Source organism: Pagrus major, chromosome 7 (genome assembly GCF_040436345.1).
Source record: "Pagrus major chromosome 7, Pma_NU_1.0".
NCBI lineage: Eukaryota > Metazoa > Chordata > Actinopteri > Spariformes > Sparidae > Pagrus > Pagrus major.
Genome location: NC_133221.1, coordinates 21806570 through 21931691, shown reverse-complemented (window position 1 = coordinate 21931691; position 125122 = coordinate 21806570). Strand labels below are relative to the sequence as shown.

General features: G+C 39.9%; 9 protein-coding genes and 1 long non-coding RNA gene across 14 annotated transcripts; 5 read left to right on the top strand and 5 right to left on the bottom strand.

Moving 5' to 3' along the window:
• Positions 1–6395: 6395 nt before the first annotated feature.
• On the top strand, positions 6396–11709 carry LOC140999238 (outer dynein arm-docking complex subunit 1-like). Its single transcript, XM_073469554.1, has 13 exons — positions 6396–6498; positions 6902–6977; positions 7274–7373; positions 7516–7705; positions 7808–7921; positions 8012–8125; positions 8430–8497; positions 8837–9012; positions 9751–9861; positions 9947–10029; positions 10136–10304; positions 10914–11083; positions 11419–11709. The coding sequence occupies exons 2-13, from the start codon at positions 6926–6928 to the stop codon at positions 11557–11559; spliced, it is 1488 nt and encodes a 495-aa protein (XP_073325655.1). The 5' UTR covers positions 6396–6498; positions 6902–6925; the 3' UTR covers positions 11560–11709.
• Positions 11710–11867: 158 nt separating this feature from the next.
• Positions 11868–17841, bottom strand: LOC140999239 (putative oxidoreductase YteT). Its single transcript, XM_073469555.1, has 14 exons — positions 17026–17841; positions 16602–16710; positions 16168–16252; positions 15993–16066; positions 15806–15865; positions 15377–15484; positions 15102–15158; positions 14854–14984; positions 14521–14575; positions 14177–14269; positions 13927–14061; positions 13453–13554; positions 12611–12772; positions 11868–12339 (listed from the first exon to the last, which is right to left on the bottom strand). Exons 1-14 carry the CDS (start codon positions 17037–17039, stop codon positions 12211–12213), a joined length of 1314 nt encoding a protein of 437 aa, XP_073325656.1. The 5' UTR covers positions 17040–17841; the 3' UTR covers positions 11868–12210.
• Positions 17842–17909: 68 nt separating this feature from the next.
• taf10 (TAF10 RNA polymerase II, TATA box binding protein (TBP)-associated factor) lies at positions 17910–21621 on the top strand. The gene is made up of 5 exons (XM_073469556.1): positions 17910–18275; positions 18611–18768; positions 19765–19829; positions 20989–21103; positions 21292–21621. Exons 1-5 carry the CDS (start codon positions 18143–18145, stop codon positions 21379–21381), a joined length of 561 nt encoding a protein of 186 aa, XP_073325657.1. The 5' UTR covers positions 17910–18142; the 3' UTR covers positions 21382–21621.
• A 5338-nt stretch (positions 21622–26959) lies between these two features.
• On the bottom strand, positions 26960–30762 carry LOC141000038 (probable G-protein coupled receptor 160). 2 transcript variants are annotated; one of them, XM_073470660.1, is made up of 3 exons: positions 30672–30762; positions 30029–30115; positions 26960–28826 (listed from the first exon to the last, which is right to left on the bottom strand). In XM_073470660.1, exon 3 carries the CDS (start codon positions 28773–28775, stop codon positions 27690–27692), a length of 1086 nt encoding a protein of 361 aa, XP_073326761.1. In that variant the 5' UTR covers positions 28776–28826; positions 30029–30115; positions 30672–30762; the 3' UTR covers positions 26960–27689. The 2 variants fall into 2 exon arrangements, with proteins under 2 accessions (XP_073326761.1, XP_073326760.1); XM_073470659.1 differs by having other exon boundaries at positions 26960–30115.
• Positions 30763–32594: 1832 nt separating this feature from the next.
• LOC141000266 (uncharacterized) lies at positions 32595–35699 on the top strand. The gene is made up of 3 exons (XR_012179524.1): positions 32595–32657; positions 33612–33654; positions 35248–35699. It is a non-coding gene; the product is annotated as an uncharacterized lncRNA (long non-coding RNA).
• A 1559-nt stretch (positions 35700–37258) lies between these two features.
• Positions 37259–56935, top strand: ppih (peptidylprolyl isomerase H (cyclophilin H)). Its single transcript, XM_073470336.1, has 9 exons — positions 37259–37463; positions 49422–49486; positions 51017–51040; positions 51867–51911; positions 53061–53103; positions 54577–54669; positions 55253–55340; positions 55435–55475; positions 56451–56935. The coding sequence occupies exons 1-9, from the start codon at positions 37392–37394 to the stop codon at positions 56517–56519; spliced, it is 540 nt and encodes a 179-aa protein (XP_073326437.1). The 5' UTR covers positions 37259–37391; the 3' UTR covers positions 56520–56935.
• Positions 43643–45047, bottom strand: LOC141000342 (probable G-protein coupled receptor 160). The gene has a single exon (XM_073471042.1). It carries the CDS (start codon positions 45045–45047, stop codon positions 43947–43949), a length of 1101 nt encoding a protein of 366 aa, XP_073327143.1. The 3' UTR covers positions 43643–43946.
• Positions 56936–59652: 2717 nt separating the features above from the next.
• Positions 59653–64875, top strand: ybx1 (Y box binding protein 1). 4 transcript variants are annotated; one of them, XM_073470333.1, is made up of 8 exons: positions 59653–59910; positions 61786–61849; positions 62129–62162; positions 62255–62344; positions 62479–62820; positions 63194–63279; positions 63618–63904; positions 64531–64875. In XM_073470333.1, the coding sequence occupies exons 1-7, from the start codon at positions 59802–59804 to the stop codon at positions 63856–63858; spliced, it is 966 nt and encodes a 321-aa protein (XP_073326434.1). In that variant the 5' UTR covers positions 59653–59801; the 3' UTR covers positions 63859–63904; positions 64531–64875. The 4 variants fall into 4 exon arrangements, with proteins under 4 accessions (XP_073326434.1, XP_073326433.1, XP_073326436.1 ...); XM_073470332.1 differs by having other exon boundaries at positions 59654–59910; positions 63194–63291; XM_073470335.1 differs by having other exon boundaries at positions 59655–59910; positions 62479–62757.
• On the bottom strand, positions 64874–79243 carry arhgef16 (Rho guanine nucleotide exchange factor (GEF) 16). Its single transcript, XM_073470331.1, has 15 exons — positions 79140–79243; positions 77696–78316; positions 77217–77268; positions 75697–75860; positions 75211–75267; positions 73142–73302; positions 70931–71083; positions 70716–70845; positions 70280–70354; positions 70053–70145; positions 69744–69895; positions 68799–68981; positions 67833–67903; positions 65986–66087; positions 64874–65897 (listed from the first exon to the last, which is right to left on the bottom strand). Exons 2-15 carry the CDS (start codon positions 78260–78262, stop codon positions 65758–65760), a joined length of 2100 nt encoding a protein of 699 aa, XP_073326432.1. The 5' UTR covers positions 78263–78316; positions 79140–79243; the 3' UTR covers positions 64874–65757.
• Positions 79244–82169: 2926 nt separating this feature from the next.
• espn (espin) lies at positions 82170–122378 on the bottom strand. Its single transcript, XM_073470605.1, has 14 exons — positions 122021–122378; positions 119382–119575; positions 111657–111843; positions 111073–111255; positions 109257–109388; positions 107770–108012; positions 106975–107253; positions 101917–102075; positions 99031–99265; positions 94165–94304; positions 92483–92866; positions 84013–84092; positions 83287–83298; positions 82170–82835 (listed from the first exon to the last, which is right to left on the bottom strand). Exons 1-14 carry the CDS (start codon positions 122318–122320, stop codon positions 82688–82690), a joined length of 2676 nt encoding a protein of 891 aa, XP_073326706.1. The 5' UTR covers positions 122321–122378; the 3' UTR covers positions 82170–82687.
• Between the last annotated feature and the right edge of the window lie 2744 nt (positions 122379–125122).

The following is a 125122-nucleotide window of genomic DNA, read 5'->3' as shown; positions in this document are numbered from 1 at the left end:
GAGTGCAGGCCATTCTTGCTTTTACCCATCCAGACCACACTGAACCCACAGTCCTCCTCCAGACTGCCAGATAATCTTTTTATTGTGGTAATAATCCAAATAAATCCTCATTAAATATTGTTCAGCACTAAATAATACAACCACCTCATAAAAAAGTAAGAGAGATGCCAATGACCTGTGACCTCCCCCAGTCGTATTGTTCAGTTGTTCCACTGTTGTTAAACTAATAAAATCCACAGGGTCATATATGAATAAAGGAGTGCCTTATACCTACAGTATATAAACCCACAAAATAAATACGCCACGTGCAATGGGCTTTTATTGCTGCAATCATTGAACGTCTCTCTCCCATCGACGTAATTTGTTTGCTTAAAGGAATACTCATACTTTTTAGCAAATAAACTGTTTGATCAGCTTCCTGTTGTGCAATGCAGCAACTGGTAGCACATGATTCCAGTGTGACATGTGAATGCTGTCAGTTGTCACGTACCAAAGAAATGTAGGAGTAATACTGGTGCAACTCACATCTTGATTTTGAAACTCAAGACTCATAATCCCTCTTGTCTAGTATTGTGTTATGTTTGCTGAAAAAAAACCAATGTTTTTGCTGCCAGGACCAGCAGATTTTCTCACCCATGGCTGATCTGCTGTTGCTTCACTGCCCTCTGTGGGCGCTGGTGGTGACCCAGGATGCTCAAAGCTGTGGGGGCTGTTGTCGGGGTGGGCCAGTCTCCCACAGGGAAGGTCAAGTCATTTCCTGCTCTGAGAGACCTCCGTCCCTCACAGCTGTCAGTGCAGTCAGAAGCCCACCTCCCACATCTGTACCCCTCCTCCTTCTTGTGCTTTTTTCAAAGATGTGATGGATTGCTTTAAGGAACTCCTTCAAGCTGCTGCAAAATTTAAGATGGGCCATCAAAGCTGGACCCATCCCAAGGCCTTCTGTTCATGAGTCTTTATGCGCTCAATTAGATAAAAAATACAGGACACATCAAGGTTAAAGGTGTAATTTGTAAGATTTGGCAAAAATTCAAAGGTGACTACAAAAATACAGCGGTTAGCATAACCGCTAACTGCTGCTCACTATAAAAAAAATAAAATAAAATAAAACAAACTCTTTGTAGCTATGTTTGGATGTAGCTAATTAGCTCTGCTAGCTGTGGAGCTAGTGGCCTTATTGGCTATTTTTACATCTTACTCAGTGAACTGAGTGGTGATTGTGGAGAGACAAATGAAGTTTTATTTCATTTATGTTGAGTTTGTGACGTGTGTGTTACGAAGAGTTAAAGTGACGACGAGGAACTTTCAGTTTTTGTTGATTCGAGCGGCCCCTTTGGACAAAAGCGGTCCGATCTGTTCTAAAGATCTTTGCTGGCACGTGCTGGCAGTGCTTGCTTTTGTTTTGGAAGCGAGTGACAGAGACACTGCAGGATTGATCGCAATGAGGTAATGTATTTATATGTGATTCTCTGGTGACATATGTGATCGGACTCGAGCATATAAAAATAGCAAATGATGGTCTCGTTTGCCGTTACAGGTCATTTATGATCAGAAGAATCACAAGACTGTTTCATAAACACTTAAAAGTTCCTTGAAGTCACTTTAATAAGGCAGTTAAGCTTTTCTTAGTTCAGAAAGAGCTAATTCAGAAGGTTTATGGTTACATTTTTCTGTTTCGCCAGGAAAAACTTCATACTTTGTGAGTTAATTTTGTTAACTTATTAATATAGTGAACTCGCCACTCACATAAATCTCCCACATCAACGCTGTTGTTTCTTCACATTCTGTTGTTAACAGTACTTCATTTTTTAAAATTGTTTTAAACTAAAATTCTGGCCACATCTTACATATCCCATTCAAAGCAGGAATTAATATTGAGTAAGAATAACAGTGATAATAGTTCATCATCAAGCTGGATCGCTAGAGCAGATCTCAATATCTCAGAAGAAAAATGTCTGCCAACCGCTCAGTTAACAACGTCCAAAGCTGGAATAGGAAATGAAGTAAGTAGGTGTTAACATACGTGTTCTGTGGTAAATACATTTGTGTAGGTTGATGTGCTGACACGGTGACACAGGGAATTCTCTTATAGAGGAACCAGCTGTGTACAAACATGTAATAGTAATTAGAGCCCTGTACTGACTGCAGACGGACAAGCCTGTGTCTGTTTTCAGAGTCACGGTCGACCTGTCTTATGTTTGAGTTTCACATTCCTTTTAATCGCTGTCGTTCCTGTGAATCAGTGTTAGAGGTTGTAGCATATAAAAAGACTTTGCAGACAGATGCTACATGTGTAAGAGGTTAAAATTCCTATCCAATAAATCAAGGGTTTGGAATGATTGAGTAAGCTTTGTTTTTGGGTGCCAGAGCTGAAAAAAGGGGCATCGTCATCCAGCTCCAGACTGAAGTTGCAGTAACTTTGAGAGAGAGAAATTCTTATGACATTCTCAGATCTAGTTTTTTACATCTCATTGTTACCACCCACGACTTCCTTCAGCCTGACATGGAACAGTCATGTTTAATATTTTTATGTAAAAACAGTAAACTGCCAAACAGGTGATGTGGTACATATGATATATGCTCTTTAGGAGTTTGTTATGTAAATAGGGATAAGAGGTTTACAAAAGTTAGAATTACTTTCTGAATCAGTAATCATTCAGACCTTCAGATCTTCTGTAGAGTTATACGTGATCTGAAAAACACACCCTTCATTGAAACTGTTTTAATTTAATGGATTTGCTGTTGGGTCTGACAAGTTGGAGGCGTCAGGAAGGAATCAGGCTCCTCAAATGTCTCTGAGTGGGCTTCGCACCACGGCCTTTGACCTCATCCTGTGAGGAGACAGCTCAGTTATCAAAGAGCCAGCAGCCACCGCGAGGAAGAGGAGGACAGCCTGAAGAAGGATGTTTGTGCTGCCTTTGAATGTGGGGGAAGCTCAGGAACTACACTGAGGGTCAAAAGAAAATACCCTCTGTAATCTATGCTAAATTGATTGGCATTTTATTAAATGACACAAATAGCATTTCAGGCTGCTAACGTATCACGTGAATGATATGCAGCTACGAGGAAAGAAACGGATTAGAGATGGAAAACACACACACACACACAAACACACAGCTTAATGTGTGGTGGTGCGATCCCTATAAAAGACAAGAAAGAAAACGCTTTTTTTCCCAGGCTACCAACAGGGAGAAACAAAACCGAGTCAGCAGGCAAAGGAGTGATTGAGGAAGTGGTGAGGAATAAAGTGATTTAAACCCTGTGACATCTGATTTCATGGTGACAGCTTCATTGAACGGCAGAGACCAGAGCATGAAAAGAGTGATTCTTTACCCAGGATGCAGCACTGGAGGCCCGGGCAGCTTTCAGGCTTCAATGTGGGCAGAGGGTCTGCAGGCCTGGTGGGAGGCCTTCCGCAGGCCTGTGAAGTTGATCTCCAGTTCATTAAAAGTTTAAGATGCAATGAGTGAGTATGAAGGAGGGAGAGAATAAGCTTTACATTTTAACTGTTTATGGGCAATGAATTTGACTGTGTTTCTTTATATTATTTTGCTCCTCAGTAACAGGAGTAAAATAATATCATCAGACACCATCATCAGAGTAAAAACCACAAGTGGTTGGCACTATCATAAGATTGCTCATCAGGACATGGACACATAGTGTTTTTCCTTTGGGTGACCGGATGTGACAGTAAGACTGTCAATATTTGCTTGTCCTCCCAACTTGTTCTAAGGTCAAAGTCTTTTTGACTCACCACATAACACACAGGGCACTTTTTTAGGAAGGCAACGGAACATAGTCAATTTTGGTAATGTTGTTGTTCAGCTGCTGATTATTTACTATGTGTGTGCCCACGTCATGACTCTATTGTGCAGAATAGTGGGGAGGAGAAATGACGAGGCCATCCGTCTTTTTTTACGCACTGCAGATTTCCTCAGAAAACCATGATTATTTCTTATTAGGCTTTCCTTACCCACAGCATAGCTCAGAATCCTGAGGCATGACAAAGCCAATCTGCCTTCTTCTCCCTCACTTCATCTATCCTCTCACTCCCACCCTCCTCCCCTTCCTTCTCTCACCTTACTTACTCCCGCTCCATCATTTCCTGTTGAGTCACCGACAGAGCCAGACTTCACCGTGTTGTACAGTTTACTGCTCCACTCCTTGCTTTCCTCCTCCACTTCCTTGTTCACATATGCCTGTCATGTGAGGAAGAAAAAAAGGCAGCGGGACATTATAACAGCCCTCCAGCAGTTAAAACTGGATGAAAAAAGGTAGAGTCTGAGAAAATTCAAGGCAGACGTGGGAGTCTCTTACTGGCAACGTGACTGATTCATACAGTAAATGACTCGGAGGATCATAGGATTATTAGCCCGGCAGAAAATTCACCATATCACCCGTCGCAGCATGTCGATCAGTCTATATCATATATCATTATTGGAAGAAAAAAAAAATAGAGCTTCCAGCATGAAAGGGAGGTGAGAAACATAATGGGAGAAAACAGACTCAACTGATAAAAAAAACATGAAATAGATATTTACATAAACTTTCCAATACCACTGAAAGTTAAATTACCTCTTTGGAAATTTTTTATTTTTTTTGCTATTGGCTGTTTGCAGACTAGTACATTGGGAGGAAGTGATGCTGTGGTGAGGTAAGGCCTCGCGTAAACGTAGGCAGTGCGTGCCTGTGTGTGAGGGAGGGTTGAGGGCAGGGCTCTTAGAAACGAAAGGGCTCTGCGGTGGATTGGTTGAGTCATTAAAAAATACAGCTGCTGACTCAGTTTGCAAACTTGTCTCCAGGAGCACGTCGCCAGTCTTGGGCTGTGTGTGTGTTTGTGTGTGTCTAACCTGTTCTTGTGAGGACAAATCATCCTCTTAAAGACAGGACAGGGGAACTCCTCCTTGATCTCTATAACTATGAGAAAGATACAGAAATTAACATTACTCATGTTGGCTCCACTCTATCAGACACTACATGCTTGTGGTTTGTTTAGAAACAACCCAGAGAAATACCGTGCAGATTACATCAAATGGAAAATGAAGCTTTGCCCGAAGGAGTGCCGACACGGCTGCTGTAATCCTATCCTGGCACCAGGTCAAAGTTTTTCTGTGATTCAATCATTTCGTCATTTCTTCATTCTCTACACACCCTTCTTGCCACAGTAGTGTTATAACTGTGTCAGTCCAGCCAGAAACACAATGCGATCCACATGGGAGTATGGACTCTAGGACACACTCCAGAATTAGTCATCCTGAATGTGTTGCAAGGTCCAGGAATGGTGTGCTGCTGTTGACATTATTGTGTTCAGAGGGTAATTAAAGACACCTCCCTCCATGAAGGAATGTGATATCCTGATAAAATTGTAGAGCTGTTTTACCTTTAGTGTTGTGCAAAATGAGTCAGACTGTGTTTCAAGGACTGTGCACTGTAATTAACCGTTTAGCTTCGCTTACAATAAAAAAATAAAGAAAACACGATGATAGCAAAAATAATTAGCAGCAGCTGTTTCTGGAAAGATACCTGCAGGCATTCTCCATGTCAGCAAGTATAAACCTGCAATCCAGTCCCCAAACGGGCGCCAACAGATGAATCCCACATGAGGATTACGGGAACCCCATATGGGATTCAGCTGTTGAGGACATTTTTCCACTATTGTTTGCTTTTAGAGCATCCACACGGAAATGTTTGATTGCTTTAAGTAAATGGTTAGCAGCTCAATTTGCTATCCAAAACCACCTTTAGCTATTATAGTAACAAGCATCATCACCTCCTAGTGAGTTGGTAATGCTATGTTGCTTCTGGTTAGTACAGATGTTGTTTTATCTGCTGGCCTGTGCTAATTTCTATGTGTGTAACATTTTAGCACCATTTACAATCAAATTTCAGTTCAGGGGTCAAAGTAGTAACTGTACAGTATGTACAGGGTTGTTCTAGTTTAGAAGACCTTAATGATTAATGGAAGTTTACTGAACGATGAACCGGTTCCCTCACCAGGTGTTGAACCCAGTTTGGTTTTTATTCAAGGTTGCCCAGGTTTAGCTCCCAGTATGGGGACAGCTTAATTCCTTTCAGTCAACATTCATTCATTAATGTTGTGAATCAATAGCATGATTTAAACTAGATATCAACCCTTTACAAACAGTATGCAGTATTAATTTGACATTGTATTGTAATTACTGCTAAAATGTTACACATAGCACCTTTAAGCACATATTGCTCAGCCCTGCCTTTATCACTAGTTACAAAATAATGTTTAATTAAATTGACTCTTAGTTGTATTGTATTTGTTTTACGTTGCTGATGATGTAGCCTCAACAAACTGCTAACGTGTCAGCACATTGCACAACAGAGTGCTAGCCAGCAGCTAACTGAAGGTTGCGCTTTAATCCCAGTTAGTTAGCTACATTAGCTTTGTTTTAGTTTAACTTGCTAGCATACTGACCAAACGTAGACGGTGAAGAAGCACGTTTTGACACATCTTCGTCTCCATCTATAACGGTAGGACTTGTTTTTACTTTTAACATGAGCTATCTTAAGTTATTTACTCAGAGAGCCGAGGCTAGCTACAAGTGACGCGCCGAAACCAACTAACGTTTAGTTTAAATAAAGCTAACGATATTTCAGTTAGTGAACTAGCTAGCTGATTTGGTATTGTTAACAATTTAAACACTAAGCTAAGTATTTAACCTAACTATAAGAGGTAGCTAATATACTGAAGCCAGTAACTCTATATTATTTGAACTAATGCGGCATCATTTCTTAACTTCAGTGGCCAACAACCTGTCACTTAGTTTAACGTCAGTTGAGATTGAACCCAGCTGAGCTGTAACTTCAGCTTGTACTGTCACCATGTTAACAAAGCATCACTCTGCAAAATCTGTCACGTTACTTTATTCTTCAGACTCAAAGCGGAACATAATTCAGCATGAGCTGGCGATCATCTCCTGTCAGAAGACACTTGCTTTTGGATGCTTGTAGTAAGTCATGCAGCTCGCTTTTCACATCATGTGTGTGTGTTGCTCAAATTGCTTTAACATCAGATCAACACGACCACCGCTAGTGTGACCTCCCAGTCTCAACCAGTGACACGGGTAGCTGCATGTGTGTGTTAATAATGTTACTAGAGGATTATGTTCAACATAATAAGTAAAGTTAATAAACTTCTTTGAGCCCCGATTAGCTCAGTATTGGGTATATATCTCACACAGTATCTCTCTCTGTCATAAACCAAATGTATAATTGATTAAACAATAGTTTTGCATCTTTAATGCAGCTGAGAGAGACCTGATCGAGCTGCAGCAGCTGTACCGCAGAGCAGAGAGATCCAAGCCGGCATATACTGAGAAAACTCGAGGCCTGATCCAAAGACACAAGTAAGTGGTGTCCCTTTATTTTACAAATTCTTGGCAGCACCAGACATTTTACAGAGATTAATTATATGATTATAGAAACCATATGACGTGTTTGTTCCAACTTTGCGTGTCATTTCTGTGTTTTGTGTCCCTGTGTGGTCAGACGAGAGATCCAGAGGCTCCAGGATGAACATGAAGGGCTTTTACGCAACCTCAGAGTCTCTCACAGTTGTTTTAACCGCTGTACTGATGTTAGTGATGTTCGAGATCCTACTGTCATGTTGGCCTGTGAAGGCAGAGTTGTTGAGGAGCTGGAAGCGGAAAAAGACAAAGTGGCGTCTCTGAACAATCAGGTGAAGCAGTTTTCCAAGGGACCTTACACAGAATGCAGCCCAGTGAATTCCTCTTGATTTGATCGTACTGAAGTTGGCCCTACTTGTTGACTTTGTTTTTAGATTTCAGAATGGGAGAGGAAGCTGTTAGGACAGAGGACTGGCTGGGGAACTACACACTGCAGTACGAAATCTGAAAACGGCAAGTTACTAAAGATAAAAACCAAACTGCACAGGGTTAGTCTTAAACTGATAATCCACTTTATCATAAATTCAAATCAGATTTTCACCAACTTTATGACTTCAAACGGTATGTTTCTATTCAAGGGTATCGAATGCTTCAATAAACTGATGTCCAGAAATGGAGAGTCGAGGGAGGAACTGAAGACACTGCAGATGGAAAAGAAAAAGTTCCTCCATGTTCAATCCCAGCTGGAAAAGGCAGGTTGACTTGACATCAGTCAGACCTTAGATTTAAATTTTGCTGCTGATACATACTACAAATATGTAGCAACTGGGGGAGCACAAAGGAAGAGGTACCTTAATGATGAGTCCATTCCTCTTACTTAATTAATTAGATTAGATGATTAAACAGCATCCTCACTGCTGGAGAGGTTTGGGAATAGACCCAGACAAGAACTTGATGTTGATAGTGTAGATGTTTTGATGTCGGATGGCCAATAAATGGCTAATAAAGGAATCGTTTTGAGACTGTGGACAGTTTACTCTGTGTTATCTCATTCAGGAACTCCATGCAATTCGCAAGGATATTGGTAACCTGATGACTAACTGTACTGAAGCCTTTGCTAACAGGTAAACCATTCTGTTAGATTAGAGTGCATGTTCATATTTTTTCCCATCAGGTACTTGAAAGAAGTTGGATATATGTTAGTAGTAACAACACTGCTTATAAAGAAGCAGTGTCTCATTTAGTGAGCATGATAGCTGAGATTGAATGTCAAATGTCCTTAAATATATCCTCCATATCAATTGGAGAACATATTCCATTGCCTATATATATGTAACAAACTTTAGAGTGATTACTTTTTACAAGTATCATTTTTCCATTGCCAACAGCTTAGATTAATGAAGATAAACTACATCCACTATAAATAACTGTCTAATTTATTGTCAATTTATGGTTGCATCTAGTGTGGGGATGAAAGAAGAACAGAGGATGCTGAGGGAGCAGAATGCAAAAGATGTTGCTCAGTGTTCTGAACAAAGAAGAAACCTGAAACGGGAGTTGTCTTATTATGGCTACTTAAAGGCTTTCATAGACACAAAGGCCAATGCACACAACAGCCACGACGTCGACCACAGAAGAGGTGACTATAAATGTCAAAATTAGTTTTTGCAATTACAATTCTGTGACCAAACCATAATGTGCATTTGTAGGAATCAAAATATTATTTCAGAGATTTAAGTGTCAGCAACCTCTGTTCCCCTAAAGCGTGGTGCTATAAGCTGCAGATTCTTGCTTTCTCCAGTTTGTTGCACCTTTTCTACAAGGTCATTAAATCCATTTCCGCTGAGATATCTTCTACTCCTCAATCATAGACTGTTGAGCACAACAGACCACTGTCAGTCCAGGCTAGTGAAGTGTCGACTCATAATCAAATAAACTACTGACACCTTGTGTTCAGGAGACGTCACTACTTGACTGAGAACGCGGTAGTAAAGAGATTTAAAAAAGGTTTTTCTTTTGCTTCTTATCTTTTATTCTGGGAGTAAACCTTTTTTGAATTCTGATTAGAGGCTGAACATTAATATTATAAATAGTATTAATTATATAACTGACTATATTTTCTATTACAATATTACTACAGTATGCCCCAACTATGCGTCTGTGATTTCAGTCCTGATGAACTTTTTTGGCCCATTTATGAATTTTCTTTATCTAATAATTAGCCAATTAATGTTTTGTAACCCAAAAAAAAAAAAAACAATGCTTTACATCATTCTTTATATACAGCAACTCTGGAGCAAGCTTCATTAACTGGGTTTGATAGGTAAAGTAAGCATCTTGTCACGTATTCACTTCAGTTTCACTTTTGTCCCCGTAGTGGAGAAGTGTAAGCAGTTAGGGTCAAAGGAATTGGAACTGAATGAGTTTGAGAACGTTATGACACATATTATCCTCAAAGAGACGGAGGACATCGACCTTGACAAACCAAGTAGGTCCTCTGTAAACATTATGTAATTAATGGCATTTCTGCATTTTATCAGCAATCACATTATGTTGTCATATACTCCCATCAGTGAAGGAGCAGAACTACACTTTACTGAACTTTGTCAACTACCAGCGCAATGAAGTAGAGGCCATTCGAAGGCAGATCCCTCAGGTTAGTGTTATCTGTGTATGTTTGTGTCGGAGGTAAAGAGAGAGACAAATAGAAAGAAATATCACTGCAGTTATACACCGTCTTTCATTATGTCTTGAACTAAAAGCTTTGCTGTGAGAGAGAGACCTGGGTGGCTGAGGAGCAGAAGCAGCAGGAGCAGCATCGGGCTCTTCAGCTGACAGTTGCTATCAAACAAGAGGCTACCGAGCAGCAGCTGGCAGTTTATCAGCAACGTGTTCAGTTCATGGAAAAGCTCCTAGATCAGGTCAAAGAAGGTACAGCATCGGGCACTGCTGCATAACATTATTTATTTTTTTCACATAGTTTTTCTCACTAGTATAAATATAAACGTATATATACGATGCTGGAATAACTGTTGCTTTGTGGTTTGAATGTAACTCACACTAAAGTTAGAGACATTATGTTCTGGCAGCTTATATGCAGCAGAGGTTTTCTGCCCACCTAACCAGAAGTGTTGTATGTGGTGATCGCTACTGAGTTGTCATTGGTCAGAACCTTGACTTGTTGACAGGCAACAAGTGTGATCTCATTGCAAGATCGTCTCTAGTTGAAGATGCCATTAAAAAAAGTACATGCACAGATGCAAAAGCAGGCTGTGTTTATTCAGTTCAGTTCATGTAAATCTGTTCTGTGTAAGATAGCAACGGCAGCTGGTTTTTGATAGAAATCACCAAAACTAAAGTAGAGCACCTGCCAATTTGGTCATCAGCTAAAGTATACATAAATAAGTATAAAGTATTGCAAATAGTTTACTACATTGTAGGCAATGAAATGTCCATCTAACAGTGGGGAATAAAATAAAAGTTATGTACTTGTAGAAATATTGCAATTTTTTTTTAATATCTCACAACTACTTTCCCAAGGTGTCAAGTCATTGCTTCAGGTCAGCTATGACGGCTGTGACCAGCTGGGCTCATCTGACAGCATCCAGGACGAAAACATCGAAGAGTCACTGAAAATGGTGGAGGACAGAGTTAAAGAGCTTCTCACGCTGCTGTCCTATGTTCACTTCCAGGCAAAGCTCAGCAAGTGGGTATGTGGACAGAAAACGCCATCTCAGTGAAGAACTGGGATACTGTCACAACATTAAAAACAAACCAGTGGGTAAACACAGGTGACATTAATAAAGGCTCTGTTCCATTAAGGTTAGGAGCCTTAATTAATGTGATCCGAAACAATGTTCACTTACTGTCTTTCATGTCAGTGTGACTGAAAAAGGTGTGCGGTTTTTAGTTTCAGGCTTCCGCATATTGAGAGCCTTCAGCAACCTCTTATCTGTGAAAAGAAATTAACAGTGGAATATGTGAGCCTAGACACTGATGGAAATACCAGTTGCTACCACATATTAATGTACATTCTCATCTCCAGGACAGTCTCAGTACCATTGCAGAGCAGCTCCTGGGAAGCACTGCCCCAGCTGTCAGCCTGAACACTGCTGCTGCGACCCCTGCACCCAAGTGTGCAGGTATCAGATTTGATGATCAAAGACTACTGATAGAGCATAATTGAATGTTATTTGGTGCATGCTTGAAATAGCTGCACGTATGAATTAATGTTTAACCTGCCTATGGTAACTTCGATTAAAAAGAAGTTTGAAAGTTAATGTATATTTATTGACAGTTGTACTTTGAATTCAGTAAATCTATTTCAGTAAGTTAAGTTGCATAGCTCAGTAGTGTTTTTTTTGTGTGTTATTTTTGTGTTTTTTACATTTAAGCACTAAGCCTATCAAGAAGCATTTCAGATCAACTGGCGTCAAAATGGTCAGTATTCATGGGGGGGGGTCACATTAAGAGCAAACTGATTGAGACAGACAATTGATTCACAGCTTTTTAATAGCAAATCAGAGAATATTTTACATGAACATTACTTACTCAAACAATTAACAACAAATTATCAAATTCTTACATAATTTAAAAACTTATGAGGTTCACTTGTTCACTCACTCACTCACTCACTCACTCACTCAGTCTCTCTTTCTCACATGAACACACACACACGTATTAAAATCCCTGAGCATAAACTAAAAAAGCAGCATGATCCCACTACAAGATTTGGCCCCCTGTTCAACAGTGCAGTTGTGTCTGTAATAATCCAGGTATGATTACAAGATTTGATCTTTGAAGAGAGATAATTTGTGTTGAATAGTTTGTCAGTTGTCTAGCTGTGGCTAGTGTCACCAGGGTACACCACCCTGCTCTCCAGTCGAGAACGCTCTGCTTCAAAAACCAACAAATGGCTGTGCAGCGTCTCCTCAGGTCCCGAGCGGATCAGGGATGGATCATTGTTCTGCACTCACAAAAACACAGGAACACACATACGGCTAATCAACCATCACAGTCTGTGCTTCTAAATTGTATACATTAACGTACAGTCAGTGCCTCCCCTACAGGTACAAACATGTAATTACAGTAAATATTCTTCATCTCTACAGATCGACTGTCAATATAAAGGTAAGGATTCAAATCAGAGCTATTGCTTCTGGAGTGGACCAATGAGAAAAATAAAAGCTCTCCAGGAAACTAGACATGGACAAAATAAAAAATGGATTGACACTCACGGCCACAGCAGAAATAAAGGCATCCATAAGGTAGTAGTCTGCTCCACCATGTCCAATCATGCCAAATTGCTTGGGGGTATTTTTGTCTGCCGTGTGCTTTGTGGCTCTCTCGGTCAGAAAATCAAACACGCGTACCTCGTGGCCATTGCATGAAAGCTCCCCCTGTGAAGACACAGTTCAGTATTAAAACACTGCTCAGATGATGCATCAACTCAGAGGCAACGTCAATATCATTATTACTTTTGTTTGATCACACCATGATAAAAGAGCTTATTTATGTGCTGTGTTTTGTTTTTCTGGCCTTAAAGGCAATATAATAATTGAGTTGAGCTTAAATGAATAATACATTTTTCTTGACTGTCATCATATCTAAATAGTAATGATTTTCTTTCTCAAAACTTAAAAGTTTTGTAAACATCAGGTGTTATTTCAAAAATCGTGCTACACTGGATTGATAACATATCGATATCAAGGTACACAACATGGCCAAAAGTAGTCTGTTACACATACTCTGTGTCCTTCAGGTCTGGGGCTGTGTTTAATGGTGAGCAACAGACCAAGGCTTCTTAATTAAATGAAAGAGCACTTAATGCTGCTGCAGTATATTATTGTCTGTGATGTTGGAATGGCATCTTCAACGACCACATATGGGCATAATGTTTGCGTGTCCACATACTTAACTACTTTTTATGTTACTCTCCTCTATCAACAATGTATAAACAGTTTTGGTTAGGTAGAATTACTTTGATTTCTGCGAGCTGGTAGTTGATGCATCTTTTCCCTGCTGGCTCCCTTTTGCTGGAGTAATTCTTGTATAGTAAGCATTAGCATTTCTTTCCTACCTTGCTGCCGGAGATGGTTGTTTTTCGTTGGCAGATCTCCTCAGTGAACGCCACCATGGAAAAGGCTGCCGTCACACCTCCTTCAAACTCCATGTTAACAACCTGGTCAAACAGAAGAGAGAGATACATTAAATGTAATGATGACCTTTTTGTTTCTTAAGGAATGTAAATAATGAATCATCAGGGTTTGTTTTTTTGTTTTTTTTTTCAGTTTAAACATGAAAATGGCTATAATCTCCTAATAATTTGACAGACACATACAAATACATACAATTTAAATGGGTAAATAACAATACAAATTCTGGAAACAGGAAACAATGTAAATAATAAAAGAGGCAGCGAGAGCAGCAGTAGTGCTCCTGCAGGGATTTGAGTTTAATTTAAGCAAAAACACAACTTAATGGAAAAGAGAGGTGTCACAGAGATTTGAAGCCATGAAGTCATGATTGTGGTTTAAAGCCAGTTTGTTCTAACCTGGTTACTGCAGACATCGTTGTCACACTCGTAGACACAGCGGCCATATGGTCCGTTCCGTAATGCCTCAGTGACTGACTCGATGTCTGGGAACGAGTTCGGACATATGACTGATACAGGCCAGCCGGTGTGACCCTAGCACACATAAATACACAAAGACAGTACATGTAAAATTATGTATAGCAACAAAAGTACTATGTTCACAGATGGTAAAGAGTAGTAGATAATTTGTGGAAATCATGTGTTGAACCTGTTTCACTCTATCCATGTAGATTTTGCGTGCTGAGTACGGACAGTCTCTTTCTACTGAACAGTCCAGGCAGCGATCTGCAGCACCTGTTGGCTGGCAGAAAACAGGCAAAGTCACATGTTAGATTCAGGCTTAGTGTAGAGATATCTGTTATTCACTGTCATGGATATGATACGTCTTCATGACACAAATTTTTTGGGGGGGATTTCAGTGTGTCACATAGCATTTATAGAGCTACAATACCAAGGATCCATTTGTAAAACTACAGGACAAAATACGATCAAATAACAGTTTGTTCATATCTGATTTCTTTATATTAGGAAACCTGTAAACAGACTACACACCTTGTTTATTTTGGTGAAGTGGCTGAGGGATCCAAACGATGACACTTTCACACACCTACCCGTACAAACAGTGATGTAAATGATTAATCTCAGGAAAAATAGAATTAACTCAGAAAACAGGCTTGACCACCTGAAAACACAGAGAGTGGTCTCACAAAACCACCAGGGTAAGGGGTCTAGTTCCTGCTAGCAGTGTTTGGAAAGAGGCATTCAACAAATTAATACACTTATAATACCCAGTCGACCAACTAACGTTGTTAATGTTAAATGCATCTAATCTCTGGACAACAGACAAACTTGAAGTTAATCTTTGACTTCTTTGTATTGGTTTACCTGCGTGCTCCGGCCCAGTGATGTATAAGGTCAATGTCATGACATGACTTAGCTAAAAGAGCAAACGAGCTCTCTGCTTCATTCCTCCAGCTCCCCCGAACAAATGAGTGAGCAAAGTGGTAAAACCCAACCTGGAACGAGAGGATGACAAAACTAATGTGTTACAGTTAACCTCGATTAAAAAAAAAACACACACACATGCTGTTTAATTATAGAGGTATAATGAAGAGCCCTGAATGCATTCTTACCGGCTCAAGGTGCTGAATGTGGATCACGTCACCTATGACTCCAGCATCAATCAGCTCCTGGAAAAGGATCCATTGATTTCAATTCAGTGAGAAAATGTATTCAGTGTTCTGTAAGTGAAGCTACCAAAAACATGCTGGGCTCTACTTAATAAAACCTCAAAACTTAATTACAGGATTACGTTTTAAATGTAACCAAGTTGACATCTTTAAACCAAAAACTGTAAAACAATGGTCAAAATGTTTCATACAGAGAAAGTGTGACAGAAAGTGTTCACCTTTATCTTGTGGATGACAGGATCATAGCGGAGAACGTGACCCACTGATAGCATCACACCACTCTGAGTACAAGCCTCCACGATCGCTGTGCAGTCTTCTGCAGTTGTCTGAAGTCAAAGAAGGTTAATTGTTTTGTATGGATATATTTATTGGATATATACAAAGTACAACAGACAAACACTGGCTCTATAGAGGGCCTTTTACGTTTTTAGAGGCCACGCTAGGGAAGAGTGGGGCGAGGGGTGCTCAGATGGTCGCAATCTGCAACCTCACTGTTATATGTCACTAAATTCTACATACTTCACCAGTAAACAAAAACAGAATTTAAAACTATTATTACTAAGTTACAGTAAAAATCAAGCAGTATGATTATTAACATCCATATCAAGATTAGAGCTATGCAGTATATGATGATGGCTAACACTCACTGCCATTGGTTTCTCCAGCAGAACATGGTAGCCTTTCTTCGCAAAAGCCATCGCAGGTTCCTGGGGAACACATAGTAGTTCAATAGACCAATAGACTAGTTCAACAGATAATGAGGTGTGTTCACATGAGACTAAAAACTGAGAGATACACATATATACAGAACATAAACATATATTTTATGTTTACCTTATGAAGGCGGTCAGGGGTACAAATTAAGACCGCATCGGCAAACTTCTCTCTTTCAACCATACTGTGCCAGTCTAGTTTGAAAAAAAAAAAAAAAAGTTTGAAAAAACAAGCATTTAATAGTTTAGCATGAGGCAGATAATTATAAACAATTAAATGTTATTTTTGTGCTCACCTTCAAATATGTTTTCATCTTCAATTTTGTGTTGCTCTTGAAGTTTAGTGCGGGCAAATTTCCTTGGATCAGCTACGCCAACAACCTGAAATGGTGAAGTTGAGTAAATGTGGTGGAAAGTTATTCAGACCATTTATTCAAGTAAACTAGCAACTGACTAAATACAAGTATTTAATGTGCGTCACTTTTTACCTCGTGGCTACAAACAGCATGGACTTGAGGATCTATTTGAACTGTGACATACTTTGCTTTTCTGTTACACTTTACTTTTCTTTCATGGGTATCTTGTCTTGATCTTATCTTGGAACCTTTGGCTCACAGAGATTTTTTGGTGCCAGAATATGTTTTGATCAATACTGTCAATTCAAGAACACAATCCACAAAAATGATTGGTTGACTACATCGGGCTGTAGTGTAAGGCAACTTCTCCTGACCTTTGCACGCTCAGGGTGGATGGATGCATACTGGGAGTAGATCTCCCCTCGACAGCCAGCTCCCACCACGATGACACGGACAGGGCAAGTCATTTTTGAGTCCTGTGAACTTTAACACAAATTAAAGCTTACAGACACATGTCTAAGGGAATTAAACAGTCATCAGTCAGAGGTAATCCCCTCTACAGTCCCAGTCAGGGAAATCTTACTTAATATAATTATTCACTACATTTACACTCCTCTAGATACAGATAAATCATTATTTGACTTGGACTAAATGGAAAATGTAAACACCCCTTTACAGAACAGAATAAAGCCCCTACAGGGGTAATAGGCTGTATGAAGGTAGCTCATTAAAATGTGTGAAATGTGTTTCCGGTAAACAATATTTGTCAGTTTAGGACGTAAGTGTTTGGCTCATTACCTGTTTTGCCCCATACAGCTGTCAAAACAGTCTGTCCCGCTTCCGCGTCGGTCCAATGTCCAGGAACGACTGCACAATAGCCATCTAGTCGGCGACACACCAGCAGTGTCTCTCTTCTTCGACCCAAACAGCTGACCGCAAAGCAGTCACAGAGTTATCTAACGCCCCCTACCGTGTGCACAGCCCTGATGCTGCATTCACTGCTCCTCGTAAACTCGTTAATTCCTTGTTTGGAACTGGTAACGTGGTTTAAGAGAAATGCACCGTAATATATTACTTAAACGCCTGGGAATTATAAGTCATACAGGTAACATGATATATCGAAGTCCCAGTCCACGGAACTTGTTATTTTAAAGACAACACCTTTTTCCTTTAAAACGTTTTATCAATTATTTATACTGGCGGGGAGTTCCGGGCATTTACACCTCCTAGGTTTACAGACAGGTCTATGTCATAAGAAGGTTGTTGAGGTCTTATTCAAGCCATTAAAGTCAAATCAGTCAAATGACAGACAGTGTGATATAAATTAAAGCATGGTGGACTGCGCTACAGATATTGCGAACTATTTCCAACAGCACCCGAAGGTACCATTTTAGCTAGAGTCGCTAGCAGCGAGCTGAAATACAAAGAGAAAAGGATAAAGAGGGTTTTAGTAGCGTTACTAAATCCTCATTATTTGTTACTTGCTTGCTATCTATTGTCTGCTATCTGCTGATACAACTAAACAAAAGAAACCTACAATTCAACAAACAAATAAGAAACTGCGCTACTGTGGGCTATCAAAAGTATCAGTGGAGGGTCCTCGGAAATCTTCGGCTTCTATCGTCGGAATCGGATCCGAGCCGTACAGCTCGGGTCACATGACGCAGCTAGCTCTGCAGCGTGAGATCAGCGTTCTGCTGCACGGTAGAAACAAACATTTCTGATGCTAACTAGTGCCTGATTCTGTGATTCTGACTTCTCTAAGTCACAAAAGTAGCTTTACTCCACAAAACAGTATTTTGTTGAAGACCATCCTTCGAGCTATATAGCACGGAATCGCACTTTTGGTCATATTTGGTCATTTCTCTGTGCTAGCTAGCAAAGGTTAGCGCGTTAGCTAACAACATTCAACAACATGAATATTGACAACGTTAATCAGTCTGTCACAACTGGAGTGTCATCTACGACGTCTTCAACTTCAAGCAACTGTATCGTAAATGATAATGCAACAACCAACGTCAGCAGCATCCCTTCGGTCACGAGTAATGGTAACGTTATTCGACTTTTGCTAATGTTATTGTCCAGTGTCCATGTTTTTGTGCTCAGCAGGATAGCTAGCTTTTTATACGTAAGATAGATGATTTGTTTTCCAGTCACAATGTGGATGTAAGTACGGTAAACATTTATAATGCACTATTATGTGTAGATCTGGAATTTTGTGGACCTGTCTGCAAACATGGTTTGGACTTTGCACAACTTGCAATACATATTTCCCTGGAAGAAAAAAACAGTGATATCTTATTATGTGTGAAATGTAGCAGATATGTGTACAATTTTGTTTCTTTAATTCAACATAAAGTCATCCCACACCTTTCTATTACAGTTTCAGCCTCTGCTGCCATGGTGACACCATCAGCAGACACATCGGTCTCCAACGGAGTCTATGTTCCTGGTGGCATCACCAATGGAGATGTGAAGCCTGCTGTCTCTACCACACCCTTGGCAGATTTCCTCTTGCAGCTGGAGGAGTACACTCCCACAGTGAGTAAAGTTGCAACATTTATTCGATTAGTTGATTGAAAGAAAATGAATGGCCAACTATTTTTTCATAACTGTGTCATTCATTTTTCAAGCAAAATGTCAAACATTTGCTGGTTCCAGCTTCTTAAATGTAAGAATGTGCTGCTTTTCTTTGTCATTCATGGTAGTATTATTTAGAGTCTTTGGGTTTGGACTATTGGTTGAGCAAAATAAACTTTTTGAAGATGTCACTTTTGGGCTCTGGGAAATTGTGATTGATGAGCATTTTTCACATATTTTTTATTTCATGGACTAAAATAATCAATTAATCATGAAAGTAACCAGCAGATTAATAACTGTAACTCAAGTTTTGCCAGTCACTTACTAAGTACTGCATTCATAGATAGGGACATGTTGCCAGAAAGACAACACTGCATACATTCAAGTTATTACCAGCTAATTTCTGGTTAATGTTGGAAACATCTGGCAACTTTATCCACCCTGCCAGCCACATTAACTGATCACCATCACAAAGTTAAATTGAAATTCAACCAAGAAACAATTTTTATATATCATACAAAGGGTACAGTGTGTCTGTCTTTGGATTATCCAAGTAATTAACTGAATAATGAGAGCATTAAATCACATTGATATAGAAATACTTTAAATCCAATATTGCCATAAAGCCCTGCTGAATATTTTTTCTTGGTACAAACAGTACAGAACATTGTATGAAAGTTGTTGACATAGTGCTGTTGACATTCATGATAACTTCATATGCTCCTGCCTGTGGTGAAAATCCAATTTTGTTATGTACCAATCACTGTCTGCAGACAATGCCATTAGTTTCTGTCAGTGGTCAGCGGCTGTGCCAGTGTTCTTGTTAGAGTTCATCTGGCTGATCATCACTGAATGGCACATACAGTAATACTTTTCTTCACAAATAAGTGTCAGTAGCAGTGATTTTGTGGATCTTGACCACAAGCCTGAAGTCTTCTCTTCTTTTTTCTTCTCCAGATTCCTGATGCAGTTACAGGTTATTACCTCAACCGGGCTGGCTTTGAAGCTTCTGATCCAAGAATGTAAGTTCTACAGTGACTGACTCTGTGAAGTATAGGCAACCCTCAAGTCTCAGTGTGAGTGGATCTGCCTGATACCCCATGGAAGCAAATGACACAAATCACAGTACTGTTATTAGCTGTCCCATTCAGAAGTTAGACATAACCAGCAACTAACAGGACAGGCACAAAGGGAGTGCTTGAGCAGCTGCAGGTGGAATGCTTTTGAATGAGGGGCATATTGCAAAGCCCGGGTAAACGAATTATATAAAAATAGTCAGTTCACCAATCTATTTAGCTTATTTGAAAGACTTGTTAGGAGTTTACAGGTCTGAGAAACTGAATCTGAGTTGAATGTTTAAATTGTTTATCAAAAACATAAATTATAAGCTCAGGCAGTACATGTAGAGTCTTAAAGGATGTGTGTTTAATCAATAACCTGGGACAAGCTAGAGCCATGCCACAGTTTGTCCAATGAAACAGGAGATTGGGGAACTATATTTGGCAAAGTAAGACGACAAAGTCAATCTATCAGCAATTAAATAATTAAACAAATCACATTATTGCAGTATTGCATCATTACCACATCTGAAAACCTTGTCAATATATTTCCTTACGCTTATAATGATTTGTGGAAAATCTGCATCATGTGCTAAAGCGATTTGAATCAATTGTCTAAATTACTGCTCATGATAACAGCAGTGTTGTCTGAATTTAGTTCAGCTTCAGTCAGGTAATCTATATGATTATGTGGTTTGCTGAGTCAAAATTTCTAATAACTTTTTTACAAACTAAGAAAAATTGGCCGCCGTGCCTGTCTAACTTTTATCAAACGGGGATTTAATTTATTTTAAAAACGTCAAGCAGCTGTTCTACTACATATCTGTATGTTGATATACAGTATGAATTAGTACTACTATTACAAATTGTCCATACTGGTGTTCATTGGCTTGTATGACCATAAAGTACATACCCTTAATTAAGCCTAGTAGACCATTTATTGTCACATCACCTTTTGGATAGCTGCTGTAATGGTTTTGTGGAAATGAAGAATCAAAATAAGATTGGAGGAACTCTTTGATCAGACTTAGACAGAGAGACAGACAGACAGACATACAGACACAGGCTGGCTGTATACACACAGGGAAAACTACAATAATGATTTTCTTTTTCCTTTCTTTAGAATCCGTCTGATCTCCCTTGCCTCTCAGAAGTTTATCTCAGACATTGCCAATGATGCGCTGCAGTACTGTAAAATGAAGGGCACTGCCTCAGGTAGCTCGAGGAGTAAGACAAAGGTGAGTGTTTCTCTTATGTTAATGTATTCTTTAAATGTAATGTACCTTCATACAATATTTTGACAATGTCATATGTGAGAGGAGTGTTTTTAGAAGATGGTACCAGTGGTAGTTGTCAACTGCCCTTAAGTGCTCAGATTGTTTTATTCCTGATAATTTATAATAATTTTTTTCTCCTCTTTCTACAGGATAAGAAGTATACTCTGACTATGGAGGACCTCACTCCTGCCCTCACAGAATACGGCATCAATGTCAAGAAACCATATTACTTTACATAAAACTGTCTTTCTTTAAGGCTTTTTGCTTTTGCTAGTTTTATCACCCCGCTGACCCACTAGAGTCTGTTGACACCTTTATTGCTTTCTCTGTTTTTTTTTTTTTTTGATCACGGTGTTTTAGTACAGTATTGACACATCTTTGTAGTCTCTTTGCCATTTGTTATTTTTGTGGAGCCACCTTTGCATTACGTAAATTGTAAAATACGTTTTATTGTGAAAATAAAACCCTTACTAAAAACCTTCATGTCTGTGATGTTGCATTTATCTGGAGACAAAACTTTCATCAATATTCTCAGTCATTAAATCACATGTAATGCCAGAAGTCCAACATATTTTTAGCAGGTTACAATTTATGAACACAAAAAAACGAAACAAATTCCCTTAAATGTATTGGTGATCAACCATGAAATGGGAAGACCTGTTGTTGATGGCAAAATTACTGGAAAAACAAATTTAGCTTATGCGAGGGCCTTTTGGAGATAACAATGACAACTGGTGGATATTAACGTTGGTTTGCTGTTATTTTACATCTTAATGATAAAAGCTGCGAACCGTAACATCAGAATCAGAAGCATAATTGCTTTTATTGCCAAGTTTACACATACGAGGAATTTGCTGTGGTCTGAAGGTGCGAAACAACAAACAATACTTGAAAAAAAAAATCTTAAAAGACAATAAAAATATAACAATATACATGTCTTTATCACACGGAGAGAATCCGTTAGAAACTGGAGTCACGGAGCAGTCACTGAAATCAATTCTTAAGAGCACTGAAACAACAAAAGCTGTTATACAATTTCTCCATCGCACTGGACTATATATGTATTAGGCATCCAAATAACTTAGATCAATGACCTGTGGAGGACAGTAATATGCCTTGGCTGCGTCTAGTGTGCCGGAAACATAAAAGAAGAAGAATCCCGCATAGAAAACGTAAAAAAGAAAACGAAGAAGAAGACATCATAGGCTCTAGCCGCGCATAGATCGAAAAGTGGCCGAAGGTATGCCAATTGCTGCTCAGCGGCATATACCGATCCCTGGACTGGTATGCCGCTGTTATGCCGCTGGTATTCCACCGACACATGACGGTATGTGCCGCTTGAGACTGTTAGGCCATTGAAAGACTGTTACGCGGCGTTGACTAATCGATAGCAGAAACTTTGAGCCAAACAATACTTACTGACAGGTTTTCTTTATTAGGAGAACACAATAATACATTACTTCATATAAAATCTACGTCGCGGAACATTAACCATTGTGGCATATTATATATCATGTTCACTGTACTTTGAATGATCGGAATAAGCCGCTCATAAAGAAAGTCATGTTAGCTAAGGCTAGCTCTTTCATTAGCTTTAAGTAGTTTATAGGCAGAAATTTAGACATATTAACTTACTATCATATCGCAAGAATCCCAAGTGTAATTACTTTCTATATGCCTACATCCCAACAACATAGCATACAACAGAAATGTATACATTCCTTTACGGCATTGTGTTACTTGTAAAACCAGCCCAGTGGCATTATATTTGCATATTAATCAGGGGGCGGTACCCATCAACAGTCTCAAGCGGCACATACCGTCATGTGTCGGTGGAATACCAGCGGCATACCAGTCCAGGTATCGGTATATGCCGCTGAGCAGCAATTGACATACTATCGGCCACTTTTCGATCTCGGTGGTGCTGAGCGCGTATGTTGGTCGTTCAAAAAATACTCGTGTAAACGTAGAAAAAGCATATTTATTTAGTCTTTAAAAGCAAGAAAGGCGTGACAATGTCAATCCCAGTCCAGCCATCGAATCCAAACAACCCGATTGTCTTCTTTGACATAACCATCGGTGGGCAGGTGAGTAGAAGAAAGAGTTTTTAGCTAACAGTGACTATAGTTCACGTTAAGTTTACGCTTCCAGTTTCAGAATTTCGCTCAGTGAAGCTGATTTATTGCAAAGTTAAGGAGTTCATTCTTAACTCGGGTGGTAGTCTTTTAGACAAGAGCTCAATTGACAGTCCATCGCCAGGGCTGTCCAGAGTTAAAGCATCAGATCATAACACGATTTTTACAAAAAATGTTATGTTGTTTTATCAAGGTTTGTATTTAATATTTTGACTATAATCTTGTCTTTTATTGGTTGAATGATTTAGCTCTGGATTGGTGACCAGAATCTTCAGTTCCCCTCCCTCCCTATTGTACGGAAGCCAATAGAGGGCCATGCATTCATACATTTTATTTCCTCCGTTTTCCCGTGATAACGAGTTAATTTCATTTGTTTTCTTGAGATCTCGAGTTATTATCTTGAAAAAACAACTACCGTTTTCCCGAGATAACGAGATAATTTTCTCGAGATCTCGAGATAACAAAACTTTGTTTTCCCGAGATAACGATATAATTAATTCGAGATCTCAAGATAATGGCTGTGATATGATAGGCCTGAGATTATGGAGACGCCCGGGACCTCGTAACTGGTCAGCTATGTAGTTAACGACGACATCAGGCTCACTTAGATTGCGCCGCCGATATAGCTGAAGCCTTGCTAACCGTCTTTTTAGATTACGCACACTAATGTGTATATTATCTGTAATAGCAAGGCATAACGCTATTTCGGCCTGTGTCAGGCCTTGATTGAAAAGGTATGTGACACAGTGTTTGATATGCTCCTGCTCCTCTGATATTGCTACACTGAATGATGTTTCCTGCAATGATTTAATATACTACACTATCGTTTTGTTTTCTCAAGATCTTGAGAAAATTATCCCATTATCTCGGGGAAAACGGCAGTTGTTATTTCGAGATAGTAACTCGAGATCGTGAGAAAACAAATGAAATTAACTCGTTATCACGGGAAAACGGAGGAAATAAAATGTATGAATGCATGGCCCTTTAGGGCTTCCGTACTATTGCATTTTCACATTTGCATATTTGCACTAACTTGTTGCTGCCTCTTAATGCACAACCCAATCTGCCTCAATGCTACTTTGCACCTCATGTAAATACTGTAAATATCTTATTTAGTTTTTTTTTGTCTATTTTATTCTATCTGACTTGTTTGTGTCTGTGTAACTAACATGCTGACTTGTGTACTTAAAGTGCTGACTGTGTACTTAAAGTGCTGACTTGTTTGTGTCTGTGTAGAACTACTTCACGGGCCTTTAATTGCCCCCGGGGACAAATTAAGTTTTTTGAATTGAATTGAATTGAGTATATAGCATGCATCTACAATACCTGCATCTGTTGTTGTTGTTGTTTTAATGTAAACTTACACACCACTAGCAGATAATGTCCTGTTTTCCAACATTTATGCTGGTCTTCGCTGGACTGGTCTATAAAATCAGAAATGTTATTCTGATTCACTGCCTCCATTGGCTGTTGTACCTTCTTCTCTTGTTTGGTGATAGTCGTCCTCTGGGGTGTTACAGTGCTCACAGTGGAAAAACTGGAGAAACTTGTTGAGGTACAGAAACCTCACCATGCTCTTATTTGGGCATGTCATCACAGTATAATTAAAATTAAAAACAATATAGTAACAATATAACATCGATATACTGCTCAGCCCTACTATAGAGATTATTGATCAACAGTATAGTCATTGTTAATACATTTGACTCAGGTGCTTCATTGGGACTGTGTAGGTGTGATTTGATTAGATTTGATTAACAGTGTTGGTAAAATGAGCAAACAAGCACACACACACACACGTGTGTGTGTATATATATATATATATATATATATATATATATATATATATATATATATATATATATACATATATATATATGTATGTATATGTTGATTCAGATATTGCTTAATGCTGACTGGTGCACAGAAGTAAAGAATGTCACAAGAAGCTGATTGAGATAAATGGTTTTCAGGGTCTTTTAATTCAGATTAGCAGCAGTAAAAGTACAAATAGACCACATTTTTCATTATGACAAGGTTGCTGTAGCTTCTGTGGAGCTTTCAGTCATATTACTTGATCTTCATCAGCAGATGGAGCTTGTCACAGTTGTTATGTAATCGCAGATGTCTAAAATCCCAAGGAATTAAAGGAGTAAAAAGTTCATAGTTGACCTTGAAAACAGTAGTTGAGTAAATAACTTCATCACAAGGTCCCTTAAGGATGCAATATGTAAGAATTTAGGTTAAAATAACCAAGCTAGCCATGGCCCAGAATTTTAGTTAAAATTCTTGCATGAGAATGTGAAGAAATAACAGTTTTGACATTATGATGTCTATGTATTGTGTTTCAGAGATATCTACTGGACTCTGCATGCTAACCAGCTAGCCGCGGCCCATACCAGTCCAAAGCTTCTGTGTTAGCAATGTAAACACCAGTATATCCCCGATTATCCAAGCTCCTAGTCTAGACTGCTGCCTGCATGGCTAACTAAGCTAATTAGCTAATGGTAGCTACAGTTGGCTGCAGTTATCGATGATTCTGATGATATGCTGCCCCATATCTGTTTTTAGAATAAATTCAACAGGACGCCATTTCTGACATATTGCACCTTTAAGTTGCTGTTCGGGTCCTGAATTTTTACAGATTTGCTTTTTTTGAGAACCACAAAGATAATTTTAGATTTGAAGGAAATAATATGATGATGCATGACTGTCTGGTATGGCTTTCAAAATACAAATGAGTGTAGAAAATAGATAATGTACTGTGATTTCTACAAATGTTTACAAAGCTTCGCTTCATTCAACAGCTTTCAGCAACACTTTGGGACAGAACTTCCAAATGTTGAAGACTTGTGAATCAGTTTCTTGTCAACGGCAACATTTTGCAGTGAAATTCTTTGCTCAAAAGCACTTCTGTGTGTGCTGAAGGAGTGGTGAGAGATGCATTTCTGTGTCCAGGCTTTTTATCTGTCGGTCATAAGCCAGTTTAATTATCTAACACAGCTTTCACAGATGAAATATTCATAAGCCCCATTCACACTGCCCTTTGAGTGCAGGAATCATGCGTTGATTCTCCGCATCGTCCTCTGTGTGAAAGTTTCAGATGCAGAGAGGTGGGACAGTTTCGCTGCGGCTCTGTGGAACGGGGGCGTGTCGATCTGATGGTGTTCACAGTCTGACAGCTAAACAGATCCTTTACTTATCAAATAAAAGAGAAATGACCCGCAAAGCAACATTACAGGACCAAACAACAGTAATGTGGTAACTGGTAGTGTCTTTGGCAACTTAAATGAGGAAAGAAAATCCGCAGTTATATGTGGATAAGTGTCTGTCGTCCTGTCTGTCCTACCGACTCTTCGTCACATTTCTGCCCAAAAAACAGCGTCTGTCCCCAGCAAAAAACGTTAACTCACCATGTGTTTGTCTCCTTCCACTATGTGTTGTTGTAGTTACTGTCTTGAAAAAAATCACCGCAATGATCAGCCCTCCCCACCGAGACTTCAGTGAACTTTCCCCCAGAAAACAGCATCCCTCCCCGCGATTAAGAGAGTAAGACAGCGTCCTGTTTGATGATGGCAATTATGTAATTACGTAATTTAGAGTGAAAAACATAACTTTGTCACTTTCCAGGATGTATGATGGGACAGGATCTAAATCACAACACATGATATGAATGAATGAATGAATGAATGACTTTTATTATTGTGTCATGCATACTACATAGCCCGCATGGGCTTATAAGACACCAAGAAAACAAACCGGATCCAGAGCACATCATCAGCACATCAAAGAAGTAAGAAAACAAACAGGGGTTCAAAACCATTATCTAAAGAAAAAAAAGAAAGGGAAGACAATGCCAAGGTTCAAGAGAAATCATCAAAAATTAATTAAACAAATTTACCTGTCTTCTTTTCCAGGCTTGAGAAATAAAGCTAGCAGTTTTAAACACATTGAAATTAAACAACCACTCCAGCTTCTGCTCATCAGAGCACCAAAATATTTCAGGGTTTTGTCCACAGATTTCATAAAATAATACCTCTCTCAAATCGTCATACTTTGTACAATATAAAAGGAAATGGGATATCATATGGATAACAGCATCCATATGATTATAAACAGTCAGTGGGTACATGTTTAGATTAACAGGTAGACACCGGGGGAAACACTTGAAAAAACACACAGATGTCAACGTCATGATGTCTACCGTCACGCCTCTTTTGGATCCGCAGCACTGGCGTGCTGTATGAATTGACACACTGGTGTGGCTTTATGCCAGAGCTGCTTGGTTCTGTGTGAACAAACAAATGCGGAGAATTGGCGAGGCTTTGTTGCGGAGATAATGCAGAGTCTCTGTGTAAAAAGGGCTATAGATACTTGCTCATTTCCATGAAGTCTTTATCCACTTTCTTGTGTCACACATAGAAGAGAGTGGTTCTCTTCTGTTTTGATGGGTTGAACACAGCTATCGGGAGCTGCTGCTGTCCTGTTCCTTTGCTCAAATGCCAGTAAACATGCCACACGCACACATTTTCTGGTAGATGGTTGTACGGAGTGTTGCGCTTTGCCCAGAACACCACACCCATCAGCAAACTGTTGGTGCACTCTGTCCACAAAACGTTAACAGCGATGAAGGCAGGTACTCTGCAGCCTAAGACCAGACAGAACACAGATATAAATAGATAAGGCATCCAACACATACCAAAGCTCAGTGTTAGACTGAGCCACAGAGGCGGTCGTGGCCTGTTGATCTCCTCCAGATGAGTCTCCTGGCTGCTTTTTGTCTCTGTTGTGCTGTTGGTTGAGATGAACAAAAAGTTGCTTTTCGGGTTCTTTCGTTCTTCCCTCGCTTCAGATAACCTGTCTGCCTCATTCTGCCACTTGGGAATACTTGACCAAAAGGGCAGCAAGGCACAAATTACTGCTGTGAAAAGCACCAAAGTGAAGAAGGTAATCAGTGGGGACTCCTCTACTTCACACACTAGAGTCTTTACCTGCATCAAATACTGCAGTTCCATCAGCTCAGTGTTGACAGAACAAAAGGAGAAAATGATGGCTACCACCCATATCAGCAATATCAAAAAAATGTTTCTCAGGCATTTGTAGAAGGCGCTCTGTTTGCAGAAGTGGGTATCTTCTACACAGTAGTCCAATAAACCAAGGAACATCATAGGCAGCGGCTGTGCGCCATATGTCGCTGAGACATGAGCCAAAAGGAAGCAGGGTGACATGGGAGACCTTTCAGCCCCAAGAAACCACACGGTTGCCAAAGAAAACGCCACCACAGAGTCAGCCAGGACAATGGACAGGCTGCACATCCCTAAAAAGGAGCTATACAGCTTCCGGCAGAATAAGAAATAGACTGCTGCGTCCAGTCCCAACTTGAAAAGCATCAGTAACAGATACTTCACAGTGTTGTCTATATGACAGCCGGACTCCACGTCACATTGCTCCATAATGATCAGCATTTTGACAGTTTCTGGAGATGACTCAGGCAGCATTTATGTTATTGGAACAGTTCTCAGCTCAGTGTGCAGGTGCTCCAGGAAATGCTGTGAAAGACAGAATAATATTGGTTAGGAACTTTGGTTATACAAACATTAGACAGCTTCGAAGAAACAAGAGAAAGCATGAAGACGAGTCCACAACCTCTAGCTGGTCACAATGAAGGTACCAGGGGCCTCATTTATTAAACAGAGTCATAATCAAGTTTGATTTTTAAGTAAGACTTGAGCACAAAAAACACAAAAGTAGTTATATATGAAATGTTACTTTGACGTAGAAATGATCTTATCTCTAAACAAAATCTTGACTTGACTTGACTTGACATCTAAAATACTGATGACTCACTCCCTGTCACTTTGGTTACGAAATATGTTCTATTAAAACATGTTGTCTTCTTACTAAGGTTCTCTTACTAAGTCTTACTTCTCTGTGTTTTGCATATTAGTCGCTTCCATGTCAACACCGTACAGCAGCGGTATTCAGCGGTTGGTACACACACCATCCTGAATTTCCTGCATTTCATTTCTGCATGATTTGTAGCATTGGTGACGGGTAAAGCAGGTTCAAACACATTCTTTTTACTCAACAATTAAAAACAATTAACCCTGTGATGTAACAAAACGTTACCCTAAGGAGTCCATACCTCTGTGCCTGGAGTTGTCCCAGCCCTGTGAGTTTCAGTGGAGATCCAAAAGCTTAACTCTTGCAGTAATGTAAGTTAGAGGCATTTCATGCTTGCAGCAGAACTCATCTATGAATGTTAGAGGTGGAGTAGTTCCCTATTGGAACCGGCTCTTTCTGGCTCCTCCCCACTGTAAAAGCAAAACCTGAAGGGACACACCTTCTGTGTCTTGTTATGTCTATTTGCATGTCCTGTAACAGGTAACCCGGCTAGAAACTGAGCGTCGACTATCAATGATATCCCTATACAATTACACTAGAATCCCAAGAAAAAAACATCAAGTGTTGAATGTTAGGCCTACAATTGCTTCCTAGAAATACTCGCCTTCCTGACTAACAAAAACAACGTTTTTTGATAAAATCTCTAGTTTGTCGAAAAGTTAGCACAGTTCAGGGTGTTTGAGCAGCTTTACTTGGCCTCTTTTAATTAACAGCGTTAATTATGTATGCATTAGCTTAGAGGTACAAGTTAAAAAGCAGTGTCACGATTCCTCAACACTTGAAAAAACATGTACTTTAATATTGCATTGTGATGAAATTACAAAAGGGTATTTCCATGCCAACTCACCCAAAATCCTGAAGTTTCTCAATTCAAGTCGTGGATTTTCTTTTTGGTTTTTCAGCTCCGACTCTATATTTAGCAAGATCTGTGTCACTGTAGATGTGGCAGAAGTAGATTATTTCTACACAGAACCACAATTTTGTTGCAAGAAAGTAAAAACAAGTGGAGATATGAGTTTTTGAAAATGACAGATACTTGTGAAAATGACTTCCTGTTATAAATTTGATTATTGTAACTATTCAGCAATAACTATTGATGATGCCAAGTAGCCTAAGAGTCTTTTGGATGTTCAGGACAAGTTTCTAACCAATCCAGTGAAAAAGAAGCAATTGCTTAAGGCAAGAAATGCACATACAAAGAATCACAAAGATGCTGAAATTTAGCTCTGAGGGCCAAACTTCATAACTTCAAAAGTATTTGGAGTACAGCTGTAAGATTTAGAAAGGTCCCATGAATTTAATAGAATTTATTTTGAGAAATTCATGACATGAACTGGGAGGCCCTTGGTGAGTTTAGACTACTAGTTTAAACTTTACCCTCATTCCAGCACCAGAAAAAAAGTGGTTCAACAGGATACATTCGTCAGCATGTAGACACTCCACCATTAAGATGCAGCTTTTTATTACACGTTAATATTAAGCTGTCTTACCTGTTGTTTATCGCCTGACGCATACAACATCCTCCTCAGCAGATAAAATAATCCGTGGTTGTTTGCTCTGTGTCAACACTGAGCTTCTGCATTGGAGATCATTGCCTGTAAACATACTGTCTAAACAAAGCAAAGACAAGAGATCTAATGGCTGCTGGTCGTTCTGGGAGTCATGTGTGTGGAGTGTAGGGAGAGTAGTGCAGTGATGTCACAGGGACAAAACACTCTTTTTTTTACACCAGCACACACACAGACTGCGTTCACAAACAGAGATGTAGACACATGGATGTTGTTATACCAGTCGACACTTGCATGGCCCTCTGGGTTGTGGGTGAACAGACACCCACCCTGCCAACGCACAAGAACACACACCGCTCATAGAGGATTTAAAGTGTTTACCCCATCTTTTTTTTAAGTGTGTATACATTTCTGTCTTAAATGGATTTCTTTTTGTTTTTCAACTGTTTTCTCAACTGCTTTTCAGGATGTCGGACGGATGAAGTGGAACATTTCTGGTAAGGAGATTATTATTGGATCACATGGTCTGGTTTTTAAAAATTTAAGTGAAAAGAGATATCACAGGTAGACCCCAGCTAGGGATGATAAAGAATTAAAGGGATCTCCACCAATTGTACACATCAAAGTTTGTTTACAGGTCTTGGGGAGTACTACTACATATGTGAAAAAAGTAGTATAAAGCCTTTTGTGGCTCCAGAGGAAGCTGCATGTAATCAATTGCCTCCACTGATGTCACTCACTGGCTAAGTTGGTTTTAAAAGGAAGTAGAATGCAGAATTAAAAAGGCGTTATCTCTGGTTCTGATGTATCAATTTGTGCAATGCTAGAACAAAACCTGGTGCCTACATTACCCACAATGATAAATTGCCTCCACTGATATCGCTCAGTGGCACTAGGATGCAAAGTACATGCAGCTTCCTCTGGAGCAGCAAAAGGCTTTATACTACTTTTTTCCACTTATGCAGTAGAACTCCCCAATCACAAGTATCTATGTTCACATGTATGAAACTATTTCTGAGTTTTCACAACAATGCCACTTACAGTTTCATCATCTCTTACAGGCAGTTCTGCGCTGGAGAGTACAGGTAAGGTGATCTTTGATCGTTCACAAGCACTTCTTCACCACCCTGCACAGTAAACATGCCACATCGAACCAGCTTCAGCAGGGAAATAATCACTGTGGGGAGAGTGCAGCAGGATGAAAAGAAAGATGCACTTCCTTGTATCTAAAATAATGAATTAAGGAAAAAAATTATTTCAATGAAGTCAAGATGAGTTTGTTTTTTTATTTTTTTTTCATCTGAAAAAAGGAATATCTGTAAAATTCAAAGGTATACACTACCACTGAAATGTTTGAAATCACCTGCTACAAAAGCTATATTCAGTCAGTCAGATGCTGGGAGGACTACTCTATATTTTAAACTATCTCTACTTGGTCCTCTCACTGCGCCCTCAGGTCAAATGTCCTGCAGATATTTTTTGTCATATGTTGCTAACAAGTTTTAATGTACACATAAAATGTGCCAAGTCTCAGCCACAAGTGCACCATGTGAGCCTGATCACTGAGTCATAACCTGCTGTAAAAAGCACAAAGAAAAAAGAAATGGTCTCATGTGCTGAACTAGAGAACTTAACATAGACGACAATAGATATCCATCTTCTGAACAGGAAGCTGATCGAAGAAATAAAAATATGTGACGAGGAAGATGAATGCATGACGTAAAGTCACTTTTGCACACAGCTGTTCTGATTAGATTTGTTGTTGCATGTAAACACCAGACCCTATTAATCCCTTCCCTACATCCCTACCTGATTGTTTAATGATGGCACATTTACTGTCACCTGTTTTGTAGTACCACACAGGGTGTGTGTTGTCTTTGCTGCTAACTTCATGTTGTTTCTTTTCACATTACTGTTCAACAGGAAGGATGGCGTTCCTATCAGTTACAAAGGCTGCACATTCCACAGGTACACGACATGGGAACTTGATTCGTGTAGCTCACATTAAACTCTGATGTTGAAAAGATTTCCTATATTTTTCCGAATGATTTTAACTCAAGTATTCTTCAAGTGATTCTTCACCTGAGAGAAACTGCTAGAGTTTAGAGGGAAGGGCACCAGTGAGGAGCAAGCTGTTATGTTTGCAATTAATTATTTGCTCTAAAGTAATTCATTTAATTAAAAAAAACTAATTTAAAAGTTCTTAATTACATTATTTTATTATTTAAAAGTGTAGTTTGTGTTTCTGCAAAGGGAGAAGTAAATAAGTGAACAGCATGTCAACCTCTCAGTCTTTTATTTATTGATACCGGTCATACTACCAGTCAACATAAAATACAAGTAAAACAAAACAAAATATTATAATTTTATATAATGAAAAAAACCCTTACGATAATATCGTCTATCACGATGTTTGTGCGGGACAATATCGTGGTAAAAGATTTTGGATATTGCCCAAGCCTATTATTTAGTCTGGTTGCCTCCTGAGTATCTACTGTCAACCCTGGCATCCAGACTGTTTCTGTGCATGTTTTTCTTACTATTTATAGTAGGGATAGACTGGATCTGATATTCAGCATTTTGCTGGTCATCCAAACATGTGGGTTTGTTTGTGCAGTTGCAGTTAAATCATTTACAAATGTGCCTACAACACAATCTGATTTCCACGATAAAATAGCCTGTCAACACTGAATAATCTGAATCAAGAAACTACATCCTTGAGATTTAGTTTTTTCCCACTCATATGCACCATGTACAATACATACATTCAAATGAATTATGTGTTAAAAAGCACTCAACAGAGGTCATAGCAACTTTTCGTTTTTCACAGGAGCTTCAGTTTCTATTCGCCTACATTGAAAGTTATCATGTTTTATTGTTTCGTTGAGCATCATAATTGTAAATGTAATATTTCATTGGCAGGTTGATCAAAGACTTCATGATACAAGGAGGCGACTTTGTAAATGTAAGTACATCCACATCTCTTCTGCTGCCCGGTTAGTTTCTTGTCGCAGCTTTAAGGTGACAAAGTAATTCAAGGTTCAGCGTGCTGCATCTGTCATTCTTTGCTGTTATATGTTGCATTAAAGCTACAATAAACTGTGGGAACAACACACTCACACATATTGCACCATAGCAATAAATATGCTCCACCAGTACCTCCATTTCCTTCACTGACTCAGAGATTTTGATGTCCCCTGGAATATTGCATTAATTATTTTACTGGCCTATTATCCATCTCACGTTATGGTCAACAGTCAGGCTAAAACTCAAGTATTTAGTCTGGTTAAGATGGCAGTTAGGATCATGGGCAAACTGACACCCGTTACTTTATTGATCCTCTTGCTGAAACATTATTTCATCACTCTGTCAGTTAAACTTATAAATGTGCAACTCCTAGAGTACAGACAGAGGAGAAAACGCTTCTTTGATTGTAAGCATGGAAAGTGGGATGTCCTGTTGCTTGTAATTTGTATAGAGATGTGCATATTCTGAGAATTATGTCATTTAATTTTTCTATACTAAGTTCTAACAGTGTGATCGACTTTGTGACCAATTTGCTCAGTTGTCAGTTGTTTTCCTATGGGAGACAATAAAGTAGCCTCCACTTTATACTTATGACACAAATATATAAACACAGTATGTTGGGTACAGTCTCTTTGGAGAGTTTTCTTTTTCAAAGCACATGAAAGCAATAGTGGATGAAAAGGATAGGATTATTGCTTTGAGTGGAACAGTGTCAATATATCTGAGTGTGAAAGCAGACAAAGAAAGATTTTTCCTATTAACAGTATGAAGAAAGTAATATTTTGAAAGCTGGTAAACCTTGTTTTTTTTAAAAAAATTTCCCACGTCTAACAACAAGGTGGGAGGCATCTTCGGTGGTTATGATGTATACCTGTAGTATGTTGCTATGGGAACAAAGTCATCATCTCCAAATCACTTATGAAACTATCTACCATTTGTTGTCTTCATTAGCTTAAATCAGTTTTACCATGATGTTGGACAAACTGCAGTAAAAGTTCAAACTTAGAACCACCATATGTCAGCCTTCCGCCCCCTGGTGGACATGTGGTCAATTACAGCACACTGAAGCTGATGTATTGCTCACTGTCACTCTCACTCTCACTGTCTCTCTCTACTGTGTGAGCCCCATCTTATGTTTTTTGCTGGCCATGAGAAAAATTGAGGTAAAAATTCATTATTATATGTATTATATAAAAGCACTACAGGTATGAGGGAGTGTGTATTTTTGATTTTGGGGAAAACTGTCCCTTTAAATGCTTGTTAAACATTTTTAATGTTTACTTTCCTGATCATTTTCATCTCCAGTGATGTTTCAGACCTCAGACTAAAATATTTCAAAGCTGGAATCCAACCTGTGGCTCAAACCCATTGACAGTTGCAGTAAATTAATCTTGCACTGTGTCATATTTATGTGTGTAATAAGTAATAAGAATTTTCTTTTCCTGCAAAAATCCCCAATGATCATTTTAGTTTGCTGCAAAGTTTACATGACTGTTTTCTGTTCTAAATTTTTGCTCCATCCTCCCGACAGAACATTGCTACAGGATCCAACAACAAGCCCAAGCTCGTCGTCATCATTACACATTGTGGAGAGATGTGAACCGGCTTGCTCACACTTCACACCTCTGTATACCTGAAGTAGTGTCTCACAGTGAGCTGATGGTCCTCATCAAACAGCAGCCTGCATGTCATCTTCCTGTACAGATGACTAGTCCAATAATGCACATTGGAGGACATTGTAAAGTTCAGCAGTGCATCATTTTGGCCATATTAAATTTTTCACATTTTGTTACCAACAGGATGTACTTATTATATAGGTTTAAAGCAAATTTTGTCAAACTTAATGTTCACTGTTTTAAATGTGCACCGAGTCCAAATGGAAATAATTTGTGTATCCTGTTATTAAGACAAAATGCAGTTGGGTTGTCAAGGTCAGCACACTATATGTAGCAGCTGTGAATCAAATAAACTTCTTATCGATAATGTTATGTTATTTTTTTACTATTACACTTAATGTTTGCTGCTTCAATCCAGATGAGTATTGAAAAGTATTTTCCGCGACTGAAAAAGGCACGTGTTGAGAATGTGGACCAGCCTGAACCGGAGGTATCAGTCTGAAACAGAGCTGAACAGTCCGACCAGTGTGATTAGTTATGTTATTAATTTGTTTCGAATATTTTCAGGCTTCAACCAGTGCTGCTCAAGCAGAAAGACAGGGTCAGGAAGAGAAAGAGATAGATCTTATGTTAGGCATTGAAGAAAGAGATGTAGGAGAGGAGGAGGACAGCAGCCAACATGCTGCTGTGAGAGAGCCAGCTGAAGCAACAGGTGAGGTGGAAAACAGATGTAGAAACAGGCAGGTAAAAAAGCAGGTCTCTGGACTAGGGAACTAATTTTATATTCTTCTGGACTTTGGCAACATCCAAAAGCACCAAACACAGGGGCACTAAATTCAATCCAGAGTGGTTGAACATGCCTCAGTTCAATTCATGGATGTACCACACAGCATGGTAAACTTAACGTCTGCATAATCTATGCCATCATTAACAAATAATCAGAAATAATGATTTTATTGATTCTTCTTTTTATATCATTATCATTTATATAATAAATGTAATATGGTACACTTCCTACTTTGATGGAATGTCTGGCTATTTAGCTAATTTGATTAATTATCAATGTACTTGTTAGGGATGGGCTGTAGACTGTGCAGGCAGCACAAGCCTGCACCTAAGAAAGGTGCCACAAAGAGGGCTTTTGTTCCGGTCGGAGCCGTTACCTGTAAAAAGGACTGTTTGGAGCAGCACATCACCACAGAGCACCACCAGGAGAGCATCAGATGCCAGGCATCTCTTTCATCTGGTAATTTCCGAGTCTAACAGCAGATAATATATAATACTAATATAACTTAATTTAGTATACATCCAAATCATTTTCTAATAATATCGGTGGCTTCAGGTGGAGCCTACAACCTACACGGTTTGCATAGTGCATGAGAAGCACAGCACTCTTGTTAGGTGGGCTTCACTGTCTGTCACACATGACATGAATATAAAAATGAATATAAAAATCATAGATGTGACAAGATTAAAAATTGATTAGTGCAGCCCTAAATGCTCAATTTTAAAACCTTTTAAAAGATAATTAGTAGTCCTGAACATACTCTCTGGTTTGGCCCTTAATGCCTATTATCAAAGGTGAGTGTAGGCTCTTCCTAAAAAGATGCTGATCTGGTCATTGTAGGTCATTCATCCTTACATAACTGGCCTGGAAACACATCTGGAGAGGAGGTTCCATGATCTGGACATCCTTGGAGCCTTCCATGTCTTGGGACCACAATCAGCTGCTGTCACTGAAATCAATTCTCAGCGGGGAGCACTGAAACAACAAAAGCTGTTATACAATTTCTCCATCGCACTGGACTATGTATGTATTAGGCATCCAAATAACTTTTATCAATGACCCGTGGGGGGCAGTAATATGCCTTGGCTGCGTCTAGTGTGCCGGAAACATAAAACGAAGAAGAAGAAGCCCGATAGGAAACGGAAAAAGAGATAGAAGAAGAAGAAGTCAGCACAGGCTCTAGCCGCGCGTATGTTTGTCGTTCAAATAATACGCGTGTAAACGTAGAAAAAGCGTATTTATTTAGTCTTTAAAAGCAAGAAAGGCGTGACAATGTCAATCCAAGTCCAACCATCGAATCCAAACAACCCGATTGTCTTCTTTGACTTAACCATCGGTGGGCAGGTGAGTAGAAGAAAGAGTTTTTAGCTAACAGTGACTATAGTTCACGTTAAGTTTACGTTACCACATCTCACCTCGCATGATATCATCTATTAGTTAAAAGTTGTGATCCAGTGAACTACGTCTGATGCATTTAAACGGCTTAATTTTACACCCACGCGAATATCTGATACACAACACAGTGAACAATGTGCAGTTTCTACATTTGTCTGTTAGCGGTTTGTATTGTGGTGAGCGTCTTGTAGTGTAATTACGGTATACTACTACTACTATGTTCAGTGAAGCTGATTTATTGCAAATGAGTTCATTCATGACTCGGGTGGTAGTCTTTTAGACGAGCTCCTTTGACACTTCATCACCAGGGCTGTCCAGAGTTAACTTACTTAAAACACAGTAAGAACATGAATAGTTAGGGTCAGGTTTAATTGAGATAGAGGCTTTTTTTTAAATGAACTTTATTGAACATTAACAAGATACAGTCAAAAAAGGCATATCATGAACATGTTCATAGATAGATTACATAGGCTTAACTAAGCGTGAGTAGCAAACAGACAAAAAAAACAACGTTTACAGCCTTAAATTATGAGATAAGTAAGTAAATAAATAAATAAATAAAGGGTCTTATGAGATACAGAAAAGTGGTTTAATCAGGATAGGGGCATATAAATATTAATACAGATGTGGGCTTTTTTCATTTTGCAAACTTTTATGCATTTTTTGTGGGTTAGGGTTAGTTATTTTTCGAGTGTTATGTCATTTAAAAAAGCACAAAATATGGGAGAGGTCTTAAGAAAACGACATTTGTGGATAAAATAATCAAATTGTTGTTTCCGAATTCCTTTTTTTTAATGTTTTCATATGTTAGAATCGGAATGTTTTGATCCTTATAAGATATCAATACTGAAAAGCATCACAAAAGATCCTAGTTAAATTGCAAGAGAAGAAGAGAAGTTCTGTGGTTTCAATGTCTGAACTACAGAAAGTACAGACGTTCAAATCTAAATAAAATGTTCGATGTAAGAAATCATTACATGGGTAGATCTCATTCATCACTTAAAAATTAATTTCTTTTGCCTTAGGAGGAACTAGATAAGAGAGGTAGCTGGATCTATAGCATTGTTGGTGAATTTTTGGAAAATATGTTTCCTCATTAGGGGCGAGGGGAAACAGATTGCAGTGAGGCTAGTTCTTAATAACTTGTTATTACATTTTCTATCTAAAAAGCTAGATCCCTCTATGACTAACGGAGACTCTTGTGGAATAACCACAGAATAGGTTAACATGCCTTTGGTTAAAAGAATCATTGATTGTAGGATTGCCTTAATTACTGCATTATATTGTCTGTTGGTACACATCAGATTGTATTTCCCAATGAAAGCATCATATGTTAAAAAAATATCACAATCAACTAATAAATGTATAATTGACCAGATACCTTTCTCCATCCATTCCTTGTAAAAGAAAGATTTTCTCTTCATTAAGATGCTTCAGTTATTCTATATTGGGACAGTGTGGAGTAAAGTTATGTTTGTCATGAGTTTCCAGTAATGGAGAACAATGAAAAGCTGATAAACTGACAGTGAGTTTGGAAATAGCAAAGTCACATCTTAGTAAAAAATATATACTACCAAAATTCCTGGAATATTTTGGACGGAAAATCAAACCAAAAGCTTTCACCTTTTCTAATAACATTTTGTAACTATTATAACTTGATGTTTTAACATGGTGTCAAAGTCAATAGCGTTTTAGACTTCAGCAGATTTCACTGTATCATTTTCCTTATATAATGATTTTTCCATATAAAATTGAAGTTATCTTGATTCATTTTCTTGATTAATTGTCAGGTATATCCAGTGAATAGGCTGGACAAATAAATCTAGAGAAACGTTCCATTTTATAAGGTAAAATACATCCAAAAATGGATAAGTCTCTTTGAATCCATTGAGAATAGTTCTATTGTTCTATATCTTATTTTCTATAGTGGATGTTTCTCTAACCTTTTTGTCTTTTGTAATAGTCGTACTTAAATATTTGACTTAACTTTTTATTGGGATATTATAGACGTTAGTCAAAGGATGGTCATGAATGGTCAATATTTCACATTTCTTCATATTCAAGTTTAAACCAGATGCTTTTTATAAAAAGGAGATCTCTTTTAATGCTGCTGAAATCTGTGTTGTGCTCTCTACAAATAAAGTGGTGTCATCTGCTAGTTGACTTATCACCAATGAACTTCCCATGACATTAACTGGTTGGATGTTTTGAGTGTTTTTTACAAGGATTGGAAATAACTCAGCCACAATAATGAGTAATAAAGGCGAGGTTGGGCAACCCTGGCATTACCTCTTTTTATGTCAAAGCGCTCTGATGTACCAAATGGCAAGGAAACTGAACTATTAATGTCCTTATATAACAGTTCAATTATATTAATACATTTTTCTCCAAAACCAAAGCACTAAAAGTCCCAAAACAGAATGACTCCATCATCCTCAATCAAATGTCTATAATCCAATAAGTCTAATACCAATCTTATATTGTTATGTATGGATCTGTTGCGACGAAAACCGGATTGGGTGTCACTTATTATATGCGTCAAACCATCTCTTAACCTGTCAGCGATCACACGTGTAAATCATTTATAATCAGTATACAATAACGTAATGGGCGAAGATTGTCAATATATCTCTTATCTTTACCCTGTTTAGGAATGAAAGTTATTAGCCCCTGTTTCATTGTAGGTGTAAGTGTCCTATTGCTTAAAATGTCATTTATAGCGTCAAATCCTCCCAAAAGTTTTGTTTGTATTTTTTTATAAAAATTGGATGTCAAACCGTCTTGTCCTGGTGCCTTTCCTACTGCCATTCTTTTAACCACCTCATCTAATTCTGTCATTTTGATCTCAGATTCACAAATCTCTTTAAAGGCTAAATCTCCCTCAGGGATATGCAATTTAATACTTTCTAGGAAGGCATCTGAATCATTACTGGAATATTCAGAGGAGTGGAGGTTGGTGTAAAATTTATAAATTTCTTCAGATATCATTCTGTGATCCGTGCATTCAACATCATTGATCATTAATGAGTTAAGTGTCTTTCTCTCTTGTCTCCTTTTCTCTAAATCACTTAAATAAGATGTATTTTTCTCCCCTTCCTCTATCCATTTAGAACGCGATCTTACCTTGGGCTTTTTTAAAGTAGAAATGATCTAACTTAGCCTGTAGGCTAATGAAATGGCTTTTATCAGCTTCAGACAGAACAGTGTTATTACAACAGTCACTTATGTCCTGGACCAATTGGGTCTCATATCGCTTTTGTTGTCTACATATTAATTTACTATATTGTACCGTAAAAATCCCATACCTTAACTTAAAAATACTCCCATCTGCTGCTACAGCTACATATACTCCTGTCTTTTTTAAAACTCTTAATTAAATCTTTAACAATTTTAACAAACTCTTTTTTGTATTTAGTTCTATTCTCTGGTTTTAATGTAAGATGTATTACACAGGAGCATTTGAAATTGACACATCCAAAACAAATTTTGCAACTTCAGGAGTAGCCATTAATCTATTCTGGATTTACAACTACCATTTGGTTTGATCCATGTAAATTGGCTGACATCCGGATTTCTGTCCCTCCAAATATCTATTAAACTGTTGGAGTTAAAAAAATCTAGTAAAATAGTGTTCCATTGGTTGGTACTATATTTAGAAGGATATCTATCCTGCCATTCATCAGGCGTCAAATTTAGATCCCCACCAGTCAAAATAACCTCAGTATGATATTTTTCTTTATATTCAGTGATCACGTCTGTCACTTCTGACAATAGTAATTTGTTTTGGTTACTTTTATCAAAACAATAGACATTTATCAGGATAACAAAACGTATCTTCAATATTTAACACAACAGCATGCCAATGACCGAAGTCATCTGCTTTAGAAGTGATTACATTCCCAGGACATCTACTAAAACATTTGGCCACACCACCAGAGCGATTAGAACCGTGGCTGAACAGTTTTTTTTCTCCCCATTGGTTTGACCAGAAGGTGGCATCATCGTCACATGAATCTGTCTCTTGTAAAAAAAAAAAAAAAAGTGCAATGGGCTTTTTGTCTCTTACAAAATAAATGTAATCTTGTCCATTATTGGTTGAATGATTTAGCTCGGGATTGGTGACCAGAATCTCCAAAACACACTGTCTGTATATAGCATGCATCTACAATACCTGCATCTGTTGTTGTTGTTGTTTTAATGTAAACTTACACACCACTAGCAGATAATGTCCTGTTTTCCAACATTTATGCTGGTCTTCGCTGGACTGGTCTATAAAATCAGAAATGTTATTCTGATTCACTGCCTCCATTGGCTGTTGTACCTTCTTCTCTTGTTTGGTGATAGTCGTCCTCTGGGGTGTTACAGTGCTCACAGTGGAAAAACTGGAGAAACTTGTTGAGGTACAGAAACCTCACCATGCTCTTATTTGGGCATGTCATCACAAACGGTATTTTGTCATTTAAAAAATACTGCATTGAACAATAGCTTGTGTTAGTTGGATCCATTTAGAGCTGCCTAAAATAAGCTACATTCAGTGAACACTGTTAATGTCAGTGAATGTGTGCAGGATTTACTCACTTCTCTGTGATTGAATGCAGACAGGTTCCCAAGTTGGTTCTAGTATAATCTGTTGTCCACACAGTTAACCAGGAGAAGACAACACTTACTAACAATATCCAGACTCAGAGATCTTATATAGTTTCATATGAGCTTTAACAATATAACATCGATATACTGCTCAGCCCTACTATAGAGATTATTGATCAACAGTATAGTCATTGTTAATACATTTGACTCAGGTGCTTCATTGGGACTGTGTAGGTGTGGTCTGATTAGATTTGATTAACAGTGTTGGTAAAATGAGCAAACAAGCACACACACACACACACGTGTGTATATATATATATATATATATATATATATATATGTATGTATGTATGTATGTATGTATATGTTGATTCAGATATTGCTTAATGCTGATTGGTGCACAGAAGTAAAGAATGTCACAAGAAGCTGATTGAGATAAATGGTTTTCAGGGTCTTTTAATTCAGATTAGCAGCAGTAAAAGTAAAAATGGACCACATTTTTCATTATGACAAGGTTGCTGTAGCTTCTGTGGAGCTTTCAGTCATATTACTTGATCTTCATCAGCAGATGGAGCTTGTCACAGTTGTTATGTAATCGCAGATGTCTAAAATCCCAAGGAATTAAAGGAATAAAAAGTTCATAGTTGCCCTTGAAAACAGTAGTTGAGTAAATAACTTCATCACAAGGTCCCTTAAGGATGCAATATGTAAGAATTTAGGTTAAAATAACCAAGCTAGCCATGGCCCAGAATTTTAGTTAAAATTCTTGCATGAGAATGTGAAGAAATAACAGTTTTGACATTATGATGTCTATGTATTGTGTTTCAGAGATATCTACTGGACTCTGCATGCTAACCAGCTAGCCGCGGCCCATACCGGTCCAAAGCTTCTGTGCTAGCAGTGTAAACACCAGCATATCCCCGATTATCCGAGCTCCTAGTCTAGACTGCTGCCTGCATGGCTAACTAAGCTAATTAGCTAATGGTAGCTACAGTTGGCAGCAGTTATCGACGATTCTGGTGATATGCTGCCCCATATCTGTTTTTAGAATAAATTCAACAGGACGCCAATTCTGACATATTGCACCTTTAAGTTGCTCTTTGGGTCCTGAATTTTTACAGATTTGCTTTTTTTGAGAACCACTTTGAAAGCCATACCAGACAGTCATGCATCATCATATTATTTCCTTCAAATCTAAAATTATCTTTGTAAATTGCTGTATAACAAACAAATACAAATGAGTGTAGAAAATAGATAATGTACTGTGATTTCTACAAATGTTTACAAAGCTTCGCTTCATTCAACAGCTTTCAGCAACACTTTGGGACAGAACTTCCAAATGTTGAAGACTTGTGAATCAGTCTCTTGTCAAGGGCAACATTTTGCAGTGAAATTCTTTGCTCAAAAGCACTTCTGTGTGTGCTGAAGGAGTGGTGAGAGATGCATTTCTGTGTCCAGGCTTTTTATCTGTCGGTCATAAGCCACTTTAATTATCTAACACAGCTTTCACAGTTTCGCTGCGGCTCTGTGGAGCGGGGGCGTGTCGATCTGATGGTGTTCACAGTCTGACAGCTAAACAGATCCTTTACTTATCAACGTTACAGGACCAAACAACAGTAATGTGGTAACTGGTAGTGTCTTTGGCAACTTAAATGAGGATAGAAAATCCGCAGTTATATGTGGTGTCTGTCATCCTGTCTGTCCTACCGACTCTTCGTCACATTTCTGCCCAAAAAACAGCGTCTGTCCCCAGCAAAAAACGTTAACTCACCAAGTGTTTGTCTCCTTCCACTATGTGTTGTTGTAGTTACTGTCTTGAAAAAAGTCTTTATCCACTTTCTTGTGTCACACATAGAAGAGAGTGGTTCTCTTCTGTTTTGATGGGTTGAACACAGCTATCGGGAGCTGCTGCTGTCCTGTTCCTTTGCTCAAATGCCAGTAAACATGCCACATGCACACATTTTCTGGTAGATGGTTGTACGGCCCTAGAGTGTTGCTCTTGGCCCAGAACACCACACCCATCAGTAAACTGTTGGTGCACTCCATCCACAGAACGTTAACAGTGATGTAGGCAGGTACTCCGAAGCCTAAGACCAGACAGAGCACGGATATAAATAGATAAGGCATCCAAAACACACCAAAGCTCAGTGTTAGACTGAGCCACAGAGGCGGTCGTGGCCTGTTGATCTCCTCCAGATGAGTCTCCTGGCTGCTTTTTGTCTCTGTTGTGCTGTTGGTTGAGATGAACAAAAAGTCGCTTTTCGGGTTCTCTCGTTCTTCCCTCGCTTCAGATAACCTGTCTGCCTCATTCTGCCACTTGGGAATACTTGACCAAAAGGGCAGCAAGGCACAAATTACTGCTGTGAAAAGCACCAAAGTGAAGAAGGTAGTCAGTGGGGACTCCTCTACTTCACACACTAGAGTCTTTACCTGCGTCAAAGACTGCAGTTCCATCAGCTCAGTGTTGACAGAACAAAAGGAGAAAATGACGGCTACCACCCATATCAGCAATATCAAAAAAATGTTTCTCAGGCATTTGTAGAAGGCGCTCTGTTTGCAGAAGTGGGTATCTTCTACACAGTAGTCCAATAAACCAAGGAACATCATAGGCAGCGGCTGTGCGCCATATGTCGCTGAGACATGAGCCAAGAGGAAGCAGGGTGACATGGGAGACCTTTCAGCCCCAAGAAACCACACGGTTGCCAAAGAAAACGCCACCACAGAGTCAGCCAGGACAATGGACAGGCTGCACATCCCTAAAAAGGAGCTATACAGCTTCCGGCAGCATAAGAAATAGACTGCTGCGTCCAGTCCCAACTTGAAAAGCATCAGTAACAGATACTTCACAGTGTTGTCTATATGACAGCCGGACTCCACGTCACATTGCTCCATAATGGCCAGCATTTTGACAGTATGAGTAGTTTCCGGAGATGACTCAGGCAGCATTTATGTTATTGGAACAGTTCTCAGCTCAGTGTGCAGGTGCTCCAGGAAATGCTGTGAAAGACAGAATAATATTGGTTAGGAACTTTGGTTATACAAACATTAGACAGCTTCAAGAAACAAGAGAAAGCATGAAGACCACAACCTCCCCTCATGATCAAGTTTGATTTTAAGTAAGACTTGAGCACAAAAAACACAAAAGTATACCTAGTATTACCTAGTACTACCTCATGAATCTGATTGAGAGAATGCCAGAAGTGTGCAAAGCTGTCATCAAAGCAAAAGGTGGCTACTTTGAAGAATATAAAATATAAATCATATTCTGGTTTGTTTAACACTTTTTTGTTAACTACACAATTCCACATGTGTTCCTTCATAGTTTGGATGTCTTCAGTAATGATCTACAATGTAGAAAATAATAAAAATAAAGAAAAAACATTGAATGAGAAGGTGTGTCCAAACTTTTGACTGGTAGTGGATGTGACCAACCATGTGGAGAACTTCGTATGAGCATTATTACCAGCATGATTGGATTTATCAATTATAGGGTGTGAGGAATAAACAAAACCATGGTCATTACTTTTTAAAATTATTTTTTAACACACCACATCAATTAATCTTTTCATATTGAATGCTTAAGCAACTCGTCTATTATTTTTTTCCCTCATAGTTTAAGGTCAGGCCATTTCTATATATCTTCTAAATCTTCCATCTTCTATAATTATCAGCCACAGTTCTGTCTTTCTGCCCCACCTCATTCCCTGCAGCAGTGACACACTTTTGTTTGTCAACCCACTATTTAGTCTTCTGAATAATATGTATTGCCTAGCTCTAGTCTCCTCTACCATTGCCGTGATAGTCCCCCAAAAAGTGAGATTTTCTCCTTTGGTCCATGACTATTCCTGACTAGACTCTCACTTCTCCTGGGACAATATAAGAGGAAATAAAAAGGCAGGTGCCATCAATTTAAGTTGATATGAAATTTATAGATCACATGTGCATAAAATGCAAATGGGATTTTCAGAACTTGCTCAGGCAAAGTTTATTATGCTCAGCCTCTTTTATGAGTCGACTGACACTGTCGTAAATGATCTGAAGCATAACTTCATATTCGTTAATCTAAGAATTTTTTTTTATAATTGAGCTCTTTTCTTAGTGTCATTTATAAACAAAGCAAGCCAACTGTAATGCTTTTGCTTTAAAGACAAATTCTCCATCTAATTTCTTCAAAGTTGATGAAATAAAAGGCTCAAGTTGTGCAGGTTGACCAGTGAGAGGTCACATTTGGATCTGGTGACATTTTTTGCCAGCAGATTTGATGTAATTCCAAACTGATAGTCCTGTTTCTTATCACACATCTCACATTATATGTGGTTAAAAGTTAAACATGGTGTACAGTGTAGAGCACTTGGCACTAGCAGAGTCCTTCCCATGTTTGTTTTTCACATCAAATCACCATCAGCCGCAGCAAACTTCACATTGGAAGCATATCTGATATACCGATGACTCACTCCCTGTCACTTTGGTTACGAAATATGTTCTATTAAAACATGTTGTCTTCTTACTAAGGTTACCTTACTAAGTCTTACTCTGTGTTTTGCATATTAGTCGCTTCCATGTCAACACCGTACAGCAGCGGTATTCAGCGGTTGGTACACACACCATCCTGAATTTCCTGCATTTCATTTCTGCATGATTTGTAGCATTGGTGACGGGTAAAGCAGGTTCAAACACATTCTTTTTACTCAACAATTAAAAACAATTAACCCTGTGATGCCCTAAGGAGTCCATACCTCTGTGCCTGGAGTTGTCCCAGCCCTGTGAGTTTCAGTGGAGATCCAAAAGCTTAACTCTCGCGGTAATGGAAGTTAGAGGCATTTCATGCTTGCAGCAGAACTCGTCTATGAATGTTAGAGGTGGAGTAGTTCCCTATTGGAACTGGCTCTTTCTGGCTCCTCCCCATTGTAAAAGCAAAACCTGAAGGGACACACCTTCTATGTCTTAAGGGAACCCTGCTCTTTTGCCCTCCTATACAGCCGAGAGACGATGGCCCCTTGTTATGTCTATTTGCATGTCCTGTAACAGGTAACCTGGCTAGAAACTGAGCGTCGACTAACAATGCTTGTCAGTTTAAACCACACCCTGTGGCAGCTTTTGTTCACCTGCACGATATCCCTATACAATTACACTAGAATCCCAAGAAAAAAACATCAAGTGTTGAATGTTAGGCCTACAATTGCTTCCTAGAAATACTCGCCTTCCTGACTAACAAAAACAACGTTTTTTGATAAAATCTCTAGTTTGTAGAAAAGTTGAGCAGCTTTACTTGGCCTCTTTTAATTAACAGCGTTAATTATGTATGCATTAGCTTAGAGGTACAAGTTAAAAAGCAGTGTCACGATTCCTCAACACTTGAAAAAACATGTACTTTAATATTGCATTGTGATGAAATTACAAAAGGGTATTTCCATGCCAACTCCATGCCAAAAATCCTGAAGTTTCTCAATTCAAGTCGTGGATTTTCTTTTTGGTTTTTCAGCTCCGACTCTATATTTAGCAAGATCTGTGTCACTGTAGATGTGGCAGAAGTAGATTATTTCTACACAGAACCACAATTTTGTTGCAAGAAAGTAAAAACAGGTGGAGTTTTATGAGTTTTTGAAAATGACAGATACTTGTGAAAATGACTTCCTGTTATAAATTTGATTATTGTAACTATTCAGCAATAACTATTGATGATGCCAAGTAGCCTAAGAGTCTTTTGGATGTTCAGGACAAGTTTCTAACCAATCCAGTGAAAAAGAAGCAATTGCTTAAGGCAGGAAATGCACATACAAAGAATCACAAAGATGCTGAAATTTAGCTCTGAGGGCCAAACTTCATAACTTCAAAAGTATTTGGAGTACAGCTGTAAGATTTAGAAAGGTCCCATGAATTTAATAGAATTTATTTTGAGAAATCCATGACATGAACTGGGAGGCCCTTGGTGAGTTTGTAAGGAATGACCCAAAAATATGCTCAATAGCTTAGAACAGTTTGTTTTATTCACCTAACAATGTAATTTGACAACATAGACACAGAACAGCCAGCCTGTCAATGAAACAATAAAAAATAATAATTAGAAAGTATCACTCACAATTGCACCTCTACAGGGAACAAATATGATTCTTCAAAGTTTAAAAAAGATTAATTAATACCTCAATTTATCTCAGTTTGTCACAGTGTCTTGGCTTAATCTGTTTGCTGTGTGCGACTGTTTACTCTTGGTTTGAATATTAACTGCAGGGGACTTAAAGTAGGTGTGGCTGCCATAGTCTACCTGGAGTTTGTCTGTTAAGTGAAGCCCACTGCATTGTGATAAAACTAGGTCAGTGCATTCGACACCTTTTCTTGTCTTCCTTACATTTTTTGTGTGCATTTGAAGGTATTGTATTTAAACTTTACCCTCATTCCAGCACCAGAAAAAAAGTGGTTCAACAGGATACATTCGTCAGCATGTAGACACTCCACCATTAAGATGCAGCTTTTTATTACACGTTAATATTAAGCTGTCTTACCTGTTGTTTATCGCCTGACGCATACAACATCCTCCTCAGCAGATAAAATAATCCGTGGTTGTTTGCTCTGTGTCAACACTGAGCTTCTGCATTGGAGATCATTGCCTGTAAACATACTGTCTAAACAAAGCAAAGACAAGAGATCTAATGGCTGCTGGTCGTTCTGGGAGTCATGTGTGTGGAGTGTAGGGAGAGTAGTGCAGTGATGTCACAGGGACAACACACTCTTTTTTTTACACCAGCACACACACAGACTGCGTTCACACACAGAGATGTAGACACATGGACATTGTTATACCAGTCGACACTTGCATGGCCCTCTGGGTTGTGGGTGAACAGACACCCACCATGCCAACGCACAAGAACACACACCACTCATAGAGGATTTAATGTGCTGCATTAAGATTGTGGCGTCTTCTCGCTCACATCTTCGATTACGTATGCTTTGACCACTGGAAAATGTGACCAGAAGTGTGACAGAATGGCTTGCATTGTTGAGATGAAACAGAGTTGACTTGATGTTTTCAGTAGAGTCAACAGAACACTGTAAGATGTAAAAGGAATAAACTAATGTGTATTCAAGGCGAGAAGTAGAGGGAAGAAAGACAAGAAGAAATCCTGTACTAGTTATTCATTAGCCAGATGCTGTCAGGATGAACCAGTTACACTTGTGGGACCAAGAATGACCTGTTTCTGCTTGTTCTGTTTAGTTTTGCCTGAGGCAAAAGTGTTTACCCCATCTTTTTTTTAGGTGTGTATACATTTCTGTCTTAAATGGATTTCTTTTTGTTTTTCAACTGTTTTCTCAACTGCTTTTCAGGATGTCGGACGGATGAAGATGGAGCTGTTTGCTGATGTGGTTCCAAAGACAGCGGAAAATTTCCGGTAAGGAGATTATTATTGGATCACATGGTCTGCTTTTTAAAAATTTCAGTGAAAAGAGATATCACAGGTAGATCCCAGCTAGGGATGATAAAGAATTAAAGGGATCTCCACCAATTGTACACATGTTTACAGGTCTTGGGGAGTACTACTGCATATGTGAAAAAAGTAGTATAAAGCCTTTTGTGGCTCCAGAGGAAGCTGCATGTAATCAATTGCCTCCACTGATGTCACTCACTGGCTAAGTTGGTTTTAAAAGGAAGTAGAATGCAGAATTAAAAAGGCGTTATCTCTGGTTCTGATATATCAATTTGTGCAATGCTAGAACAAAACCTGGTGCCTACATTACCCACAATGATAAATTGCCTCCACTGATATCGCTCAGTGGCACTAGGGTGCAAAGTACATGCAGCTTCCTCTGGAGCAGCAAAAGGCTTTATACTACTTTTTTCCACTTATGCAGTCGAACTGCATTTATTTAAAAAATAAAGAAATGCATTCTGTACGGACTGATATTACATTTTAGCCATTTAGTAGCCTCAATATGGGTTGGATTTTGTTGGGCTAGTTGTTAATTAGAGACAGACGGTAGCTTGGCGATTAAATTAAAATCATTAATTTATTAGTCAAGTAGCTTGGTGTTTACTTCAGCTGTTCTTTTAACTCCTTATATCGCCAACTCTAATTCTGCATCCAACATAGATCATTTCAGTGGTTGAAACCGTTTTCTAATGGAAAACCGTCATATATACACATACACATACTGTACATATATACATATATTTCATATGATTAACCGACGATTGATTGTTAAGGCAGCCAACTATCAATGACAGAAATTGCTTAAAATTTGCATCCCTAAGCCCGACTGATGCATCGGCCTATCACAGATATATTTGTTTTGTTTGTTTATTTTTTTTTAAAGAAGGGACAAAGTGAGCACTAAGGTCTATCATGTAAATGTGCCAGATTGGTGGATATGTTGTCCAATATTAGGGATGCACGCGTTGTGAGATTGTGGCCAGATACCGATGTTCAAAATAAAAATGTGGCCAATTGCCGAAACCAATGTTTCCTTGATTGGATTCATTACACTATATTTGAAAGAGCACAAAATTCAATCATGCAAATTTATGAAACAATCTTTAATATAACCCTTCACATGGAAAACATTTATTTTATGAAGTCTTTGCTTCAAAAGCCTTTTTGGCTCCCTATACAGCCACCGACTCAATGAGAAGATTTTTTTCAGTACTTACATAGTCTTACAAACTGATGGATGTCACAAGCCAGTTCTTCATCAGTGTTCCAGCATAGAATTTAAATGACGCAACAGGTAAACATCAGCCACTATTACTAGTATCAGCCATTATATCTAAATCAGAATGTTTTACTCCCAAATATAGCTATCGGTGTTGGACACACAAATCTAGTATTGATGGGGCTCTAATCACAAGTATCTATGTTCACATGTATGAAACTATTTCTGAGTTTTCACAACAATGCCACTTACAGTTTCATCATCTCTTACAGGCAGTTCTGCACTGGAGAGTACAGGTAAGGTGATCTTTGATCGTTCACAAGCACTTCTTCACCACCCTGCACAGTAAACCTGCCACATCGAACCAGCTTCAGCAGGGAAATAATCACTGTGGGGAGAGTGCAGCAGGATGAAAAGAAAGATGCACCTCCTTGTATCTAAAATAATGAATTAAGGAAAAAATAATTTAAATGAAGTCAAGATGAGTTTGTTTTTTTATTTTTTTTCATCTGAAAAAAGGAATATCTGTAAAATTTAAAGGTATACACTACCACTGAAATGTTTGAAATCACCTGCCACAAAAGCTATATTCAGTCAGTCAGATGCTGGGAGGACTACTCTATATTTTAAACTATCTCTACTTGGTCCTCTCACTGCGCCCTCAGGTCAAATGTCCTGCAGATATTTTTTGTCATATGTTGCTAACAAGTTTTAATGTACACATAAAATGTGCCAAGTCTCAGCCACAAGTGCACCATGTGAGCCTGATCACTGAGTCATAACCTGCTGTAAAAAGCACAAAGAAAAAAGAAATGGTCTCATGAGCTGAACTAGAGAACTTAACATAGACGACAATAGATATCCATCTTCCGAACAGGAAAGATAAAAAATGTATGACGAGGAAGATGAATGCATGACGTAAAGTCACTTTTGCACACAGCTGTTCTGATTAGATTTGTTGTTGCATGTAAACACCAGACCCTATTAATCCCTTCCCTACATCCCTACCTGATTGTTTAAAGATGGCACATTTACTGTCACCTGTTTTGTAGTACCACACAGGGTGTGTGTTGTCTTTGCTGCTAACTTCATGTTGTTTCTTCTCACATTACTGTTCAACAGGAAGGATGGCGTTCCTATCGGTTACAAAGGCTGCACATTCCACAGGTACACGACATGGGAACTTGATTCGTGTAGCTCACATTACACTCTGATGTTGAAAAGATTTCCTATATTTTTCTGAATGATTTTAACTCAAGTAAAATCCCACATCCTCTGGTGGCTTAAGAGTGGTCATATATGAGGCTTGGCTGATATTAGATATGATCAAATATCTCTATTTGCCATCATATGTGATGATATTTTTCACAAAATCAAATAGCTGTATGATTCTTCACCTGAGAGAAACTGCTAGAGTTTAGAGGGAAGGGCACCAGTGAGGAGCAAGCTGTTATGTTCGCAATTAATTATTTGCTCTAAAGTAATTCATTTAATTAAAAAAAAAAACTAATTTAAAAGTTCTTAATTACATTATTTTATTATTTAAAAGTGTAGTTTGTGTTTCTGCAAAGGGAGAAGTAAATAAGGTAACAGCATGTCAACCTCTCAGTCTTTTATTTATTGATACCGGTCATACTACCAGTCAACATAAAATACAAGTAAAACAAAACAAAGTATTATAATTTTATATAATGAAAAAAACCCTTACGATAATATCGTCTATCACGATGTTTGTGCGGGACAATATCGTGGTAAAAGATTTTGGATATTGCCCAAGCCTATTATTTAGTCTGGTTGTCTCCTGAGTATCTACTGTCAACCCTGGCATTCAGACTGTTTCTGTGCATGTTTTTCTCACTATTTATAGTAGGGATAGACTGGATCTGATATTCAGCATTTTGCTGGTCATCCAAACATGTGGGTTTGTTTGTGCAGTTGCAGTTAAATCATTTACAAATGTGCCTACAACACAATCTGATTTCCACGATAAAATAGCCTGTCAACACTGAATAATCTGAATCATGAAACTACATCCTTGAGATTTAGTTTTTAACCATTCATATGCACCATGTACAATACATACATTAAAATGAATTATGTGTTAAAAAGCACTCAACAGAGGTCATAGCAACTTTTAGTTTTTCACAGGAACTTCAGTTTCTATTCACCTACATTGAAAGTTATCATGTTTTATTGTTTCATGGAGCGTCATAATTGTAAATATAATGTGGCTCCTGGTAAAGTGAATATTTTTATAGACAGCTTGTGCCTCAATAAAGCTGACATCACTGACATGTCTTCGTTGTTCATTGGCAGGTTGATCAAAGACTTCATGATACAAGGAGGCGACTTTGTAAATGTAAGTACATCCACATCTCTTCTGCTGCCCGGTTAGTTTCTTGTCGCAGCTTTAAGGTGACAAAGTAATTCAAGGTTCAGCGTGCTGCATCTGTCATTCTTTGCTGTTATATGTTGCATTAAAGCTACAATAAACTGTGGGAACAACACACTCACACATATTGCACCATAGCAATAAATATGCTCCACCAGTACCTCCATTTCCTTCACTGACTCAGAGATTATGATATCTCTAGGAATATTGCGTTAATTATTTTACTGGCCTATTATACATTATTTCATCACTGTCAGTTAAACTTCCGCCATCTTCCGCAAAAGACTCAAGACTCACTTGTTCAGACTTCACCTCGACCCCGCATAGCATGACTCCCTCCCCACCCCCCCACCCCAAAAGAAAAAAAAAATGCACTTGTATGTTCTTACCCTTAGCACTTAAACCATAGCACTTATGTACTTAAGATATCCTTGATAAATAGCAACTACCATGCTCAGATGAGGGCTTGAAAACTGTGTCTATTTTTTCTTTTCTACTTTATCGACGGTGATATATTGTGGTTTCTTTGTTGTGACAAACGTATTGTAAGTCGCTTTGGACAAAAGCATCTGCCAAATGCCCTAAATGTAAATGTAAACTTCTAAATGAGCAACTCCTAGAGTACAGACAGAAGAGAAAACTCTACAGGTCTGCCAAACGCTTCTTTGCTTGTAAGCATGGAAAGTGGGATGTCCTGTTAGGATGTGCTGTTCATTTTTCTATACTAAGCTCTAACAGTGTGATAGACTTTGTGACCAATTTGCTCAGTTGTCACATGTGCTTTTATTAATGTGTTGTTAATAATGCTTGGTGTGATGCAGCAGCAAGACAGAGTTTTCCTATGGGAGACAATAAAGTAGCCTCCACTTTATACTTATGACACAAATACATAAACACAGTATGTTGGGTACAATCTTTTTGGAGAGTTTTTTTTCCAAAGCACATGAAAGCAATAGTGGATGAAAAGGATAGGATTATTGCTTTGAGTGGAACAGTGTCAATATATCTGAGTGTGAAAGCAGACAAAGAAAGATTTTTTCTATTAACAGTATGAAGAAAGTAATATTTTGAAAGCTGGTAAACCTTGTTTTTTTTTTTAAATTTTCCCACGTCTAACAACAAGGTGGGAGGTATCTTCGGTGGTTATGATGTATACCTGTAGTATGTTGCTATGGGAACAAAGTCATCATTTCCAAATCACTTATGAAACTATCTACCATTTGTTGTCTTCATTAGCTTAAATCAGTCTTACCATGATGTTGGACAAACTGCAGTAAAAGTTCAAACTTAGAACCACCATATGTCAGCCTTCTGCCCCCTGGTGGACATGTGGTCAATTACAGCACACTGAAGCTGATGTATTGCTCACTGTCACTCTCACTCTTACTGTCTCTCTCTACTGTGTGAACCCCATCTTATGTTTTTTGTCTTTTTGTGAAGGGTGATGGAACTGGTATCTGCAGCATCTACGGGGGCCCATTTGCAGATGAAAACTTCAAATACAAGCATTCTGCACCTGGTCTTCTGTCCATGGTATGTATGTAGATCAATGCTCAGATGTTAGGGGCACTGTTGAATCAGGGAAGAGATCTATGTACTTTGACTTCATCCAAAAGAAGGTGTTTGGCATCATCCTGCAATCTTTCACTACCTGTGTTATACTCTTTATAATAATAAGTTAAAGCTACGGTAAGGCATGCTCATGTTTTGTTAATTCTGGCGGCCTCTGTTGACAAAAAAAGATGGTGAAACAAAATGAACTTGGTTTTAGTTACCAAGCGTACCGCTACACTTCAGAGCATCTTCTGTGAGACCCCTCAATTCATCCTCAGCACTCCGCCAGAAAAAATGTTTGATTTAATGACTTATTCAACCTGGATCAGTTTGAATTTGTAGTAAGAATCACTATAATTACCTATAATGTTTGCTTATATAGGCCATACAGAGGCTTTAACCAACGTTTAATCAAGATTTGATGAATCAATTCAAAGTCAGTTGACCCCGCCTCTATAGACAGTAGGATTAGATTGATTAATTCAAAGTGTCTTAACTCTAACCAGTACAGACAAACAGATGTCTTAAAACATTCTCTCTCATTCCTTTTTGTCTCACTCAGGCAAACAGTGGTCCAGGGACAAATGGTTGTCAGTTCTTCATTACCTGCGCTAAATGCGACTGGTTAGACGGAAAGCATGTTGTTTTTGGTGAGTCAATCAACAGTATCACTTGTGCATTCACATCTATTTAGAGGTCTATTTTAAATTGTTTTGTTAATTGTCTTTTTTACGACTGTTTCAGGAAAAGTGGTTGATGGCTTGCTGGCCATGAGAAAAATTGAGGTAAAAACTCATTATTATATTAATTTATAATAATTATTTCAGTGGCAAGAATGAGTCAATAAAGAAATTTTAGACTGATCTGTAAAGTGACCAAAATGTGAAGCAAAACTGAGAGGAGGGAGACCACTAATAATGGTTAAAACAACAATATCTTTAAACTGAAAAGGTCTACTCTATTTTGTGCACCTCCCTTAATTGTTTCACTCATCTTTAAAAATCAAACTTAAAATGTACGTATTTGTCCTCATGCCTGTAGCGCTACTTATCCATCCATTGTTTTGGTGTGAGATGCTGAGTTTTGGAGATATCATATGCAGAGACGTCTGCCTTCTTTTGAATATAGAGGGACTACATGGATGTGTGCATCTACTCATGGATGGGAGCTTAGCATACGTCAGATCTCAGCTGAGGAGTATGCCATCAATGTTTACATCCTGTGCTGTCACGAGCACGAGCCCTGCATCAATGAGTAGATGCATGTTTCCTTCTCCGCTGTGATTCAGTTGGAAGGTTAGGTAGTTAGGAAGGGGGAAAATAGTTCCTACATGAAATGGCTCACAACAAGGTCTGTGGATTATCTTGAGTAACTGGGTCAGGATTTCTCTTGTTGGGTTTTTCAAAGTATTTTTTTGTTGCTTTGAGCACCACAAGACATGTACCATCTTGTTGCATTATATTCGAGAGAAAGCAAGCATCTCTACAGCCAAAACTCAACAACAAAATCTAGCTGGATAAAAAGCACTACAGGTATGAGGGAGTGTGTATTTTTGATTTGGGGGAAAACTGTCCCTTTTAATGCTTGTTAAACTGGAATTCAACCTGTGGCTCAAACCCATTGACAGTTGCAGTAAATTAATCTTGCACTGTGTCATATTTATGTATGTAATAAGTAATAAGAACAGAGATCATTTTAGTTTGCTGCAAAGTTTACATGACTGTTTTTTGTTCTAAATTTTTGCTCCTTCCTCCCAACAGAACATTGTTACAGGACCCAACAACAAGCCCAAGCTCGCCATCGTCATCGCACAGTGTGGAGAGATGTGATCTGGCTTGCTCACACTTCACACCTCTGTATACCTGAAGTAGTGTCTCACGGTGACCTGATGGTCCTCATCAAACAGCAACCTGCATGTCATCTTCCTGTACAGATGCCTAGTCCAATAATGCACATTGGAGGACATTGTAAAGTTCAGCAGTGCATCATTTTGGCCATATAATACTTTTCACGTTTTGTTACCAACAGGATGTACTTATTATATAGGTTTGAATTTTGTGAAACTTAATGTTCACTGTTTTAAATGTGCACTGAGTCCAAATGGAAATAATTTGTGTATCCTGTTATTAAAAGACAAAAAAGAAAATTCAAGTTTTTTAAGCCTAAAGAAGGAAATGGTTGACAATGGGTTCATTCATAAATCAGTCACACTGTATCATATTTGATCAATAAATTGTTGAGGATATCTGAGTTTATATCATATGCTCAACGCCAAATACTCAAGGTGTAGTGACCAGGGGAGCACAAACTTCTTCTTAGTAGGATCAAAACTGCAAGTTAATTGTGCACTTCACGCCAAAAGGAATGCCTATTGTTTTGCACTGTATTGTTTTCTTAAGATGCAAAATGGCACTAGGATCCCATGTTCCGGTAATTGAATAACTTCCTGTGCAAAGTGTCAGTCTGCCCCTTGGGTTTATGAAAAATAATTAATAATTAGGTATCCTACATATTTTAAGAACAGTTTGACCTCAAAAAATAAAACTGCATAAACATAATTATATATTTTTTAAACAAATTGTATGATTTTTCACTAGAAGCGTCTGGCGGGCCAAATTGAACCTTATGGCACGCCAACTTTGTCTGCGAGCCCGACTTTGGGCAGGCCTGGTCTAGACTACTTAAAATATACATGTGTAATTAGTTGTGACAGTAAGCTCACAGCAGTGAGAGGAACTGTAATTGCTGTTGAGTAGTTCCACAAAATATATGCATTTATTACAATATTAGCAGTTGCCATGAAGAGTAAGACCAACTACAAGTGATTTTTAATTTGCTTTGATTCCATTTTCCTTTTTTTTTTCATTAATTTAATGTGTATTTAAGGAACCAGTTGTGGTAGTCACACACTGCTCTGAATTCAGCTCTGTTTAATACGGTAAGAACATTGTGTACAAAGTGTAACATGCACTGTTAGAAAAAACACAAGATTGATTTTTATCAGTGAGGAATTGTGCAAAGATGTACAGTTTTGCTTAGAAATAATAGCAGGTAATAATCAGTTACAACCTCACCGCCATGGAGCAAAGAAGGAAAACACTTTACAGTGAAAGGCACGAGAGTCCTCCAAGGCACACTCTCCAGCGCCAAGCAATCCTCTGCTGAACTTATGGCTACCTCTTCTTATCCCGGCCATCCATACAAATCTAAGCCGCCAGACCCCCTCCCCCATCCACGCTGTTCCTCTTCTGCCTTGGACCTCGTTCCCTTGGCACAAAAGAATCCTTTCAGATGGAGAGACTGTTCTTATAGAGGCAGGAAGAAGGTTTTTTTTTTTTTTTTTAATAGAGGAGGGGGGTCTCTTCGTGGGGAGGCTTTCTGGGGTCAATGCTAAAGCCCATCTTTGTGTGGGAGAACGGGGCTCGGCCATTAACAGCGAGCTCTTCACACATCAGCCAGTGCTCATAAACAGTGCCAGTGAGGCATTAACATCACAATAGGTGGGGGGCTGTGGTGGGGTTGTCTCACACTCAGTCTGGGTTTGTCTGCTCTGTGCGAGTGGAAGTGGAGTTTCTGAATTCACACATGACTGCATTTAACGTGTTTATTGTGCAGGGCGATACCAGAGGAGAAGAAAATTGTATGTCATTATATCAGGATTCACTGTCACTATTTCAGCTTTTGTGCACCCATAAAATGTAACAAGTGTAATCTTCCAACAAACAATTTACATTTAACATTCCACCCTGTGAATCCTGAATAATATCAGGACATGAATGAATACCATGCTTGGTGTTTAAACTGTGAAATAACATTATAGTTATTGTTTATCATGGGTGTAGTGTGACCTGAAATGACCTTCATACAAAACAGGCAACTAATGAGTGGCGCTCATCTTTTACAAAATGATATCACATTTTAATCGTAATCTGGCTTCTTGGTGTTTAAATTGTGAAAGATCATTATTGGTATTCTTCATCATTGGTGCAATGTGTCCGGAAATAACCTTTATTCAGAAGTCATGATGGGTCTAATCTGTTACAAAATAATGTGACAATTCAGCTATAATAGCAGGGCTACATCCAGGACCCTGTGATATTGAATTGTGAATCCAGTTATTCTCGGTGTTTAGCTGCTGCCATTGATAAGCTGTCTATAGGCTGGTGGGAACATGATGTCCTGCTGCACACCAAAATGAGCTCTATTCCAAATCTTCCGAGGTATCTTGTATATTCGGCTGGTACTTCCCCTGCAACTGTGACAATGCAGTGAAAATGATAAATATAACATTTACATTATGTTCCATGAATAAAATACTAAGGTTTTCCTAATCCTTTCCGTAATTTAGGTCAGTTACCCCTCAATACATTTCCACAGGGATGCGCTCAGTGCACATGGGGCACATGGGGACAGTGTGCAATGATTATAGGCATTTAATATTTCGTCAGGAGTGCCAAACAACCTTTTCATATTTTAATTCTCAATGGACAACTGTCAGTGGGTCTCTCAGTGGCAGCTGTTCAGCAGAAGAAGTCAACTGAGGTGAAAACCTGCTGTGCCCTAACATTAAAGCATGAAATAAAGATAATCTCAAAGTCAGGTTGTCTTTTAAGACATTTTAATGGCACAAATGTTGACATGAGAGGAATTCAGGGGCAGCATGTTTTGCTGGTATTACATTTTGTAACTCCATCTGAAAACCAAGCAGACACTGTTCCAAAAGTGTCACGGTTATCTGTCTCACTTGTCTGGCTTTGACATCACTGTGGGGCGGTGAGAATGGACAGGTACATTATCCTCTAGCCAATCATTGTTAGCAAACTCTTCCATCAAACAAAATAGACAATTGTCTCAGCCAATAGAAGCGCGTATTGCTTTTCGTTACAGAATCCAGCCAATTGGAAGGCTAGCTGGGCGGGACCACGACCAGGAACATTCCCCGGCACAGTTTCTCATTCTGCCCAGTTCGATCGGCAACGGGAGCGGAAAGAGGAAAGCTGAGAGCCCGAAGGCAGTAGCCCCCACCACCGCCGGCCCAGGTTACCATCTAGCACCGGGAAACATAGCAGAGAGCCACCGCCGGCAGAAGCCATTACCAACCAGTAGTAACCATGAGCAGCGAGGCCGAGACACAACAACAGCCGCCGCAGCCTGCTGCCGATGAGGAGAGACCATCCAGCCCGGCAGCCGCAGCTTCCGCGGCGGATAAGAAGGTCATCGGTAAGACTACTGGAAATGAGCTAGTTGGCTAAGATAGCTAACGTGGTGTGGGACCCCGTACAGGCGATGCGCAAAAGCGACGGTTGCTCACCTTAACGAGCCGATCGCTCGTTGAGTTACAGCGCTCATAATCTGGTATTAACGCGCAGATCGTATTTTAATGTAGCAGGTGACTAATTATTAGTATTAATTTAGCTAACAGTAGCCATCTCCTTCCTGCCCACTGAGTATAACGTGTAGGATTTCCGTAATTGAAGAAGTGTTTTAAATATGGAATAAGGATAATTCACAAAGGTGAAATAATCTCATGTCAACTAGCGAAAAACGTTATTCTTGGCGTTATCTAGTAATACAAATTTAAAACTGAAGATAGATCGTCTTTATCGTTTCTTATCTAACGCTTCCACCACTGGGTAATTTGCTTAATATCAGTAGTAAACTGTTCACCGTGTCTCCGAATTGTATTAATTTTGTGAGAATATACGAATATTATTAATAAATCCATTAATATTATCCGGTTAGTCTCTCCTGTTCATCGGCCTCCCTTCGTCCAACAGCCGACACAGTGTGCCATGTTGCCGGCTGGCCGTCACATGCGCGGCCGTTGAAGTTGGTCCGGGAGCCGTCTCTCCACCAGCCTCGGTGCCACCTTTTGATACAGTTGTATGAAGACGGACATCATCAGCTGACATCGAAGCGTTACGACGTGAACACTAGCTATAATCTTCCAACAGCAATCCCACATCACTGCGGAACACGAAGTTATTTTACACTGCCCACTTAGCCGGGTACGACAACTGTCGTCGAAAGCGAGCAGCCTTTAGCTGCTCGTCGTCCCTTTGTTCAAATCACAGAGGCTGGATCCCTGTCAGGAGTTTTTCCCTCGAAAATGGTCGAAACGCATACACAAACTCGTGTTAGCTAAACGTTCATATTAGTGCTGGCCTCTAAATACCCTAGATTACAGCTGTCGACGGTTGTCGAATTTTGTTCGACTTTTAGGGCTAGCATTACGGCCTAGCTGCTTAGCTGGGGGGCTAGGTCATTGGCTAGCCAAGCTACGTTAGCCGAGCCAGCTAACGAATGCTATTTACATGGCTGAAGGGGCCACTCAAAATGTCCGCCGAATGATTCCACCGTGTTCTTTCGCCGTGTAGTTGTTTGCGCGTTGGAAACTACGATAATTACGGAGATAGTTGTGTTTGGTGTTGTTTAGCGTTTAGTCACGATATGTAATTTCATGTACAACGGCAGTTTCCGCTTGCTGGCTTTAATCCAACCACATGGTTGAGACCCAGTTAGCTACTATGCTAACACGCCAATTGAATATGCTGCTTGCTAACGTACCCGGGCGCGACTATACCACGTGTGAACACTGAAGTGCTGAGCAGTGCGGCTTAAAATGGGGCAGTGGGTCTGTAGTAGTTGAACTTTGAAATGTTGTCAGCCACCACTGCGTACTATTTCGACAGTGCACCCATCACTGATATGCCATACTAAAGCAACTCTGATAATGATAATATATATATAGTCGGGAATCTTACGCTCTGCATGACGAGTGTGTCCTTTACTGGCTCATAAAGCTCGTGGTTTATGCCTCAACAAGCGCAGCTGACGCAGGGCACCCCTAAGCATCAGGATCTATAAAAAGAGTGACAGTTGGTAGTTAAATATAACATACCACATTATCTGTGACCGTGGTTGTTTTTTCATCATCTGTGGTTGAGTGATTACTTTACTGTATTGTGAAACGGGGAGATGCTGGTTGGAAGCTTTTCACTCATACTCTACACTACTTTTTCTTGACAGTGTAACACTGAAAAAGAAATGAATATCTTAAGCTTGATTAATTGCTTTTGTTTCATCTACTTGCAGCAACAAAAGTCCTGGGTACAGTCAAATGGTTCAACGTCAGGAATGGATATGGTTTCATCAATAGGTAAGTGGACCCTACCCCCATCCCTGCTTCCTAAAGACCCTGATATCATCTGTGTGTGTGTGAAGGAACAGTCTCAATCCTATTATGGCTTCTATTTGCTTACAAAGCTGAGCAGACGATTTGTCTGCTGGTCGTCATGCTGTCGCTCCATTCAGTACTTAATTAATCCTCACACTTGCTGGTTTAGTTTCAGTCTGTCCACAGCTACATTGTTGCATTCGATGGCTCAGCAAGATACTGGTGACAAGTAACTGAAAGTGATTTTCTTCTTTTGTTTAGGAATGACACAAAAGAGGACGTTTTTGTACACCAGGTAAGTTGTAGGTAGTAGTATTCACTGGTGTATTTATCTTTTTCATATGATTGTGAACATAAAATCTCATCTGAACTATTTGTGGTTTTTAGACAGCCATCAAAAAGAACAACCCGAGAAAATACCTTCGCAGTGTTGGAGATGGGGAAACTGTGGAGTTTGATGTAGTTGAGGGAGAGAAGGTAAGATCAGTGTTGGTTAGTAATTCAGTACAAAGTTCAGATTTTTGTCCACCAAAAATATACAACCTGTTAATTTGTTTCCTTGATAGTTAAATGGGTTATTAAATTTCTTTTGAAAATGTCAATGCTCACAGGGGGCAGAGGCGGCAAATGTCACTGGCCCAGGAGGCGTTGCAGTCCAGGGAAGTAAGTACGCCGCTGACAGGAACCGCTACAGGCGCTATCCCCGGAGAAGGGGCCCTCCCCGTGGTGGAGAATATCCAGATAACTACCAGAGTGACGGAGAGGGTGAGCCAGGCAGCGGCAGTCGTGACAAAGGCAGCCGAGATGGGGGAGAGAGCGCCCCCGAAGGAGAGCAGCAAACGCAGCGCAGGCCTGCTTACCCTGGAAGACGGCGTTACCCGCCATACTTTGTACGTAGACGCTACGGCCGCCGGCCCCCGTACACCAACGCACCACGCGGAGAGATGACTGAGGTACGCCGTCACAGGGCTTCTATCCTGAAGCAGGCACCCAGCAGTCCCGTGACAAAGTCGGGACCCTAGATATGTTGATGTCATACACAACTACAAATCCTCTCCTTACTTACACTCACGTGGTTTTAAAGAATAAATCTTGGTGTATCGGGGGTCTTGCCGATATCTTGCAAATTGACTCAAAATGGCCCCTAATGTTGGAGCTACCCAATGTTGCACTTGAATCATCCTCAACAGTAAACGGCAAGCTGGCCAGAATCATTACAACTGAGGACTGTGCACCACATTAAAAAAATGTTCTAAAGTTTGTTTGCCTGTATGGTGGGCATGGAAAAAACTGTTTGCCAGCTGTTGATGATCTGTTTGCCTTCAGGGAGGTGAGGGTGACGAGAACCAGGGAGGTCCAGACCAGGGCAACAGACCAGCGAGGCAGAACTACTACAGAGGCTTCCGACCAAGGTTCAGACCAAGGTTTGCATGTTGGCTTCCTTGATGCAGGGCTGCAACAATGGGAGAGTGAAGCACTGTGTTGTCTGACTGTTGACAGTCCAGAGTCCACCAACTGAAATTCACCTCTTTAAAATTAATTTAAATAAATTAGTGGCACCTGTTTGGTCCAGAGAAGCTCTCCTTTTATTGCAGCCTGACCTCAAATTGCAGCTATGCATCCTAAAAAAGCGACTTTAAAACTGCATCTGATCTCAGCGGCTGCTGTATTCATTTGCATGAAATCACCACTTCTAAGTTATTGTGTACTTCATGCTTACAGCCCCTTGCCTTATGTTTGGTCACTCCAGGGGTCCACCCCGTCCCAGACCGGTGCGGGACGGTGAGGAGGACAAAGAGAATCAGGGCGGCGAAGGTGGTCCGAACCAACAGCCGCGCCAAAGGCGTTCCCGCCGTAACTTCAACTATCGCCGCAGACGCCCACAGACTGGTGGCAAACCCGGCCAGGAAACCAAGGAGGCCAAGACAGGAGGTGACCCATCTGCAGAGAAAACGTCCGCTCCCGAGGCCCAGCAGGGTGGGGCTGAGTAGGAATGAACCTGCCCACCGGCACCTACCATCTTTTACCATCGTCCGGGTGAGTCTGTAACCTCACGACAGCTGATCTGTGTCCTCCTTGATCCTTTTCAACAACTTAAAGGTCCAGTGTGTAAGATTTAGAGATATCTAGTGGAAGAGGACCTGCTCACTCTGTAGATATAAAAGTTTCATTCTAAGGTAAAGAAAACTATTCTCAGTTTCAGGTGATTAAACTCTTATGAAATCAATGATTTTTATTCCCTTTCTGCCAGTAGAACCTTTCTAGATCCCTACACTCTGGACCTTTTAATCTGCATGACTATATCTTTATTCAGACAGAGTTGATAGTAGATACTAGGAGACTGCATCAAATTTTAATGGCTGTCTAGATAATTTTGTTTTGTAAGGCTGTCTAGCTTGTGATGTGCACTCTTTAGGCTCGGTAGTAGATGATTCAAAGCATGAGGTCATGCAGTGGATTTGATAAAGCAAACTGTCTGGCACCATAGAGCCCTCTCGCCATTGTCTCTTTTCCATATGAGCAGCAGCTTAGGGCTTTGGATTCTTTTTCTGCTATCTGGTGATGATGCACATTTTCAGGCAACTCATGGTGCTGCATGTCACATGACTGAATGCAGCATACAGATGAACAGTTGACTAATTTGCCAATTTCTTTTCTTACAGTTTTTTTGTCAACAAGAAGAAACATCAACAAGATCTGAGCAATAAAGATTTGACTTGACGATCGTCACAAGCTTGCACCATGCATTTGACCAGATTACCACCGATTGCCTGCAGAATCTATGCAGACCTGTTTTTTTTCCATTATTTTTATGTGACAGCTACAAAAAGTTTTGGGGAAACAGCAAATGTTTTTCTAAATCTGTCCTAAGTTTTTACACCAAATGGTTTTTAAAGAAAAAAATGGAATTTGATATCTGGTCAGTTTGACATTTTTAAATAACTTTTTATGTATTTAAACATTTTAACAAAATGCAAGCTAAAATAAAAGTCCAGAAACCAGGAGAACTGTCAAGTGTTGGCTTTTTATTTTTCAAGTACTGTATATGGCCCCTGAACAGTGACACAAACCATGGAACTTTACATTGTGTAAGTTGGAGTATTCATTTCATATATACATTTAGACAAATTGAATCTTGTATGATGCAGTCAAGTGTTAATCAACCAAATTCATCAATGGCACAGTACGTCACAAACTGCATTTAAAGTAGCAAGTTCTACCAAAACTTGGATAATTCTGTGGTCACTATAACACAAGGATAACAAAGAACCTACACAGCATATTTGACACCAAGACTGATGCAAGCAATGTGTAGGTAATATACTTAAATGTTTTTTTCATGCAGCTTCTCTTTTATAATGTATGTAGACAATATAATTGAGTTTCGAAGCACCTAGAGTTTAAATTAAATCCTAGGCTACATGCAAGGTCCATTTGCTTTAGTAAGAAGGTTTAAATTTACATTCACGGCAACAAGGAAACTGGGGTTTTGCTGTACAAGTGAAGTACAATTCCCACCGTTTGCAATTTAATTCTGCTATTGCAAATGTCCATTCATTATTGGCTGCACCTAAAAGGATGACAAAACACCTTAATATACAATATCTCTGCTACAAATACATCTTAAGATTCTTTCACGTTTTTTAAAATTGTTTGGACAGTCTGACAGCTGGGGCACCAAGATGGCATTTATGGCCCATTTCTGAGGCTTTTCATATCCTGGTTAACGTCTGTCAGTGGGGTGCCAATGCACTTAAGGACCACTTACAATTTTCCTGTGCCTGGTATCATTCATCAGCAATGCAGTCTCAACACAAACTGAACAATTTGAGCATGACCAATCTACTGGAAGATGTTCCTGCTATCTTGTCCACCATGAGTATAGCCACTCAAACGTTAGTCTCTTTGCGCAGGCGCTTCATGCGCTGCACGTTGTTCTCCATGGCAGTTGGGTTGGTGATCTCTGTGGCACAGCTGGCAGGAAACCAGCCTTTTTCTCCATCTCTCATTCTCTCACCAAAGCACCAGGCTAAGAAGAGAGACATTTGATGTTACCTTTTAACTACTCTAGTATGCGTCTGTGAATTAAGCTCGCACTCACACACACAGGGCCTCACCTTCCTCTGTCTGCAAAACGATCACAAGCTCAGCCTGCTGCAGCCCCAACTCATCTAGCTCCTTTGGCATGTAGGCTTTGGTGGCCTCATACTGTGGTTGACCTGAAACACATTCCCACCATAAACATAAAACCACAGTTTTTAAGGCAGGTATAGTATTTTTGATGCTTGTGTTTTAGACCACTTTGTGTGCCGTTCATCTTGTTCACCTGCTGTGACGACTTAAGTCTGTTGTCTGTACTTGAAAAAAAGTTCTGTGCTATGCTGCTGAATATCGATGGCACATTGCTTCCTGGAAAGTATCATTCTCCTGAAGGGCACACCCTTTCACAATATCAAAGAACAAACAGATACACTCCTAAAAGAATACCCATTACACAAACGGCCCATGTGAGAGCTGCCCCCTGTGATGGTTCTGTTTTAAATGTATCATTAATAGAGAGCAACCCAAGGGTGTGTATTTGTAAGAACAAGATCACTGCTTTAATTAAAAGGGTAAAAAAACCCACAAATTTTACTAAATCAAAGTGTGTTTATAGGTCTTGGGAAGAACTACTGGATATGTGAAAAAGTAGTATTAAGACTTGGTGGCTCCAGAAGAAGCTGCATGTAATTACCTTGAATGATGTCACTTGGTGGCTAAATTGGATTGTGGGTAATGTAGGCACCAGGTTTTTATTCCATATCAGAACACAAGGAATTAAAACAGTGATATCTCTGGTTCTGCTGTATCAATTTTGATTAATTGTTTTAAACCGTCCATGAGTCCAATAGTGTTACAGGAGTTCAGTGCTAGACCAGTGGACTGCCTTTCATTACACAAAATGCAACTTAGCCACTGAGTGACATCACTGAAGTAAATTTATCAGATTCCATGCAGCTTCCTTTGGAGCCACAAAAGACTTTATACTACTTTTCACATATGCAACTGTACTTCCCAGGACCTGTAAACACACTTTAGTTCACACTGCCCCAGGTTAAGGGAGTGGTTGTCCCTGGGCTAAGAAAGCTTTCACACTGGCACATTCCAAAGCGAGCAAATCCCGACTTTAGCCTCAGGCTTGCTGGCCCTGCTGCAGAGCAGGGTTAGCCCTGAGTCTGTGGGGTGATTTCCTGAAAATCAACTAAACACAGGCGAAAAGGTGGCAATGTGAAACAGGGCTAAACTAAATTCAGTAATCACAAAACATTTTCGAATGTAAACATTAGTCACCTGTCCGAACAACAGTCAACCTAGGGCTTGTAGTAGTGCAGTCTAAATCGTATTAGCCCTGGGCTTAGATTAACCCTGGGGTAAACATTTGTGTAGAAAATGGGCCAAGTTATACCTGGGCTAAGACGATGCAGTGTGTAAAGCCCACAAATGTGTAAAACTGGTACAATTACCCTTTAAATAACATTTTGTGTCATTATCCAAAATACTACAGTCACTATGGCCAATTACAAAGGAATCTCGATGACTGTCCCACATCCGTCTTGTTTTCAAATTTGTACTGCATATCCAAGGCACATGTCAGGGTTCACATAAATCAAGAACATGTTGGTAAATAGTTTTAAAATCTGGAAAAGAAAGGAGAACCTATGCTGCCATCATGTATTTAAATAAGATTCAGCATTTTAAATAGTCGCAGGGTCATTTGAAATGGAAAATGACTGCGAACCATCTGTTCTGTGCACACCACACTGCCTTCCATGACAAATGAACCATTTACACATGAAAAGGTAAGAGAACACATTTGTCATTAGCTGCCACTTTTAAAGATTACATGTCTGGTCTGGTACCAAGAGTTGACTCAAAGTGTATTTCAAAGAACGACTCCCTTGGTAAATAAAGCATGCTGACTTACCAGCTGTAGGAGTGGAGACGCCTGTCTGCTTGTGCTCTGAAAGAGCGACTATCCAACGTGCCCGGTCCACCCTTGGAAACAGAAACAGAACAACTACATTACAATGGTTCCCAACCCAGTGTATCCTGTTGTAGTCTACATGGGACAACACAAAAACTGTTTTTTTTTTTTTAAAGTACTAAATGCATGGCAGCATTTCAGGCTGTCATTAACACTTCTTTCAGTAGAGGGAGCCAAAACATCAGAATTGGTTTCCAGTGGGAAGCATGGAAGCATTTTGATGCAGTAAAAAACACATTGGCCATTTACTACTTTATTTTTTCTATTTAAACTATTGCTTTTTATCACTATTTGCATCAGTAATGTCAGCAGTTAAATTGTAATGAACTGAAGTCATGTTCTACAGATGCCTGTTTGAACTTTTGGATTAAATAAAGTGAGAAAAAAACAAAAACAAAAAATCATTCACATTACAAGCAAAGGAAATGCAATGTGTTTTTAGTTAGCAGAGCTTTACTAGCATTGCTGTGCTTCAACAAAAACATGTTGAATTAACCAGATATTGAGATATTGTGTACTTTTCTGTCAGTGAATCAGTTTATAATATTGCAGGGAGGAACAGTAGACACAGAAATCAGCTACACAGCTGATTACACTACTATAGAAAAACCTTACAGGTCATAAAAGTGATTATAATTCTGAATGAATCACACTGACCAAGTTCTTCTCAAAGCCAGATTAAACATTGCCCTTAGTATTTAGTGGAGGCAAGACTGTAGTTGTATTAATGTTTGAACGAGAATGAGAGAAATAATCTAGATGTCCCTCCCTCCAGATGCAATTGTACCTAATGTCACCTTGTAATACTTTAAACTAGTCCTCTCACATATCATTTCCCACTTGAGGGACTATAACTGTGCTTATTATGTACAGCTGATGGCTGATGGGAGCTGAGAGCAGCAGTACCTGGACTCAGCCACCAGAGAGATCTGCTCCGCTCTGCCCTCACTGTTCCTGCTCATCAGCAGCCTGAAGGAAAGATAGTGACTGTTCTTGGCAGGCGGAGACGTCCGGTCTTCTGGATCCTCCACGACCTCCACCTCCACATTCTCCAGAGTGGCATAGTCCATCACCACAAAGCTCTCCTCACTGAAAAAAGGTACAATTTGACCGTGTATATACTATTACAACACACAAACACACACACACACACACTGAAACCACATTCCTTGCCTATCTGTTAATAGCATTTCCAAGATATTATCACCTGAAGACTGGGTGACCATGTGGACTTTACATTCCTGAAAATGACTCCAGTGTTGTGGACAACTCGTTCCTCTGAGCTGACATTGTTTGGTTTCTCCCTAATTCAAAACAGAAAGCTGTAGCCTGTCGAGCTGACATGCTGAATGCAAGATTGAAGAATTTCAAGTATGCACGCACCACATCCATACTACTCTCCTTTCTCTGTCCCCTTCCTCTCTGTTTCTCATGTCGCCTGCCTGCCAGCGGCTGGACCTACTCAGTGTCCACAGGAGTCATCAGCAAAAGCCCCAAAAGTTAATGAAATGCTTCAAAAACTGTTTTTTTAGTAAGTGCCTAACTAGATTCATTTGCAATCTAAAGAGTGATTTGTGATGCATTATGACCTGTGGTTAAAAACATTAGCTTCCTGCTCTGGTTTCTTTGTGTCTAATGTAAGATAACTCTACAACAGGATATTACAGGAGGCTGAATGTAGCTCCAGTGATCCTATTAGATCAAATCTTAATAACTGTGATTATACTGACATACTGGAGAAAATCTGCTCATGAATGAGCAAGAACATCTGTCAGTTAAGTCTTCCACCTAATGTTTTCTACAAAATATTATTTAGACTCAAAATTAACTCTGCGTTATAGTCGGACTGACCTCTTCTTCTTGGTGACGATCAGTACGTCATTGAAGAGAAACAGGTAGTAGCTCCTGTGGCTAAAAGCCCTCCAGATGCTGAGCTCTTCACTGCAGATAGCCAGCTCACCGCGCTTCCTCAGCCACCGCGATGATGACACCAACGGAAATGGCTGCCAGGACACAAAAGTTATTAGCTCAGGTTAGCAAACTGGGTTAAGATGTTCATCGTGTACTGAATCTGCATCATTACTAAATGAGGGCAATCAGTCCAAAGTTCCATTATGTTCCTTGAAGGTGTTTGTGCAGAGACAAATGGTCGGCTCTTACCTTGATTTTACCAAAGTCCATCTGTTTCTGGATGGTGTACATCTGCTCTGTTCTCTCCATCCGCCTAGCTCCGTCATTGCAGCTAGTGACCAACTGTTGAAATAATAATCACTTCCCATCAATTCCCGAATGCTAATCATGACCTTAAAAACAAATCAACTTCATAGTCCACTCTCATATGTGTATCTCAAGAGGGCTTTTCAGGCATTCAGCTGGGCTGCTCTCACCTTGCTGATGGCGTGCAGCGCCCAAACAGCAGCAAAGTACTCTGCTGTCTTGTCTGGAGTTTTCTGGCAGATTGTCTGTGTAAAGAGAACATAGTATGAAACTTTCAGAGTACCAGTTATTTACTTACACAGGTAAAACAACCTTGTGCACTGCTGTATATGTCATGAAGCCAAATCTGACTAACTAATAACTTATTGTTAACTCTAGTGTGCATGCACATATATGTAAAGCTTAAGTTGTATGTATATATATATCATATATTTTTCTCATTTCACACCAAAAAATGTGTCTCTATAATGTGTTAAAAGTGGAAATATGATTTTTCAGATTTCCAATAAATTAAAAACAACGTTTAATGCAGTGTTAGACTTCCAACAAGCTACTGTGAATAGGTTTAATTTCTTGTGTCAGTGATAGAGTGAAGGTTAAACTGACATCGAGCAGCAGTGGCAGTCTGGTGACTCGCTGCATGGGAAGGATGAGGAAAGAGATCATGGGCAGGCCTCCGCAATCACTGCTCCCATCAATTTGCTTCAGAGTTTCTTTAAAAGCAGTGTTGCTGGTCCTAACAGACAAAGAAAGAACAAGAAGTTCAGCTCATCCTGTTGTGTTACTGCAGAAACGTTTGAGATTTCACTGCTGCTACTCACAGTAGCTTCTGCAGCGTCCTCTGCTGGAAGGTCTCGTTGGAGCAGTACACGATGTACGGCTCAAAGTGGTGGGTGGCGTGGTTCTGAACAATATCGCTAATGTCCCGGATCACTGGGTTGTCAGAGTGACGCCGTTCAAGGTCCTCAAAAAACCTGAAAATGGAGAGAGAGGGAGGTGAGTAAAGACAAAGGGTCTGTGTCTTTCCTTTCCCACAGATGGATTACCTGAGCAGAATACACACCGCTGTATGAGAGTGTGTTCTGGCTGGACTGAATAATAACTTCTAGGTTTTAAAGACATAATATGTAACACATCCACATTTAAATTTCTAAAATAACTAGACCTTTGTTGTATATTTTTTAATGAGTTGTGTACTTACAACATACCCCAAATGTTTCCAACAATGTTCAAACCCAGAGAAATCCACAAGTTTACGCAAGCTTCATTTGGACGCCTGTTGCTATAACTTCCACGGAAACATCAGATGAAAGTGATGAAAAGTGAGCGAATGCCCATGAACATTTCTGCTTGAGTCACGTTAGATAGATTTTCATTGGCAATTTTTTTAAAATGACAACTCCCACACTACTTCAAGACCTCATCGAACTAAGTCTTATGCTTTCATTGTTTTGATTGAGAGTTACATTCTGTGAGTTTACATGACAGGGTATTGGTATATGATAACAACACTTAGATCATCGTCTTTATGTCAGTAACATTCTGAGATAGGTATGACTATCTAGTGTGAACTAGAAACTTCATGTAATGGCAAACTAACACTCTGGACTTATGAGGTTGTATCTGACTTTGTAAAAGCCAAGTTGGTCAAATATACATAATGCATTAGAGCCTATTTACATGATGGTGTCACTTAACTTAAGTAATGTTTGTTGTAATGTTAAAGCAGCTACAAGGAACTTTCATTTTGTGTTGATTCAGGCGGCCCCTGATGACAAAGGTGGTACGAGCACCGTCACCTCCTATCATACAGATCTTGATCTGGCTAGGGTACATTTGTTTTAAAAGAAAGTGGAAGAAAGATGCAACACATTTTTAATATTCCTATTCTTTTTTAAACACAGCTGTTTGCAGGATGCATAGCAATGAGGTCATTTATCTGTTTGTGGCTATGTAAGGTTAGTAACTGTAATGTAACAATGGTGAAACAAAGGAAACTTTGTTCTAGTTTTTTTTACATTCTACCTAGATGAGTTGGGATCCGAGCAGGTGACAGTCATCAAACAACATCAACTATATAGAAGTAGCCAGTATCTGCTGATGGTTCTATTTGTCCTTATATAGGTCATATAGGGGCATCAGTATTAAAGTGAGATGGTTTCATAACCAGTTGAAAGTTCCTTGTAGTACATCTAAATAAGATTTATAACTGTTATGTCACTGGAAGATAATTTCTAAGTCTGTAATTTGAAAACAGAAGGTGTCCAGTAAACTTCAGAACAATTCGGGCAGCACACAGACTGGGAATCCTTTTGGCCAAAGCTTTGTAAAGCCATTATTAGCATTATCAACACTATAAATGACTTTCAGCCCCACCTTTGCTCAGTGCCTTTTTAACAAAAAGGAGTAAAATGAAACCTGAAAAAAAGAGCCCAACCCAGGAGGCAACTACAGGACACACAAACCCACACAGATAATGTAAGTCAGATTTGTAGTACAGCAGCTTCAGAGACACCTTCTATGCAGATCCTGTTTTACCTGGCACACTTCTTTTCTTGCTGCTGAAACTGTATTTATACTCATTCAAAATAATGAAACCAGTTATCAAAGAACAGAGCAACACAAGCTGCTCTCCAGCACATTATCATCTGAAAGCCCAGGAATACCACTCAGAGCATACAGGCAGCTAAACCAGTTTTGCTAGCGTGTTTTAACATGTCGGCGGAGCCTACAGGATACTAAAGACATGCTAAGGGCAAATATTCTATCTGAAACTTTAAATCAACCCATTTCACTACTGACACCACATCTCAGTGGTAACACCACAAACTGTATGACACACAGTACAGTTTAAACTGCAAAGAACAGACAATACTGTATGCAGATCAGTCCATTGCACTGCTTCACACACTGATAACATCATCAGATCCTTTTAAACAGGGTGGTGAACCTCCCCCACAACTACTTTTCCATCACCCTCACACACATACACACAAACCAGTAAGACGAAGTAAGAAGAGTGCTGTACCCACCGTTTGCTGACTTGCTGGATGACAGAAATGTTGGAGAAGAGGTGATGGTGCTCTGTGGTCGTCATTGTCTTCCTCAGTGCTTCATTGTTTTTGAAATGACGCACCAGGATGCCCAGGCTGTGCAGGTACGAATGCTCTGATGTGATGATCTCAAAAATGGCCTGTCAAAAGACCACAAACACAAATAAGTGTGCATGTGACGGAGCGATTCACATTTGGAACATGCACTCAAAGGGAAAAACCCACCCTGTGATGCTCTTACTGTTAGAGCTCTTTGAAGGTTTTTAATTTACTTTCTCCCCTGTGTAATTAGGTCATTTCCTATATTCTTACATTTACCAGAATCCTTTTAACATCCAGAGGAATGGTCTGTGTTCTGCATTAAGCTGTGCATTTTATACACAGACGAACAAAGTCAAGCAGGAATGAAGTTCTTCAAAAGCAAGAAAGTGCAACAGACACACAATTACAAACATATGCTGTGGCTGCAATGCATTCTGGTCTATTGAGGCTGCTGTTGGTGGAGAATTCTGCATCTTTGCTCTCCTCTATGACAAACCTCTCTCTACATCATCACATATTCTTTACATGCGGTTGGGCAACAGTTTATTATCCAGAGAAATCACAAACACATACTACTGTAGCAGACAAACAAGCAGTGTTCAAACTAGTTTTCTGCCGTTTGTGGTCAGGATCTTAGGTGAGCTATCAGGTGGTGATGACACACCTTCCACACACCTACTTCCTGTGCAGGTGAAATGGCTCAGACAGGGCCAAAGGGCATTAGCTGAGCTAAACCATGAGCACTACTTCCTGAAAATCTCAGTGCAACACTAATGTTCCTGACGTGTCATCAAAGAATAATTAATGATTGTCTGCCTGGTGGACCTGGTAAAGCTCTGGCCGGTCTGAGCTAATGTGGGGCAGCTTTTTTCACTGCAGTATTCTTAGTTCATCTAAGTTCAAGTTGGCCCCAATCTTCAGCAAAATGCTTGGAGCACTAAAATGAAACCCATGAGGTGAATGGAGGTACAAAAGAGCGAGACAAGCACCTGCTCGGGATGGACAGAGAATGATCACACTGGCAGGGTGTGGCTTTATTCAGGGACTGCAGTGCACACAGGGTGGACCTTTGGTATTGACATAACATCTGCTGTCTGACTGCTAGCGAAGACACAATACAAAAAGGGAACATACACCCTCAGATAGTGTTGCACTGTGAAGATCTGTCAGTGATGTGCAACTGCTTTCCACGATTTATTTGTAATGAAATGTAAATGTGGTTTTGTTGATATATCCACATTTCCTCAATCTGTTTCTACTTTGTCTTTTGACAAACCTCTGAGAATGATATCAAACTTGTGTGCATATGTGGGATGAAAATCAATGACTCAGTCGATTTTAAAGAGGCCATTAATCTCTACGATGATGTCATCAGCGTTATCTTGGCTTTGGCTTGAGTCTTAATTGTTTTTAACAGAAAGCCTGGAGGTATGGGGTTTGAAACGAGGCTTGAGAGGTCTAATGAAAGATGCTCTTGAGTTTAATTTTTGGGAAATGTAGGATTATGTGTTTTGGGGGCTTGACCCATCGTAGGCACTACAAGTCAGGATACCTGTCCTTGATTTTGACTTTTTTTTAGTCCGTCACAATTTTATTGAGGTACAACACTAAATCTGGAGTACATCTATAATAAATACTATTTATGATTACAGCTCCTGTTGTTTTATTATTCCACTAACAGTCTGTATTGTAATTACATGCTATGGCTGTTTTTGGCTGTTTCCCTATGCAACTATGATATGAACAGAAACATTGCTGCACTTGTTTTAATCACAAAATAAAAAATACCTTTTGGATTTGCTGAGAAGCGCAGGTTTCTTAAACTAAACATTTTCGGCTGAAATGTCATTGCCCCTGACTTGAAATGCAACAGAGCCTATGGTAGCATCATATTCTATTGTCTATAAATAAATAAATAAATAAATAAATAACTAAATAAAGTAAATGACAATCTCTTCTAGTCATCTCTGCAGGCGTAACACACCAGCAGACACACACACACTTACCTCTTGTCTCTTTCTCTCCTGAGGTGTGATCACCTGTAGGATACCTGTGTCCTTCACCTTTGTAAGAGATACAAAGAAAAACTAATGTTACACTCCACATTCTGCTGTATGTCTGAAATAGATCTTTTTTTTTGTTTGTTTGAAAATGGTACATGAAAATGTCTCCAGTCTGTCTGACTGGCTCGGTGGTTGTTCTGACATTTAGAGCAAACTTAGCCAGCATTTCTATGCAGGGTCATGGAGTGTGGGAGTTTACGCAGCAACAAAAACGAGTAAGACTGTAAGCTTTTATATTTCATCCTTTAAAGAACATTCAAAAATCAGCTGAAGTTTAAGAGCAAGAAGGAAAGATATTTGAATCAGACAACATTTTTTGGTTACACATTGGTAGTGTGGCAGTGTTCTCTGTTTAAGGACTAAAATGAATTAATGAACGTGATTCTGTTTCCCTTAATGCTGACATGTCAGTGCAAATAAGAGGTTTACCTGCGGCAGCTGGCTCCAGGTGAGCTGTGCAGGTCGGTAGCTCTTCACTACGATGCCCTGGTCCTCCACGGGAGGCTCCACCACCACAAAGTCATCCAGCAGCTCGTCCTGGTTGGTAGAGTGCAGCCCTCGCTCACGGATCTCCTGGTAGAGGCGCGGTGTGGCTGAGGATCGCATCAACAAACATTGCTCAAGTGTTAATTCAGAGCTTCAGTCTGCTGTGGTTTTGAAATGTAGAACATTTTTCGTGACAACAAAAGCAGCAAACACACACACGCGTTCCTAAAATGCCAAGTGTCAAGGTGCTAAAACAGAGCGTTCAGACAGGGTGAATAGAGGTGCTGCAATGGACAGTATGAGAAATGTTTTTGAGCATTAAAGTGTGTAAACATTTTCTAGTAGACAAACAAAATAAAAGTATGAATCTGAAAATGAGCAAAATATGTGACCTTTAAAGAGTGAACTGAAATATTTCTTATGCATGAAGGATTCTGTTCCTATTCACCCATAAATCTGTCAGCTGTATTGAAATGAGGTAATTGTAGGTATTCTGTTAACTGTAACAAATAAAAGGCTGAAGCAGAGTCGGAATCTGTAAACTTGATAACGTGCCACTTTGAGAATTAAACCGTAGGAGGTGAGAATGTGTTTGGAATAAAACTGACAGTGAGTCAGATTTAAATGCTGGTTTCTAACTAGAGAGTTTCATCACTAGGAATCATACAGAGACCATTAAGTAAAGGAAAGGTCACGGGTAGGGTTGCAGCGCGGTTATAATACCATGTGTTACTGAAAAAAGGCTAGGCTTTTGTGACCAAAATATTATGTCCTTAAGGGTCACTGTAACACATAATAATAATTGTTACCATTACATAACACTGCATGCTGTGAAATGTGCTATTTTCTGAGACCGTTATCGTACTGTGAAAATCTCTAACCGTTGTTACCCTAGTCACACAGGCCTGATTCTGACAGTGTTAAATGTGTAGGTGAAATCTGATTATGATATTAAGAAAGAAAATTAACGTTTTTCTAAGATGATCGTCAGATCTTTGAGAATACATCAAAATGACAAAACTGTCAGTGTTGATTTGAGTTCCAAAATTAATTTTAACACCTTTTTTCAGTTTTTGAACAGCTGCAGCAGTGAGATAAATCAGCTCTTTAAGTGGACAAACAACTCATCAATCAAACCGTCCACATTATCATAACTGAAGAATTACTTTTGAAAAACACTCAAAGCTAGATAAGTGGCAGGGTCTGGAGGTACAGGATATCAAAAGTTTAAAATTCAGGACTCATAATCTGACACTCAGCATGCTGGGAGCGTTCAGGGTGAATCATTTCCTGTTCGGTCCTCTCCTGTTGCCTCAAGGGATCTACGCAATGACATGGATATTGTTGCATCCACATGTCAAGTCCAGTCTTCCATTAATTGAATGTCATAGTTATTTCCCATCTATTTGTAGTCCGTTGGCAAATTTAGAGAAGTGGACAGAGTGACACATTTGTGAACATACCATCTTTGAAGGACCCACGATGGTTCTGGTTCCTCTTTCTGCCCAGGGTTCGCTAGAGGGGAGACAGCAGTGCAGCCTGAGTTCAACACTGTGGATAGCCTTAATAATACTCACACTGTCATGTATCTTGTAAAGTGTCTTTGAGAGTTTTTAAAAGCGCTGTACAAATAAAATGTATTATTATTATTATTATCTCCTGGGACTGCTGTTTTCTATCAATCTTTAAATGTAGCATTTTAAAGAATAGTCTGGTAAAACCCCTATGAGGACTTCCTCAACACTTTGGCTAGTCTGGACGATAGGAAACACATGTGGAAAAATGCCATCATCCCTGTGACTAAAGGAGAATGCTGTTGGCCAACCTGGCTTTGACCTATGAAGCTATTAACTGCAACCTTAGCTTACTGCAACTACAAATTCCATTCAATTAACTATGAGCTTACGGTAATTGGACTCTGACCCCAAACCCCTCGGCCTACCTTGCGTCCAGGGCTTCTAGCTGGACTTGGACTGGGTGCTCTATCCTCTTTGACAGGTTTCAACGTGGCTCCAGCTGCTTGTCCCTTTGACATGGCTTCAATGTCCAGGCTGGTCACAGCCGCTCTGTATGACTTGTTCCTGCGGTTCCTCCTTAAAGCAAAGCCGTCTCCATCACTGTCATAATCTTCCCAGGACACATCCGGCCCCTGGGTTGAGTGACGGATTCGATTCCCACTGATGGAGTTCTCCAGTCCCACTGGGAAGGTCACCACGGTGGTGTGGTGGCGGTGCCTAGACCGACTGGCCACAGCTAAACTCTTGGGGATGAGCTGGTGGGTGCCGGTCTTCAGTGCTGCAGGACTCTCAGTGCTCAGACGCATCCGCTGAGGCACCACCATCCTGTCTACTTCATCCTCCTGGGGGGTTTCACATTGGGGAGTTGGGGAGCTTTGTGACTGGCAGCATTCATCGCCTGGCTCAGATATATGGAGATCGGTAGAGAAGCAGCTCTCCAGAATGAGAGGGGCCTGGTCGCCCATGCAGCTGGCTGACTGGCTGTGGGACATGGCGTCCTCAGCCCAATCCACTGAGATCTTCAACACCTACAACATCGGAGGAGTCTGAGGAAGAAGGAAAGAAATGACAGCCTTTACACGCAAAACCAGACTACAGGAATTAAACATGTATAAAGCAGCACCCTAAATGGACATATGGTAAACACAGCAGGGGTAATATGAGTGTCTCTTGTCTGGAAGACCCTCAAATACTTCTGGTGACCTACAGTGGGGCTCCCAGATCTCTTCCCATCAAAGAGGGGAGCCTCACTCGTGATCCAATTCCCCACTCACACACTCGGTCAGTCGGACAGAGCAGTCAGTTATGTCAAACTTATACACAGGGACTCAACCCGTGACTCACCGCTCACTCCTACACTGCACTTGTCCACACACACACACACACACACACACACACACACACACACACACACACACACACACACACACACACACACACACAAAAGAAATCTGCTCGAGCAAATCTCTGCACCACAGAAACTAGAAGACAAATCCACACTTCTTTTCTCCTGATAATTACTCCTAACCTGCCTTGTGCAAAAAGTATTATGTCAAGTGCACACACACACACACACACACACACACACACAAAATCAAGTTATTATGCAGGCCTAACTCTTACAAACATACCACTGTGACATTCATCACAGACAGTGAGACATTAGGGCTAACAGCAGGTTTAGACTGTAATTACACCTACAGCAAAGTAAACAATTAGCTTGTTTTTTTTCTGTGTTCAGTCGCTGCCTGAAAGACGGATTAGGGTGGGAGCAAAAATGTCTGCCTCACATTCCCATGGTTCACAACAGCGGGGTGACACGCAGTTCACCAAACACGGACACTGTGAGCACTTCAGCAGCCGTCTTACCTGTGTGAGGTGACCTGACAAACAGCAGCCTTCTTAACAAATGTTACCACAGGTCGGTCGGCTGGAGTCTCTGGAGAGCCGCTGTCCGGTGCGCTGAGAGGTGCAGCAGCTGTACTCCTCCGCTCCACTCTGTCACACACTTCTCCTCACTCACTTCCTCCTCCTCTGCTCGCGGGCGCCCATTAAGCTGCCTACGTCACTACAGGTGAGTGTCAATCAATCGTCGAAAAAGTGCCAATTTGGATCAAAACAGGCAAAGGCTTGCAGCTACGGAGCAAACTTTGACAGCGAAGCGGTTTCACGTTTCTGTGTTTTTTCTGAGACGCTGGACTAGTTTACAGTCCGGCTCGGCCACATAAAACACAGCCAGCTTTCAGTCAAATACATTTAAAACACAAGGCACAGTTTCAGTTTCACCTCTACAAATTGTTATTATAACAGGGAAATAAAAATGTCCTCATTAGTTTGATTTTCTGACGATTTTCAACTATTTATATTTCTTTCTTTCTGATAGGCCTATATATATGTTTAAGATTCCTCCCAATCGTCCCACCTGATTGGCAACAAATAGCTCTTTGACGCCCTCTGCTGACCAACAAGAGACACAACAGCCTCCTCGCTGATGTATTAACACTGCATGTAGAGAATAAGATGAGATATTGTGCCAGAGAATGCTCAAAAATACAGTGACATCACAATAAAATACAAAGAAGATATTAGACTAATAATAAAAGTAATGGAATAACAATACCAAATTAAATAAGTAAACTACAATAAAATACGAAATATAATATATAATATACCATGATACTAAGAAGTCATAAAAGTTAATATTGCACATGATTTTCAAAAATATTGCACCTGATAATTTAGTAGTAGTAGGTAGTGTAATACAGTACATGCAGTGCCAAATCCCACATAGGAAGGTCACAATTTTCAGAGATGGTTGGTTTTGGTTTTACACATTTATAAGGAATCTTTGAAAGTGGCGACCAGCAGATAAATGTTAAAAAATGTCCCAGATGTAAAGTTTCTGACACTTAGTATGTTCCCGATATTGTTATTTAAAACCAGGTTTGCACAAATTACTTGTCAGTTTCTCAAAGCTTAAAAATCACTCCAATGCGAAAGCACAAATGGAGGCCGCAGATATCAACATCTTACGTCCAGGTGCAATGGTTGAGGTATCTCAGTGACAAGCATGTCATGAGGTAAGAAGTATGATTTATTTTTCTTTTATTGGGTATTTATTAGTAATAATAGTATTATTTATTTATTTCCTTTCACGCCCTTGTTTTCTCTTGCTCGTGTTTTGTATTGTTAAGTATTTTTTGGGAATAATTTGCACTGTTCTTATAATTAAAAATTCTAAAGTATTACAGAAAAAGTAATCAACATCAACAAAAACTGAACATTATAAGCTTCAGGTGGCTTTAATTATTTAATAATTAATTAATAATGCTAATGGATTTTATTGTACATGTGTTCCTGTGGGAGGCAACACAAGCAGACTCTGAACATCGTTTGGTGATTAAAGATTTATTGTCTTCATTTTTAACAGTCTGAAAATACAATTATACATGAATTAGCCATCATTCTATTCAAGCAAGGCTGAGACATGTAATATAATGCAATATGGAAACAATTGAAATAGGGTCACTATATACAGAGTTGAAATATATATATAGAAAATCAAATGGCAATGACGTTTACATCATTTTCAATTTCAACATCATATGGCATCCGATGACAGTAAATTAGAATATTTCCAAAATAATTCCCCAACCAGGACCGATACCCTACATTTGTAAAGATGTACATCCAGCATAAATGTAGTAAACAGAGAATATTTATCATGTGGGAATTCGTATGTGTCAAAAAGATGGATGTGAGGTTTAGTTACTCTTGAATGTCAGAGGACATTAACGCTCTGCTAACATTTCCAATGTGTCTCCTCAGTTCTACCAAAAAAAATTCAACAACAACAAATTCCCCAAACTGATAAAACCATGCTTGAATCCTAGTACTGCTTCAAAACCTGGGACTGGATGATATCGTTTAGATCAGAGAAATTATGAATAAAATAAGCTGTATAATAATCAGCCTGCCATTTGTGTCAGTTCCGTCGCTTAAATATGATCGTCCTGAACGTCTACAGTGATTTATACAGTAGATTACAGAAGTCTTGTTCATCTTATTTATAATCTGATGTTTGAGCCAGAGACAGCTGGACTCTTCACACTAGTGGCTGCGGATTACAAACACATAGCTTTATCTAAAGAACAGTACATAGAGCTCTCTGCATTCTGTAAGAAGATCAGCTCATCAAATTTTTATCCTCCAGGTAAGTGGGACAAAGGCCGGAACAGGACACAGGACAAACTGATGACTTTTCTCTACTTTTGCAATATTCAGTGTGCCGATGAGATGTCTGGTGTGAGATGCTGCTCTGCTCATGTGCATGTTTTCTTTTTTAAACAGGCCATATTCAAATAGAAACCTAGCAGGATTGGAATGTTTTCCTTTTGTTTTTTCACTGAAAATCCTGGGTCCTCTGGGGTCAAATGTGCTTAATAATACATCACAACATTACACATGCACACAACATTTCACATTCATGATCACCACAGCGTAACATTTAGGTCACATATAGAAAAATTCAATTGGAACATTGCAGCTTTCGTCCAGTGATAATTAATAAAATTCAATTTGCACAGCTAGATAATCTTTACATAATTTAAAATAGGATATATACCGATATCAATATTCCAAATCCACAGAGAAATGACAACAAGCTTATCTAAAGAAACAGATTAGTTTGAGCAGTGTTAGGATGACAACTCTGGCAGTAAAATGAAGCCATTAAGAAAGTGCTTCTATGAGCTCCATACAAAAATCTCATGACTAAGTATACAACATGATAAAGATGAGATATCGTCTACATACAGAATGCATTAGCTGCTTCAGGATTTAATAAGCCTTTGTTGAGTATGTTCATGCCATCACTAGATGACACAACTCTTACGGAGCTACTTTTCCATTCATTACATAATGGTGTCTGTGGCTAATGAAGGGGAAATATACATGTGATGACAGGCTTTTCCCCATTAACTCCATCTATCACATGTCTTTGTTTGAGTAAATCGTCTATGTGAAATAGCTTCTATTGATTTACAGGAAAATGAGGATTTGCGGCAAATATACAGATACTACAGATAATCTTAATTTAGTCAAGGACACATGCATTTATAGCAGATGTCTTAAGCGAGGAAAATCAGTGCATGTCACAGCTATCGTTAGCACTAAAAGACAAAGAGTTTGTGTCCATGAGACTTTCATTGGAGGTGTTTCACTGCTGTGTTTCACCCAAGTTGAGCCTCAAAGCTGGAGTGGACAGCAGCAACCACAGCATGGTCCTGGAGAGGGGACACCGTCTTCCCCACTGTCCAGTGTACAGTGCGGGGAGGAGGTTCAGGGAGGGAGAGGTGCTCAGTGAAGGCCTTGGGGTGGGGAGTGCTGAGGGACAAAGGAGGGGGAGCGGGCCAAGTTCACTGTTTGGCTATGTCCCCTTTCTTCAGGATGATCTGTCGCTGCCAGGGAGCCAGCTTGGTCTCGTCGTAGCCCAGGATCCGTAGTCGCTCCTGCTCCGTCTTCTCCTCTATCTCCTTGGCCTGTTTGGCCTGCTGTTCAGCTTTTCTGAATGCATCCATGAAAAAAAGGTGGACAAAGGACGAGAAACATAAGGGAAGTTAGAAATGTACAGGAAGCTTTAAGAAGGTTTTATTTTAAAGCAATCATCAAATCTCACAATAAAGTAGTTTATATGATATAAAATAACATACACAAGCACATATAGTTGCAATATAAATGGTTAGTAATCCAGCTAGTACTTAGATGGATTCTCAAATGTGTCTCGAGTCTTTTTCCTATTATTACGACAGCTGTCAAAACACTGGGCTATGATTTGTTGCAGTCGTTTCGCCCTACATGGGCTTCATTGCCATGGGACATAATGTGACAGTTTACGGCCACTAGATGGAAACCTTGACAACAGATTGAATTGAAACAGACTTTTTTTTTCTTATCATTTTACAAGATCAATGTAATGTTAAGATCACTTTATGAAATAAAAATTTTTTTGTCTTACCTCTTTTGTTCCCTGTCACATCAGGAGAACATAAGCAAAAGAAGAAAAAGTGTAAATATCTCAAACAGCAACAACAAGTTTATAAAATAATAAGAGAATGTCACATAATCGACATTACGTGGAGATGACTGTAGTTACAAATATATTAGCTATGCAAAAATTAAAAAGCATCTTTCAGAAAGATCAAGAAAACGTTTATTGCAGCACCATGAAGATATATGAAGACTGTAGCACTGAATTTTAAATCTATTCTAAACATAAAAAATAAGAAGTTAGACATCTCCAACATTCTCACCTGTGCGTCTCATAATTAAGCCATCTTGAGTTATCTAATACTGTAAACCAAACCCACATGTGTCAGTCAAAGCAACAGTTTTGATTCGCCCTTGTACAAGTACAGAAGAGTTCAAAATGTCATTAGGAACATGGTTACATCCTCAGCTAAATGGAAAATGGTCATTTTTAATGAAAACCTTTGGTTTACAAAATATTGAGTTTGAGTTTGAGCTTGAGTTACACTGAATTCCAGTGGGCAAGAGACGTTACACTGGACATCTTTGACCGTACCGTGCTGTGAGAAGTGGTTCCAGATATACTGGTTCTAGTATCAGAAATAAGACTTTGTGCTCGACAGTGATTAAGTTTTGTAAAGCGAGAGTTCTTTTAGTCAACATATATGAAGAGGCACGCTAACATTATGCAAAAAAACCCAGCTTCGTTACTCACCTATCTTCGTCCATTTTCTTCTTCATCATGTCTCTCCTCCAGGCTGGCATCGATGCCAGGCGTGCAGCCTCCTCTTCAGCCTGTGAAGGGACAGAGGGGTCAGGGGAGAGACAAAGATGGGGGCCAATACCAGTCAGTAAAGGATTTTAACTGCAGCCCTACTATCCTGCAGTGACCTTATCACCTGGTAAAGAGATCCTACATGATCAATACCCTGGAAGGTGTCGGGCTCAATCATCATCAATCCTATTAATATAGGAGGGCCATCTATACATTTTTATGGGAGAACATTCAAACCCTTCATGCTGTCAGTCAGCGCTGAGCTATAAAGCTGAAAAAGATTAGTTATCCAAATAACTAACCTGCTTACTGGAGGTAACTCAAGTTTCTGGGTTTGTTAGAATACTTTTAAAAAACATTTTGGTCGTGTCAAGGGCTTTAAAAACGTCAATCACAATCAATCAAAGGTGGTACTGATACATCTCATGCCTGCAGTCTCACATAAAGCCTCTCTACATGCTGGAGAGGGCATGAAAAAAAACTCTAATGAAACAGTAGTCCAGCCTATCAGTCCAACCAATATACACATTCTCAAATGTCAATTTTTGACCAATAGCCTTTATGGACGTCGAAAGAGAATAAACACTGCATATAGCCAAAGTGTTCTGTGTAAACTACAACAAACTACAACAGCAAACAGAGCTCACAATACTCGTCTTTAAAATAAAATACATGAAGCTTTTTAAATGGAAAGGACTTGGTTTTACAGGACGTTCTCTCAGACAGTGCACACAAACAGTAACTGGATCCTTTTCTCTCTTTCAGGCTGTAATCGGAGGTGGAGCAGGGGGAGAAAAAGAGGGCAGCCATCTTGGATTTCTCATCTTCGCCTGACAAGATACATTACCTGTTTGCATACCTCTTACTAAAGCTTTTCACTTGCCCTGGCAAACATGAATCCAGGTAAGATTATCTGCACAGTGAATTTTTAATGATTCCCCTGGGAATTACATGGCAAGAAAAAAAAATATCCAAACAAAAATTAGGTTATAGATTTGCTATGGAAAGAGAGCTGAATCCGGTGACTAATTCACATGGTCGAATGTGAATTGTATTAACATAATAAGGCTACTTACTGCTCACACGAGTCACAGATTTACTTGTTTGGTACCCCTAAAATCAGTCCCGCGGGCCATGGACATGACATCTATGACATCTTTAAGTTCATACTTTTGGGGAAAAGTGTTTATTTAGCTCTGTCATATCCCTCACATACAGCTTGTTAGCATTATATACAGTCAAACTAATGTACCATGTTACCAAAATATATGTACCGTGTTAGCAGTACCCATTTCTAATGCTTGGTAACTGACAACAAAGTTTATTTTTCATTTTTCAAGTGACTGAAGTAGAATTCTCTCCCTGGCATTGAAAAATAAACATATTTTGGAAGTAACTTGATCACAAAAGGTTTTATACTGTGTTGTGTATTTTAGACTGTGGAGCATTTAATCAGCTTGTTACCGTGTTCAATACCAGCCATGTAATAATAACAAAACAAAACATTTACACACAAATTAGAGTATGTTGTATTAATGTGATGATGTAGGGATGAATCAAACAACAGCAGCTTCACAGCAGATCTACCTCAAGGCCAAAGTAGTGTTTAATTAGTGCATCCTTACAAACAAGCTTGCATGAGTGGAAGTATTTTATCAGTGACTTCTTGAACCTTTAGCTCAGCTATGCTACTGTTAAAGACTACACATTTAACTCACATTAAATCGCTTACATTAACACTGATACAATTTAAATAATCCTCCATCCACTCAACTGTCTTTGAGAGGTCAGTGGAGGGAGCCCAGGTGAACCAGCTGTCTATCTGAACTGACTTTTTATTACTGAAGGAAATACTGCTGTAGAATTTGTGGCCAATAAATTCCCCAACAACTAAAACGTAATGGCAACAAAGCTAATCAGTTCAAATTGCTTCAGAGTCGCTGGGCCAGTTTCTGAAAAAGTAAACGACAATCCAATTGTTTGAACTAAAGTTTTGCTGCCCAATCTATACTGGATGGGACTCAAAAGGGAATTAGTTTTGGGTCAGGTTCATGTCATCCGTTGCGCCAACGGATTACATCCATGTGAGCCAGAGAGTGTTGCCAATACATGGCATTAGCCTGGCAAGCATCCATTACAATCAATAATAAACACAATGCACATGTATAACAGGCAGGTTTCTCAAAATTCCCAATGATTCAGCCAAAACTGATACGACCAGTGATTGTGATTGACACCATTTTGGATTATGACTGTGTGAAATGTCGGGTTCAAAGTTCTGAATTCATGTTTATCAGCCAAGATCATCTGGTAAACGTTAGTAAAAGCTTAGTTGACTGCTGTATCTACTGACATTTAAGGCAGATGCTTTATTATTATGATATATAATCAGGAGCTGGTTGTTGGTGGCAATATGTGTAGTGTGACTGCCACTGAACATGTTAACAGAAAAGCTTACTGGCAATTGTAACTTATGTGCATGTGGGTCAAAGTGGGTCATGAACTCAAACCCGCAGCGTGAGTCAGTTTGAGGCTGAAAGAGGCTGATACTGGCTCGACTTGGGTGTCTATTTTATGCCTGAGCTTATCTCTGGTTGAATCAACTGTGAACAGTACGGTATTATCTGTTACCAGTTTTGTCACTGCATATATTTATACGTAGAAAAATCTTTCCGTATGTGTAGTCTGGACACATTTTTGTTAAAGTCAATCTTCTGTTTTATTTGCTAATGTTCTTCATTGTCTGGACTTTGTGCTGACTTTGCATGGATATGTACAAGTAAAACTATCAATACAAATGTTTAAAACTTGACAGATTAAAAATGGTCTTAAATGCTGGTTTTAAAAACATTTCCACAGACTCTTTACTGTGCTGTTTCCATTCACCAAATCTTAATTACTGTACATAATTAAAAATCTATATATATGCCTTTAAGTTTACCAGCTGACTGCCCTCCCCTTTTGGGCTGTGAGTTGATCAAGATTCACTGTAACCTCCTTATGGCTCCTGTAAGCCACGGATAGCATGACAGCGGGTGGTGCTAAGAGGGTTATTTGAAGGTAATCTTGATGCTGCAGAGGAGACATAGAGAATAGTGTGGTTCTTCACTGCTATAAGCAGCGCAGCAAATGATTACACACTCAAGAGCTTGGTGTTTCACACTTTCACACTAGCTTTTTCATGGTATGTGCTGTATATCAGTGTGATCATGTAATATATAATAATTTTGCCTGATCTCTATTCAGATAAACCCAACAATTACGTTTCTATGAATTTGGAAAGAACTACTAAAATCATATAATCACAAAAATGTCAACAAACTTTATTTGTAACAGCAATGTAGAAACCAAATAATAAAGCAAATTCAAATTATGGAAAGTTCAAGGAAATCTCTCAAAAACACTCAAATTATAAATAGAGTACCAAAAAGACAGAACAGACTTTATGGAACAATTATAAACTCTTAATTTGATGTTTCATTAGATGATTATCGCTTTGTCAAGTGAATGATTTCATTTGCTGATTTAAAAAAAGGCAATTTTTGAGTTCTGAATGACTAATGAAACTGTAACACACTGAGCTGTTTCTCTAGGCCTTACCATTCCTGTTAATCTTTGTAATCTCTACTGAAATGCACACATTGTATATAGAAAATCATGAGGCCAAAGACATAAAGACAAGGGCCATTTGTATCCCACAAAGTAACCTTAAACCCTCGCAAACCCACTGGAGACCTAGTTTCCTTGCCTTTGATTTCAAACAACAAAGATCGCTTTAAATAATCACTGGGGTTATGTCAACATGAAATGCAATCTAGAAATCTTCAATATAAACAAAGCCCCTTATTACAAAGATGACCTAAACAAACACACTTCATGACTTTTATGGCAAATCTTTTCCTTTAAAACCTTGTTTTACTAGAAGTAGTGTACCATGGCAATCAATCACACAAGATTAAAAAATCTCTTGGTTCAACACAATTCAAACTGTCTGTAGCAAATCTGTGTCTTCTGACATCACAGGCTTTTTTTTCATCCACTCTGGGATATGCAGGTAAAGTCAGTCCAGCTAAGTGGATGCTCTTTGCTTTGCTGCAGTTAAGTCCCTTATGTGACATGGCCTAAAAGCTAACACACCAGATTAGTTTCCTTTCTCAGCATACTCCACTTTGCAGGTTAGTTTCCATGTCCCTGCTCTTTATGCATTTCCTCTTTGGTTGTACAGACGAACTGGGCTTGTAGTGGACCCTTAGTCCACAAAGCTGTTAGATATCAAAAAGCTCAGCTTCCTTTTCTTTCCAAAAAGCAAAGCTTCGATCAATGTATCTGATGATCTCCTCATTGCTGAACTCTTTTAGCTCATAGATCACTTTAATTGAGTTTTCATTATGTTCATCTCTGGGTGGAGGTTTGTCAACATGAGGTTCCTCTATGATTTTAACAGTGACTGGAGGAACATCTTTCACTGGATCTGGTCCTGAGCTTTCTGTTGTGCCCTGCAGCGTCTCAGCTTTTGCTGTTGCATTAGTGTGTTGCACAGTGTTTGTTGTCAGGCTTTGCATACGCTCCTGCTCTGAACTGGTACCATTTGGAACCACTGCCTTAGTTGATGACATTTGCTCACTTGCTTTTACATCCCCCTGAGCATTGGCCTCCTTCAAGTCCTTCTGGGTTTCCTGCTTCACACACTGGCCATTGTCAGATACACCACCCTTGGATGCAGCAGGTGATGAAGATGGAGAAACTTCTGATTGTGAAGTTGGTGGGGAAGTAGAATTTGGAAGTGGTGGTGCGGGATGGGTAGGTGGTGGAGGAGGTGGAGGATGAGAAGGTGGGGGAGGAGGTGACTCCTGAATTGGCATAAAGGACATTTCAGGAGACATGGAACGTAGAGAAGCTGTCATCATGCCTCCCCCATCAGTTGAGTCTCCAAAATACTTGAGTTTTATGTCTTCAAAACCATCTGCCCAATCTCGCTTCCCTTTCTCAATTTCCTCCATGACCTCTTTGTGAAACTGCCTTATTACCTCCCATTTATGGCTACCAAGACGGTCAAACATCTCGTAGCACAAGAGGTGACGGAATTTGCGCTCACTGCGAGACATGTCCATTTCCAGCAACTGGAAGTATCCAAGCATGAAGAGGTCAAGAGTTAGGCTTTCGTAGCTCACAGTTGACCCGTTGATATGTGGCAAGAAGTGCTCTGGCCAGTAGATCATCTGGGCACGACTCAGCCTGCGGATCTGGCGTGTGGGCACTTGACTCATAATCGTCCTCCAGTGGCCAATCAGATTCCCTACCACCTGCTTTGACTTCATGAAAAGGAGGAGCTTGTCGTCTTCGCTCTGCATCTCCTCACCAATCTGTGCACTAAACTGGTTATAGTCCTCCCAGCCTACGTCTAAATGATTTCCTCTCCTGCCAGTGTATTTAGTCCGATAAGATTCAGAGATAGTGTATTTCCGCCAGTGTTCAAGAAACAGGAAGACGATTCTCTCTTTCCTCATTTCAATGCACTCCTGGACGTAGCTAAGATCTGTCTGTACCTCCAAGCTTCTTGTTAGTTGATCATTATTTAAAATGGGGTCTGCCGAAAGAACCTGGTTGAACTGTTCAATGTTAGTTGGAGCCATTGCCTCAGAGGGCACATATGTCTTAGGTGCGTGAGATGCTATGATAACTGGCTCTTCAACAAGTGGTAAGACCGATTCCTCCACTGGAGGTAAATCTCCATTGGTATGTGGCTGAACAACCTCAGCAGGGGGACGGGGGACATCATCCTCACGAATTGTCTCTGGACGATAACTGGACTCACTTACCACAGGGAGAGACCTCTTGCGTTTGTACACCCTATTTGCTTTGTCATCTGCAGACTGCGACTGATTCTGAATTTCATAGTTGGCCTTGAGGTTCTTCACTGAAACTCCACACTGCTTTATCTCCTTCTCCACATCCTCTCTTGTGGAGAAGGACTGAGACCGTCCAATAAATCCAGTGCCAACTGATCCTGCTGGCTCAGACTGACATGTGCTCACGTTACTTGCCTCTTCTTGAGAATATCCAGGACATATAAGATCCAAGATGTCTATCTCTTTTCCCCCTAAGGTGGCAAGAAGAATGGCCATACTCTTGAGCAGGGTAGAAATCTTATTGCACCAGGCTGGAAGATCTTCAGCTTGGCCATGCACTTGCTTTGGATTGACTGAGAAGTGCCCTTGACTGAGGGCGGCAGAAACTGGTAGGAGCTGGTGAAGCTGCCGCTCCAGTTCTTCCAGCTCCTTCTCGACTTCTGAGACCTTGTGCATGACCTGCAGGTTCTCAATTTGCTTCTCAATACGGGTTAGGTCATCCTCTGTCATCAGTTCCCCAAATGGGCCCAAAATGGCATTGTGGACGTGGGAGTAGTGCCATTCCTGAGGCTGGTAGTGCCCGCTTGCCACAAACTAAATCAGAGGTCAAAAGAGACCAAAAGACAAGAAGAAAGGGAAGGAGGGGGGGTTCCTTGAGCTGGAAGTTCCTTGTGTGAACACACTCTTCAACGCAAATCCATCTCGACACACAGGATTTACATGGATTTAGTGGTGCAATGGCACTGCCTCATTACAAACAAAGAACTTTCTACTTCAATTTTGAGTCAAAGAGATCACAGAAAGCTTTGTCATCTTGAATTAATTGGTAAACTATACTGTAAATCTACTTATTTGTATTTTTTAGGCACTTGACACTGCAATACAATTGTATTTGCTCAATCCCTCTTTGCAGTTTCTCTCCACCATTTTTATGAGTTATTTTTTATGTTCTTGGTTAGTTTAAAGAGGAACTACAAAAATGCTGAGAATTCTGTTTTTACTGAAATCCAGCTGTTGTAACAAGGCAATGTCTGCAATGTTACACTGTTGGGTACTGGCACCAGTGCAACAGACAGACACACTTCAGTCCACACCCACAGTGATAGGAAACCACACTGGGTGTGGTTTGTAGTGCAACAGAGTTGAAACTGTCAGCCCAAAAAGGTCAGTGCAACAAAGGATTTTTCTAATTAAGTGACTTGGTGTGGAGTTACTCTTAACGTATCATGACACACATTTTATTGGCAACATTTTGCATGTTATTGTGTTAAGTGATTTATAAATGTAGTTAATTTTTTCTTTTATTTAATATTTTTGTCATTACTGGTTGACCTGTAGTGTGAATGGGCCCGGCATCACACCACTGAATCAGCATGTAAAAACTTGGAGCTTCAAAACTCCATCATCAAACACCAGCCCACACTTTGCATCCATTAGTCAAGTGTGTTAATGTTGTGATGGGCAATGTAGCCAAGTATTCAATTCACTGCACCCCAAAAGTCTCTTGCTATTAATGAAGACTATGAATATGAGAAAAGAAACATGCACAGAGATGAATTAAGAAACAAAGAAATAATTTAAAAATGAGAGCTAGCTAGGTCCAATACTGTTTCATGCAATTACTAATAAGGTATCTTTCACTGTGTTATTTTCAGAGGAAACTTTCTCACTAAAAAACGTTATGATCAGCCTAGTTTTCTGTTTAGACCTGACAGCCAGTTAGACATTCTCATGACACCACTGCACCTCAACAAATATACAAAACACGACATGTGAGTGTCACTTTGGAAAGAAATTTCTACCTGCTGGATCATTTAAGAGTATAAGATTGCAATCCTTGATAGCAATAAATTATTAATCAGCCAACTTTAATCAATCAAATCACATATTGCATAGAGTCCTTCTTGTATTACACAGGACTAACAAGTGTTCCGCTTGCTACAGGATGAATTACTTATTGATACCTTTTCTAAATACACATAATATTACGACAGACTGCAGTGACTATTCATCAAGCGACGAACCAAGAGGTCAGGATGTCATTGACTCTAAAGCCAGATAGTCAAATTTAGAAATAAAAGTTGTTTGCGAAACAAGTTCGATGTGCTAACTAAAACCTGAATAACTTTGGTTGTGGCATTTGTTCTGAAGATAATTATAAAGGCAATTAAAGTAATCAAGTCCCTAAGGCAGCTTGTTTGACAGAATGTCTCTCCTTCAAATATCACGGCACCATAAACATAGATGCAAAAATTAACTTGTGAACTTGTAGCCTTGACTCCAATTGGATGTTTCACCTTCATCTAACTGTTGGAAAAGCCAAAAAGAGAGCAAAACGTATGTCGTGCATGAATACTAAAAATACATTTATACATCCATCACAAAAAATCCACACTCAAATCCAAGCAGCAGCTATCCCCTTTGTGTTGTCAATAATTTGAAACTGAAGCCATATATCGTCATGGCGACAGAGCATTTTAAATTTACGGGATCACAAATGGGATAGCTAAGACACAACAAAAACTCTGGACCTTTCTACAGTCTTGCAACATCTTGCCTACCTTGCGCTTGTGCTCGTCCTCCTCTTGCATCTTGACCTGAAGCTTTCGCACCATCACCTGCCTCTTCCATTCAGGGATCGCTTTCCCCTGTTCGTCATGAGTGGGCACTAGAGCCTCCACATCTGCGAGGGACATCTTCCGCCCTGAATCTGCTCCTCCTGTGCCGCCACCATTGTTCCCATTGATCACAGAGTTGGAGGACAGTTGCTCGTTGCTCGCAGAGCTTGACATGGTCCTGGTGGAACCTGAGCCAGTTGGACTGGGGCTGGGACTAGGGGTGGTGGGTGGGGAGGTGACAGGAGGGGACGCATTGGATGGTGGAGGGGATGATGGCTTTGGGGGTGGGCTAGATGTGCGCGTGTCTGGTGGAGATGCAGTGTTTCCCTGGAGAAAATAAAGACACAAATGGACAGGAGAACAAAGGCCATGACAAAACTGATCTTTTTTAACCAGTAACCGCTATTCCTGAGGAAAATGTGTGTGTCACAGGATGGTGAGATTTCTTCCAGATTCTGACACATTCTTCTAGTTAGCCTTTCTTTGCAGTACTGTAGCTTTACAGTAGCTTAAGTTTAACTTGTACAGTGTTTGATAAGGGACCAATGCCAACATCATAGACTGACACACTGTTACAATGTAATGTGGTATTTATATCAGAAACAGGACAAATCAGTATTTCAGGCTGTGTTATTCTTTGTGAAATTATATATTAGAATTAGAAATTGAAATAGAAATACTCTCACTGGTTCTATCAGTTACAGTACTTTCCATGACTATTTTCCATGAATTGGCTGATGTATCCATCAAGGTCAGAGACACTGATACTTGGAATGACATTACAAGTGTCTCACTGGATAATCGCTCCTTTAACATTTTGCTTGATTTTTCTTTTTCCTTGATTGATTTAAAGGGTAATTCCAGTATTTTTAAACTTTGGCCATATTTTTACATATTTTGGTGTCTAAATGACTAATAGGTTTGAAATTGGAATGTATTGAAATTGGTCCAGTAGATTACCTAAACCCCAAAACGGGCTGCAATGGCTGCAACATAATCCTGCGGCAGGCAACTGCACTGGGCATAGTACGTCCACGTAAACTGCTTCTTTTTGCTTAAAAAAGGCAAAAGAAGCAGCTTCTTATGTGAACTTTCTTATTGTGTAACTTTGGTGTTCTGACACACAATAACACAAACAAACCAAACGAGACAGTGGAATATCAGCAGCTCCCATAATCTGTGAGGTAACATTACTGTGTAATGGTACAATGGAGTCTGGTGGCTTTAAAGAAAACCATAAAATGGCTGTTTCTGGTTAAACAAAAAGTATCTCACTCTTTAACAAAAAGGTCTGTCTCTGTAGGGATACTTTTCATAATGATGTCAGACACTTTGAATAACAGTCTTAGCCTGTCAGTGGCAAAAACAAGCACTTTTAGTGGACGTAATTTGATGGGTGCAGTTGCCCCCAAGGATTACATTGCAGGCACTGCAGCTCTACTGGACCGATTCCAAGTTTTGCACCTATTAGTCATTTAGACGCCAAAATATGTAGGATTATTAAGACCAAGAGGCACAAGTAATTGCAAAATTTGCGGCTGAATTTCTAAAATTAGCACTTCTGTATTCTTCAGTGTCTGCTATGTAAATGTATCATAGGCACTGGAGGAAGGCTGTGAACCTACATTGTTGGGTCCGCCGCTGGAAAACACGGTGGTGTAGCCTTTACTGTGAGGTGTGGGCTTGAGGCTCTTCCCTGCTTTGATCTCTGCCAGCAGCTCCGAGTTGTCGCCAGTGGGGGACATCATGTTGAAAGATTTTGTGCCTGCAGACAAAAGGATGCAGCAGAAAAGTGAAACCGGGTCGAAGGAAAGACAGAATAGAGGGAGAGGGAAACAGAGAGAGTGAGAGAGATACACTGAAGAGGAGGGAGCGAGAGAAGGGTTGGGTGGCATTTCAGTGTTAAATATTTCATCCCATCAGGCAGGTAACAATGCTGACCTGGAGAATGCTGGACAGTGATGAGTGGTCATTATGGTCTACTGAGCCTCACTGTCTCTCATTGATAAGCACGATACATTTCTTTTTAGATTTAAGTACTTCAGCTTTCTAACTAGTGGGGTTCAGGTTTTGTCTCACTGACTTGACACAATTTGGATTAAACAAATGGCTTCCCAGCTACCAAACTCTGTTGATTACATTTCAAAGTAGATGCAAATAAACCAATGAGATTTCAGCACATTAGGCAACAGTTGCAGTGAGCCGGGATTAGGGGAGGAGCAATTCAAAATTATTTCACTACAGTGCACCCAAAGAGAGGAGGCACACAACCTCTTTCACAGTGTCACCTGATGTATACACAGCTAAGCTTCTGCTGAACTTTTTACTTGTCTGTGGTAAAATATATACATTCATGGAGTCTAATCTGCTTAAAGTGAACAATGATACAACTTCAGAAAAAAGATTTCAACTACGACCTCTAATTTTAATGCTATTAGAGAGGAACATGGTTTTCACTTTTAAAGGTCAAACAAAATGAAAGAAATTTGGATTGTCAATCAGGCAATGTCAAAGTAGTGCTTACATGTAAGGCCACACTTAAATTAAATTATACAGTGTTTTTCACAGCATCCGCATTTCAAAATGGTAACATTTACACATGAATAACCAAAATACAAATGTATTCAAACAGCAAATGTCCGTGCTAAAGGACCAAAATGGCTGGAAAAGTCCAAACATCCAGACATGAAAAAGTAACTATTATAGCAGCTACACATATATATTAAACAACATTTAAACTTAACATATTTTGGCCTGAAGACACCAAGAACCAACAGCTACCTCACCTGTTTTAGTGAATGTAAACCTCCAATGAATAAATATCCTCAGTCCCTCATTGATCCCTCATTTCTACTTGGGGAATGGAAAAAAAAAAGTCCTCCCGTAAAAATGTTCCCTGTTGAGTCGACCACAATGGTCTAGCTGGACACAAAGCCTCGCTAGCCTGCCACCCCTCCTCACTCTCACTTGCTCTCCCTCTCTCTGTCCCTCTCTCTCTTCGGGAGGAGAGAGCAGCTTTCTATTAAAGACCCATCATCACAGTCGGGGGAAATCTAAGGGAATCACCAGTAACTGGAAGTGACAGCGAGCCATTGGCAAGCCAGCCAGGAATTAACACACACACGCACACACACACACACACACACACACACACACACACACACACACACACACACACACACACACACACACACACACACACACAGAGTCACCCTTCAATCCCCAGCTTGTTAGTCCGCCCTACCGGACCAATACATGACCATACACGAATTCATGACAAGCATTCAGTCTCACCTTTTATTCACTAGATTAAAGAGACTGACAACCCCCGAGCTTTATACAATGTGCAATCATACACACTCAAACTGTAGCCTGTGAAAAGTTTATGGATAGCAGGAAAAAGGAAACTGAACCATGACACGCTTTTACGACAACATGCAGGTCTTTAAACTTACGGTCAACAGATTACATTATTCAATAAATCTAAATTGCCAGGTGCAATAAGTTCTTATAAAAAATACTCTTACTTAAATGAAAGGGGATCAATCACAAAAATATGAGTTCTATTGTATCTTTGGCAATATACACAGCCTACCTTCACCCATTGATCCCCTGACAAATTTTCATTGCAGAGCTCCACAGCGAGATCCGTTTAAAGGCTAAAAAGCTAGTGTACTCATATCTGTTTCAATACACCTTCGTATTCATGCGTTTTTGAGTCAAAGGTTGTGTGTTTGTGTGAGTTATTGTTTAGGCAATGGGTGTGGACAGCAGGTCTGCTAGTGAGTGTAAAGGAGGGTGGAGCTGTGACAGGTAGAGAACATTTGACAAATAGTTTTCTGCTCCGTGTTGGATATTCAAGAACCTCTGCATCTGTTTGATAACTGCTCTGTGTGCTGTAATATAAAAAGTAGGATCCTCTCCATCCTGTTAATCAGTAGAAAACAATAAGGAACTTCTGTCTACAGCCACCTGGTTTGTAGCCGTCGTCACAATGAGCATCTGAGCTGTAAACTCAACTCTAGCTCTCAGATGTGTTGGTGGCTTTTAATTTTATGGCCACCAAACTGCCTGTTTACTACCTGATTGACGCTTTGGAACGAATCATGTCGTTAGTGAGCACACGCTGCTCCTTAGCACTTCTGTTGAAGATACGTCCTGTACAGTAAAGAAAGTCTTATCTTCTTCCTCCTGTTCATCAATAGAAAACAACAGAGAACTTAAAACCATCTGCATTGTTGCAGCAACATTTCAATCAGCCACCTGGTTTGTGGCCGTCATCTCAACAAGCATCTGAGCTGTAAACTCATCATGAGCTCTCAGATGTGTTGATGGCTTTTAATTTTATGACCACCTCACTGTCCGTTTATTGCCTGATTAACGCTGAAGCACAAATCATGCCATTAGCGAACACACACTAGTCTTTAGCTTTAAGTATTCTATTGCTATCCTACCATTAGGAAGCAGGTCGGGCATGAATAGCTGAGACAGTTGGATATTTGGTGAACAAAGCATAAAGATAAAATACGTAGATTGTAAAAAGGTGCCTAAATTAAGCAATTAATAGTTTACAGCTTTATTGAAGTTGGTGTTTATTGCTGGTTTATACAAAAAAAACTGTACTGTATATTGTCCTGAGCTGCTTGTCAGTAGTAACACAAAGCTGAAGCCAAATACTGTAATTGATCCTTCACTTAAACCTTTGTTTGCGATAATGAGCTTCCTCATCAGCTTCTTAACAGAAAATCTGTTTGAAACTAGCCAATCTTGTTTTTATTGTCTGTACACTATGTGTCTGTTTTATTAAATATAAAATCCTGTCATGAGAAAAATAGTTTGGTGCAATTAATTTTCTTTATAATTTCCTTTTATTAAAACATGCTGTTGAGTTTAGAGTATATTCTCCAACCAGAGTACAGGTGAAAAGTATTTCAGTCTGTGGTGCACTGGAAAGACTCTCTACTGCAACGATCAATTCTTAATATATATTAAAATGTAAGAAAATAAACAGAGCATTAAGGCTTGTGCAAGAACACTAGCAAGTTCACTTGATGACTACAGCTACTTTCTGTAAGTGCTGCTCTTTTGTCTGTGTAGCCATGGTAGATATCAGCCCATCTACACATTTCTACCATTTAATCTGAACAAAGGGCTTTTTCTCCTGTTAGAAATAAAATGCATCACTTCTTTTAAAATAGATGTGATGTGAGTGACAGACACAACATATATTATGCTTCAGACTCTACATTATGGGTTTAAAATAGTATTATTAAGGCCTACTGCGAATCCCAAATTAGATTTGTGTAACAGCTGTTTCACAGTCTGTACTTACTCTTCATTTGTTTCGGCGCCCCTCCCTCTGTCTGAGTGGCAGACAAATTCCCACCTTGACAGAGCAGCAGTGAGGACAGACCATGGCAGGCAGAAAGAGGAACAAAACCACAAAAAAAACCAAACGGGAGAGAAACAGGGGGAGATGGAGCAGGTGAAAGAAGGAACATGTAAACAGATATGTACATTAAGGGGTTAATGGGGAGAGATCGGGCAATACTAGCAGACAGAACATTTTGGGCTTGACAATCCTGAGAATTAAGACTAGAACAGCATCAAAATAATATTTTTAATCTTTACCTAAAGGGGAAAAGGTTGCTCTTTATGTTACTGCTTGATGTCTGAACACCTTTTGCATGCCCAGCCATCTTGGATCCCTATTTGACCTGACAGGCCCAAGGTTTCTCACATTTACCCAATTTTTGATAAACAATAATAACTTTGGGACGTTTATCTTTATGTTTTATAATGAATTTCTTAACTTTGTCTTGTGGTTGCATTATGATTATCTAGAAGTCCTTTGAGACATGGCTGTGAGAAATTGCAATAATACTAAGTTAAACTTAAACGTCCTTAAACTTTAACGGGGATCACGCATTTTATTGGGCATAATCAAATTTAACAACATTTACATTTTCAAAGCCTGATGGGTGATATTCTAGGACTTAGATCATGTATTTTAGATAAAAACATTACATTGGTCAAACCCCACAATGAAGACTTTTTTCCCAAACCTACCATTTTCTTGCATTTTCAAGACTCACAACATTACACGAAAGTTAAAATTTTGTTGTGACTAGAACACGCTCACTGTCAGGCAGGAGCATCCAGGGCAGCACGGGGCACTCAAGGAAATGGCTGAACACTAAACCGGTTCTCAGGGTAATGGTAGCCCTCCATCATTAATTTATAATCTGTTATTTAGGATGCAAGGGTCAGACTCAACTCATCTATACCCAGTGAGATTACACTGTGGCCATTAATACGAGGGGCTCTGCTTCTAGCTGTAACTGTACATGATTTCACCACAAAAAAAATGTGCTCCCTTTTTCTTTTTCAGGAACTTTTAAGAGAAGTTGAGTGCCAGAAAAAAGAAGGAAATTAAGGGAAACAACAAATTGAAAGGATGGAGAAAGAAAAGAAAGTTAAGTGACACTCACTTCCGGATGAGGAAGAAGGGCGTCGCTGGTTGGTGGAGCTGCAACTGGCAGAGTGATTCTGGGTGGCTGGCGTCTCCGGGGGCAGTGGAGGAGGCGGAGGGGGTGTTGGCGTCGGGTTGCTTGGCGGAAGAGGGGGCGGAGGTGGAGGAGGTGGGGGAGGGATCGATTCGTCTGTGGTGCCATTCTCCGAGCTGTGGGCGGGGTTTTCGGTAGGCTCCTCCAATAACACGGAGCCCTGGTCAGAGAAGAATTGATCAGTCATATTTCATACCCATTAGCTTGTCTTAGTCAGCCTGGCAGGGTTTCTCCTAGTGTCCACACTGCTGTAGGGCCAATATTTAGTCACTGATAACGGGGATGTGACAGGTGGCCCATGAAATAAAATTGTCCACTTGAACGCTCATGATTAAAGTGCCAAAGATTTCCTTCTAATCAGGAGGATTTTTGCCTCCCATTTGCCAGCTGGATATCCTAAAAACATGCAGATATAATGGCAACAAAAATAAAAAATAAACTCAAAAAATAATTTACACTTCTATTCCTTCAAAATACAGTTATGGAGTCGTGAAAAAACAATCTCAAAACAACATATTTATTTATTGAAAATAAGTAAACATGAAACAGTGACAGTGAATTTGTTTCCCTCCTTGCACTGGCATGCCTGTCAGAACTCCCGCTGGGCTGAGTGAGCAGTAAATTCTTGCACAGAGACTGTCGACAGTGACAGATGTACGCAGCCTTATTAGATGTGTCCTCCCTCTGCTTCCTGCCGTATTTAATCAACTCATAAAGACATAATACCCCATTGCTAATAACAGAGCTAATATGACCTAATCTCTAGGGGGAACTCTGAGGGAAAACAGTGGGAAGAAACCATCTGCCACTGCAAGTGATAGTGATTTAACCCCCCCTCACCCAGCCGCACGTGTCTGACACGCTCTGAAAGCGTGCCATAACTCTGCTGGAGGCAAATTAATGGACCATGACATTTAACTCGACCCCACCCCTCCTTTATTCTTCCGACGCGTGCTCATCATTGTTGCCCCCCTTTACTTTTCAAACCCCCCAGAGAGTTGGGGGGGGGATGTGTCCAGATGGGTCTTGGCAGCACGTGCCGTTGCTCCCGTTGATTAGCCGGTCCATCTGCTAGGGTGCCTCTGAGACCAGGAGGGGCCCCACTGAGGCCTTAATTGGATCAATGCGGATTGTACTCCGTATCACCCAGAACACCCCTTGTCCTGATACCCATGAGATTAGAAAGAACACCTCCCCAGGGACAGTGATGAGAGTCTAACAGACTGTATTCATTTAGCTGCCTGTGGAGGTATGTGGCAGCAAACAGGTAGTTTAACCAATAATCTTACGGAGCACATGCCGAAATAAATTTTGCTTAGTAAATACTTTTAGGGCACAAACAATGTCAGGAACATTTTATCTTGTAATGTAGCATCTCAAAGGTTTACTCACAATCTACCCAGAGTCAGTAACCTAGATACTAAAGTCTTAATAAAATACTGAGAACTTAAGACATTACAGAGATTGTTTATTTCATGTGGGGCAAAAATGAATAAGAAGATTCTTCCATATCATCAGAGCCTTTTTTTGTTGTCTTTTTGAGCTTTTTGAGCCACAGCAAAGTAGCACCAGAGTCAGCAGAAGCCTTATTAAAATGTTTAAATTACAATCAAATATCATTTTCATCTACAGGACAAATAAGAAGTAAATAACAAGGTCCATTACATTTTATATGTTTGAGCTTTTGTTGCCATTCACAGCGTTTCTGAGAATTCAAAAAATTAAATGTTTTCCATTTGTGAATGTCAAGGTTAAATTGATTTAATTGACTTGATTGTAGGTTAATCACCTCCTTCTCTCGATTAAAAATAGACAAGAATTCATTAATATAGGAAATAGGAACAAGTCATAAGGATATAACAAGATAACAGATCCTTGGCCATAGACACAAATTGAATTCTAATAAGATTATAAGCGATTCAGTGGTATTGTTCTTTCTATAGGACATCTGGTCATAGGTGACTTCCTGCTAAGTGCTCTCTTGGGATTGTCGTGCGTTTGTTCCATTGTAGGTTCTTGGACAGTTTACACAACTGGGTGGAGACTTAAGAGGCAATGGAAATGAGGTGGCTGTTTGCATGAGGTGGCAAACAAAAGCTCAAGAGGACACAAGATTATGTAACATGCTGAGTGGCATAATGTACAGGCAAATACAGCAGTCAGTGTGGTAACCTAATGCCAACACACCATCAGTAAAGAAGCTAAACCTCACCCTAAGTAGGAGCTTTTTATAAGGGGCACACAACCCTAAACAAGACAACGAGGGCACAGTATATTAAACTGACACTACCTACACCAATATTCATTAGAGTTACAATCCAGATACTATTCTGTATATACTGTATATGTTGTAATTTCATGTAGTAAGTAAAAAAGCAACTTAATAATATCACACCTTGTCTAAAATGAGCTGCTGCCCTGATGAACAAAGCTGCATTATACCAAATGGACGTGACTGTTAAGTTTGTGAGGAGACTTTTTATGAGTGGATGTCAGATGACTGGCTGTAAACAAGTGTTACATCATGACCAACATGTGTTTATATTTTATGATACACGTGAATACATTGTAGCAAACACCATTTGATATCTCAATATGTGTTTCCATGCTACACCATGAATAATATAATAAAAAAACATTTACAGCTTTAAAATAATGCTTCCTCTCAGTCATGTACTTGTTTATTTATGGTAATTAAGGTGAGTACACAGAGATACAGACCCACTGTTGTGTGACAGCTTTTTACAATATCCTAAGGCAAATAACGCTGAACATGTTGATGCTGTCATAAACAGCAGAGCTCTGGCTTACCTCCTCGTTGGGCGCCATGCCTTTGCTCCCGCGGGGCTCGGCTGTGTCGCTGCCCAGGGCCTTGTAGTAGTCCCCAGTGCTGGGCTGCTTGCTGAAGCTCCTCGACTTCCTGTTTGAATCCACACGCCGGAGTTTGTCGTGGCCTTCTCCCGGAGTTAGCTGCTGAAGAGATGAAACGATGAGAGTGAAATACTTTTCATTAAACCACCTCATTAGCTTCCCTTTTTCAAAAGATAGTTTTTTAATTTATTATATCCACATTACTGATGATTATTTATCAAGAATCCCATTGTGTTAATATGTTGTTAAAGTACCAATAGTTATCCCTACAATACAGTTGCAATTTTGATATTGCAGTATTTGGTCAAAAAAGTCCTAGTATTTATAAAGTACATTTGATGAGAATTCAAAATACCGGTATGTCTATCATGTATTGCAATAAAATATTGCAATATTATTTTAACGGCAGTATTGCCAAGGCCTAATATTTGTTTCATACACTTTTAACAATTTCTTTCTTTTCTTTGAGTTCCTCTCTGTGTCGGTACATATTTCTGTAAATTGTCAACTCTTTTGATATTTGAATAACCAAACAATCCCTGTTGCCAACTGCTTCAATGTGATGATTTGCTGCAATTGCTTGTCTTTTCTGATCGTAAACTGAATATATTTGGGTTTTGGACTGTTGGTCGGACAAAACAAGCAGTTTGGAGACGTCACCCTGGGCTCTCACTTTTTTGGCGTACAGAAAAAAATAATCAATCAAAAAAACATTCAGGATATTAGTCATTAGTGAATTTTTTTATTTTTTTTTGTCCAGTGTGAAATTAGCTTTGGAGAATTCACTGGTCAAAACATAAATTAGTTACATTATGAATAGTAATATATAATTCATTTCTGACCAAGAAAAAGGAGTTAAAATAGTAAAAAGTATTAAAGACTGATGATTATTCTCAAACATTAGCTACAAACATGGATATTTAGCTGACAAAATAACAGAAACATTGATGTTTGAGTGGTAAATCAGTAGGTTAACCTCCCTTTCTCAATTTCAAAAGGAAAATAACAAGCATTCATTAATACAAACAGCGACAAAACATAAGGTTATAACCAGATGTCACAAACATGTTTTAGAATTACTGAGTGGTGAAAATCAGGAAATGGTTTAAATATGGCCAAACAGTGCTTTTGGAATTAACTTCTGTAAGACATACTTAGAAGCTTTTGTTGCCGGATTAGCTCTCATGTGTGACTGAAGCGGCCTTATTTGAATAACCAAACAAGGCTTTCATTCAGTTCCAGTAAAACATTAGCGTTTATGTTTCATGTGAAGACATCAGGGCCAAAGAACATAAGAGTTCACACCCTCCTGTCCACAGAGCAGGGTCAGAGGTCACTAACTTGGCCCTTTCAGCTGAGCCCTCTCACTTTCTGCTCTGACATCTATCTCTGACAACTGGAGCTGTAAAGGCAGCATATCGAACTCCTGTCAATCAGAGAGTCTTCACTGTATGCTGCAATTGAGGGTCCATGAATAAAGTCATATCACGGTTATGTCGCAGATATAATGATAGCGATATGATTCGTAGGAATGACCATTTTTGTGTGACAATTTTCATTTTTCAACTGAAAAAACTATTGATGATATGAAATTCTGAGTCTGAGTCTCTTACATTTAGAGAACAAGATTTGCATCTCTGCAGCTCGACAGTACTTCAGTCACACAAGTTACCTTTATCAACATATTACAGCTTCAGCAATTTGGATATTGCACTTATTGTCATATTGCGATGACTGTATGTATTTCAGAGGAACATTTCAGAGGAACGGACATTAGTGGTGGATGGCTAACATGCGTCTCAGGTCAATCTGTGGACATACTTTCCTTATGCAAAAAGCCTTGCATTTGCATATAGTACTTGGCTCAAAAAACTTTGCATTTAATCTTTTCCTAGGAATAAATGTTTTCTGACAAAAAAACAAAAAATTGCAAATGTGAAAAAGGAAGCCCCATTTATCCTCATCTTTTCGAGAAGGAACTTCAGAAGCTGTCAACTGTAAGCATGCCTTCGCCATCATAGCAAAATGTACCATTACTTTGCCTTTCAAATACAGACATCAGCATCAGACTTGCACTCATTTACATTTTAATGCTTACAGACGCTACGACTTTTCACGAAAGCTAGACCTCAGACGTCAAGCAGATGTCCATTGTTAACGTAAGCGGAAATAATTGACAGCTGACCCCTGACCTCTTCTCCTTTGTGGTGTCATGTTCTGAGTTCTTATAAGCCTGTTTCGTTTTGTTGACTCATGTCTGCTGTCAAAGAAATGGTCCCTGAGCACTCATCAGGTGGGAGGGTAATGTGAGCGGGGGAGTGCTACAGATGGTTTGATTGTCATCCTCCAGGGAGGTGGACCGACAATAGCAAATGTACAAAGCATTTGTACACACAAACATGAACAGAAACACACACACACACGCACACACAGACAGACAGCCTTCCTTTCCTTTATATACAGATCTGTCTGTCAGCATAAAGTCATTGTTAAATCATTGTTTTTACAGTCTAATGATTTTGTATGCATTAGCAAAGGGTTGTTTAAAAGGTTGTGGTTTGCCATTGTGTCAGAATATTTGCATGTGGTTTTGCAAAAGCCTCAGGTTATTAAATGTGCTACACAAGTAGGCTTTGTCAGTTTAAAAAGAATAAAGAGGTCCATGCGTACGTTATTGCAATCTATTACAACAGAAAGGCAAAGAAAAATACACAATCAAAACATGGCAACAGATTCAACACATTCAATGTCCAACCACACAGCAGCTCAAACTGCTCCAGAACCTGGAGATTGGCCAAATTACACAAAGCAACTTGTAAAATCTTTATATCTGCAATAACAATAATACATGACATTATTTTTTGCTCTGGTAAAAGGCTTTCTTACTCCTCTGAACACCTTACCTTACGTTCAGAATCCTTTCCTCCAGTCTCCACACAGCCTCATCCACAAAACCCAGCAGAGCTCAGGGAGTAGCTGTCACCAAATCCACAGCGTCACCTCCTCTCCGCTCAGCGCTACGCCTGTCACTCTACCTGCCCTCTCACTTTACCCACAGGCCTCATCAATAACCTATCAGGCCGGCCACAGCAGTGGCAATGATGTCACCACCAGCCCGCAAAACAACCACTCCCCAACCTTGTTCACTGCCTCTTATGCAAAACACAAAGACCCAGGTGCTGCCCTCAGCATGGCCGACCGCACTCAAATCTCAGGCTTTAGGAGAATTAGAATATTCGATCCTTCAGTGCCCCGAATTAGCAGCAAAAAAGGCTGAAAATATACTAATCATGAGTGAGATTTAAAAGTCCAACTTTTGTGGAGTAGGATTAAACAATAGAAAAACGTGGGAGGCAAATGTTTTGTGTGGCAGCTCCACACGAAACATTTGACTTCAGTCAAATCAAATACAGACAAATGAGGTGAGAGCAGCAGCAGCAGCAGCAGCTGCAGAGAAAGGTGATACAGTCATAAACAAACTTGAAGCATCCTTCACGTAGACCTGCAGTCAACAGGTTTCCTCCTCTGTTTTCTACACACCAACCTGTAATATGTCTACAGGCTGTGAGATTGGTCCATCTGATCGGCTGTGTCCCTGGATGAGGTTACTGTTCCCTGTTACTATGGCGCCCGAGGTAGATTGTTTTTCCCAATGTATATGGTACACGCTGATCTTGATTGTGTGCGCTTGTGTGTGTGTGTGTGTGTGTGTGCATGCATGTGTGCATGTGTTCAGAGCACAGGCTTTTGTTACATTGTTAATGAGGGCGCGCCCCGGGCTGGTCACCTGGGTACTAGCCCGGGGTGACGGGGGTGGAGAGAGGAGAGGGGGTGGCACTAATTAAAAACTCTCCCTCATATAGCTGATGGCGCATGCGTGCATACACAAACAAACACACACACGCACAAACACACACAAACACACAGCTCACCCTGGAGACTGGGCACTATCGCTACCTGTGGACTTTACACCAACTAAAAACAACTTACTTTGCATAGTGGATCTCTACAAATACCCTCCGTCTTTCTGTATGAATGATGGATTTTTCCTGCAAATCTGCTGCTACAGCTGTCTCTAGATGAAACAGTGCAGCACTGTCAACCTCTGACTAGGCTGACTAGGATGGTGTACTATGTGACAATTACTGTGCTGTGTTTCAAACAATTGTTAATCTTGTTATATTTGTATACATTTAACACACATTTAGGATGTTTGGTTGAAGCTAAAGCAACTTTGGTCATACAACTAGAGAAAGACTTGTGTCTTGCTATCATCATACGAGGAGATATGGTAACAATCAGGATATAAATTCTTCATGAGGTGAAAGTGATCTCTCATCTCTCTTGGCCATCTTTGTCGTAATTACAATGTTCTCTAAACAATTTGGTAACAACTTAACTACTTCACAACCAGTTTTAATGTATTGTGAAGCAACACTGAACCACCAGAAGCAGCACTGAAACTAATGTTGAGGCCAGTTTTAATTCCTCCTCCTGTCTGCTCTTGACACACTTCTTTTGAGTGATCTGAAGCCAGATTAATTACTGGAATTAAGATCAAACCCATCACAACAGCCACTGTGTGTGACAACCAAGAGGACCTGCAACGGTAATGAGCATCTCTGTTAGCCTCGTTAGCCATGCTAATACAATAGCACGATTGTGGGAACCCTGACAAGGCACATTGTTACACAAGAGTAACATCCCGACTGATTAGACACAGGAGAAAAAATGGCAGCCAATGGCCAATTTATCCCAAACACCTGATCCTTCTTCTTTTTTAGGAATTTTCCATATCATTTATCACATCACAGTCACAAAACTACTTTGAGAAATTTTATTTTGACAAAAACATGGAATGTTTTAATAAAAAAAGGGAGCAAGATTGTAACCTACACTGTTTGTTTGTCTTTAAACTACTGTTCCAATAAATATGTAATTGCAGGAATTCTTAAGAGATTTCCCTCAATATTTGGAGCTCATCACCGCTGTACTTACATCCCTCTTGCTGCTCTTGCGCTCCACGTGCCTCAAGTTGCTTTTCACCTTCAGGAACTCGGCTGACGACGGCTCCTTAGGGGGCAGAGGTGCCGGGTAGCTTGGGGGCGGAGGGGGCGCGGGGGGAGTCTGTGGGGGAGGCGGGGGTGGATAGGTCGGTGGAGGCGGGGGTGGGGGCTTGGGGGCGGCATCAGCAGGCATCTCACTCTTCTTGGGCATGTCAGTCCCAATGTCCGGATTTAACATGTCCATATACGCCTGCATGTCTGAAATGGCTGACTCCGATGCACCTGTGACAAAGACACGGTCCATGTAAGCGTGTTTAATGTAGACTTACTTGGTTTCTTACAGGTGTACTGATGATTTAAATTAACAAAACAAAGCATTAATTTAACCTTTAAACATTAGAGAAACAACTTACTCTAATTCTCCATTCAAAGCAAACCATATACACTCAGACCACTAGGGTGCAGCACCAGTATACCATGCACCTGTGACATAGTACAATTCACTTCAGGAAACAGCTGAGGTTCCACAATTGCTGAGACGCTGGATTTGGCATATAAAATAAACAGCCGTCAAGAATTTGTGGCTAAATAACTCAAGGTAGAAGATCCCTCTGATTATGAGCCCGTAAAACATTTTGACAGCCTTTGAAATTTCAATTTAGAAACAGAATTGGGACTCATTTGAAATTAATTCAAATGAAAAATATCAAAATATATTTCTAGTCACCTGGATGGATCACAAAATTCGAGTCTTAAGTGTAAAAAGTTCATTACCTGTGTGTGCGACAGTGTTCAGCTGAGTGGGCGGGCCTCGTGACGTAGTTAAGCTGCTCCTCTTCTCCCCAGTGCTGGACTGGCTGGAGTTGGCTGAGTCGTAGTTGGACAAGGAGCTGGATGGTGAATTGATTTCAAAGTGTGCCGCCTGGCTGGCGGGGGGCATGGTGGTGTTTGGGGAGGAGAGGCCCGAGTCTGGCTGCTTGTACTCGAGGTCCGTTGAGGGGTCCCGTGACAAAACACGATGCTCCACACTCTGTCAGAGGATGCAAGTGTCATTATATGTGTCTTGTTGAACTGTCCATTATGTGGGTATGATTTCCACAGTAGGAGAAACACTATTAATGAATTCTTAAGTAATTACTTCTTATTAAAACATGTTCATTTAATTTAGATGTAAAGGGATACAGTGTCATTACACAAGAAGATAATCAATGAATTATGTACTTGTTCATTCATCACTACCTCTCAGTCCCTGATGACTGACATGAGGAGAACAGCATTATGAGTTTAATTAGTGCACACTAATGAAACATCTCACAGCTGATCAGAAAGGCTCTGGGGCCCTCTGCTTTTCCCACAGCGCTGCACTCAGTTGGCTCAGAGTCCCAAATGGGAAGAGTGCAAGAGGGGGGAAATATGTTTCCCACACACCAAAGAGAATTCATTGTGGAGGAGTTTATTATTCCTCCGGCCAACTGGGGCTTTCAGTGGGTTGACGCTGTGGAGGCCACTGTATGTTAAGTGTTCACAGCTCCGGTAATTAACAGAGATAAAGTGATGTCAGTCAAGGGACATGTTGGCTCAGCAACAATTGTTTTTCCTTTGATCCAATAATCACAGTTTTGTGTTTTCAAAGGTTGTATTTTGACTCTGGGGGAAGAATATTTAAAGTTTTGACTAATATTGCCCAGAATTTGGACTACAGCTTATTCCTCGAAGATGATGTCACAATAACAGACATGATAACTCATTATTTCAAGCAGAGTGGGATGAAGTGGAAGTTTGGCATTTGTGCTATTGGTAGAAAAAACATGCCAACAGATCACATGCCATCCACCACAAATGTTCTCTTTCAAGAACAAATAAGTGACAGTATATTTTCTTGTTTTAATGTGTAAGAGTAGAGCTCCCATTTGACCAATTAGTGTACAAGAATGCAAAAAAACAAATCATTAAGACATACTGTATGTCCATAAGTTTAATGAGAACCTAACCAGCAGTATCTGAAATATTATTTTGTCAATCGATCTACAAACAGGCAAACAAACATTGTAGCTTCTAAAGCTGTGGTTCCCAACCTCCTTGGCTGCTGACCACTTAAAATGAGCCAAAGGTTAGAAAAAAAGTTCAACCAAAGAGGGATATTTACAGATACCAAATTTTCCCAAAAACTGTAAAAAAATAAAAATAAAAAAATAACAGAAATATTAGATTTGGCCCTGTCAGAGTTCAGGATACATGACAACAAGACATGTTGTGCACAGCTGTGTCTCTTACCATGTTCTCCACAGTGCGCAGATACTTGGCACACTGGGAGTGGCCGTTGTATTCAGCCAGGTCTGCTGCTGTGAAGCCGTCCTGGTCCCTGATGCCAAGGTCCACCCCATTGACCACAAGGATCTGACAGCACTGCAGTGTGACATGAGAGAGACAGAGGACAGAGGTCAGATATGAATAAGATGGAGAAAATGACAGTGGCAGTGAAAGTGACTGCTGTGCTTAAAGGGGCTCTGTGGGACTTTTCAATTTCTAAACTAATGTTAGCTACTGTTACTCTCTCAAAGCGGAGAGAGGCATTGAGACCAGGCACTCAAGAACGTGCATAAAGTCACATCCTTTGGATTGTCGTGGAAAGTGCGACCCCAGTCCTTAAACAACTTAAACAACATCATCCACAGGCTTGTGTAGGCAACCAAGAGAGATAGGGAGTGTCTCATTTTTAATGTCATGTCACGATCCCATATGGCCAATAAAGAAGTGATTAATACATGTAAATTGCTGCACATTGTTACACAGAGCCCCTTTAAAATCTCAAACCACTTAAAATAAATCTAATTTACACAAAAACCTAGCAGATAATTAGTTCTACGAAAGCCATATAAAAAGCTTGACTTCAGTGGTTTTTAAATGACGGGGGAAACCTCTCTAAAACAAAGCATTTCTGTTTGGTAAAATGAAACATGAACCCCTCTCCTGTAAAGTGTCAGGTGGAAGCCAGTCTAAGCCTGTTGTTCTACAACTCAGAGAGCTTTGTGTTGCCATATTGACTCGTGTTTCAGTTGGCTTTTTAATATTGTTCCCTCCAGCTCAAAACCTGGTCCAGTACCCCGTAAGTCAGGATTTGGGTCAATGTGACTTTGAGTTCAATTTTAAACCTTTCTTATGCATTGCGAATATCAGACAAAAAAGGTCATTTTCTCTATATTTAATACATCGAGTGTGAGCTGAAACAGCTGACTGACCAGACTCATTGTTAGTCAAAGTAGTGGGTGAGTGGTGATAGAACCATACGCTATAGAGGCTGTTCATTCAAAACAGATGGTGAAGTGTGAAACTCAGTGTAGATATGTGAGTACCAGGAATCATTGTGCTCTTAGACAACTTCCATGAATATAATTTACGTAACGCTGCAGTTTTTAGGCTTTCATCATCTCTGCTATTGTTTGTATTGCCAACATCCTGCACAAGGAATTCAAATGTCTTTTCGCATTCCAATATTAACATGCCACCATGTTATATTTCAACTGTATTATTCGGCCTTTGAGAGATAATTAGCAAACTAATACCAATACCAGAGAGAGATAAGCTCTTTATGTGATAAGATTAGTTTGACCAAAACTGTGTTTAATATATTGATGGACACAGATAATGTAATCACCTCTTGGTGACTTAAATGCTGCTTGTTTCGCTGTCTGTAGTAATAAAATGCCAAAAGGAAGAGCTTAATTTACCTCTACTATATTTCACTGCTGATTCCTGCCTGACTCTGAGCACTACATTAACAGACTAGAATGGCACTCAGTAGAGTGCATACCTCCGCCCAACAGTCCCCTTTATTTTAATCTCAATATCAATCTCTCTATCTCACAGTGTTAAACAAAGTGAGAAACAATTCCTGGATCCGTTCCTTTATCCGGATCCGAAGTCAATGGGGTCTATTCTGGACCAAGACTCATCCTCCATCCAAGTTTACTGGAAATCCGTTCAGTAGTTTTGTGAAATCCTGCTCACAAACCAACTAATTAATCAACCAACAAACAAACACAGGTGAAATTATCCTTGGTAGAGGTAAAAATAAGACACAAACACACACCTCCAGTTCGCCGTTCTCTGCAGCGTCGTGAAGTGGGGTCCCTCCCCAGTTGTCGGTGACAATCTCTCCGCCGTGCAGCAGCAGCCAGCTGAGCACCTTTGCGTGGCCCCGACTGGCTGCAAAGTGCATGGCCGTGGCCCCGTCACTATCCCTGTCTGTCAGGCTGATCTCTGTGAAACTCATCTAAAAGGACAGAGGAAAACAACACAGGTTACAGCCATCTGCTTCAACAGCAACAAAGTAGTAAAGGTAGCAAGTTAAACTTTAAATATATGCTTTCTGAACAATTCCTTATAAACATTTAGATTTTAGACAATAGAGTTAAATCATGATACAACAGGCTTCTTCTGGTGTAAACGAAGACGTAGTAGAGCTAAAACTCAGAATATTAATCAATAATCAAAACAAATAAATTATCAATATTAATTTGCCTGATCAACATTTTGTGAGTTCATTATTTACATCTCATCAGATTTAGTTAAAAGACAAAACAACATTAAGGATGAGATGTGAATCTGGGAGTAAATCAGTGTATTCTGTATTTGTTTCAGAGATTTGATCTATAGTTTGACATTCCAACATACTAGCCAGACGATGACTGTGTTGTGGCCCATCTGGGCAGCAGCATGCAGAGGCGTCATCCCGTCATTGGCTCTGATGCTCGGATCCGCCCCACAATCCTTGGCCAGGTATTGGACGACCTCCAGATGACCCTCCTGGCAGGCCAGGTAGAGCGGCGTGGCACCATTCTTAGTTTGGGAGTTGACAACACTGTAGGAAGATTAAACAGTGAGGTAAATAATTTCTATAAAGGAGGTTGTATGTCTCAGTCTTTTCTTCCCTCACCACTGAAACCTGCATGTTTGGGCAGAAATGAAAGAAGAGTAAATCGTTGACTGACCTACGAGTTTGCATCAATATAATCTGCACCGAAGAAAATCTGTTGTGGATTTACATGCAACTCACTCTTTTGTGATAGATTCAGTTTTATAGTATCAATGTACAAATGTTACTGACCTAGTTTCCTGTCCACACCCACAGCTGTCTGAATCTCAAAAGGCTTTTAATGCAGAAGCAAATGACTACGTGGAAACCTGTGAATAAAATATTTTTATGCATACAGTATGTCACTTATTTGCAGGAGTCTTTTTTTGGCTTTCTAAACGAAAGAGAAGAGGTTGGGTTTCAAATGACATTTGCACAACATTTGAATTGAATGCAAAACCATTACACAGACCCTGTCAAGAAACAAAACACCATTCTGCCTCTGTTGTTGTGCCTGGAAACAATCAAATTACTAACTTATGTCACATAATCTATAATTACAGTTTGTGCTTTCTGTTAAATGTTTGCCCATTTAATTCCTTAAACAGAAAATATTAAATTCTTTCTCGGGATTCGGCTCTTGCAATTTTTCCACAGTGAGACCTAGACTGGAAAATCTTTCCAGTCGACAGGGTGATGAAAGAGTTTACAGATCTATTGGCAAATCCAGCGTGTGATTTATGTGTTGCAATCTCATTACTTTGGTGGCCGAGTGGAACTGAACATGTTGAAGTGAAAGCAGCCGGTTAATCACAGCCAGCAGTCAAACTCTCCAACGAAGGTAGTCTGTGGGCTGAACTGGTTATAACACAGACTGTGGGAGGTAACATGAATGTACGTCCTCTGTCCAACCTTCACAGTGTGGATGTGAATGTGCTGTAAGGAGTAGCTACTGAAATCCAGCAGGAATTACTTGCCAGTCTTGTAATTAGATGCAATGCACCATTTAATAAAAACATTGAGGAAACATAGTACCAAGCTACCAAGAGATGTACTGGGTAGCAGCAGCTCACAATCCGCCCCGTGTAACCAGATCGCTTTAGCAGTCCCTAGTTGGTCTTTTGTCAGCGAGCCACTCAGAATGCATGTGAAACATGAGGATTTAATAATATTGGAGGTTTAGGGAAGTAAAATTGATTTCATGGAGCAGATGCTTTTGTTTTTGTTTTTTACCCCAAAGTTTCAGTCAAAATTAAGACTATAACCTTAATTTTAATTGAAGACGGTGACTGTATTTTTAACATAAAACTGGTTCTTCATTATCTGCTGAACAGATTTCTTGGAAAAAACGTTACATACAATTATGTACCCTTCAGGCTGCAATCAGATCATTATTTATACTTTAAAAATTCTCAGTTAAATGTTTTGAGTTTTTAAATTTGTCTTGCATGCATGATGTAGTCTGAAGGCAAAAGGTAAGTGTGACAGGAAACGCTGTCAATGTCAACACACGGCTATTTTGAGAGCAGACAGCAGTGACGCTGAGCCAAATCCCGCTCCCCTTCATTTCCAAAGGCCCTAAACCCCGCCTCCTATGCAGAAGCTCATCCAATACCTATATTCCTCCTCGTCCCAGATCTTCTTAGTCACAGTGGGATGCCAGGGAATGAACGAGTGCTTCCCCACTAAATCCCATAAGGTTGTGCTTTATTTGGACCCTGACAAATGAACAACGAGTCTCTTAAGAAGATTATCACTGCACTGGCTTTGCCCGACTTGCTTTGTGCTTAACGCAGGGCTGCGTCGGTGGCCAGGACCAGTAGGTGAAGAGGAGATGAGAAGATGAAGGAAATGAGAGGCTGGGCTTAAGTGGACGTGTGGATCTTGTAGACACAAACATGACCCTGCCAAACTTTCCCTCAAAAGGACGTGGCTCAGGGCCAACACTGTGGTGACTCAAGACCCTGTATTTAAACAACAATCGCAAGCTGTAGCTACTTATGATCAGTCAGGTCCTACACTGAACCAGAAAAGAGATACACATTCTTAGAATAACATCCTTTGAGGAAATTGTAGGCATACCAGAGATATTTAGTCTAACATTTACCTTTGTTTAGACACACAGGAAAAATGCGAGAATAAACATGGAAGTTGGGGGATCGAGGGAAAGGCTCCAAGTAAAAAACAAGCACATCTTAAATATTTCAGAATAAAAGGGGGAAGTAATCTGTCTGTTCTGTCATCAGGAAGTGGGCAGACGGGTTAATAATTCATGAATGTAACCAAAGTGGGCTGAAGTTCACCTGCTCACAGGGGTCTGTGTAGGAGAGAAGCTTACATTTGTCAGTAATCCTAACCACAAACTTCGTGAGAGTTACAGAGTTGAGTGTGTCCGAGGTAAGGTAAGGTAAGGTAAGGTAAGGTAAGGGTATTATTCTAACAAAGCACGCACTGCCTTTGTCACAACTCTTCAACATGAAGAGGCTTGAACACACGACTAAAGGAGTGCTTTTGGAGAACAGGTGTAGATTTCAAAGAGGTAAGAAAGAGGTTAGCCTTGTGTGACAACACAGCTAGCAAGTGGCACAAGGGGCGCTAGCTCGTCAGTCGCTTTGTCACTCACAGGAGAAAAAAAAACACACTTGACGTAGCAGACATTTGATATATTTCCAGTTCAGCTTCGATGAGTAATTTATCTCAGTAATTGTCCGTACACTGCGCCCTCCCTTCCCCCATGTACACGGTAACAAAGACCCAGGTTATCTTCATTACTAGCAAAGTAATTGATGTCACACTAATGGTCTTCTTGCCTGATAAAGGCTCGTTAGCTTCTCGGTGGCTTTTCCTGTCTAAATAATGAAGAATGTTGTGAAGGTGTGCACTTAAGTGTCTTGTGTGTGACATTTTGAAAGATTTTGCGTATTAGACGATGGAAATGTACTAATGAAATAACACACAGTTGTTATCTATATCTTCAGGGACATTTGACGCGGTACTACATGAGTATAAAACTTAAGAAGGTTAGGATATATTTCCCACTGCAGCTATACATAGACTACTAGAAGCTATAGATAGACTACTATAAACTAGATAAACAGCCTTAACCTCACACCCATGCATTATGCCAGGTTGTCTAGTGAGGAGCAGGTAATCCTTCACTTTAAGAATTGCACGTCAAAGGTTTTCACTTGTTATCAAGACTCTCACAGTGTACAGCTGTAATACTCTGGGGCCCAGAAGCATCTCAAAATGGCACGCTAGGTTGCATTTTCTCAGTTTAAACCTCTCGTCATAAAAGAGAAAAGAAAGGGGCTTTTATCCAACTTGTACCAGAAAGTTATTAAGAAGATTAGTACTCAAGAAAATAAGTGCAGCTCAGCCATTGGCTGAGTGTAAAACTCTAGTCACCTATTTACCCCTTACTCTCCACATCTAAACTTAATGCTGAACGCCACCTAACTTAAGAACTAACAACTCAACAACTCAAAGCTTGAAAGACCATAACTGAACATCTTTGTGAGCTGCTACATCCACACATAATAAGCAGATGACTGAGTTTAGAGGTTCATACAAAATTTCTTCTAACCGTAACAACACAAATGGCCTTCAGGGAAGAAGCACAGAAGGTACTCATACACAGATACTCCTAGTGTTTTAGCTTTATCACTGTATATCATCGTCTTTATAAATATTCAGTCCTTACTATTCTGTCTATTCTTATCTGGGCTCGCATTGAAGCTTTGCCTTGCAGCTACACCAGATACTTGGATACAGGATGCCTCATTTTGGAGAAAGATCTTTTCTTTGAGAGCGAGGACATGAATGTCAGTATAAATTCATTTTATGCTGGTCTGTATGAACCATTTGAGTTACATAGTACATATTGCTGTAACAGCAACTAGTTTTGTAAACAAGCTAAGTGATAAAAGTATAAAGAAATGTAAGGAAACTGGTGTGTCCATCTTGTGCTTTTCCAACCGAAGATTAACTGTGTAGGATATCCTCATGCAGAGGTCTACCCTTCTCAACTGCATTTGGAATTATGGTTTGGCCAAAGATCTTAATCTGTACTAATTGCTTGCATAACCTGTCTGTAGCCTCTGTCTCTGTGTGTTTCTCTAGCTGTCTCTCTGTCTCATTCATTCACTCTTTTGTGTACCGAGGTTATCAGCAGGGACACAGCACATGAGCTTGTTGGCTGTGGCTCTCTGTGATGGACAGCCGAACGAGCGACCAATTCAGATGTCGCTTATAAATCTAATGAACACTAAATATCGGGTTACAAAGCTGCATCTGTGCTTTGCCAATTGTAACACAAAACACTGTGATTGCTGATTATTTTCCCCCTGAGTATTTGTCTTCAGTGTCACATTATGTGTCACTTATTCAATACTTTTATCCAAATATAATCACTATACCATAATCGGACCAAGTGTTGGTAGTAATGTGAGGTCTTGTCCCGAAGTTTTTCAGTGTCTTCCGGCTGTGTTAGGGTTAACACAGGTTGAGTTAAAACCATTGGTTTAATGTAATGCTGCAAACAGGAAATGCAACAAAAGACTTCATATGTGGTTGAGGCTGCTTGTTTACTGTTTACTACCTGTTAGGGTGTGTACTACTGCCTCTGTGCTGCAACGGTCTCATTATGTTGTACCATCAGTAGGCTGCCACTTAGTAAAGTGGTGATGTAACAGAGGGGATCATGTTGTCTTTGTGATTTTTCAGGCAGAACAAACTCTGAACCGGCCAGTTAAAACTCGCTGATACAAACGTGCAGCTCGTAATAAACCCTGAAAAAAGAATGCTATCTCTGTTCTGCAAAGTACCTTTCCAAACAATGCCTGAGGCCAGTGACTAGAAAGCAGCCCGTCTATTCAAACGGATTTGTTTTCCTCATTATCTTATCGCTGGTTGGTGCAACCGCGTGTCGCCGTGGAGATGGTGGTAAACAGCAACGGTGGGAGTGGTGGTGGAGAAGAGTGAATGGGGCCCGGCTATCAGGGAGCTACCATGTCCCTGAGACTCATTAAATTTTCAGCAGCTATGCACCTGTCTGGGGTGCAACCGGACAATATTGGAGGTGCAGAGCACGGGGTTAGTTCCTAGACAAGCTGCTCATCCTGCTGAGGTCATCAAAGTCAGATAAGGCTGTTTAGCCTAAAGACTAAGTCGTAAAGGCATTACATTTCTATGTCTTTATGGCAGCAGTAAGTAAGCATTGTTGATAGCTTAAGTAGACACCAGCACAAAGAACATGGATCAGCTCAATGGTTATCTCCATATTTCCCTCTTTTATTCTTTTATTACCCGACTGGTGACGCTACCAATAATTCTAAACTGAAAAACAAACCAAACAAGGCCAATATTCATGCCTACTTAACGTTGCCCAGAGAGATCTGTTTGTGTACTAAATTAATTTTAATATCCCTAAAAGATAAATGACTAATTTGTTAACTTGTCTCAGGCGTCAATCAACCATGCTATTGAGACAATAGCCTTCTTCCTCTTCCCTCTATAGCCCTCTTCCTTCGCTGTATGTGTCAATTAAACACATTCATATGTGGTGCTCAATGTTGCCATATAAAAATATGTGAACACACACAATGAGACGATCACAAGAAAGTGTCATAACAAAGAACGAACAACTTCTCTTGTCATGTTTACTCCGTGAAGAGATTGTGCAGTTCAAATTCTTCAAATTCAGTGGCTACACCACAGGTTAGTTCTCACAATTAACCTCAATAACATATTATATTACAGAATATACATTAATATGGCACTCATAGGTTATAGATCACAAATAACTGGTTAATAAACAGATAATTAGTCCACTCACCCATTTGGCAATGTCAGACACAAATCTCTGTGAATTATATAATAATAATAAACTATGAAGGATGCAGATACAGTTATAGTAATTTCAGTCAAAGTTGCGTAATAACTGTTAAACACTGAGGTGTTGATGATGCTGCCAAGCATGCAATTAAATTGCTGTCTAATTTCCTTATTTTTCCCCCACTGATATTAAGTGCAAACAACATGGTTGCTGATTGAAAAGAGTTTGTGGTGTTAGTTTGTGCTACCCAGAAAGGACAACTCAGTTGTTCTAACACCTCACCCATGTCCATTGTAATGTAATGGTCCATATGGGAAGAGCATTGATTAGAAATGATGCTTTATTCATCAGGGGGTAATCACACAAAAACCCAACCATTTTTTTCCAGAGCAGCAACGATTAGTCAAACAACAGAAAGTTACTGGCAAATGTTTTGATAATAGAGTAATCATTCAGTCATTTTTCAAGCAAAAATGCCAAACACACAGTTCAGGTTCTCAAATTTGAGAATTTCCTTTTTTATTTTAATAATGACATTTAATAAAATCTCCTTGTGCTTTAGGATATCATAATGGGCAGTGCTCACTGTTTTCTGATGTTTTATAGACCACAAAAAATGTAGCACCTCAATCAATAAAGAAAATGATAATTAAATCAGATATCACACACTTCACCTCATTGTTAAAATGGCTTTTATGCAGCTATACAAAGTTTTGTCAAGATTGTGAAAATCATTCTTGATGTATTATATAATCAGCACATGGCGGGTTCAGTAGTGTGCAGTATTGGGAGAGTTAAACCACTAAGAGGTTTTTTTCTCCAAATTGGATTTGAACACCAAGTATTTCTATTGCTCCACAGGTTTCAACAAAGCAAAGTTCAGGTTGCTTCCCAGCAGTGCCAGTTGGTGTGGTTAATACTACCAGTATGAGCCCAAAGCTAGTCCACTGACCAAAATTGATTACTCTTGGTTTGTTTGGTAAGCATCTCTGAACAGAAATAAGAGATGACTTGTTGACCTTCTGAAATCTGCTGGATCATTTATCAATGTCAGACTACTAAAGTGCCAACAGTCTGAAATCTGAATCTAAACAGTGGATCCACTGCGCTCTGTCTCAGTTACAAAGATTGACTAGAGACTACAAAAATCAAAGTTGTTATAGTCTAAAGGCTATTTTAAAGTCAAACTTGTGCTGCAGTCCTTACAGCTTATTTTGTCAAAGGAGGAGAGAGTGAGAGAGTCGTGGATGAGATGGATTAGATGTGAGAGTTTGGCTTTGTATCCTACTGTATGTTGTGTTCTAAACTATTTGCATTCCCTGCAGAAAACATCAAGTTACCAAATTTGAAATCTAGAGTTGAGACCGATCTGATCCAATATCAGTATCAGATCCCATTCTGATGCAATTCCCTCATCAGATATTGAACTGACGACAACAAGCCGCGTACTGATCCAGATTTCAACTCTCAACATGCCCTCAGTTTGGAGACATTTTAATCTTTAAACACAAACAGGCAGACAGCAGCTTGTAATTTATGTAAAGCCAACATTGCGAGGGGTGGAGGTTGTATCAGTATCGGCAATTTTCCAAATTCAGGTATCAGAACTGAAAACAGGTGGATTGGTGCATCTCTAATTAAATCACTTCAGATTTTGAACGCAGTGAAAGAAAGCTTACAGACTGAGACAAAATCGTGTTGCTCTTACTTTGGGCTGTGCCCCAGTAACAGTCGGAGAGAGGGCAGGTCTCCCTTGGCAGCAGCATAGTGAACAGGTAGGGCGCCTGTATCGGTGGAGGACCCGGGGTCCCCCTCGCCGCTCTTCAGCAGCCAGTCAGTGACCTCGTGGTGACTGAAGCGGGACGAAAGGTGGAGAACGGTGGCACCAGAACTGTCCCTGTGCTGTCAATCAAACACGAGAGAAATACAGAGCTGAATTGTGGGGCTCTGAAATTCAATGTAACAATTAAAAGGTTATAATCGAAATGATGTCATGCTGCAAAATAGCAATACCAACTGTAAAATATACATATGTTATTGTAGGAACAGCAAATTTCCAGCCTATTTAAGCCTGGCACTGGTTGGCACTGTTGAAATTTAGGGAAAGTAAATCAATCATAGAACTCCCTGTGCTATGTGACATGACGGGTCATAAAGGTTTATGTTTGGTGTTTATATACAGGCATATTCAGGCATATTTAAGAAAGGAAATAAGTCGTTGATTAACTCTCATGTGAATGCATACCTTGTCTGTGAGAACACACAACATTCTTCGTGTGAACCTTTACTGTATCTTAAGCTTCTAACTTGCTGCATTTCTAAGCAGCATAGACTTGCACTTAAACCTACATTATAACAAGTTGAGTCTGAAAGAAAGCAGACTAAAAGGTCTGAGATGTTAAAGCACAAAGTCCTGTCCTTATTTAAGGCTTACTAAGTTAGAGCATTTTTAAATTGTCATCAGATCATAACATTTGCAACTCTGTCAAAAAAGACATGAGGTTATGGTTACGTTTTATCCTTTGTTTCAAAGGATTGGATCAATATCTAACACAGAAAATAAAAAAGAATTGTATTTTTTATTTCAGAATGTATATTTTGTCTGCATAGATGTGTGTTAATACCGGAGTCTTATCAACAAAGAAGCTAAAGCTGCAGTCTGAGGCAGCAGAGTGCCACAAATGAACCTCATTACCATCAGATAAAATCAGGACAATCATGAAAAGTGGTATCTAGCATTGACCATCCATCAAGCAGATTGCACTGTGCAAGTGGTAATTGATAGGTTTTACTAAATGTCAGCCAAGTATCTTATCAGTTAGTTAGCTGGTGGCGTGCAGCGTTCTTTGTCACTCTTCTGCGGTCGGTCGGGCAGCTCTCTAAAGTAATGGAGACAGTAAATAGAAGATAGAGCTCTTATTACCGTGTTTCAAATTTAGAATCACAGATAACTCGAGGTTAGATCGAGTGCCTGATTGACTCAGGTTTGGTGCTTCTGTTTGTGCTGTGCTGGTCTAAATCTTTTCAAGTAAGAGGTGACATAATATGGGTCAGCAGCAGCAAGGTGGCTTAGGCATTAGCACTGTCGCCTTGGACCGAGAAGGTGTCTGCGCATGATTTCCTCAAGTCTGCACAGTCACAACAACGTGTTCTAAGTTGTTCTCAGTTTGTGAATGCTTGTGTCAGTCTATGTAAAGCCTGTCCAGATAGTACCCTGCCTCTCACCCAAAGCATGCTGGGATACCCTGCATGATATCCCTCACAATGTAAGCAAGTATTGAAAATGGATGCCTGGATTATTTTATGTTACTACTACTGGTTGGTTAGTCAGCAGGAAACTAAAACTGATTTTGGATTTTCCATAAAACTTGGATGGAAGATGGGCTTCAGACCAGAATAGACCCCATTAACTGTTAGTGCAGATCCAGATAAAGGGATGAATCCAGGAATTTTTTCTCACTTTCTTTAAAAATGCAAGACATTTTTAAAATTTTCTCCAGGGAATGAGTTATGGATCTTGAGGGAAAAAAAACCTGCCATATTTAGGTGGCTGGTATCTATGAGTGAGAACAAGTTGATGCAGATCCAAGGTCTGGTGATCTTAAATTATGGTTAAGCAGTTGTGGGTGGTTTAAAATTTAGAGGGTTATACCAAATATCTCCACTATCAAATCAAACTACACTGCCACCATGCTGTTTCTGTTGGTGCCCTTCCTGAGTTACCGTACGTGCCGACTGGACAAAGGATATTACATTTGCAAATCCAGTTTTGCATACCTCCTTAGCTTGGGAACTGATGAGTCAGTGCAGCATAAAGTGGGTTTTTAAACTGAAACCAAAGGTCAGGAAGTTCTGAAGGGTACTCTTACATTGTCTAAAGCCTGAATGTGCTGAGGTTTGTGAGTTAAATTTGATCTCTTTATTTCCTATTCCTTAGTTGTGTGTTAACAAAGGCTGCCTTTCAACATGCCATCAAAACAGCATCTCTTGTCTCTTAAAAGCATAAGTTTTTGTAATGTGATGTATCTCTGGGTTTCCTCTATGAAAAACAGCACCTGCCTTGAGAAATACCTGTTGGATTTTATTAGTATGGGTGTGTCATGGTGGTCTACGTGTTGTTTCAGAGGCTCTTAGAGAGCATAAAACATGTAGATTTTAGGCATGAAAATACACTGACACTATTTAAAACACACCCCAGATAAACTGGATCCCAGTTGGAGAGCTGAAGGGGGATTGGGTATAGAAGGGGATTGGCTACACTACTGAGAAGCCAGGTCAGAGGAAACAGAGAATTAGGCTACTGCCTGCTACACTTCAAGGTGTCCAACTATAGCTCCAGTCACCCACCTCCGGTCGACATCCACCCTGGGTCAGCAACCACTGCAGGCAGGCCAGGTTGCCGGTGGCTGCTGCGTCATGCGCCGGGCTGGCCCCGTTGTTCGCCACGCAGTTGCCCGGCAGCCCTGCCTCCTCCACCAGAAACCGCAGGCAGGTTAGTTTCCCTGCCCGGGCTGCGTGGTGGACCGGTGTGGCCCCCAGCACGTCCCTGACGTCGCTGGTGAGCGCCTTCGCCGCTAATTGCACTTTGAGAGCCGGCACGTCCCCCTGCCTAGCGGCGAGCAGCGTCCGGTCCCCCTCCACCACCATGACCGCTGCACACTGGTCGACTCCTTCCTGTGGTTGACTGATCTGATCGGTTCACCGCTCGGACCGGGTCAGCATTGTCTGTACAAAAGCCTCAGATCATCTCAGTCACCCGGTTCAGTGAGTGGGACAGCTCAGTTATCGCTCCACATCTTCCAGTCGGTCAAAAACAACATCTGTTTCCGTTTTGACGCATTTTAATCTGCTGCTGTCACATGTTGAAATAAACTCACTCCATTATTCTTTACCTGAGCGACAGACTGACCTGCTTTCTATCTTTTACGCGACGGTGTGGCTCATTAATCCGCTTCTTCTCTCTCAGGATGCTGAACACCTGTTGCACACGTTTAGGTTTCTTTGCTCCAGTAAACTAGTTTTTATTCAATGTGTTTATGCGCTGCCGTGCATCATGTGCCTCAGAGAATATCCCGCAGTGTTTTTCTTCCTATAGCAGATGGCGACATGGGACTGAGCGCCTGCTAAATAATCCATCAGGGGGAGGATCGCTGAGCCTGTTACAGGTTGTTGCTTTCTGGAAATCGGCTCAGAAGTTAAAGGGGCAGTACGAAGAGGCGACTTAAAACTCTGTCCAGCAGAGAAAGTTACACAACTGAGGTGGTGGGAGTCAGTCAGGTGTAGACCCGCGGCCAAAGACTAAGTCAGCGATGGGCTTTTTGAACACACGCCCAGTCGTGTTTGCATGGAGGCTCACCTGCATTAATTTTACATGGAGCATCACTGGACACCCACAGTTTACACACTGCAGGGGTCCATCTGGTGGCCGTCTGTAAAACTGAGCTTCTGCACAAGTTTGTGTCCAGACATTTGTTCGTTTAGTGATGGAGGAGTGTAGAAGTTAAAGGGTAGCTCCACCAATTTTACATGTTAAATGTGTTTACAGGTCCTGGAGTAGTAGTACTTTATGTGTGGGAAAAAAAAATTATGAAGCTTTTTGTGGCTCCAGAGGAAGCCGTGTGCAATCTGATAAATATCCTCCAGTGATGTCACTCAGTTGTTAAATGTATTGTGGGAAATGTAGCCAGCAGGTTTTGGAAAGCGGTCCACTCTTCTATCATTGCGCTTCTATAACACTGTTGGACTCAAGGACCGTTTTAAAACAAATCTATACAGCAGAACCAGAGATATCACCTTTTTTATTCTGTGCATGCTTCTTCCTTTTCAATAAGGCATAAATGCTTTATAATGACTTATAAAACGTCAATATGCTGCTGATAAGCAACTGTTAATGGTTAATATGTGTTAAATGGGGTTGTGGTCACAAAGAATCTCTAATCTTTATGAGTATATATATAGAACAACTTACTTGACAGATATAAATCCTGCCAGTTGAACACATTACCTCTAGGAGATGAATGGGTGAGCATCGGTGGAAAGTAACTAATTACATTTACTCAAGCACTGTAATCAACTTTGAGGCACAAACATTAGACTTGAGTATCTTGAGTCATTTTATCCAATTTTACGTTCCTTTCCTTACTTAATTGCCTATTAATACACTCAAGAAATAAGTTTTCTCAAACTACTTTAATCCGGCAGTGGTAATTACTTTACAGATGAAGATTTTTTACATAAAACATAGATCAGCATTTAAAATATGATGATTTATTATTCACTAAAGTGCTTATAACAGTTTGTAAACCTGCTGCTTACACATTAATAGATCCCTAACAATAATCCAATAATGTCCAAAAACACTGACAGTTTTTGCTCATTTTAATATATTATTATACTTTATATAATATAATATGATATAATATAATATAATATAATATAGTATTATACATGATTTTTTAAAACTTGCTCATAACAAACTAAATAGTGTTTAGAGTAATAGAGTAAAATTTTGATGCATGACTGTAACAGAGTAAATTTTCACTGTTGTATTGATAGTTTTATTAAGTAAATGATGTGTGTGCCTTCCACCACTGGATGCGTTATATCACTTGTAAAATAACTCAACTCAGTCGTACTTGCACTGACAGTGCATACATGCATGCTGTTACACACATTATGATCTCAGCATGGCCTTGTCCTCAGTGACAGAGTTTTATAAGAGAACTGACTTAATGGATACAGAAGATTACCATGTCTCCATGAACCTGACGTTGTAATGAGCTGTAATACTTTTAATCACCAAACGGTGGCAGGAAAGCTTCATATTCACCAAGGTGCAGCTCCACCTGCAGAGGTACTCAGGTGTCACATCGTCATCGTTTTGCACTGGCCTCTCCGAATCACTGTAAATATCTCTCACACCACATTATTTATATCCACAAAACAGACTAATAGTCTAATAAAATAATCTAAGTAACCTACCAATACCTCTTTATTAAAATAATGGTGTAACTTTCACTGCTTTACATGCTTTTATTGTGAAATATATATAATATTCAATTTCAAAACATAGTTTACTCGTCTTGTTTAAACTTTAACTTGTATTTTATGTTTTCTCATATTTTCATGTGATGATTTGGGATCTAACGTGATAACACGAAAACTTGTAGTGTCACAGCAGTCTGTGCGCTTCCTGCCTCTTCACTGTCAGATTAGGTTGATTGAGTTTTCCGCTCAAGGGGCTTCTGCCTGATGCTGGGGAGGAGGAGGAGGAGGAGGAGGAGGAAGGGGGGGTCTAATGGGCGAGTCTCGTGCTCGACGCGTGCCTCTCCAGACCATCTGTTGCACCGGTCCAACTGTCATGGACACCGCGCGCTGATTTGGGGGAGGAGGGGGGGAATTCCCACGAGCGGTCTGACTATAATGGTACAATTCCCCAAAGGAAATGGA

Bases quoted from the DNA above. Each gene is read 5' to 3' on its own strand.
- LOC140999238 (XM_073469554.1), top strand. From the start codon at position 6,926: ATGAGCTGGCGATCATCTCCTGTCAGAAGACACTTGCTTTTGGATGCT. The intron at 10,030-10,135 runs GTTAGTGTTATC...TTGAACTAAAAG, and splicing joins TTCGAAGGCAGATCCCTCAG to CTTTGCTGTGAGAGAGAGAC. The intron at 10,305-10,913 runs GTACAGCATCGG...TACTTTCCCAAG, and splicing joins CCTAGATCAGGTCAAAGAAG to GTGTCAAGTCATTGCTTCAG.
- LOC140999239 (XM_073469555.1), bottom strand. The intron at 15,159-15,376 runs GTGAACACTTTC...ATCCTTTTCCAG, and splicing joins CTGTCATCCACAAGATAAAG to GAGCTGATTGATGCTGGAGT. The intron at 13,555-13,926 runs GTTAGAACAAAC...CTGTTTGACCAG, and splicing joins ACGATGTCTGCAGTAACCAG to GTTGTTAACATGGAGTTTGA.
- taf10 (XM_073469556.1), top strand. From the start codon at position 18,143: ATGAATATTGACAACGTTAATCAGTCTGTCACAACTGGAGTGTCATCT. The intron at 18,276-18,610 runs GTAACGTTATTC...TTTCTATTACAG, and splicing joins CCCTTCGGTCACGAGTAATG to TTTCAGCCTCTGCTGCCATG. The intron at 21,104-21,291 runs GTGAGTGTTTCT...CTCTTTCTACAG, and splicing joins GCTCGAGGAGTAAGACAAAG to GATAAGAAGTATACTCTGAC.
- LOC141000038 (XM_073470659.1), bottom strand. From the start codon at position 28,775: ATGCTGCCTGAGTCATCTCCAGAAACTGTCAAAATGCTGATCATTATG.
- ppih (XM_073470336.1), top strand. From the start codon at position 37,392: ATGTCAATCCAAGTCCAACCATCGAATCCAAACAACCCGATTGTCTTC. The intron at 51,912-53,060 runs GTACACGACATG...GTTCATTGGCAG, and splicing joins AAAGGCTGCACATTCCACAG to GTTGATCAAAGACTTCATGA. The intron at 55,476-56,450 runs GTAAAAACTCAT...TCCTCCCAACAG, and splicing joins TGGCCATGAGAAAAATTGAG to AACATTGTTACAGGACCCAA.
- LOC141000342 (XM_073471042.1), bottom strand. From the start codon at position 45,047: ATGCTGCCTGAGTCATCTCCGGAAACTACTCATACTGTCAAAATGCTG.
- ybx1 (XM_073470332.1), top strand. From the start codon at position 59,802: ATGAGCAGCGAGGCCGAGACACAACAACAGCCGCCGCAGCCTGCTGCC. The intron at 59,911-61,785 runs GTAAGACTACTG...ATCTACTTGCAG, and splicing joins GGCGGATAAGAAGGTCATCG to CAACAAAAGTCCTGGGTACA. The intron at 62,163-62,254 runs GTAAGTTGTAGG...TGTGGTTTTTAG, and splicing joins AGGACGTTTTTGTACACCAG to ACAGCCATCAAAAAGAACAA.
- arhgef16 (XM_073470331.1), bottom strand. From the start codon at position 78,262: ATGTCCCACAGCCAGTCAGCCAGCTGCATGGGCGACCAGGCCCCTCTC. The intron at 71,084-73,141 runs GTGGGTACAGCA...CTCCATTTTCAG, and splicing joins ATCCAGCAAGTCAGCAAACG to GTTTTTTGAGGACCTTGAAC. The intron at 70,146-70,279 runs GTGAGAGCAGCC...TTATTTCAACAG, and splicing joins CGCTGCACGCCATCAGCAAG to TTGGTCACTAGCTGCAATGA.
- espn (XM_073470605.1), bottom strand. From the start codon at position 122,320: ATGGTGGTGGAGGGGGACCGGACGCTGCTCGCCGCTAGGCAGGGGGAC. The intron at 119,576-122,020 runs GTGGGTGACTGG...TTTGATTGACAG, and splicing joins AGGGTGGATGTCGACCGGAG to CACAGGGACAGTTCTGGTGC. The intron at 107,254-107,769 runs GTCGCACACACA...GGTGCATCGGAG, and splicing joins CGCCCACTCAGCTGAACACT to TCAGCCATTTCAGACATGCA.